Below are 116354 nucleotides of genomic sequence, written 5' to 3'. Positions count from 1 at the left end.
TGACTCAAACATAAAACCTTACTCAACTGACCCAAACATAAAACCTTACTCAACCGACCCACACATAAAACCTTACTCAACTGACTCAAACACACAAAACTTACTCAGCACTTAAGGAACTCTCTCCAACTTTCTGTTTTTAATGATTTATAAAAAGTTTCAAGCAACATGATAACTTTATATCACATAATCTTCTATCTATTTACATGTACAGTCTACATGTACTCTATTTACCACAGCCATATTTTTCAAAATTTTAAGTTGGTGTTCACCTTTTCAACACCTTTACTATGTACACCATAACATGTAAGTTACTATGAATGTACAAAACTAGCAAAGTGCTGTAAACCTGAGCGTGTCAATTACACTCACAACCATACATAATATGTAACAACTTTCACAAAGCTTCATCTGCCTAAATTCTGTAAGACTGATTTGTTCCATGAGGCAATGTGATTTACAATGAAATTTGCAAAGAATAGAATGATGATTATCGTTAATATGTTAATACATTACAGACCCTAAAAGAATTCTGCTGTGATGTTAAAACCTTACATTCCAGTCTTGGCAACAAGTTTCCAACACATTACTGAGATAAAAATGAACTCCATGCCGTTACACAGGTACACGTGTATATAAAAACGTGAGGTAGGAATCATTCTTAATGACTAGTGCAACAGCTGTAAAAATATGAAGTTATTATTACTGTGTCCTGAAGCTACTATGAAAGTATTGTGAAAGCAGTACATGTCAGCTACTGGATTGAGCAATCAGAATAATAGCGCAAATCAGTGCTTACAACAAAACAAAAATGGTCACAATTTAGTTGAAAATGGATGAAACAGCCAAATAACAAACTTTGTTTGCATTTTGTTTCCCTAATTGAAGAGATGCTCTAAGTTTCAATCCAGAATGACCAACCAGCTTGAAGAAAACATACCTTTCTAGAAGTAAATACAGGACATAAAGTATTATTTTTCAAATGAAACTTTTTTCCTAGTTTTTCATTAGGATATCATCATACTTTTCCCAAAAAAATCTTTTCAGGATGAATGGAAACCTCAGAACCATCCGGCAAAATAAGTGAGTCATGGATTAAATTTTAGCTCAAACACAATGTGCATCATATGCTCTTGAAATTACCTTATTCCATTTGCGGCTTCCCAAATATATGTGCTTACAAATAGTGTAGATGCAACTCCATGGCAACAAGACAAAACCTGTTTGACACCACAGTTTGTAGCTTTAAGAACTCAAACTGCCCTAAAGTGCACAGATTATAAAGCCTTTCACAAGATGCGTTTAGCAAATGTTACTCTACACAATCCATCTTCCTGGTATCCTTGTAACACCAGCATAACTAGGAAACCAGTAAACATTTTAGAGCATCACAATTCCAGTATTTAACATCTCTTTCTGATGTTCCGGTGGTCATGTTAGTTACAACATTTGTACTGTATCCTTGTACACAAAAACATGCCTGTTACAGGAATTAGTCACAGAAATATTTTATGCAAGTACAATAATCATGCCTCAATAAAGTATGTGTACCAGACAAGGTTTTGTTTAGTGGAAACAATGCTCAACTGCAAAACGTCCATGAACTCCATAGGTTTAGCAGAATTGGTCAGTTGTATTAGCCTATTTAACCATTTTGCATATAGCATTCTCAGAGAGACAGTGAATACCAACCACTCCACCTCGAGAATGTTGATCATTGACTTCCAGAGGAATTAGCCGCTGTGGACAATTAACATGTTCGTATATTGCATCTATCATGTTAACAAAAATATTATCCTGTAACTAAGTCAGAAAAACCTTATGATTGGTAACACTGAACAACGAACAATGTTTCACTGCTTTTAATACAGGATCATAGAGAACTGTCTAATATCCATTTTACTTTAATTGTTGAAAGAAAGAAATTTTTCTCTAATACAATGGCAGTCAGAGGAAAGCGAAGTACCCAAGGTAAATCACCGACCACAGGTGGTAAGTTTAATTTGTTATAGCACTGAATTTTATAACATCTGATGTACTGCACAGACTTGCTTGTCATATTGATGGAAGCAAGTGATCTTCAAAAACTGCAGGACAGCAAACCAACACATGAGCACCGACTGTCGCTAGGCCACATGTAAATTAGGCGCATGGGAAATTACAGATTCCTACCTATGGCAGGACTGAACCAACACCTTGCGTACTACCTACATATATTAAGGAATCACCCCTAGTTAACATGACTGAGCCACATAATGGTAACTGTGTGAAATTCAATACACTCCTAAAGTCTCATACATCTATGAAAAACTAGATATAAATAACAGAGCTAAAATAATGACAACTAACACAGCAAAATACTGTCTCAGCATTTTACTTCATGTTAGAACTTACTGACAGGTTTTCCGCCTTCCCATTTGTGTGTTTTTATAATAGAATCCTCTCGTTTGGCAGCATCTACTCGGAACTCCCCTTTCAGACACCGCCTTACAGCTCTAGCACAGATTGCAGAGTACTGGATGTAGCTGAAAACATAGATTATAAAACCCAACATCATAAGTGAAGTTCCTCTAAACAAGATTTCATATTAAATTTCTTTTCTCCTGATAATGTTCAGATAGATCATTCCCAGAAATATCATGATATCAACACTTCCAGCTAGAGATAAACAAGGACTAGGTGCACATGTACCTGTCAGCCTGCACAGTTGACACAAACATGGGCAAGTTGTTTTGTGAAGATAACATGTGGGAAGATGATAACATGGGAAGACAGCAACATAGGAAGGTGATAACATGGGAAAACAACAACCTGGGAAGACAACACAGGAAGACAACATGGGAAGACAACAACAGGGGAAGACAACAACATGGGAGGATAACAAAATTGTGGTCAGTGTTTGGTTCGGATGAACTTATTGGCGAGATTTCATTTAGATGACATCAATTTTATTGGGTGTCTTACATGGTGAGCCAAGGCTAAAAAATCTAAATATGGATTTGAAAAAAAAAACGAAAATCCACCTTTTTATTTTGTTCGATCTTGATATTTTTATGATTTTCCCAGTTTTTCAAAGCTTTCTGATCATGAACATGTCTTCAACAGGAAAAAAAGCTGCCAAGACTGTCCCAATTTCCCACAAAATAAACAATTAAATTATTTCTATACCCTCCGATGACCCTGGAAAAAGATTTATTCTGTCTGTAAAACAACAATTTACATTGGCATGGCCTTATATAACAGGTCATGGCATGGATATGGGAACAATTAGATTAGGGATCTGTCTAGCCAAGGGTTTTCTTTCAAGCAACTACATGTACATTCAATCGAAACACAACAGAGTGTAGCGTAGAATTTGCTAGACCTGGATGACTTTGTTCTCTTTTGTATATACTGGACCCCATTCGTGTATTCCCTAGAGGCATTTTACACATGAAACAATATTTTATTGCATTATCATTACAAAAGTGTGTGTGACGATTGGAAGGGAAGATGTTATGACGTTGATTTGACCAGATAAAGGTAAGTGGAGTGAGTATTCGGGCACCTGTGTCCCACCATCAAAACAAGGGCACTGGTCTCTGACTGTAGGTTGAGCATCCATGAATACAGTCAATCTAGATGGACTAAGTGCGCTATTTTCATATTCTGACAATCAATGTAACACTGAGTCCATCAACGCCTCTCAAACAAATCAGCGCTCATCTGTGAACTCCAACCTGATAGGGCTGATTTTAATGAATTCCACACTGACAGCACTCAAACTTTAAACAGCTGCACTAAAAGTTCTTTTCTATGCCTTTTTGGCCTGAATTACGAGGATTGAGGTTGTTCTTGCAGACGGCTATGGAAATATCATAGTTTTCTGGAGGATTTCAATGCCAAAACTAGTTGCATTTTAAACCCCGAAATAGGTCACGTGACACTTCAAAACGGTTGTCTACAGCGAGGCACTTGGTACCAAAGTTCTAGCAATCAATGTGACCACCAGGTAGCAAGTGAATTAGTTTTGTTGGTGTGGATAGTAAATTAAGAGGATAGTATTAGTTTCCACCAGAAAAATAAATGCACAAAGGAAGCGATTTTCCATAAGTTGGAAGGACATGGGAGTCTGAAATCTGTGTCATGTTTTTTTGAGAGGAAATGATGAACTCAGTGATGCGCTGAATGTCAGAATATTAAAATAGCACACAGAGTTCATCTGGGTGGACTACTATGAACATGCAGTATCCAAATACTCCTCAACCAACAGTCGATGTACTCGCACTATAGTACCATAAACATTGTCGGGCCGGGAAGGTTAGTAATTGACTGTTTTCCGAAACTTTCCGAAACTTCCTACAGGGGCGAATTGGTATCAGCCATGACTATGCACACGCCATTCAAATACAAAAAAGCCAACATAGTCATCTAGAGCTAAGAATTTGCTATATCTAGTTATGGTCAGTGTGATATTTTAAATTCTGACTTTCATCATAACAGTGAGTCCATCAACGCCTCTAAAACAAATCACTGCACATCTGCAAACTCAAACTCGATGGAGCCGATCTCAATGAGGTTCGTGCTCACCTCACCCAAACTTACCCACACTAAAAATAGAAATTCTTTTTAATGCCTTTCTGAGATGAATTAAGAATGCTGAAGTTGTGCTTACAGATGGCAATGGAAATATAATAACTTTTCTCGAGAATTTCTATGCCAGAATTCAATAATATTTCAAAAGGTTAAATGACTGTCAACAGCAAGGCAGCTGGTGCCGCAAAAGTTGGCAGTCAATGTGACCACTAGTCAGCAAGTTAATTGGTTTCATCGGTGAGGAGAGTAAATAAGACTATGTTCTAGATTATGACACAAAGCAGGTGATTTAAATGGGCAGGAGTAGGAAGATGGGGGTTTGAAATCTGCAGCAATTTGTTTGAGAGGTGGCGGGAGTTGTAAAGACTAGGGTCATATTTACATGTTGATTTCCGCATGCATTCTGATGTCTTCCACCCCCCACCCCCACCCCTTTCACATGCTTTTACTCATTTTTCATTAAAATTGAATCGGGAGATGTCACTGCCATATATGAGATTTCTGTAATGTATTATTCACGGTTCATACATTTTTGAAAGGATTTACTTTGTTTCCTATGAAATGCTCTGGATTATCAGAGCATCATGTCAACATTCATCAGACAGCAAGTCGGGTCTGTAGCCGGTTGCTTACACCACCCGAGTTGATGAGCTGGAACGTGGTTTTTAGAAATTCAAGAAATCTTGCTTAGACTAGAAATTTTTCCCTACTGGGGTTATCACCTTTAACCCCCAAATGGTTATCTCCTTTTACAAGGGAGATAATCTATAGGATATATATATATATATTAGTATAGTAAGACAGCGCGGACACCACCACCGTTTTATGGGCTCTGATGGCACATGAGTGTCAATGGGACAAACTACAACTGATTTGGAAATACTAACAGTGGATTCAAGAAGATAACAGCCCCAGGTAGGGAAACAAGTGAAAAAGTTGAAGGCGTTATTTCTTGAATTTAGTAGACACATGGTGTGGTGCTGGCCAAAAGTCGTTTCATACCTTTACTTCTTAAATATACGTAGGAGGTTGGTATAGGGCCTGTGAAGGCCATGTACCACCCGGATTCTAAGAATTACAAAACGCCCTCTAGCCAGAACGCCCTCTACCCAAATTCCCTCTAACTCGCTGACTGACCAGTGTTGTCTTTGTAGACGTTCAACTGAAACACGTTGGACCCCTGAAGTTTAGGTAGAGGGTGTTTAGCCTTTAACCTGACCCCTGTCAATCTGAACTTTCGGTATGTGCGCGAGCGCCCCACTAGCAACTCCTATGAACTTGTGTCTCTCATAGGCCTTACATGGCATACGTAAGGTTTACCCACTGGTTTCAAGTGCCTGTGCACATGGACTACGTTAGCCTCAATCAAGGAAACATGAATAAACTGACCAAAGCAATGGCGTAGAAAGTTTCTCGTAAATATGATCCTAGTCTTTACAACTGCCGAGGCGGCGATGGATTCCGTGTTACAATGAATGTCAGAATTTTAAATTATCACACGAAGTCCAGGTCCATTTTCATAGACTAGTTATGGTCACAATGTCAAGCAGTCAGACCTGTGACTGGGAACTACACTCTATCAATCTTTTTCATTACTAGCTTCAAGACGGCCTTGTTTTATTTCATAGTCTTAGCCTGCCAAATCACAGTGTGCAATCCCAATCAAATAATATTTAAAACCTTATTAAGTCATACAGTGACTAGATTTCGTGACGTGGATTTTCTTGTTTCCACGTCTCATTAATGTCAGTCGCAAACAAGTCATCCTGACCCAAGGTGTTGCTAAGATGAACTTACTTCAAACCTGCCTGGCGCCAGAACGTCATGCTGACAGAGACGGTCTACTCAAGAAACAAACGGAAGAGCACACAAACTTGAAACACCAGACACACACTTATGACACCGGCAAGGTGAAAATGCAATGTGGCCCACAATGCTTTGCGCAGCTGGTTTCCCACTGTGATTTCGGAAACATGCTCTGATCAACAAAGCGTCAACTTATATATGGTGTCCGATTACCATGGAGTGTATAGCACTGCTCGCAAACTTTTGTCATTTTTGCATGTCAGCTGTTATTACGGCAACACAGAGAATGTGGAAAGAAGAGTAGTGTCATGAAAACACCCGAAACATACTCGATGCTTGAACTGAGTCTGACTATAAAGCAAAACGTACGTGTGTGCTGTATTTCGGAAACATTTTATCCCGTGACATATTTGGGTCAAAGGACCAAAACACAGGGAACAGATGTCCGGAAATAAAGGAAATCAGTTGCGGCAGTTTATTTACCTCAGACAAGGAGGCGTATCTGCCGACATCTCGGTCGCCAGATTATGAAAGGTGAAACATTATAGGTGGCCTGCCTTCGCAGACCTTAATGTCACTGGTAAATGGTTCCGTGGTGCGTTCAACTGTGGTCATTAACAGTGTGATGTTGTTGTTGTTATTCTTCGCTGTTAAATATTTTCCCTTGCCAACATAAAATGGCCTCTGTCATTTCATCTATATCTGGTTACTGAATGATTTAATTAATCTTCCTGAGCTAAGTTCCTGGTGAAACGAACCTTGCCACTACGTCTGTATAGAATTACAAATGTGAATTAGAATCATACACCACTACACTGATATATTTATGTGATATTAAATGTTATTGTGAGTAATGTTTTCATACATAACTATGATCCACTTTTGAAGTTATCTCCCTCAGTCAAAGGAGCAGTGAATCCTCAGTGCCAAATACCATGGCTACAGAGCATGTCAAAACGACATACGTCATGTACAAAGCTAGCCCAGCGAGCCGTGCTATAGGCCTACCAACTAGAACCTATAACCCATATCTCGTGGCCATATCTGGCAAAGCAGAAAAATATCACAAAACTTTATAACTAATGTCATCCTAATGTTTGGTGTTACTTAAATCTCTAAATTATGCGCATGTAAAAGATGTTCAAATCTGCACTGGTAAAACACTGTTTCAATAAAATTTGAACCGTTGAAAAGTTTGAATCGAGAAGCCCAACTGATGTCTGTTTTGTTTTATGCTGGAACCTCAGGCAACATATGTGATGGCTGTTCAAAAGATAAACGGTTTACAACAAAATCCATTGACTAAAGTAACCTTATTTTCAAAGGCATAAAAGAGAAAAAACATATAAATTCGCAACAAAAAGTCTTTTTTTGAACAGCCCGCAGGAACCGTTCCTCAACGTGGTGTATTTAGTTGATTTATTTGCTTGGTCCTTTACGCCATACTGAAGAATATTTCACTTAGACGACTGCGGCCAGCATTATGGTGGGAGGAAACAGGGCACATCAACTTGGTGTAAGTTCAAACTCAGAACAATGGTTTGATTTGTTTGATTCAAAAGTTCAGATGGCTGGATGACTGTTCAAGTGTGGTTCAGTGATGTTGGCTTTTTGTGAACTACATGAATCTACACTTTTGATGACTTAGGGAATCTGTGCATAGACAGTATATGAGAACAAGCTTCCCATTGTAAATGTAGTTTTTCCGTGTGGAACAGATAGGCTGCCACCTAGTGCTCTATGCTTTATTAACTCTGTATACCACTGGGCTAAGAAATAGGCCTATTAAATTTGCTATCACTTGTATCACTAATTTTGAATAATCAAGCTTTCATCCTATCCATGATCGGAGTGTGTAATCTCCATGTATTTTTTATTGCAACAACACTCAGATTTAAACAGATTCTGTAACGTCCAGTTATAAAACCTGACATGTTCATTGACTCAGTCATTGATAAATCAGTTGATTTCAATAATCAGAATTTCAGAAATTCCTGCAGGTCTAAACAAGAGAAAGTAACACAGCTCTAAAACAAGATTTTGTGAAAGTTCCTAATGGAATCATTTAAGCTGACAAACATGACAGATCTGTCTAGCAACTACCCACAAAATTACGTCTTTTAGTCGTGTTTCTTTGGAAGAGCTGCTGGTATATTCTTTGCAAACGTGTGAAATCACAACTTTTGAATGTTGAACTTCATGTAGCCCTCTGTTTTGCTGTCATCATATATTTTTCTATACAGCTGTTTCTTTGAGAAATAGTGATCCCATAATGATGTTACACTTTAATGATGTGGTTGTTACTTGTGTTTGTATTACAGACCCTTTTTAGGTTGACATCTATACCTTGATGGTCAGTGTGAGGCCATGACAGATCTGGATCATGGTCAAGCCTGTCGCCTACCTGCAGCCTATCCAGAAATGTCTAGTGACTACAAGCAGCTGACCAACACCTCAGGGATTTTACCTGGATGTCAGACATCACCTGGTGAGAGACCTGACCCCAAAGAGAACATTCACACTGTAGAGACAGAACAGGCATCCATCAAGTTTTTTGGGGGCGTTCCTGTAGGTGGGAGCTTTTCTGAATCTGACAGTGAGGAAGAGCCACAGAATTATCTCGGGGTGAATTCAGTCTCTGAACTACTGCATGATCAAGATGACAGTTCTAACCCTATAGATACTAGCGTGAAGTTAAAATTAAATACTGGTGGTATTATTAACCAGCAGACCGCCAACAAAACGGAACAAATTGTTAATAATGGTGTAACATTTCCAGATAGCGAGCATCAGAAGGCTGTGAGGAACAATCAAACCGAGCCAGGGGAAGTAACTCAAAATGATACAGCTGAAGCTGAATGTATACTATCGTCAGAAAAGGACGTGAACCAGACCAGGAAGAGTAAGATAGGCAGGGAAAACTTTGACAACAATGGTCAGTGTGGTAATGATGTTCTTAAAGGGGACAATTCAGATCTGCCAGCCCATGTGGACAGGCCTAGCATCAGCAATGGATCAGATTGTGCTGATCATGTCACACGTATGAGACAAACACGCTTCAATCCCTTTGACAGAGATGTTGTATTCGAGGAAGATCACTTTGCCACACCAGAGCATTCCTTCCTTGAAGCCTCTAGAGACTACACAAACCATTTTTCACCTGGTAAGTCTGTCTTGTACTCCAGGATTGATTAAATTGAGGGATTTTTTTATTTTTTTTTTTATCCATCTGACCTGTTAGGGGAAAGCCCAGAATTTGTCATCTATATACAGTGGCAGTTAGTTATGCATGTATCATTTCTGTTGGTGGAGTGGTTGGGCTAAACCACAAATCTTTGCCAACTACAGACAAACTTTCACACTTTCACATACCCACATATGCATTGAGACTACATGTAGATGGGCACTGTATTGGTGGAAGACAAGGACAAATGGTCTCCACCAAATAACTATTGCAGAAGTAGCTCCACAAGGATTGCCAACAGCTCACTGCAGTTTGTGTGAACGACCATCAACAGTTTAACTCAAGCCCTTTGTGCGAGGCATTACACTCCTCATCCTGCATTTATATATTTTTGTTGACTGGGGTTTAAAGCTGTACTCTAGAATATTTCACTTACATGTATATGGTAAAGAACCAGTATAAGATGATTAAGTGAAGGTCAAAATAACAGCATTTGCCAACAAGGAATATTTATTGCTGCAAGTAGTTGCATTTAAAAAGGCCCACCTTTATTGTCCACAGCATATGTTAGTTTTCACTTAGTGTTACCATCATTTGTCTTAATCCCAGGATTTTCAACATTAAAGATTTCTCTTGGTTAGGAATTTTAAAAAATGCACAGCTAAATAAAATATACAGTACACAATTTCAGGCATATATATTTATCCTTACAGGCTTACCCATATCACATGAATATATTATTAGAACTGTTAACTTACAGAAAAAAGTTTTCTGTTGTCACGTCCTGTGAAGTTATGATTATCAGATACATAGCATACACCTTGATCACTGTTATCACACAAGGTTGAATAAACTTCCTGTTACATACTTTATTCTTTAGTACTGATATGAGTATGGAGCACATGGAGTGGTTGCCTTTGGATTGGTAATGATAGCTTTAAGAGTGTCAAGCAGCGTGAATGAGGATTATAAACAAGAGTGATCTGATTTACCAGTTTACCGTCTGTATAGTGAATGCATATGTGCTTTTTACATGTACATATATCCTGTATATATATACATGTATATATTTGAAGAAATAGAGAAAGATCCCCTGGCAAGGAGAATTTACATAGGAAAAAAAATTATAAAACACCTACGGATAGACTCTCAGGTACTGATTAAGCTATTGTTCACTACTTAACAGCTTTATACATGTACAACCTTGTACCCAGCAACAATTTATCCATGTATTATGCCATGTAACTAAAGCACTGTCTGTTTTGACATGTACGTAACATGTTCTTTAGTTACTGGTAACACATATCCTGTATAAAAACATCTCTGGACATTCATATTGATATTTCTGGAAAATAACATTTGAAATTGCAGTTGGAATATAACAGAATGTAGAAAGTTGAGAAGGCATGTCATTATTTTTGGGCCTATATATATATATATATATATATATATATATATATATACATATACACATGTACATCATACGCCAGCACATGTACAGTAGGCCCTACACATCATCATGTGCGTGGGTTACATGAACGTATGCATCAACATTCCCATACCTTCATCCCATGAGGCATCACTTTCTCAGCTGTGTTTTGATCTTTTTTGTGTTTTGCAAGGGTTTTTTTGTTTTTGGCTATGCCCAAGATGTACATCTTCAGTATATGTGTATCACTTGCAAATTTAGTTTATTAATTTGGCACTGCATGCTATCACAGTTAGAGTGTGAGTAGGCAGCATGTGAGTGGAGTGTAGCAGTTGTTCTGAGTGTATGGAAAGGTATGTGCAAAAAAATTATAAAACACCTACGGATAGACTCTCAGGTACTGATTAAGCTATTGTTCACTACTTAACAGCTTTATACATGTACAACCTTGTACCCAGCAACAATTTATCCATGTATTATGCCATGTAACTAAAGCACTGTCTGTTTTGACATGTACGTAACATGTTCTTTAGTTACTGGTAACACATATCCTGTATAAAAACATCTCTGGACATTCATATTGATATTTCTGGAAAATAACATTTGAAATTGCAGTTGGAATATAACAGAATGTAGAAAGTTGAGAAGCCATGTCATTATTTTGGGGCCTATATATATATATATATATATATATATATATATATATATACATGTACATGTACACCATACGCCAGCACATGTACAGTACACATCATCATGTGCATGGGTTACATGAATGTATGCATCAACATTCCCATACCTTCTGTCAAAATCAGGTTGTACCCAATTTTCGTTGGTTTGTGATGGGCACATTGCCAGTAATTTCCCCAGTTAGTGACATTGTAGCCTGTGGCACGCTAGCCTTTGTTTTCACTGTCAAGAACATACCCTTTGACCTTTGTAACAGATGGAATGACTAATGACTTTACACATCACTGGATTCAGTGGCAGTGGAATGTGTTTAGTTGGTTATCTGCCCTTGATTGACCCAAATACCCATAGCCCTGCCTTTGATCTGTTGGTATTGTATGCATCATTGCTATGTGCTTGGCTTGGATTCTGGACATAATATCAGCAGGAAAGATCATAGTGAGACATCACTTTCTCAGCTGTGTTTTGATCTTTTTTGTGTTTTGCAAGGGGTTTTTTTTGGTTTTTTTTGGCTATGCCCAAGATGTACATCTTCAGTATGTGTGTATCACATGCAAATTTAGTTTATTGATTTGGCACTGCATGCTTTCACAGTTAGAGTGTGAGTAGGCAGCATGTGAGTGGAGTGTAGCAGTTGTTCTGAGTGTATGGAAAGGTGTGTGCAAGGTACTTATGTGTGTTATTAGATTGGCCATGTTGATCAATGTATAATCAGCATCAAATTACTGCAGAGTAAAATTATTTTTCGTTTAACCTGCAGTTTTGATGCCGGTCGTGTTATTTAGTTCAGCTGTAATAGACTTGTTCCCCAGTGCAACCATTTTCTGAACAGAACTTATTCCCAAGTTTAATTGTCATTACTGAACTGGACTTTTCTTCCAAATCACAGTCTGATCAGTGCTGGAAGGTATGTTACTGTAGTAGATTTATTCCCACTTGTAATCATGGTAATCAGTCAGGCAAGTCTTGTTAAATTATCTGACTCATGTCAGTAATTGTCAAGGCCCATACATGTACATGCACTGGTATACACTAACCTTCGTGTATTAGCTGGTTATTCACATTCAAAAAGGAGGTTCATTTTATTAAAAAAAATATATCACCCTATTTCCTAACCTTTTTGCATTTGAAAGAACAACTTTCACTGCAATTTATGTTCATTTATAATTTGATTTCGTAGATGAAACTACAATTTTTGGATTGGTCAGTTTCAGGGCTTTACAAAAAGATTTTATCAGTCTGCACAGAATACTGCCCTCGGAATGTGCCTGAACAATGAACTTGCAAACATGTGAATAGGTTGTAGAATTACAGTAGTCAACTTCTGTTCACGTGAAATGGATTTAATGCAAGTTGTATTATTCTAAATCTAATGTCTTGAAGTTCCTGCATAGTGTTGACTAAATTTTACCTTTAACCAAAAGTTGGAAGGTTGAAGGCATCAAGAAAATTGGGTAAATTCGGATGAGAATTTGATGCTGCAGTGAAATTTGCACCTACATTTCTGTTGAGTGAATGAAATTGTCTTGGTTTAAATGTGGTATCTACTTTACTGGGTAGAGCTAACTTCTAAAAGTCAAAATGAAATCATCACTATGTATATAATACTGTCAAACTATGTGTTTGTTTTGATCAGTGCTGAAGCCGTAGAATTCTAACCAGACTACATGCTAATACACATACAGTACACATATATCAGTGACAGAGTGTTTAATGTTACTACAGTCACCTGAACTTGGCTAAATACATACCTCTACCTGCAGTAACACTGATGTGTTGTTTTTCCTATTCTGCAGGGCATCATCATGGCCGTCCTGCTCAGTCTTTCTCCAGTACCAGTGATTCCTTCAGCCTCTGCTCACCAGATTTCAATGATGATGACTTTTCCTTTGCTGACCTGGGTTTAGCTGAGGACCATTTCTCTAGGCCAGAGGTCAGTTCTGGGTCGTGTTATGGTCCAGAAAATGTGTTATGAAAAATGAAAATGAAAAATTAATCCCATGCATATATTTTAGGAATTAATCTGTACAGGGCCTTTTGATATTACCTGTAGCAGCAGTGTTTGTCATGGACATGGCTTTCATTTCAGTCTTAATGATTTAACTCAATAACTGATTAGTATTATTGTACCTTACAATGTAGTTCCATTTTGATATGCTCTCATCCAGCTGATACAGGTATTCAGACTTACAGTGTGACATATTGTTTTTAATCAGACCTCATTTAAACCTCATTTACATTAATATGTTGTTATATTGAGTCACATTTACATGACATGCAAACATTGTAACTCCATATTTGCTATAACTGTTGCAGTTGTATATAGGTACAGAAGGTGATTATAGATGTAGGTGTTGTTTTATGGGCATTGAGTTGTGCTGATTTATTTTTTCAGAAATGTGTATTACTTTCTGTTAGTTTGGGACATGCATATTGGTGTGTCGACGTGGCAAAAAGTACACTTTGTCATTTTGTGCTGTTCTTTATACAGGGACATTTTGGTATGTCAACATTAGAAGAACTGGAAATGGCTATGGAAAACTGTAAAGACATGATAAAAGAAGTGCCTCATCATTCAGACAAACAGAAAACCTTAGTGCGCAAACTTGTGCATCTGAGAATGAAGTATCAAGAGTACAAGGTAATATTAATTAGTCTGTATACAAGAACATGTAACTCTTATATTGCTTCAATCTTTGTTAATGTGTCTGGTAAGTTTCATGATTGTATGAGCACGCAAATTGATACAACCATTGGGTAGTTGACTTTGGCCAAGTGAGTTTGGATGCTCTAAACTTGCTCTTATAGACTGGACAATGTCTTTAGGTCAGGAGGTTTTGCGAGTTCCAGGGCAAAACCTTAGGTCATTTACCATAATGTCTGGTTCAAAATCATGAGTGGTCTCAGCCAAGTTTCAGCACTTGAATCTGAGCTGTATCCAGAGAGGGTAATTCTTAACCACAATTTAAATACTCTTACTTAAATGTAACACCTTTTCGCTCTCAGCAGTCAGCTGATCTTAACAGTATAATGAGCTACATTCAGGTCATTGATATAGATTATGAACTCTGTCAAAACAACTAATGGTGGAAGAACAGTGGAGGAAGGAAGGAGAGCAGGTGAACATCATGCACCTTGTAATTAAAAGATACCAAAGCATGTAAAAATGACTTTATTTTATTTTATTTTTTTTTTCATTCTTGTATTATTTATGTAAACACTTAACATTTACAGTTACCACTATCTTTCATGAATTCTTTAGCAACAATGAGATTTATAAATAGACAACATGCAGGTAATTGTTGGCTGCACTGCATCAACTGTCTGTACACTGTACAGATACACCATATAGGTATGTGTGTGACGAGAGCGTTCATAGAGCACGGAAGCAATAAGGTTTCAAATGCTTCCATGGTATATCCATGATTGCACCTGGTGATATAGACCATGAGACTGGATACTAATGATAGGATTTTGTTCTGTTCCACAGGAAGGCCCTGAGCCAGTTGAGCCAGATGTGAAGATGGTGGTAGGTCACAAGTTTAAACAGAAGGACAGTCGCAGCTCTAAGCACTACTGTGAGAAATGTAATGCTGTGATCTGGGGCATGCTGCAGGTGTGGTACAGGTGCACAGGTGGGTGGGACGCTGCTTGTAAACATATACGGCAGTTTTTAGATTTAGATTTAATTTAGATATTAAATGATTTGTTGATGGTTAATTTTCTGAAAATGTATCAGGTAGAGGGGAAACAGTTACTGAAAGTTGCTTAAAGAGGCTATAAAAATCCATACTTGCAAATTAATGTAAATTTTCTCTGTTTATGAAGAATAACTCAAATTATTGCATGCTTGCACTCGTATATATTTGGAAAAGGTGATAAAGTGCCTGGCATTATAAATCTTACGTGAGGTGTAATTATTTGGGTTATCCTGAAACAATAACAAAAACTTGATTGGTTTTGCACTGATTGATGTTTTGTTGCCAAATCTCGGATGTTAAATGACAAGTTTTAATGCAATTTATCCAGCTTGAATTTTGAGACTATGGCAACAATCTGTGTTCATTGGTTTTGCAAAATTAGGGCTTCAGACAAAGTGTAATTGTTTCATTCTAGGTAGAGAAATACCCTCAAAATATGTTTAAAACATCTCAAGGCGAACATGTTGAAGAAAAACGGTGTATGTACATGTAAATAGATTACATATCATACTTGTGTGTTGTTTGTTTTCAGAATGTGGCTATCACTGTCACGAGAAGTGCCTCAACCAGATTACACGTACCTGTGCCAGTGTTAAGGTAAGACAACTCTAGCACATCAAGGTACTCTAGTCTTCCACAAATGTGACATAAACTTGTCTATCAAATGGTTCATTAGTAACTTGACAAAGGTCAATGGTTTACCCCAGGCATATCGATTCCCTCCACCTGTAAACTGTGACAATCCTTGAGTATGGTATGAAGAATAATTGAATAAACAAATAGTGCTACAGATAAGGGGCGTACAGGCGTAAATACACTTAAAAAATTAGATGATAGGCTTTTAAAATTAAAACAGAGCGTGCTGTACACGCGTGAAGATTTGTGTGTACACCTAAGTTCCCTAGGTTCCAGAAAGCTAGCATACATGTGAAATTTAAAGCAGTCCTGTCCAAATGAAAAGTAAATCTCGACAGCGAACCTTGTGCTCGATGTTCTCCACCATGTGTTAGTTTTCAGACACTCTAGGCTACAGCCAAAGCTCCTGTGCCACCACCCATAGCCATGGAGAATGCCTACCATGATATTTGTCTTTGTCACATTCTCGAGTGCTTGCCATGAAGAAGGTGTGGCAAAGGGTTAAGAAGGGTATTTTTGGTTACTATACTGCGTTCTGCTTCTATATTGCACAAAATCCTCTTCATATCACTCTCGAAGTCTGATTTTCAATAACAGAACAAAATTGTCCATGAGTGAGTTATCAAAATAAATCCCACACAGGTTGATGCGAAATAAATGTATTAACTTCATTCAAATTCATTCCTTCTGCGGAAGAGCTGAAATAATTACTTTATTCTGGAATGTTTTCGGGCAATTTATGTGTAGGCCTACATCACTTGTATACCGGATAGTCCTATATAACTACAAAGAAAGAATCTCTGTACGTATCGGCCTGTAAACATGTATGCACATGTAGGCACATGTCTTTTCTTCGCCCCCTTTCAGTCAATCTACTGCACCATTTCCATGTGTATTACTGGAAACCTAAAATAGTGAAGTGTTAAGTATTTGAAAAAAAATGTGTTCTGTGGTACTGCGTACGTGGAAAGTTGGAAGTACCGTACTCCCTCTGCCAAAAATTATCTGTAGCACTAAACAAATGTAAATACATGTACCTTCAAAAGACTGTTTCCTCCACCCAAAAACTTTTGTGTAAGAGAATGGGACTACAGTATGAATCTTGTAAATAAATATTTGGATAAAGCTTTGTCATTTCACTGTTGTCTCTGATCTAGGGGTATTTTGTGTGAAACAAAAGTAATAGTCTCTTATATAATATTACACTGAAATTTGTATTTCTAACCCCTAAGGTAATAAAACATTCTAACTGTAGTTTGTCACCATGTGGGATTCATAATATTAGATGTACATGTACACTATTTACTCATACTAATTAATAAACAATTTACATTTAATTTGAAAATGCTATATCAAGTTTAAATAAACTGGAACCACTTTCAGAAAAGTTTGTCAGCCACATTTCAACTTTTGAAAGATGTTATTTAGGTTATAGAGCCATAAATAAGGCTACGTCATAGACAAGAAAAGTTATGAAAAATTGATTTGCTAAGTTTTGTGAAAGTGGCCCCTATGCAGCTTGGGTTCCAAATATGGAACAGTTCAATCCAGCATGGTCCCAAATATGGAAGAGCACAGTCCAGCCTATTCCAAGAGATGGATCAACTCAGTACAACTTGGCTTCCCAATGTAGAACAGCTCAATACAGCTTGGGTCCCAAGTATGGAACAGCTCAGTACAACCTGGGTCCCAGATATGGAACAGCTTAGTCCAGCCTGGTTCCCCAATATAGAACAGCTCAATATAGCCTTTGTCCCAAATATTGAACAGCTCAATATATCCTGTCACCCAAATATAGAACAGCTCGATACAGCCAGGATCCCCAGTATAAAACAGCGGAGTACAGCATTTGTCCACAAAGATAGAACAGCTAAGAACAGTCTGGTGCCACAAAAATAGAACAGTTCAGTCCAGTCTGACCCCAAATATACAGCAGATCAGTCCAGTCTGGCCCCAAATATACAACAGCTCAGTTCAGTCTGACTCCAATTATACAACAGCTCAGTTCAGTCTGGCCCCAAATATGGAACAGTTCAGTATAGCCCTGGTTCCAGATATAGAATAGCTTAGTACATTTAGTGTCCCAAATATGGCACAGCCCAATCAGTGTGGCCAGGGCCTCCAAGTATGGCACAGCTCAATCAATGTAGCCAGGGCCTCCAAATATGGCACAGCTCGATCAGTGTAGCCAGGGTTCCCAGATATGGCACAGCTCGATCAGTGTAGCCAGGGTCCCCAACTATGGCACAGCTTGATCAGTGTAGCCAGGGTCACCAAATATGGCACAGATCGATCAATGTAGCCAGAGTCCCCATATATGGCATAGCTCGATCAGTGTAGCTAGGGTCCCCAAATATGACATAGCTCGACCAGTGTAGCCAGGGTCACCAAATATGGCACAGCTTGATCAGTGTAGCCAGAGTCCCCAAATATGGCATAGCCTGATCAGTGTAGCCAGAGTCCCCAAATATGGCATAGCCCGATCAGTGTAGCCAGAGTCCCCAAATATGGCACACCTCGACCAGTGTAGCCAGGGTCACCAAATATGGCACAGCTTGATCAGTGTTGCCAGGGTCCCCAAATATGGAACAGTTCATTTCAACCATTCTGTCTGACTTTTTTATGGATAACTTCTTCGTATCGATATGCACATATATACAATTCGTGTCGTGTTACATTAACTTCTAAATGCGTCTTAAAGAAGTTATTCCTGCCTGGTTTTAGGTTGCAGAAAATCCATCCTACATTTTATCAATTTGTCCTGAGAAGGGATTGGCGTATCAGAATTACCGCTGCGCGGAATGTAGAGCACACATCTCCTTCAGTGAGTCATACTTTTGTTTGAATAATGTATCACATTATAACTACACTAAAATCACCTATAATTACATAGAAGTTTTACATATGGTAAATCAACCTGCTCTTCTACATGTATGTTTGTGAAAAAACTTTTGAATTTTATGTTATTGACAGCACTTGGGAGGATGAGGTGGTTAACAGGCCAGCTCAGCACAATCACCATGGAGCATCCCTCCAATGCGGTTTCTGTTAGTTCATACTGGCTTCCTCTCCAGCCGTATGTGAGAAGGTCTGCCAGCAACGTACAAATAGTGGTGTGTTTCTGCCTGGGCTCTGCTCGGTTTTCTCCCAACATAATGCCTTCTCGCTGTCATATAAGTGAAATATTCTTGAGTACGGCGTAAAACAAAAATCAAATAAATAACAGCACATACATGTGTATGACATCACTTGAGTTCTTTTATTGGGAATACATGAAATGTGCATAATCCACCATTGTTTTCCACACACAGAGAGTGGTTTCAGCGAGCCTAGACTGTGTGACTATTCAGGAAACTATTACTGTGAGCTGTGTCACTGGAATGATGTAATGATAATCCCAGCACGAGTCCTTCATAACTGGGACTTTGAACCTCAGAAGGTAATATAACAAGCACGTTTTTAGAGGAAAGGCATTTGCTGAAGTGTACACCAAATGTGAAGTAATGAAATATTGTTTATGTGTGATGACCAACAGAGAGCCACTCAATTTTATTTCTACCCTACGTGTATGATAAGTTTATCGAGGAATGATGCAATGCTTTATTACACATGTACGTCTGAAGAAATACATTCATGCTCATTTTAATCCCCTATGTATGCAACGTATATCACATGTGAACATGTGAAAGTGTTGAAGTACATGTCTATGTACACATATATTAAAGGATACTTGAAAGGATCTGTAAAACAAAGATTATGTTTCTAAGCCAAATGAAGAAAATTATGCCAATTTTTTTTTTAATTTTCATTTTTGGGGTATTTTTTACACCTGTTAATTACCCCTCTATTTTATGCATATTTCCCGTCACTGGTCAGATATTTTTGGAAATTATGTCATCGTTGATCTTGCTCGGAGCGCTGTGAACACCCCCAATGTGCCCTGAGCCCTGTGAACCGTGGCCACTATTGTGACAAACCGTAGCGTATTTAACTGATCACTCGGTGTCATTTTGATTCTCTTAGCGCATTCATTCATACATATTTCTCTGCTGTCATACATGGTTTGTTGTGCCAGTTTTAGTAAAGAGTGGGATGGCTTCGGGCATCAGCTTTTTCAAATTTCAACGTGATGTGATATTTTGACAAGAATGGACAGTGAAAACATAGCTATCCAACTTTTCCCCAAATGACTGGAGAGGGATGCTCCAAGCTGTCACTGTCAAACTCCTAGTAGATTGTGACTCAAAAAGATAGAGTTGTGTGATGAATGACATCTCTTCCATGGCTTGTAAATTTATGTTGGTCTAGATCTCTGTTCACTTCCACTGCTGCACATAGTTTGATGTAGGTTGACTGTTAGCCCTATATGCTTTTATATACCGTGTAGACAAGGTGACGTTCTCACACTGCAAGGCTTTGTCGGGCCAGGTTAGTGTCCCCAATCCCCCACCCTAACCCACACCCTCTATACCAACTCCCACCATATTCGGTGTGTCCCCTCACAGAGGTGTTTATATTAGTCATCATTGTTGACGACACCAGAGCAAGATACTTCATTTCCGAACTGACAGCTGGGGCCTTAAGAAAACTTAACTGTGCCATTTGCACCCCCTAAAACGAAGGTCGCATTTTTATCTTGTACTGCTGTATTTTATTACACATCCTAAACGGCACATTGAGAAATAAAACTAAAGCATTTCGTGTATCCTTTAAGTATTCGTAGAAGACTTTGTATTCCTGTCTTATGGTTGTGTAGGTCTGCAGAGCAGCCAAGCAATACCTCCGCCTGATGACCAGCAGAGCTGTGCTCAGAATACAAGACATCAACCCAATGCTCTTCAACTTTGTGGAGGAATTAGACGATGTAAAGGCAAGTAGTCTCTCCATCATGTGTTGGTGTAAGATCTCCTGACAAATCATGTTCTGTGTTTCAGCAAAGATTTGCAAATAGGCACTTTCAAAAGCAGATAATGGCCTTAAAATAGAACTTTTGATGTTAATGCTTATGTTTTTCTGACAAAGAAAGTGGCCCAATATGGTGGATAAATCAATCAGTACTTGTATAATTTTTCAGTAATTCACATTTTTAACGCTTGGATCAGTGTATTAGTCTTCTTTGCTTGTTGGATAAATCCTGTTGATTTGTTCTAATATACTAACGACTTAATGAAGACGTCTAGGTTCAGTCGCCATTTGATGTCACACATATGACTTTCCAATGGCATTTTCTTAGTGATAAGTGAGTCAGTGAACTGTTGCTCTGTGCTGACCGTGAGAACCATCCGCAATTAGCACATAGCGTTATGATGTCAATCAGACAATGTTAAAATGTGATATTGAATTCCAAAATAACAAAGAAGCAAATGTAGGCTATCTTCAAACTGGATACAAATAAATAATAGTGTGTTACTCAAAAATGTAAAACAAAATGCAATTATTTCTTACTTACTTTTGTTCTTTTTCATGTATGTTATATTTATATTACAGATGGTATTATCTTTCATGTACATGGACATCTATTTTTGGATACATGTGACAGCAAAGAAGTTTGTCGCTTTGAAAGTACATGTATGCAAGACAGTTTCATTTAAAATAAACAGGACCAATTTTACCTTTTGCTCATCACTGATGCCGCATTAATCATGTTAATTGATTGGTCTTTTAAATGTTGCGTATGTATCTCATTGCAGAAGTTAAGAGAAGAGATATTAATCATGAAGAAGTACTTCCTGTCGTGTAAATCTGCCTTGGATTCCAAACTTCTTCTGCAGGTGAGCCATTTCCCTTGGGACTCCATGATTGAGCTTTTGTCTCAATTTTCACTCCCTTCAACTCAAAGTCAGCTTTGGTGCAGCTATAATTGTCACAGTCAGCATACATATTTACATCTGTAGCGCTCGTCAGCCTGTTCTTCTTCATCTGTACATCCATCCATTTCTTTCTGCTCAAATGTGAAAATGTCTTCTGAGGGTGTGTTCTGATTTGTTTTCTTTCATGTATCGTTGTGGCAGAAGCATATAACAAATAAGGGAGTGCTGCAAGTGTCAGAGAGATATTGACATCATTTTGCCTGTAATTGATATAATGAGTGGACTTGAAAATGCCTTAAACCTCCATGAGATAAAGAAGTAAATGAATTGAACGTTGCATAGACACACACAGACACGCACATAGACACGCACATAGACATGCACATAGACACGCATATAGACACACACATAGACACACACAGACATGCATATAGACACACACATAGACACGCACAGACATGCATATAGACATGCACTTAGACACTCACATAGACATGCATATAGACGCACATAGACATGCACATAGACATGCATATAGACACGCACATTGACATGCACAGACATGGACATAGACATGCACAGACACACACATAGACATGCACAAAGACACGTGCATGCACATTGACATGCACATAGACACGTACATGTATATAGACATGCACACATACATGGACATGTACATAGACATGCACATAGACATACACATAGACGTGCACATAGACATTCCAGGGCAAAAGTGTCTCATGTGCTGAGTAAAGCCTGGATATGGTTTTGCTCTCCTCCATTTGAGAATTCTCAGAAAGGAACAACATTTGGATCTTAGGGAAGTCAACGATTAATTTTTGTTTTATGATATGTTTTATCTGATTTATGTTGGCTGTAATTGTACTGCTTGTTTGCTGTTCACAGCTGTCCTCACGACAGCATTGCGTGGAGAACTCAGACATGTATTCTCTGACGGACCTGGTAGATGTTCACTCAGATGTCCTGCTGCCTGAGCTTGCCAAAGTTCACTCTAGTTTTGCCCAGCACATCAAATCTGACTGCCAGGTAGGAAAACTGTGTTGTTTAAAAAAAAAACAAAAAAAAACACAGTGTATTAGTATTAAGCGAGCACTTAAATTTTCCTGACAAGTTGATCATCATGTAAATGGTACAATATGAAACAAGAAGAAATGGTTCTTGGGGGTCAGGAACTCCTTCTCATGCATTGGGGTCTTAGTTTTAAAAAGTTTGACTTTTTTGTGAATATATTGCTCACTAACCATGATTAAGTCACATTGGCATCACTTTTTGTTTGTGTTTCATTAATTAATGTCATTATGCTTAATGTAACATAATCTTTTATCTTTCGGGTATTTTTGTGACAGCTGTGCCAGGCTAAAGGCTTTATCTGTGAACTTTGCGACACCCATGAGGTCCTGTTTCCATTTGATAACATTGCTGTCGTATGCCACCAGTGCTCCTATGTTCTTCACAGGTAAGTCATGTACCTTTAATACATGTGTTGTACTAAAACACCTATCATCTCACAGATTGGGTTTACCTGTATTTCATAATATATTTGATTAGTGTTTAATACATGAACCGTACTGTAGAATTCCTAAAGCCGCACTGCCATGATACGATTGTTGTATCAAGCCTTTGAATTAGTCGACTAAAAATAGAATGTGAATGTAACATACAACGATCAGGGCTATGGGTGAAAGAAAATGGGCAGAGACCAGGGGTTGATTCCACAAAACTATTTATGACTTACATCAAAATTTGAAGTACGATGATAAAACTTATTTTGGGGTTTTGGAAATTGAAATTTTGTCTGCCTCATCAATGTAATCTTGAGATAAATGTGTCCAAATTTCAACTTTCAATGCCAAAAACTAAGTGTTGTAAAGAGTTTTAAAATTTTGACACGATTCAAACACCAGATTTCAGTAGTCGGGTGAGGATATCTCCTAGCGGGTACTTATTAGAGGATGTAAACCACCCACTGATTAAAAAGAAATAAAATAAATAAACCTTACGCATGTCAGATTATGTGGCGTAGGCAGAGGGCTATGGTCTAGCTACTGATTACTATCAGGTAAATAAAATATTCCTGAGAGTGGCATTTGACAAGAGTCAAATTGATAAGTGAACTTTGTGAATGAATTTTTACCCATTGGACAGTAAAAACATTAAGTGACTGAAGGCTTATGAAAATTTATGAATTAATGGAGTGACCAGTATAAATATTCAAAAGAGAAAAAGTGTGTTAAGTACCTGGCTAAGGTCGGTGGTTCACTCCAAGCACTGGTGTTATACATGCACACCTGTCAAATGATTAAATCATTATATCAAAAAAGATGTAAATTGTTCATAAGTCTTGTACTAAAATAAAACTGTTAACATTTGATGTGGGTTCAGTTCCTTGTCATGCTTGTGACCAAAAAAAAAGCGAAAAAGGGCTAATCTTGGGAATATACGTGTAGTTACAGTATATGACCTTCTGATTTTTCAAGACTAAAATAGATAAGGGTATTAGAAATGAGTAGGTCTGTTGTCATGGTATGAAGTGGAAATGCTGAATTATATCACATTGCTGAAGATACGGCTATTCGTGTACTTATGTACCTTTCTTGTTGGCATGTGTGAGCTGATTTTTTCTCGTGTTTCTACCTTGTAGGCATTGTTTTGTCAAGAGGGATAATCTTTGCCCAAGGTGTGAGAGGAGAAACAAACGCAATGAGAAGTCCTTGGGTACTAGCTAATAGTTCATCAGTGTAAAGTTCCCTCTTGATGGTGCATTGGACATGAGAAATTGGACACTCACAGCTTAAGATTCATCAAGATGATGAAAGATGGTCCTCCCGTTCATTCATTACAAATTGGACGCGCACAGCTAATGATTCATTAGAGGCCAAAAGACTTCAGCTAATGATAAATCAGTAAAGAGCAGTCTGAAGACCTCGGCTAAGGATTCCTGGTAGTGATTCATCCTTCTTCACTTAGAAGACTGAGAACTCCAGCTAGTGTGATTCATCCCTCTTGACTAAGAAGACTGAGAACTCCAGCTATTGATTCGTCCTTCTTGGCTTAGGAGGCTGAAGATCCCAGCTAGTGATTCATTCTTCATGATTGAGAAGACTGAGGACTCACACTAGTTATTCATCTTTCATTATATGTCTGAAGATGCCAGATAAAATTCATCCTTCATGAGAAGTTTGAAGAACCTGACTAATGAGTGATCATCGTTCATGAGAACTCCCAGTTGTAACGGAAGAGCTAAGAAGTCAGAACCCCTGGGCAGCTCACTTGTATAAAGCTCTCTTAATATTTCATGCCTGTTTTGTGTATGTGTAGATGTACCATGGCAATCAGTGCTGTGGGCATCAAGAACCGTCCACATGCAACCCAGACCTATGTCAGTTTCTTCTGGATTTACTACTTTAAGCTGTGGTCGCTACGTGACTATCTGCTGTCTGTAATACTGAGATGGGAACAAGCTTAGTTGAGGCTTTCCTCAAAAACACCGTTCTAGTCTGTTTAGTTGTTCCGTCACCTAAACTTTTCCTTCACCGTTCATCATACCACCATTAGAGTCTTGCCTTCATGAAAATTTTATGGCTTTATATATGCAGCTGTATATACCTACATAATATATTTACTAGGATTTCATGTGGAAATCAAACTGAGAGATTATTTATGAAACATCACCCATATTTTTAATACTCAAGGTCAGATATTACATTTTTGTGTATGATTTAAATTGGTTTTTAATAAAGTCGCTGTTTGACTCACAAATGTAGAATGATTTGCTAAACTCCAGCAAACTTGTACACAAAAGACCAATTTCCACTAGGTACAAAAACCACAACTTGCGAAGGGCAAAATGATATAATTAGCACATTGTTTATTAGCTAACGCAATTATAACAACATGACATGACTACATGTAAATTTACATTTAACACAAATGTGAACTGCTATGTCACTATGTCACAAATTTTGAAATGCATTCTCCACAGGATACATTATCATGTCGCTTTGCATCTAGCCTAGGAAAAAATTTTGCATCATTTTAAAAAATATCTTACATGAAGTATGTTACCCTACACCTAAATCCTCAGTAAATTTGACCACAGACATAGTGTGCTTGTTTGGCATATTAGAGGAATGTTACTCTGACCTGGCTAAGTTACATGTATTTCAGAGTTTCTGTGAAAATTTTTTTCATTTTCAAAATCTTATGAATTGTGTTTTTGAATTGCATCTAAAGATGTACTTTACTGATGAATTTTTTGAGAATTTAGGGTAGATAAAAACTTCATAATGGTCTATAGTTTATAAAGATATAGAAAGATTGAGGAGTGAAACACTTGTTCTGTGAAGAGTAATTACATGTGCTGAGTGGAGGACTGGTCACTTTTGTGTCATTCGATAAAGATTTTGAAAAATTGCAGCCTGGCTTTTACACCCCAGGGCCTCACTTCTGGCAAATAACATAGTTGCTATTTTAGTTTGTTTGAATGGAATTTTGTTAGCACTTAATTGTGAAAGATCTTCAAAACAAATTTCAAACTTTTTTTCAAATTTTGGAGAATGCAGTATTGCAAAATTTATCATTTGACATGTGTGAACAAGGGTAAGGTGCTAAGAGATGTATGTTGTGGACTTACAGTGGGAAATTTTGTATCATTCTTGACTTAAAGGCCATATGTAGCGTTTATAAACGTTATATATAGGTCATAGTTTCAAACAGTGAACAGCTAAACCCAGTGTAGTTACACCTGTCAAGTAAATCAGATTATAGTGCAACTGATACAAAGTTTCATGCAGACTAGAGTTTGCTTTGTATAGATTTGAAGTCTAATATTGAGACAGACTTTAAAAGTCTGACTTAACTCACTGGCCATACAGTGTACAACAGTTGATCTCTGATCTCTGCCATCTACATGTACATGCCCAGGGTAAATTAAATGATGGTTCCTAACTCCACATACACAACACACTCCACTTGTTTTACATAAAATATGTATGTATGTATTCTGACATAAATATATCATACACAGTGTATGTTTCCAGTATGTTAGAGATTTAATTAGCAGGAATGTTATGTGACTTTGTTGTTTTTGCCACATAATCATTTTGGTGGTATATTCTTTATTTGAAGGCTAAAATAACGTTATTGTGTTTCGCATATAATCATGTTCACTCCAGGGAAAATATTTTTGTCAGACACTCCCAGAGTTAAGACTTCAACTATGTATTGAAAAATAAATTGGACATGCAGAAGTTAGTGCTGGTGAGCACTATATATAGCTTGCTTTGAACATCTTTTTCTTGAATGGGATGTATTTATATCATATCTCTGATTACTATTAAATTCAGATTTTGGTAAGGAAAAAACATGAGCACCTACAAGTTAGGAAAATCAACATCTATATAGCTTTATGGTAAATGACATAAAATTTTACACCCAAAGCGTACATTTTTAAATGCACATAAAACTTATATTTTTGTCCCTGATGGATTGATTTACCATGAAATTTAGTTACATTGCATCAGTTATTTCCAGAGTGTGAAGATGACAGAGATGGTGTGAAAATGTGCTTACTTGATTTGGGTTGGAGCATAAATTTTTTCCGGAATTTTTGCTCACCTTAGAATTCTAGATTTGCCTACATTTACATTTAACCCAGTGATATAAATCCTAAAAAATAAGCTAATTTCGGATATAGCTTCCATTTATCTTCATGCTAAAATTAACGCCTGCTTCATGTTCTATTTTCTTTCACTCTGATACACACAGGTGTGAATAATGTGCCTGCACTTACATATATGAAATATTACATTGTAGTACTTGTTGTGCACAGCTGAAATGGTGTGTTACACAGTCAAACTGTTTGTGTGGCTTTCTAATAATTCATGTATCTCTGTAAATCTGTACAGCTTTTGCATGTGTATCTTTGTGCACGCATGTGATTTAAGCTATATTCTTCATAGCTGCAGTGATTATTTTATGTATTGCTATGCAGATATATTTGTAAGCATTTAAAAACGTGTTATGTTTTATGATACGTGTGGTTACCGTGTGGTTGCCTTTTAGTGATGTTAGGCCCAGTCAGTGATTAATCTTTGTAATTACAAAATATTTTGTGATTTATAATATTTTATGAATAAAAAGAATATTATTTTATTAAAGCTGTTTGTCCTGAATGTTGCTGATTTGAAAATGAGAAACTTGGCATTAATTGTTGGTAGTCATCCCTAGAAAGCAGAATGCTGAAAATGTTTTGCCTTTTATTCATTAGGAACATGAGGTGTAGATTCAAACCCAGCCTTAGACAGTTAATTTGTACATTCCCAAGATCTCACCGTTTGTGGGGCTATGGTGACAATAAGCCGTCAACGACGTTTGAGGGGCTGTTAGAGCAGTCTGACATTTGTTGAAGACCATTTGTTTTGTTCAGTTGTGGGGTGATATCTGTATGTCACTTGTGGGAATTCAAGGTTTGTCAGTGCTTAAGGCCAGTGGTTTGCCCAGTACACGTTAAGTTTCCTCACCCATAACACAGGCCACTTTCATACAAGAGCAGACTTCTTGAGTATGGTGTTCAACAACAATGAAATAAACAGATAAAATAAACCCATGCTGTCACTGTAGGCTTTGATGTCAAAAACCTCTAGATTGGTAAGGAACTTGATCAAAAACAATGAAGATATTAAAACCACTCCATCTAATCTCCATTTGATTGTTGTTTTACACCATTCTAAAGAACATTTAGACAACATGATGTCGGTTCATTATGTGTATGAATGAAGGAGACTGAGCTAAGCATCTCATCAGGTAGGCTTACCAAACATTGATCCAAGTTAACGAAGCATCTCATCAGGTAGCCTTACCCAACATCGACAAAAGTTAACGAAAATCCATTTAACTGCTTGGCCAATATAAACCTGCCCCCAAAACGTCAACAATAAGAATTTGAAAGAAATTAGTAGACAACAGATTTGTAAATACTCAAAATAATTGAATGAAAAGTACCATCAGCATTATTCCCCCTGTGACAAGAGAACGACAGGTGGCGCTGCTCAAAGAAGCGCATGAAGTTTCACTATCCACAACCAACGGGGGTGTGTCGAGTTGTCATTTATTTCTCCCTTGTCATATAGCTCTAAGACGGACGGCCGAAATGCAGGCGCAGTAAGTAATGTTACCTAAAACCTTAGCTGGTAACTGTTGTTTTCTAGGCAGTTGAGAACTACATGTGGTGTCCATGTAGATCATGCACACGTGTTTCCTTCCAGCTGATGTTGTATGCAGTCTCATGTCATTTGGAGGAGACGTCAGCTAGGGATCTAAACTTTTGGAAAGTGTTGCAAATTAAAGTTTTCATAAGTTTTTGTTTTCGTGAAGGATTTAAGAAAAAGACTTTGCCCAGGGGATTGAGCCGTTAGGGAAAATTAACACTGACAGACCTGACACAACAGTTGGTTAGATAGGTAATAATTGAAAAACATTTTGAACAGTAAGAAAACGAAAATAGAATGTGGTTTTATGGTTGTAATTTTCATACCTTATCAGGTACATGTAGGTCATCATGTCAGGTGTGCGTTCCCATGATGCGTTCATGTCTTGGGGGGAAAATAGATGGAATAATTAGTAACTGCACGTGTCACAGGTCAAAGCATTGTAATTATAGGCTGTCACAAATAATTCATTATTAAACAAATGTCATGCATTTTAAATGAGTTTTTGTGACAGGTGAAACATAACATGGACTAAAGGTCAGTTTCAAGCTGAAAACTGGAAAAAATATACGTTCTTAAAAAACTACAATCTGTGCAAATTTTGTAATGTGATTACATTGGTATGAATCAGCATGTGCTTCTATTTGTTTATGAACATTTGGCCCATTTTGTCCGTATTGCACTGGTGCGCAATTGACTTTCCGATCAGGTTCATTGAAAGGCTTTCTTCTTACGCAAACTTTCAGTGGTCAAGGTATATATAAGGTGGCCAATTCACACAGCTTCTGATCGAAACTTCAGGTAAATCTTTCGATCCAAAAGAAGATATAGTGAGAAGTGTTCCTCTGAAGTTTCTTTGCTTCAAATTAATTTTGACCATTGAATACTATATAGTAATTCTGTTATGAGATTTTATGTTGAGGGTGTCATGTCTGGTGTCTCCTACATGGTATTTTAGTGAGGCAGTTGAATTAGCATGTCATCGATGAGACCAGCCTGTTCAGGGAAGACCCCATCACGATATGACCGAAACAATTCTAAAACCCCAGTCAATAAGTCAATTGTAATTATGTTGACCAATCTAGTACAATTAATTATATCATGTTAGCAGAGTGCTCGGAATTAGAATGTCTGAATGCCCAAGACAGGTTAAATTTCTTCAGAACAGATGGTTTTAGCAGTGGATTTTTTAATGGTGGTCAAGAAAGTTCATTTTGACGCTTGTAAGTGCTGATAAAGTAATGTATACAGGACCCATTTGTTCAAACATGTGTTAGCTAATATTGCTATTAAATCATATTGCATATTTATGTATTTAGCACAATTGAGCAACCGATACAGTTGCACAGAGGCTAAATGAAAAGAAGTAGATTTAGTTCAGATTTAATACACTGCCACGTGATAATTTTCAGTACAATACTGAAGACTGGATTAAAGCTAAATCTGGTATCACCGTTAAGTCTCTAGACAGTTTTGAACAACCAGGCCTAGGTGTACTGGCACAAGCATGACAAATACTGTTTATATAGAAAGGTTTACATTGAAAGTTGTAGCTTGACCTGCCTACACTTGACTGAGGTGTGTATACGTATAAATCATACCACAATAGATCAGTTTGCCTTTGCGGCCAGACCATCCAATGTTAGGATAGCTCAGTTTCGCAAATTCTATTTTTTTTTATTCAGGCAAGAGAAAAAGGTCAGGATTTTGACAGTGTTAAGAAATTAACACTCAGAGGAAAATAACAAAGATGTATAGAAATCTGAACTGAAAACTTTAGGAGAGGAACCATTTTTTTTTATAGACGTGTTATAGTGTAGGACGGGTTAGGCCCATCACTGACAAAATCCTTAATGGCAGTTGTAACTGTGTACACTAAGTGATTTATGATTGTACGCATGCCAGACTGCACTTTATCAGACCTCTAGCTTGTCAAAACAATTCCAACTTAAATTTTATGCCTGTAATAAACCAGTAAATTAGAAAAGGAACAATGCATTATAAAGCTCCTTAAATCTTCAGATTTTTCTTTGTATGAAGTGAGGTACTGGGATGTAATTCTTCAACGTTTTTTTTGCATGTTTGCAAGAAGTTTATTCAAGCATATTCTGAGGACATTATTCTGTGCAATCTAATAAAATTATACTTTTTTTGAAGCCCTGAATTTGGCCAACCCAATCAATGTAGATTTGGCCTACAAAATCAAATCATTGCACTGAATGTTTCTTTCTGTCGTCTGGCTCAGGCCAGCCTTCTGCCGTGGGGATCACACCCTTTCCGTCCCTATGACCCTGTTCAAACAGAACCGCAGCCGCCTGTGTGAAGCCTTGAGATCCAGTGGGACCATACAGAAGGGGTCCATTGTTGTGCTGCAGGGGGGAGAGGCAGTCATGAGGTACTGTTCAGACCATGAGCCACTTTTCAGACAGGTAACTGCTCTGATAATCTCTACCAACATGTTTTGTAATATCATTCTCTTTATGAAAATTACCATTTCAAGTTATATTATCCCACATTTTTGCAAAAAGGCGAAGAATATTAATTTGGATCTGTCCATCAGTCTGTCCACCTATTGGTTTTCTAGTAATGCTCACAATAGTGTACATTAATGCATAATGTATCCTGCTGATAATTGAATTGTATACAGGCAGTGTGCAGATGGCTGAGCGTTTCCCCCGGCGCTCTGCCCGTTTTCCTCCAACCATGATGCTGGCTACTGTTGTATAGTGAAGTATTCTTGCGCACGGCATAAAACACATATCAAATAAATAAATAAACCTATACAGATATTGTTATGTTATGTCATTGTAGGAGTCTTACTTCCACTGGACATTTGGAGTGGAGGAACCAGACTTCTATGGGGCAGTGGAGGTTGATTCTGGCAAATCCATCCTCTTCTGCCCCAAACTGCCCGAGTCTTATGCCGTCTGGATGGGAAGGTATGGGTATCCACTTACGGTGGAAACTGGTTGTCATCATTAATCATTTTGCTCGATCCTCAGAGTTCTGTTAACCTTAGAATGGTCTTTTGAGTTTGGTTTAGAAGATAGGACAATATCCCAGTGGGAAAATGACTGTTTCTGCACAAACACATAATGTATTGAATTAGGAGAGCAAATAAACAGGTTTCCTGATAACAGACTGAACATTGTGAGTGACACACCATTCCCATACACGTAGAACACTTCCTGTGAAATTCACCAAGTGTTTGTCTGTTCAGGACGAAGAGTTTCTGCTGTAGTCTGAGCTGTGATCTAAAAATTCTGAGTAGCTCTCCCCTAGTGCACCTGCTGCCCAATTTAAGCAATCCTCTGCCACAGAATTGTTGCGAGGTGTACATCACTCGCTTGCAATGGCCATGGAAAGCTATCCTACTTGCCCGATATCTTTTAGGAAATCCGTTTCACTTGCATGGGACAATGACTTCATTAAAATATATCTGTTGTAAATATAAATAAGTTCGGAAGAAGCTGTGCCAACATTTTTTGAAGTAATCTTCAATTGTGAAAGTTAGTAATGTGTGAGATCTGTCTTGGTGGCTGATTGGCAACCTGCTGAATTTGTGCTCATTGAAAGCTGTATCCTCAAACTTTGATGACATTGGCCAAAAGAACACTACATTTTAAATATACATGAAATCTGATGACCATCCTGCTAGCTTTGGTTTAATTTGATTGAAGGTGAAGAGGTGAAATCAATTGTAGGTTAACACAGCTGAGAATGCTAAAAACGATGAGTGTTAAGGTGGATATATTTTTGTTTTTTTTTGAAGTTTCATATGGCTTTTTTGAAGGTAATCAGATGCATTTGTGCCTTAAACATTTCTGTGCAAAGAAAATGGGTTCTGTCTTAACAGATCAGGCCAAGTGCTAATATTGATTTATCCAACTTTATGATTCAGTACGTTCATGACATTTATGATTGTGTTGGTTTGTAATCGTGGTAAGTTTTCACCTCATTAGACAGTTAGATTAGGCACATTATGAAGACAAATAATATTATTGAGCACATTTAGGATTTGAAGTTCTTTAAAATATTGTATATTGTTGTCCTTAGATTGAAGACCACAGATGACTTCATGGCTCAGTATGGGGTGGATGAGGTGCACTATGTTCCTGATGTAAGATGATAGAAGCTGCAGACATTTTATGTCTTTATTTACTTAAGACAGAAATTTAATTCTTCATAATTATTTATTTATTTCATTGAAAGGGTGAAAAACTATCATTAATTTGATGCTCAAGAATTTTGCACGTACATGTATAAGACAGTGTCCAGTTTTCACATGTATGGGTGAATTAAACCAGTGTGCCTGGAATAAACCACCAACTCTCAGCAAGTTACAGCTAAACTTTTCCATATGTGACTTTGTCACATGGAATTAAGTTGTCTCCTGTAAACTCCATGCAACAGGAGGACGCCATCAACCACTTTTTGGCATAAAGGCTTTAAGGACAATAAAAATGAGGAAATCTGGAAAATTTTCTGTCAAAGAATCAGTGTAACTTCCTGGCTTGGTGTTCAGCTTGAAAGGGATAGTGCAACGACTGGTTGACCCGTATCAGTATAATGGCTCAGGCGGGGCGGCTTACTTCCTTCAGTAAGTCGTCTCAGTGAAGCAGCACTAGATAAAAGAGTGGTGGAAATCCGTCCTGCAACAAGGAGGCACATTATATGCACTCAAGGATTCCTTCATCGTCATGTGACCGAAAAATTGTTAAGTACTACGTTAAACCCCAAGCACTCACTCACTCACTTCAACAGTCAGATTTTACCCACATCTTATTTGACTTAGAGCAAGTAAATGTTTTTATGATCTTAAATACTTTTGATGTATACATATGCAATAAAATATAAAATAAGAGAATAGTAAGAAATAGTAGCATAATGGTGTGATTTGAATGAGATTTGAAAATTATTGTAACAGTCATTAAAGTCCAGTGTCTGTGTTTCAATGTTTATATACATGTAAGTTTGTAGCTCATTTATCTTAACACAGAATGATGTCCTCAAAATTATGAATTTTTTTTTGTTTGCAGATAAAATCAGTTCTGAAAGGGAAAGAGCCATCTGCGCTGTTAGTTTTGGTAAGTCATGATAGGGGAAAAATTTACAAAATCGCAGTCATTGAAAGTTAAAAGTTATAAATGTGGTTTGCCTTGGTACTTCTCCGAAAGGAAATGTGTCAATGAATTTCATTTTATTTCTGTTGAAACAACTTTCGAAATAAATGTGAATTTGATATTTCAGCATGGTTTGAACACAGACAGTGGAAGTTACAGTAAAGAGGCAGCCTTTGATGGAATTGGAGAGTAAGCAGTTCTTTGAATATATTTCTGAACACATATATTAAAACTGAAATCTACACATTGAATAGATAAGCGAACAGTTAAAACATTAAACAACTGTAAGAGGAATTTTATATTTGATATTAAAATTGCATAATTAATGATTTCATCTTATTAGTTGTCTATCTTTTGTTGTATACGTTGTTATTTTTGACTGTATTTTTGTCAGGTATTCAGTGGAGTAGAATAAAACGTGATGTTTTAACTTACTTTTTTTGAACTCTCATCAAATGAAGATTTTAGTGCAGTTCTGATGTTTATGTTTGCAACTAGGCAAATTTGACTTAAATTAACGCCATTAGCAATTTTCATTTAGTTTAAGCGTTGCATCATTATGTTTGTACTCATTATTGGTAACCTTTTCTTCTTTCAGATTTTCAGTTGACAACAAAATTTTACATCCAGTTATCAGTGAATGGTATGTATCTTTCATACTAGCTGTTACAGTTTTAGAGTTCTATTTTACTTCAAAGTCACATAACGCAATGGCAAATAGGATGCTTGGAGGTAAATTCTTTTCGCATCACTCCTCTTAGAAATTTGTTTTTCAATAGTCTTATTATAAGCGGAATCAGAGTATCTTAGGAGTAAAGTTTTGTAAATTTTTTTAAATATATATTTCATGTTTGTTGACAGTGTTAATGTTTCCTGAAGAAAAAAAATCAACAGAGGAAAATGGAAAATTCAACAAGATATGAAATTCACATTAATTATGCCAGTCTCACAATTATTTAACTGTTACATAAATTGGCCACCCATTTGATTAATTATGCAACTGTCACATGGATTAAGCAACTGTCACATTAATTGTACAACTGTCACATTACTTATGCAACTTTCACATTAATTGTACATCTGTCACATTACTTATGCAACTGTCACATGGATTAAGCAACTGCCACATTAATTGTACAACTGTCACATTACTTATGCAACTGTCACATTAATTGTACAACTGTCACATTACTTATGCAACTGTCACATGTATTAAGCAACTGCCACATTAATTGTACAACTGTCACATTACTTGTGCAACTGTCACATTACGTATGCAACTGTCACATGTATTAAGCAACTGCCACATTAATTGTACAACTGTCACATTACTTATGCAACTGTCCCATTAATTGTACAACTGTCACATTACTTATGCAACTGTCACATTAATTGTACAACTGTCACATTACTTACGCAACTGTCACATGGATTAAGCAGCTGTCACATTAATTGTACAACTGTCGCATTACTTATGCAACTGTCACATTATTTGTACAATTGTCACATTAACTGTACACAGTTTTGAATTTTGTAAATTTATGGTTTCTTTCTGAAGACCACTTGTTCTTCAGCGTCAGTTTAGGTCTGTAGACTCTCAATAACCTTGTGATAGGTGCGGTAATCTTCCTTGATGGAATCCACCCATAAGTCTTATCACAGTTGTAAGTGTGCTAATCAAGAAATCATAAACCAAGGGATAAAAAAGTAGTAATGTAGTTACAAAAATAGTTGAGTAAGGCTATATGTTATATGCTGTTTGTCTGCTTGTCTCTCTGTCCACAGCCGAGTGTTCAAATCTGAGCTGGAACTGGAGGTACTGAGGTACAGTAACAGACTCAGTAGTGAGGCTCACAAAGAGGTAATACTTAACTTGAAAACCTTTATTTTTTTCTTTATGTCACTGTTATAAATGTCAGTATTTATGCAGCTGTTTTTGACATTTAAACCATAGTCCTGTGTCATAGCAGTCATCTTGAAAGCAAAGGTGTATGTCACAAGCTGATACCAAGCCATCCAAGTAAACCTGGAATTATGAGTTGATGGTTTTCTCACATGGCTTTCGAGGTTGATAAATGACAGAGACAGACAGATAGAGGTCCTGTATAAACAAATTATGAAGGTTTCTACTCTACAGTATTCTAAACCCGGCCAGAAACAAAATTTGTTGTTCAACCTTTCAAGAAGTCCAAGATGTATAAAAAAAATATATATATTTGAAAGCAATGTTTATAGTGTTGGTTTGTAAAGTTATTTTTGTTGCTTATTTGTTTTTGGCAATAGCTAGTGTAAAAAAATATATCTTAAAATCCATGCCTTATTTTCTGTTTGCATTAAGCAGGAAGCTTAGGTCAGATTGTAAGAAGAGCATTTCACCCTCAGAAAGGCCAGTGGCATTGATATTGCAGACTATGTGCCTTGATCAGTGGGCTCTGAGGGCCTCCTTGGTTGAGGTAGTCAACATACCAGAGCGGCATGATGACCTACGAGCCTCTCATCAATGCAGTGGGTGTGAGTTCATGTCCAGCTCATGCTAGTTTCCTCTCTAGACGTGTGTGGGAAGGTTTGTCAGCAACCTGCAGATGGTCAGAGGCTCCCTGAGGCTCTGCCTGGTTTCCTTGCACCATAATCCTGGTCACCATCTCATAAGTGAAATATTCTTGAGTACAGCATAAAACACCAATTAAATAAATAAATCTGTGGGCTTGGATCACTTTCTTTCACTTAACAAACCGAACTACTGATGTGTGAGTAAAGGGTTTTTCAAAAAGAAAAAAATGCCAAATAAGATGAAGAACTGAATATTAAATCGCTGGTTGTTTAACTGTGTGACAGGTGATGAGAAGTATCAGACCAGGCATGTTTGAATATCAGATAGAGAGGTAAGCCATTTTACTAAAGTCTGGATCATAATGTCAAGGTCATGAGGTAAACCTGTCATGAATATTCATGATTCCTACATTCAGTCACATTATTTCCCAAGGATCTGCCCGGTTTCTTCCAACTGTATTGCTGGCAGCCGTTGTATAGGTGAAATATTCTTGAGTACGGCGTAAAACATCATATAAATAAATAAATAAATCAGTCAATTACATTATACTACAGTGGCTCTGCTAATAATCCAAATAGCTGGCAGATCCATCACTCTTTTCTTGATCAGAACAGATTCTTATCTTTATTAAACGTGATTGCTATTTGAGTTGTTCAGTCGTAAATTGTATGTTCTACTGTTTTTCTACATGTAAAACACCTCTTCAGTGGCCCAGTGTTAAATTGTCTGCCTTGGTTGTACCAAAGACTTTAAGACTGGTTGGCCTGGTGTCAGTATAATGTGACTGGGTGAGGTTTTATGTCTGGTGTCTTCAACATGATACTTCAGTGGCATCACATGGCCTGCCCCAAGACATAGTCTATATACACACATCTAATGACTCCTTGTTGTCAAATGTTAAAATTATATTAAGTATAAGTATAAATTTGTTAAGTATTAAGCCCAAGCATTCATTTATTCATTCACTCTTATATCTAAACCAGTTTCACATGAGCCTGAAGAAGTTGGTTAGGATGGGAGAGAGCCTGACAGTGATTGGCCCTGATCCATTCCATTTGTATGCAAAAAAAACATTTTTCAGTGCCTAAATCTGTAGGACTGGGATCTGGGTGACAATAAACAGGCAACAGTCCACATGGGGCAAGCCTTGCTTTCACTGAAAATCATTGAAAAGAAGTTTTGACCCATAAATATATGAGAAAGAGCCCTGCAAAGATTGTATAAATTTGATAGTTGATGATTGATGACGTCGTCTCAATGTATAATGATACCAGTTCTTACAGTGTTGATGGAATGAAAGCCTCGCTCTGCTCCATGGGCCTAATTCCCCGTTGTTGGTTTCGGTTTTAGCATCTTCCGACATTACTGCCATTATTATGGAGGGGCCAGGAACCTAGCCTACACCTGTGTGTGTGGAAGGTGAGAAAGCACTTACTCTGTACTGGCTTCTTGAGTACGGCGTAAAACACCAGTCAAATAAATAAATAAATAAATAAATACTCTTTACTCTAAGTGGTGGATTTTTACTGGTTTTTTTATTTGTTTTATTTCATATTTATTTGTTCGTTTACTCAAGCAATTCAGTATGCACTCTCATCTATTTATTTATTTACCGAGCTCACATGTTTTACTCCGCTTCGGGACCGATAGATCCAGGATCAATCCTTGATCGAGTCACACCTAAGACTTTAAAAGAGGAAGTTGTAACTTCCTCGCTTGGCGTTCAGCATGAAGGGGATAGTGCAATGACTGGTTGACCCGTATCAGTATAATGGCTTGTGCGGGGCGGCTTACTTGCCTTCGGTAAGGCGTCTCAGTGAAGCAGCACTAAATAAAAGAGTGGTGGAAATCCGTCTTGCAACAAGGAGGCACATTACATGTACATGCACCCTAATGATTCCTTCGTCGTCATATGACTGAAAAATTGTTGAGTACGACGTTAAACCCCAAGCACTCACTCACTCACATGTTTTACTTAATATATCAGGTGGGCATAAAAAAATGGGCCATACTTTGACACTCAAAATCTCTGAAACCCTCTTATGTCAGCTTTTAAAAAGTTGCACACTCAAAAGCCATTATGTCCTAAGTATACAGACCAAATTTCATCCTTTAAGATTTCTGTTCATGGGCCAAAATCAAAATAGAGTCAAAAAGGCATGTTCTGGACATTTCAAAATGATGCTCTACTTGAAAAGGTGATCAATTGATCCTCCATCTTCTCTTTAGACAGCGTGCAAATGTTTCTTCCACAAACTGATTGAGTCCCCAGTCTCCTTAAGAGTAAGTTTTTTCCAGCAGTCCTTGATGCGTGTCACACTGGTGCAGCGCGCGCTCTACTCATGACACCTTACAGGTGGTGCAGTGTGGGTCACCGGAACGTGCGTTTTTGAGGCTGTGTTTTCATTTTAACCCTGTGTACAGACTACTCAAGCCATGACCTTGAAAATTGGTCAGTATTTTAACAAAATCATGCCATTTGAATATCTAATGTTTAAAAGGGTTTGAACAAAGGATAATGGAGCAATGCAGCATGAAAGTATGACCACCTGATGTATGACAGCGGTAAGACTTCTGGGCAGAGGAAACCAGAGTGCTCAGGGTCAAGTACCACCTACCTTTTCCGGGTACCTGATAAACCTCTTGAGCTAGAGGCAAAGCAGCCAGAGCTGGATTTGAACACACAACCCCATTGCCATTGGACATGGGTTTAATAGGTGCATTCAACCAGGGCATTATATTATACATTACACATTATACATTTTGTTGTTCTATTTTATTTATATTTAAATCCTGAATTTAAGCTACATATCAATTATTTATAAATATAACTTTTTTATGGTAAAAAAAACTGTGAGAGATATTCTCTAAATTTAATGATTACAATCAACTTGTTATTTATTGATATTTTATATTCACCTGGACTCTCGGCCATGACACCAGAGCTTGACTCCTTGTCTGTCTCTCTCTGGTTTTTCGTCAGCTGTCCATGTTTCTTGGCCACAAATTTTAGTCCAGTTTTGAAATCATTGTCGGCAACAAATGTGGACTTGGTCATGGAACACGTATTTTCTACTCGACGTCAACAAAATTAAAATCCCACATCAAACTGAACATTCTTGAAGAGCTCAGAGGGAGTTTTTTAGGGACATGTGTAAAGAGCTGTACAACTTGGCCCTGTCAGCCTCATTTATTGGAGGAAGATGTTTCGTCTCACTCAGTCCTGCCTCCTTCAGCTCCACCATAGCGGCTGTGCAGTTCTTGTTAGCCTTGATGAACATTGCATCTTTGATTGTATTGAAAGGTGGTGCTTTAAGATAGGGATTCAGTCCATGATGGATTGTTTCCAGTGAGCCAGACTGGGTTTGTTCGCCATCCGGTTATTGTTTGCCGCCCGGTTTTTCGCACATCTGTGTAGAAGTGAGAGAGTGCCTCACTTAACAACGTCTTTGCCGGCTGATTTTTTGCAAGGAGATATATGTGCGCAATATTTGGCTGCACTTTCCTTTGGCCTTCAAGAAGTTTTTAGGGCTGATATTTAGAAGCTTAATTTCATTATCAGGTGATGTAACAATTTTTTTGACAGACGAAGGAAGGGAGATAACTATTCAGCACACATGTGACATCCTCTGCAGGATATGAGCATATATCTATCGCATGCGACCGTTGCTGCCCAATGAAAAGCAGAATATTTTGTCTGATCAGGGATAATATTGGTTACATGATTACTCAGTGATAGAATACGCAGATATATGGTGTTAATAGTACTCATATTGGGAAAGACTGACATCTCGCCTAATATGAGGATTATTGACTCATATATTTGCGTATCCTATCACTGAGTCACCATGTACCGAATTGGTCATTCACAACCCATCAATTCGGTGCAGAAGACCGATCTAATGGTGAATTTCTTCAGTGATGTGAGCTTCATTGGACCCAACAAAGGGAGATAACCTACTTGGCATATACATTTGATCTTTTCCGCAGGATTGGAGAATATATCTGTACCCCTTGTGACCGTTGTTGTCCAATGTAAAGCGGAGTATTTTGTGTGATATGGGATAACGTGTAAAAACTGGGCACTGAAGACTAGCAGAAATTTTCATCCTCTATCGATCGCAGCACCACATGCAGTGACGAGACAGCTGGGGAGGGGATTTCAGTATTTACTCATGGATAAATTACTTATATTGTGAGATTGCTGGATTGCTGAATGGTGTTTATTTCTTTTCTCCCTAAGTGGTATAAATGGAGCTACCCTCCACTACGGGCATGCAGGAGAGCCCAATAAGAAACAGATGGTGGATGGAGAAATGTGGTGAGTGAATTATTCTGTCAAAGTGTCATATCATTGAACTTTAGCTTGATGCCAAGGAGACTTGACAAGGATACACAGAAATCATGTTTTAAAGATTGAGTTAAGAAAATGTTGATGTTATAATGTTAAAGTTCTACACCTTGACAGAGCAGTTGAAATGGAGAAAAAAAATAATGTGCTACGTGTTGTGTTTCAGAATATTTTTGTGTACTAATGGCTATGATGTATTTGTTTCCGTTTCCCCTCAGCCTTTTTGATATGGGCTCTGAGTACTGCTGCTACACCTCTGACATTACCTGTAGTTACCCAGTTAATGGCAAATTTTCACCTGAGCAGAAGATCATCTATGGAAACTGTGTATAAGTCCAGCCGGGCTGTCATGGAAGCTGTCAAACCAGGTGAATGACATTTAAATGAAATGGAGTAGAATGTTTTTTAAGGTACATATACGTACAAAAAGACATCTGCCAGTGTGACGTGCAAAAAGACATCTGCTAGTGTGACATGCAAAAAGGCATCTGCTAGTGTGACATGTAAAAGACATCTGCTAGTGTGACATGCAAAAAGACATCTGCTAGCGTGACGTAAAAAAAGACATCTGCTAGCGTGACGTAAAAAAAGACATCTGCTAGTATGATGTACAAAAAGACATCTGCTAGTATGATGTACAAAAGACATCTGCTAGTGTGACGTGCAAAAGACATCTGCTAGTGTGATGTACAAAAAGACATCTGCTAGTGTGACATGCAAAAAACATCTGCTAGTGTGACATGCAAAAAACATCTGCTAGTGTGATGCGCAAAAAGACATCTGCTAGTGTGACATGCAAAAACACATTTGCTAGTGTGACATGCACAAAGACATCTGCTAGTGTGACATGCAAAAACACATCTGCTAGTGTGACGTGCACAAACACATCTGCTAGTGTGACTGTCATGCAACGTATATATGTAGGATTTAATTGACGCTTTCTAACATGATTACTGGCCCTGATGGCACAGAGTCCGCTTCGGGAGCGGTAGATCCAGAGTCAGTCCTGGGTTGAGTCACACCTAAGACCTTAAAAGAGGAAGTTGTAACTTCCTCGCTTGGCGTTCAACATGAAGGGGATAGGGCAATGACTGGTTTGACCCGTATCAGTATAATGGCTCGGGTGGGGCGGCTTTCTTGCCTTCGGTAAGGCGTCTCAGTGAGCAGCACTAGATAAAAGAGCGGTGGAAATCCATCCTGCAACAAGGAGGCACATAACATGCACTCTAAGGATTCCTTTGTCGTCATATGAATGAAAAATTGTTAAGTACGACGTTAAACCCCAAGCCCTCACTCATTCTAACGTTACTCATCGATAAAGCGTTCAGATCTAACAGGAGAGACCAGTGCTTACCCTAAATGACATAAAATTTCACCCTTGAAATTTCGCATTTTTAGAAGCAAATAAATGTCACAAAACATTATTTTTGGTGCCGAAACTTACAATTTACCAGTAGTATATCATCTCATGTTCCAAGGAAACATCAAAACAGCTTTTCTAAACTTAATAGAACTCTCAAAATGGGCAAGTTTGTCATGGATAAATTTTATGGTCATTCAGTGTACATCCACCAGGTTATGCTATGACAGAATGTACAGCCATTGAGCCTGGAGGGCTTTTATCACATGATGGTGGACTGTGTTGTACTAGGTGTGAACTGGGTAGACATGCACCTGCTGGCTGACCGTGTTCACCTGACTGAGCTGAAGCGTCATGGACTCCTACAGGGTGATGTGGAGGACATGATGAAAGTGAGACTTGGGGCGGTCTTTATGCCCCATGGGCTGGGTCACTTCATAGGGGTGGACACCCACGATGTTGGTGGCTATCCAGAGGTGGGTATCACCCAGCAACTTATGAGATGGGCTAATGCCACAGAAATGAGGCACAAAGAGGATTAATGCAGTTTCTGCTACATAAAGCAGTTTAGATATCACAAGTTATGTTTGGCAGTAGATGTTTTACTGTACGAAGTTGTTTGTTAAATTTGAAAACTTAAAATTGAGAAGATTGGATTTACGTGAACTAGTTTAACTGAAATCGTGTCAGCTAGAATTTGTTAAAAGAGGGGACAAGAACCACCTGTCATTAAGCAGCCCAACATTGGATGACAAACACTTGTCTTCATTCAAACTGGTGCGCACGTCTCTACATCACATGTGGGAAAGCTTATCAGTAACTTACCAAAGGTCAGTGGTTTATCCCAGGCAGTCATGTTTCCGCCACCCATAAAAATGATTGCTGTTTTGTAAGAGAAAAATTTTTGAGAAACTTAAATAATGCACCTGTATGCTTTTCATCGTACAGGGCACAGAGAGAGTAAATGAGCCAGGGCTGAGAAGTCTGAGGACTGCACGAATCTTACAGAGAAGCATGGTGCTCACCATAGAACCAGGGGTCTACTTTATCCGCTGTGTGAGTTACTCAGAGGTTCGGTAGAATAAGTTACACAGTGCTGACCATAGAACCAGGAACCTTCATCAGCTGATTGAGTTACTCATAGAGGTTTGTCAGAATAAGTTACACAGTGCTGACCATAGCACCAGGAACCTTCATCAGCTGTGTGAATTACTCATAGAGGTTTGGCGGAATAAGTTACACAGTGCTGACCATAGCACCAGGGGTCTACTTCATCAGCTGATTGAGTTACTCATAGAGCTTTGGCAGAATAAGTTACACAGTGCTGACCATAGAACCAGGAACCTTCATCAGCTGTGTGAATTACTCATAGAGGTTTGGCGGAATAAGTTACACAGTGCTGACCATAGCACCAGGGGTCTACTTCATCAGCTGATTGAGTTACTCATAGAGGTTCGGCAGAATAAGTTACACAGTGCTGACCATAGAACCAGGAACCTTCATCAGCTGTGTGAGTTACTCATAGAGGTTTGGTAGAATAAGGTACACAGTGCTGACCATAGAACCAGGAACCTTCATCAGTTGAGTGAGTTACTCATAGAGGTTTGTCAGAATAAGGTACACAGTGCTGACCATAGAACCAGGAACCTTCATCAGTTGAGTGAGTTACTCATAGAGGTTTGTCAAAATAAAGTACACAGTGCTCACCAGGGGCCTACTTAGGGATATGGGTTTGTAGAATCAGATATACATATACCAAATACACACCCACCCAGACTGAATAATAGATGAGGATCCATTGCTCACCAAACAAGAAGAGGTCCACTTCAGTTTACTTCACCTGCTGTGATAGTCAAACTTATGTTAATTTGAATTTGGTAAAAATACACAATACGTCTTCAAGTTGATCTGCTGCTGCTGTTACATATACCTTAAGCTGTCAAATGAAGGAATCACATCTGTAATGAATATTTGAAATGTTCTGAATCAACTATGGGGTGTGGAGAAATAATTTGCCCAGTTTTATGAAGCTTGTATCTTTATTGGCACAAATGCATCCTTTTTAGTGCCATCCTCATACCTGCAGAAATTCTACTGTGAAAATAATAAAAATAGTAATATCTTTATTTTTCGAAGGTGGGTCGGCCAATTTAAAATGAAATTGGGGAAGGTTCTTCCCCAAGGCCTTCACGGAGAAAACAAGAAATAGGAAACATGTACTTCAGAGTCCAATCAAAAATTACAGCAACATACATAAAACAAGATAAACCATGTAGTTTGAAAACAGAGGCTATATACATTTATGTATACAAAAAGCAAAAACACAACCAATAGTGCTGTCCCTACAACTGTTCCAACCAGCAGGAGAAATAAGGTAGTGGGAGACAGCCCATTACCGACCCCTTCCTACCACCTACCCAACCCCCTCCCCTCCACTCCCTTTGCTGACTGGAGCCCCCTGGGCTTTAGGGGTTGAAAAGGTTGAAGATTTACAGTACATGTAGATTCTGTTGTTTGAGTGATGAGGCTGCTTTTCTTGTTGAAAGTGTTGAAAAGGTCATCAGAATCACAAAAACAGCTTTGTTGATTTGAATGTTATCTGACCAATGTTAAATCTGCTTTTTCCTGGTCTCAGTTGTTAGATGCGGCATTACAGAACCCTGATCAGGCCAAGTTCCTGGTTCAAGAGCAGATTGACAAGTTCCGTAATTTTGGAGGGGTAAGTTTTTTCTCTTTTGTTTTCTTTTCGAAAGCAGAATCAGTCATGAATTTTACTGACTTGGCAAAATTTCATCTATATTGTGACAGTATTAAGCATGAGGTTTTATTTTTGTGGCAATGAATCCTACAAAAGATCGTATGAAGTAAAGTTAATTTCTACCCAACAAAAATCACGGCGCGTAAAATTGAACACTGAGTGAAAGAGTTTCTGCAGTGTTAATGAAGTAACTATGGAAATTCCGTACATTGAAGAAGTGGGTTATTTTGTATCCGAGCTTACCTGTGGAAATTAATGTATGTGTGTCTACATGCTCAGTGTTTTGCTAATAAACCTACTTGGGCATACATGTATGTACCAAAAAACTTTCATTTACTTTTATGAATAAATTGCAAATGATTTTGTGAGCATTTTCAGCATATATGGGAAAGAACTGGACTTAGTTTCACAAAGATGATGTACATGTACAATAATGACATATATAGGACAATGGTAGGACAGTGGTATGACATACAAAATATCATACAAATGTAAGATAAAAAAGTGGCGTACGTTGCTTTGTGATACTTTACACAGGCCCCAATCTTTTGTGTGCCATATCAAATGGGTGTATGTCATTTACAAAGTAGTTTTAACAGCTGTTGTATCATTGCTTGGGGTTATACTTTCTAAAGTTGGGTGAGACCTGTATGTGATTTGACCTCCTGCAGTCTGGTACATGTACCTTAAAGCAGCTTTAACACTGGCATTATTGCTATGCCCTTATGTTGTAACCTCATATACCACTAATGATAATACTGTTGTGAGCCAGCCTTCAGCAGTCTGATGATACTTTGTTCCTCTTCTTTTATATGTGAACCTAGAGCCCTCTTTACAATACAGTCAAAACATATGTTGGGTGCAAGTCCATGATAACAAATAGTGAAGACTACTGTCACTGTGGTATTGTTTGATTGATTGATTTAATTGGTGTTTTTACGCCATACTCAAGAATATTTCCCTTATACGACATCAGCCAGCATTATGGTGGGAGGAAACCAGGCAAAGCCCAGGGGAAACCCATGACCATCCGCAGGTTGCTGGCAGACATTATCACTGTGGTATCAAAACTGATGCAAGATTGCAAGAACTTGCATGACAGGCCCCTGAAGAAAATGGGAGGATCACATGGTGATTTCCATTTTTCTAGGTTCGTATTGAGGATGACATTGTAGTGACAGAGACAGGAATGGAGTTGATGACATGCGTTCCTCGTACTGTGGAGGAGATTGAGGCCATCATGGCAGAGGGACGTGCCAGAGGTGATCAGCCACTGCCACAGCTCAAGAAACATTGAGGGAGGAGTTCGAGGGGAAATAACTCTGGATAAATAAAACAGACAGCATTATATAAACATTATCATTAATAGGGGCTTAAAACAAACTCAAATCACACATCTAAAGCAATTCTGTGATTTTACTGATCTTGTGGTTGGTATTTGCTAACATATGGCATTACCATAAAAGATTCTGATAAAAATGTTAAAATGGACTTCACTTTGTGTTCAAAAATACTTGATGATGTGTAGTTTATACGTCACCTGTACTTGTGGTAGAGTGAATCATTTTTGAACCTTGTCTGCTACATGTATATTTTAGTGTTATGAGGTGCTGTAATTCATCTAAAGTTTGATATATAAAAATGCACTTACAGCAACACATCAAGGTCTTAAAATGATAATCCAGATGCAAACACAAGTTGTTTGTGAAGTTTAACTTGATTCGCTCGTTAAGGTAGAAGCATCAATAAGAATCAAACAAAATGTCACTTGAAAAATGCTAAACTTAATTGAAATACAGCACATTTACTTTAAGGTCATTAAATGTCTTCTTGTTTAGCCTTGTGTCTGTAGCTGCCTGCATCAAAGGTAAAATAAACTTTTCTTTGAATAGCACAATATGCTTGGGTTTGGTGGGATTCAGTGATTTGTAGTGTCATATTTACTTTCAATAGCCTTTGTTCCAATGGCTCAAACTGGCAGGGGTACGTGGGAAGGTCTGTCAACAATCTGCGGATGGTTGTGGGTTTCCTCAGGGCTCTGCCCGTTTTCCTCCCACAATTATGCTGGCTGCCGTCGTATAAGTGAAATATTCTTGAGTACGGCGTTAAACACCAATCAAATAAATAAATATATAAATAAATAAATAAAACTGGCAGGTAACAAATCTTGTTTAACAAGCAATTTGGAAATATTGCTTTTGCAGTATATGTTCCCTACCAGTCTGAGCCACAAATATATTCCAGCTATGTCAATTTCCACAAGAACAAAACTGGCCATAATTTCAATGAAATCCTGAACTTCGTGTAAACATATTTCTTAAAAGTCTGGAAAACCAATTCATCAGACTCAACTATTTTTTGTTTTTAGATAGTACCTCAGTGTTTTAGGCTAGTGGCTAGGGTTTATAATGCGTAGAGAAAATCTGGCAGAACACCCCCTTGCAGTATAAAAGCTGCGTTAACAATCTGTGGGCAAATGCATTGATGACAAGCAGGCTGATGAAGACAAACGAGAACGCTGCACTGAGGTTAAAATCTTGACAAGAGGAAATGGAAATTTATTTTTGTAAGATACAACAGGAAGGAGAGAATATAACAGACAGAACTTCATCTCAAATGCCCGCTCTTCCTTCCTCACAACAAAAGCAACTACAGTCTACAACAACTGTCACGCAATCACACGCGCTCATTCTCTCGTATCCCCCTCCCTGGACACCTGAGACACACCTCTGACCTACTCCTGCTATAGTCAACACAAAGACAAACAGTTAACTGTTTCACTACCACTTGTTAAGAACTGACATCCAAGGGGGCCTGTCTCAGGCTTGGGATTTGACAGCCTTCCAAATGTCACATTTTCTCGAAAAGAACTCTAGTATAATGTGACACACTTCCTTTCAGAATAAGCCCAGCAAATCCTCACACCTGGTGTCTAGAATAAATCGAAAACACACGTACACAGTGCTGATATGATTCTGGGGGGCTCCTGTTTGTTACAGCTATCTGCTCCTGTTCTCATTATGGTAATGTGTCAATACAAATACCCGATGCACATAGCTGGACCTGCCCCAGGAGGAAGAAAATGAACTGACAGAATGATTATGTGAAACTTGTGTGCAAATGGCCACCCATAAAGTACAAAACATTCTTGGGCTTCAATATGATACATGTACACGCTAAGTTGTTCTTAAATACAGAAGGCATACAAGATTACAGGAATTACACTATAAAACAACAGAACACTTGAAGCTACTGCATTTGGATAAATAAAACATAGACCTCAGCGAAAACTGCAAGCGTACAGAATGTCTGGACGAACAATGTCATGTTTAAAACGCTTCCAAGCCTAGTAATTTCTTTGAGAATACTAGGTTAACCTCAGTGGTTTTAGTACATGTAAACTTACATTTCTGGGGTCAGTTTAACGCAGCAGTCGCAGCATCACTTCCATGACAACATATACATCATAGGGTGGAAATATGTTACCATGGTGAATGCGCTAGATGCAGCTATTGTGACATCTTTGTAAAACAGGCTCCTGAGGATGACTGATTTCAGTTTATCTTGAAGCCTCCACATAATAAGGGCTGTGCACAAAGATAAAACTCAAGTACACAATGGGAGTTTTCAGATGACTGGTTGTAAACACATTATCTGAATAGAGCTCCTTCCAAAGTTCACATTCAAGTTGTGCAAAATTTCCAAAATATATAGCAGGTATATTAATGGTAACCTGCACATCCATCTTTAACATTAAGAACAGACTCAAAACACTGCCACAGTAAATATGATAAAATTCTGGCACAAGCATTTGCTTAAAAAAAAGAAAATCACCCCATCTTGCCAGAATCAATGCAGAAGTGGCAGCATTCAGAGTGTCTTAGAATCACATACGTGACGAGTGAACTGATACCTCATCTGTTCAACAACTGTAATACAGCACGGATAAGAGGGTAAGACAAATCAGACTAAAATAATTGATGTCAACACACACGACATCGCACAGACAATCCTCTCTATTGATGTCTACAATATTACCAGCAGTTCAGAGGACCTCTGTTCAGTCCTCGTCAGCAAATGTGTGCCTAAAAACTCCAATGTTTACATCCAGTTTCTTTTCCTATGTCAGAATAGTTGGTATGTCCAGTCTCTCTGTATACTAACTCGAGTGGTCCATGTCTCCACGCTGAGTGACCAGTTCAGAAATAAGCCAGTGTGTGTCATGTTAAACTACACAAAGGCTTTGTCTAAGACCTCTCATGGGGTACGCTCCCAGTTCTGGCCCAGTATCGAGTGAGATAAACAATCAGATTCATTAAATAGAAAGCCAAGGAAAAAAAGAAAAAAAAAAGAAACTGGACGAAATCATAGAGGCGTATCTGAATCAGTCCAACAAATGCATATAAATAATTGTATACAGCTAGAGACTGCGCTCCTCATTGATGCGCGCACTGGACGCGCGGTCCATGGTGATCATCGTCATCATCCTCGTCATATGCCTCGCGCCGACCTCCGTCATTGGCGTGGCCATCATAGTCCGACAGTGTCACCTCCTCCACATGCTCTCCCATTGGCAGTTCAACTTTTGGGCGTGGCGGCAACAGTTTCTCCAGGGCCTGTAACATACACCAAGAACATCACTCTTCCCTCTATTTCTCAATCAAACATTCATCTATAACTGTTTCAAGATTTTGTAACTGCAGCTGTAAAAATATGAATTCACACCATAGGTCCCTAACCATTAGATGTTCAAAAATATGAACTCACATCATAGGTCCCTGACCATAAGATGTTCACAAATATGAACTCACACCATAGGTCCCTAACCATAAGATGTTCACAAATATGAAATATGAACACCATACCCAATAGATGTTCGCAAATAAACAGGCAAAAAGCATGCTTTAGCTGTGGAGGAGACATTTGATCTTTGATCCAAACTCTGAAGAGAGGACAGAATGTTAGTTTTACATCATTATCCTGATAGATCTTTTCAGTTATGTTAGTTTGTACAGGATCTCATCTACTTGTGTTAAGGCCAAGCTCACCTTCATTGCTTCAGCGGAGGCAAAACCACTCTCGGGGAAAGTGATTTCAAACTTGACATAGAGGTTCCCCTTCTCAAACGGGTTTCTGTATTTAGGCATACCTTCTCCCATTACTGCTTTAATACAACCTGAAATTCATAAACAAATGCCTTAAAGAAGAAGAAAATTTAAATAACAAATACCATTGAAAAGAGTATGCATTATCTCGCAGGTGCAGGCCATAAAAAACATTCTAATATGTACCTCAAGTTGATAAATTATAAATGAAGTCAGCGCCAAAATCTGCTATGGGCAACTCCACTTTACCTAAGAACTAGTCCTGAAGTCTTCTGTGTTAGGAGGAGAATTGCTGTTGGAAACTGCCAAAGTGCAGTTTGTACATTTCTGGTAGAACAAACAGTGCAGTTTGTTTTCCGCTTGACAATCAGGAAACCGGAATGCTGGACACAGGTTCTGAGTTTACACGAACAAGCCAACAGTTTTAACAACTCTCATTGGCTGAGAGGCAACACTCCCCAGCATAATTTACAGGGTGTTAAAGATGGAGGAAGCGATGAACTTAGTGATTTATGCCAGCTTTGCCGTTTTCAGACAATGTGTATGGCGAGGAAAAATTGCAAAATTATGCAGCAGGCACCACCAGATAGAAAAAAATGCGCTCTTTTCAGCCTATAGTGTCACTGTTTTATGTTTTCTTCTCCTTTAACACTACCCAAGATCTTATCCAACTGAATTTCGTCAGAGGTTTTGGGAACAAACTGTTGAAATGATATGTAAGAACATGAAATTTGATCTCCGATATTAGGTCAAAACTCAGTCTACTGACTATTCCTGTAAGAGAGAGAACTGTAAGACAAAATTTTGTCCTATGAAATTCACTTTCAGTCACTGTGGTTCAGCTCTCCAGATTTCATAATTATACATGAACCTCTTGAAGATTTTCCAAAGACAAGCAGAATGACACTATCATGTAAAATTGGAAAAATGTGAGATTCCCTGCCAAATCTTATGAAATTTATTTGCCTCTAAATATGCACTATTTACATAGTCTCCAGAATGGCTATCAGTAAGCGTACCTGGTTCTACGACCTGGCCTGCAGGGTGCTTGATGATGATGTCTCTGCCATCCAGGTGTTTGAGGACAAACTGGAAACCACACAAGGATTCAGTGAGCGTGATGGAGTGGGCACAGTACAGGTCCTCTCCACTGCGGCGGAACAGCTCATGTTCTTTCTGCTGCAACACGATCACTACATCTCCAGGCTCCATATCAGGCTGCAACCAAAATAACGCAGGTTCAAATACACAGCACTCAAATACAAGTACCTTGTACAACACCCAAATAGTCCTCCAAATTCACTAATGATATTATTTCCTAGAGTCTATGTTGTCATCCTCAAAGTTTGCCCTCAAAAATCTCTAAAAACATAATCTCTTATCCTACTGATACACAAAGCACTATCATCCCAACTTTGATGTCTAAAACAAACATCTAAATCTAATAAAAATAAACCAATAACACTATTGCATTTATTGTTGCGACATATGGTATACATGCATGATAGGTAAATGGTTCCTCAGCTAACCAAAACTTCTTGGCTCTGCAGTAGTTCAGAACAGAGTTTCCCCAACATATGACCCGACCAAGCAGGTTATTTGTTCAGCCCAAATATGTTTTGGGGACCCACCCAAAAACTCGTGATAAGTTTCATGGCTGCTGTTTAGTTAAGCATTAAAAGCATTTGTTGAGCATAATTCAACAGAATCTCCAAATAGGATGATTTTTACAGAAATTTGTTTGCCCTCTTGATATTAGCTTCCTAAAGTCTCATGTCTATTTGTTAGCTGGATAAAAAAAACAACAACAACAACAAAAGGAAGCCTTCCCCACCAACAAACCTATCACAGTTTTTTTTGAAAGACATTTGCTACCACAAACAAAGATGTTTGAATGTTTTGGAGATATAATGCTAGCAACCAATTATGAATTCTGGCAAGCAAAGGAAAATATACGTGGTGATCTGTATAACGTTATCAGACTACATTAATTTCTGATAGGCTTCCTACTGGTGAACAAATGAACAAGTTCAAGTTGGTCTCACCTGCTACATAATTCAGAAAGAGGCGAACAAACATGATAACAACAATATCTTCTGCACTAGAGACAATTATCTCATTAACTATCTGACTGACTCACTAACAACAAAACCTGTATGATGAATTTCTCGGAAAGGGAATCTAACATGAGCACTGTGCGATGATGATGGTCATGAACCCTAACACCATAATCACTACAGTGTGAAAAGAGTTACATAACCCTGTCACATTTCTCTCTCTTGCACAGGATTGTGGAATAAAAATGAAAGAAACAGGAAATAAATGGCTGAATAAATAAATAAATTACCACATCCCATTAAGTATATGATGTTTTGGACAATTTATAACATGCACTATTTAACTACTGTGCTATGAAAGCTGACAGGGACTTTGCATTTTGTATGCTAACATCAGCCGTACAGGCATTTTCATGAATCATGAACAGGACAGAGATCATAAACTGTGCAAGAAGTTCTAACTTGACACAGGCAATTAACATTGCCAGTCTCTTGCCAACCCAACAATTTTGGCGGAGAATTCCCTTTTTAAATTATCTCCTGACATGTGATGTAAATCACACATATTTTTTCTTGTAGCAGGCAGTATAACCCTTTTGCAGCAACTTACAGTAAAAACAACGGAGAAACTGAAAGTGTTACTTCAAAATGTTGCCATTTTATTGGCCATGAAAAGCAGCTGCAACCTCAAACTTCAAAGGCCACTGTCTGCAGCTGGGTGTCAGTTTGTCCCCCCCCCCCCCACCTGTTCTGTTGTGGCAAGTTTAGAGGCACGCATCTCGAAATGCGAATGTCGCTTTTACTGACAAGCCATATACTTGCCAACTTTTTCCAAGTGACACATTTTGCTGGATTCTAATTGATTCGCACAATTTTCAGGGCCACCTATACAATTTCTTTAATGAACTTTGATTAATTTCTTATCAGAAAAAGTGTTGGTATTGAAAGTATAAACTCAGAGCCTTTGTGTTCCTCTGACAGTGCATTTTAACATGTCAAACTTCAGCTGAAAAACAAATCTTTTTCATAATGTAAAATTTATGGACTGGATATGATATCAGAAATTGAATATTACGGTTCTAAAGTAAGCTTGTTTTAATTTCCAGATCATGCTGCTTTAAAGCTGCACTAACCTGCTGATCCCCCTCTCCTCTGAAGGGAATTTTCTGGCCATCTTTCATTCCCTTGTCAATGTGAACCTCAAGGATTTTAGTTTGTTGTGTCACTTTTTTACCCCTGCACTCCTTACATCTGTCTTTTTCATTGATAACCTCTCCTGCAAAACAAAATCACAAAAACTTTAAACATCTGAATTAAAGAAATATAGAAAAATACAAGTCTACTGTACAACACAGACAAAACTCTTATTCTTATTAAATCTTATTCCAGAAAACAAATGTATATACATACTGCATAACTAGCAAATGTTGTACATGTATTAATGTTTGATTTTCACACCTGAAACTGTACGGTAAATGACATAAAATTTTGTCCATGACAAAGTTGCAAATTTTGCTTTTACTTTTGAAAATTGTTCTACCCATCTTGTGAACCCTGTAATTTTAAAATTTTTCTTGAGTAAGCCTCACCTTCCCCTCTGCAATCTGAACATATGCTCTGCATCTGCTGCACCATGCCTGGCCCTAACTGACGCAGTGTGACCTTCACTCCCCGCCCACTGCACACCCGACAGCGCTGGGTTGCCCCATCTTTACCACCCCGCCTAAAATGGGCAAAAAATATTATATATCTCATATCGTAAGTACTACTGAATGTTTGTAAACATCCTGATGTTGTGTCAACACAATGTGCAATTCTCAACTACTGGGAGACATTATCTATGCAAATTCCACACTAGGACAAATACAGTATACAATCTATTTATTCCTGTCTTTCAGTGTCATATACTACAGTTAAAAAAAAAGATAACAAAAGACCAAATGTATATGTGCACCGATAAACTATCCAACAGGAAATCTAAACAGCAACATTTTTTTTTTACTTTTGGGATGTTGAACAACAAATATCAAGAAGACTGTCAAACTGTTCAAACTGAGATTATCTAAAGCACCAACACGCTATCAATTTTAATCTATCAGTCTATAACCTAAGAATGCAGCTGTTTGTGCTTACTTCAACCAGTTCTGCCTCTTAACCATATGTGTTTATTTATTTTATTTATTTGATTGGTGTTTTATATCGTATTCAAGAAAATTTCACTTATGCGACAACAGCCAGCGATATGGTGGGTGGAAACCAGACAGAGCCCGGGGGAACCCATGACCTTCCGCAGGTTGTTGGCAGACCTTCCCACGTACGGCCTGAGAGGAAGCCAGCATGAGCTGGACTTGAACTCACAGCGACCACATTGGTGAGAGACTGCTGGGTCATCACGCTGTGCTAACACGCTAACCAAATGAGCCACGGAGGCCCCTTAACCGTATGTGTGTGGGGTATGAGTGACAACATCCGATTTTTCTGTTGCTCTGATGTGGTGCATCTCATGTGTAGGTCAAATGAGCTTAGCACACTCACCCATTACATTTAGGACAAATGACTGTTTTACTAAGCTGAAGTTTAGCAGTTTTCCCGTTATACAGGTCCTCTAGACTAACCCTGCAAAAAAAAATATGTTAAACATGTATATGTATATATATATTTCATAACAGCTGAATGACTTCAACAGGTACAAGTAAATGTTTTAAAAATTCTTCAGCTCTATGAATCAATATATTTACGATTTACACAGACTCCCTTTTAGAAGCCTACTCTCCTCATCATTAATTTGCACACAAACTCCATTCTTGCGACTTAAAATGAGGGTTATTTTAAGTATAGGTAATGTATTCACTTTTGCAAGAAAATAAAGAAACGCAAATATTCTTCATGACGTACTTTTTTAGAAAATCAACTGGCGAATGGGATTTTATGCACCATTAAAATAAAGAAGACTGCTGTATGCATAAGAGTTATTATCACAATAACTTGTTTTGCTATGTGTCAGCATCAGCATGTCACTTTGAGCAACATTCATACAGGACACTTTTCCACTTAAGGTCAACTTTCCCTGACATGTCACCTAAGCAGCTGTCTTACCTTAGAGAGTGCATGGTGTCCTCTCCCCGCCTCCTGCCACGCCTTCCCCCACCCATACCCCCCATTCCTGGGAAACCCCCTCCAAACCCAAACAGACCCCCAAACATATCACCAAATATATCCCCAGGGAAGCCACCTGAAAAAAAAAACAAGTAGGAGACATAAACACAATGGTAAATATTATTATGAAAGACTAAATTATTGTGATTAAGCAATGTAATACTTGCTTATTATGCACATCAAAAATGCCTAATTCTTAGAGATCTATTGATGGTCTTGATTTCTTTTGGGGGGGGCAGGGGGGGGGAGGAGGTAGGAAGATATTGTCATGGAAAACTGCAAGTTTCAGAACTCAAAAGTAATATTTGAGAGCATTTATTTGCCATCCAAAAGAAAGTGTTCAAGACCATTTACATCAGTTGAATATTGGTATACGTCTCACTCAAGTGGACAGGATCGTTTAAGGATATCGTTACAGGAAATCGTGTAAGGAGCCTGAAAAATCTAGAGACCAAAGATCCACAGTCTAGCAAGCAAAACAGACTACCGAGGGTCTGAACGACCCAGTGCATGTGTGTGAGTTTCTGGATGGTCCCTCTTTTTTAATGTGGAAGACATGCATTTGCTCTAGAAGTCAAAGATAATGTTTCAAGTGACAAACATATGTGTAGATAGTGCGAGGACCGGATTGGAGCAGGTACAAAACAATCGGACCTAGTAGAACTTACCTGAACCCCCTGTCCCTTCCTTAATACCCTGTAACCCATATCTGTCGTATGTCTCTCGCTTCTCCGCATTTGATAGTACTTCATAAGCAAAACTAATCTCTTTGAACTTGAAAAAAAAAAAAGTAATATTGACATCAACCACCATGTTGAAAAGTGATACATGTTTACAACATGGTTATATGTGCATATAATAATGCATTTGACACAGACTTTGCAAGATTAGCTCTGCACAAAGACTCAGAATATAAAATAGCCAAACAGGTCTCTTACAGAAATAAATCAAACTCTTTCAATACAGAACATATAATATAACAATAAGATTTATTTCTTTATTTGATTAGTGTTTTACGCCGTACTCAAGAATATTTCAGTTATTCGATGGCAGCCAGCATTATGGTGGGTGGAAACCGGGCAGAGCCTGGGGGGCACCCACGACCATCCGCAAGGTTGCTGGTAGGCCTTCCCACGCATGGCCCAAGAGGAAAACAATAAGTTACCATAAGATATTACCGGAATTTTTCACACTGATACTGACCTTTTCTCCTGCACTTGGATTTTTGTCTGGGTGATATTCTTTAGCTAATTTGTAGTATGCCTAAAATAAACAAATATTGATTAAAATTAATTTTCAGACATTATGTGTAAAATTATGTCTATAACAGCTTTGAATTATTCAACAACTATAAGAAAATTAAAGCAAATGGTAAGCTTAACATGATAAAATGATGTAAATAAAAAATGTCCCAAGACAGTCTGAAAATGTTTAGTTCACTTCAAAGAGTAAGGCCCTGGACAGTCAGGTGTGCTAGGAGAGGAATCCATCAAGTTTCACTTGCTATTTTCTTGGACCAACGAGATTTATTACAGGTCTCTCACCGTAAGGGAGCTCAGCAAAATGTTTTATAAGGGAATCCATTTTTATCAATCTATATCACATTGCCAGCATTTAGGATGAATATTGGTGTTTCAGTATTTAACCTGAGGGGCCTATGGAATACACACAGAAAAGGAGACAAACCAAGAGTGGTATAAAAATGTGGCAGGTTTGGAATATCGTAAAATAGAATTTAAAAGAGTTTGAGAGTAATTCTGAAGCCTACATGTAATATAGAGACCTAAACAATTTGTATCTAAACAATGAAAACATATTATATACATTTTGAAATAAACATAATCCATTTGTTAAATTTGTAAAGGTCATCAATGGGGACTTAAACTTAAAGGTTAAAGATTAAATCAGTGGGCAAGGCTCTACAATAAAATGTTTACGTAATGATTTAGACTGGAAAGCAAAATGAACAAAATATGCTCTCGTGAAGTTGTAGGCCTACCATCTAATTCTTAAACTTTGAAATCGACTTTTCAGGAGATCTTTGTCTGTTATCAGTTAAATCGAAGTTAACGGATATTATATGAGCCCTTCCTCAGAACATGTTGTAACCTTACGACACACCACGCAGCTAAAAGGAAGGCGTTCCACATTAGTTTATCCCTACCATGTGGTTATGAGGACATAACTGCTTTTTCCTTGGGATTCCTACCTAAACACCAAATTTTTAATTTTGAACCAACTCACAGATTTATCAAATATCTCAAAAACTAACAGTCTATCGCCTGTTCATACACCCAAAAGATCTCTCTGGAAAATCACGATGCTTTGTCATGCTTGTCGTAAAAGGTGCTAAACTAGGCATACATTCAATCAAGCGTCCGTTTTGGGCCTGCAATTGGTCAGTTTCCATATTCTATCATATCTGTATCTATAAACCTTCAGCTTAATTTACTTACTTTTTTGATTTCATTGTCAGATGCGTTTTTCGAAACCCCAAGGATATCATATAATTTGGTGTCGGCCATCTTCTCGCGAGGTTAAGGAAGTAATGACGTCACATCGAAATCCCTGCAGTGCTGTCGCCTAGCAGCATGAGAAGCCAAGTTCGATAACTCTAACGGAACTTCTCGCAAATCGATGTCGACGGAGTGTCACTGGGAGTTTCGCTCTGCGCACAGCCTTTATATTTCCCATATACTATACAGCCATTCAAAATAAACATGTACAATCTTGAAAATTATTGCTGTTATAGTGCATTACATGCATTCAATGAGGTAAATGAATAAAGAAAGGATCTTTAACCTTACTTGATACAGTTTGTAACATGCAGGAACTCGATCGTCACTGATTCATACTATCGGTAGGGGGTTTACATTTATTGTTCTGTATGTTGGCTAGAGATGGACCCTCTCCATGTGGGTTTCGTTATTTGACCACCCCCTGACCTCTTAACCCACCCCCTCCCCCTCCACCACCACCACCATTTTAAAAAAGGCGTTACCTGGATGAGGCCGCCAGATGTGAAGACCTCGCCCGCTTTTGAACTAAAATAAATAAATACCGGTAACAGAAAAAAGGCTGACGCTACGTAAATGACGTATATACGTATTCAAACTTTTCAGTGGAATGACCAATGAGTGTTTCTTGTACGCGCTGCTTTCAGTCTCTATTGTTAAAATCAATACCGGTACCGCTTCTTGCGACATAGGCCTATGCAGTTTTAAAAATCACAACAAGAATCGAATATCTGTCGATTATAATTAGCATCGTCATAGCGCAGGCTATATATACCTTATTAAGTTACATATTTTTGAGTATGATATACACGCTTACGCAAGAAACAAATAACATACAGAAGTTTGTGGTGAATTATTATTAATTAGACCTGACTGCATGGAGTGTAGAACGACTTTAACGAAGTTGGCCTACGACTTGACTAAAGATGAGTACAACTTGAGTAGGGTAGATTTATAAAAGTTTGTGTGGGCATGAAAATGTCGCCGATCTTTATATGTGTATAGCGTATCAAGCAGATCGCCATTTAGTGAGATCACTAATCTTATTTATTTGTAACTGTGTATGATCATGAGTTTACATTAGCCCTCATGATGTGTATACATATAAAATTAAGGTGGCCGAGGTGGTTAACACACCAGCGTGGCACAATGACCTAGGATTGAACCTCCCACCAATGCGGCCGCTGTGAGCTCGCTGTACATGGGAAGGATGCTCGTGGGTTAGAGCCCGGTTTTCTCCCATATAATGCCGGCCACCGTCGTATTAGTGAAGTATTCTTGAGAACGGCGTAAAACACCAATAAAATAAATAAATAAATCAAAGGCGATAAATAAGAGCTTGCTTAATGCAGGAGACTAGGCCAATGTATTATTTATAGACCGCTCTGCGAAGCTGTATAGACCTACATGGAATAACCATCCAGTTGATAACGCCATTACCTGTTTAGGTCCTGTAATGTGCACTGTGGATTGTAATAAATAAGTGATGTAAGAGGCGACAGATGTAAATGACGTTGGATAGGACAATGTCAATACAATATACAGCATCACATATAGGCCTATATTGCGCCACAAATACACAGCACACGATATTTTACTTTTGATCGCTGACTTTCAATGAGAGAAGCAGGTTAGAAATATGTGTTTAACGATTACAGGTATTGAAAATGTAAAAAGTTGGCAAACGTGTTTTACTCCATATTGCTGGGGGAGGGGCTGGGGTGATACACAGAAAGTGAAAAACTCAAAGCCTTGAATGAACAAATGTCATGACAGAATTTATTTCACTACTGAGCAGAATATCGTTTTGGAAAGGAATATAGTAAACGCCATGCATATCATGTCGAAACACCAAATGAATGCTGAAGACTGTAACGTGCATAATGCCAAAGGATATTATTAATTACATGGTCACTCAGTGATAGGATATGCAAATATATGGTGTCAATAATGCTCATATTGGGCGAGGCGTCAGCAGGTAACGAAGTTATCCTGCAAAGACCCATCTATGATTAATTCAGTGCAGAAGAACGATGTATAAGTGAATAGCTTCAGCGGTGTGACCATCGTATTTACAACCTAACAAAGGGAGATAAGCTAAGCAGACGCATTTGACGTCGTCTGCAGGATTCGAGAATATATCTGTACCCATGTGGTCGTTGTGCTTCAACGAATAGCGGAGTATTTCGCCTTATGCGGGATAAAACGACATACAGCCACGACCGTAAGATGTAATGAGTATAACACTTATACCGATAATACCTGCCAATAGATCACATCTCCGTTCTCTAAAAGCCGACTGTGTACAAGGTAAACTGCAAACAAAATTGAGCATCTACACTTTTATATGGGGGTACTTGTGTACTGGAGAAAACATGTGTATTGGTGGAACACTGTGTTGTGTACACCTTAAGTACACAAATGTGTGTACATGTCGTACACAGTCGTTTTTATAGATGTGTATTTCTCAGTTTTTATTATTATATAGGCTCTATCCAGTTATTTCCACTTATGCTTCACCCTAATTTTGCATTCTACTGATTCTTGGGATTACCAAAAAAAATCAGCATGACATTCAAATAAATGAATGATTGAATAAATTTTATATTTTTTCATGTTTAACATGTATCGAATTATTCCACAAACAGAATTCTGACTATATGAAAATCTAAAACCTTGCCAAAATGCTTAGTTTTTGGTAATGGAACTTGAAATTTTGACACAGTTGTCTTAAGATAACATTCATAGGGTGTTCATAATTTTCATTCACAGAGCCCAAAAAGATGCCCTAAAATATTATTTTAAGTTTTGACTTAAGTCAAAATTGGCTGTGTGGAATCGAACCCAGGGCTTGTATTTATCAGACGTCTTGAGACTCGAGTCAAAAATTCAAACACACCTACAACTAGAACGTTTCACTCTAGAAAGTTTAGACTTTGTACACAGATTCATTACTGCAGACCAATGTGCCGCCAACAAGTTGAGCTCTTTCCTGCTTTGAATTTGGCTTTTTAAGGGCTTGCAATTTATGACTTAAGTCTTAAGTTGCTTGATAAATACGCGCCCTGCAAGGTCTCACAAATGATGACAAAGAAAACTTAAGCAAAATACAGAGAGGTCAATGTTGAGCTTCTCTTTTTATTTGTCGTGTCTATAGCCTATATGTTTGTGATTTCACCCTCTGCGTAATTAAAGCATGTACTGTCTATATAACTGTAGTCCTGTACAAAGTGTTATACCGGCACTAGACTTCAAATCCCATATATATGTAAACACGCTTATACCGTGTATATGTAATGTCTGTCATTGTGAACCAGTCATGTAAGTAATATTTGTATACACAATGCACCCTCTGGCATAATATAAAACGGACTGTTTTAAAAGACGGCCAGGCCGAAAAGAAAGAAAAAAAGAAACAACTTTCCTTTCAAGTAGAAATTACATAAAAATCTGTATCCTAAACGCAAGCATGCAAAAGGTAAACTTTCTTTAAAATTTCTTAGTTGTATAAAGTTTTTACGCTGTTATATAGAGTATAAATACATACCCAACATATCTGAGTTTATATATATATCACAACGTATAAATATGTATCGACCTCATTATGCCGCAGTGTCGACATGTTACGATTTATCTGACAGTAATTCAGCACCGAAAACCAAAACAGCCATGTATCAGCTAGAGCAGCAGCTGTGGCATATATATAGGTGCGTGCGTATACAATTATTTGTTAAGCTGCATGTAAGACTGGATCTATATGCATACTACTACTCTGTTGTGTCTGTTTTTTTGTTCACAGCTGGTGCATGTGGTACTATTGGATCAGTCCATACTGTGAACAATAACACATGATGAAAGAAATATCGGACGTTTAGCCAGTTCATCCCCGCATGGAGCGATGTCACAGTGCTTTATGTTGCTAATAATTCCATCTACCAACAGCATCGTTCATTAATGGAACAATAAAGAGGAAGAGCTGAAAGGAAATTAGGAGACAATTAAGTGAGTACTCGTATTAATACACTTAACTATGGGTGTACTTCTTATTGAAAACGAGGATGAGTTTTAATGTTGCTATAACACATATACTATAGTAACTTTGGTTTTATTTACTTATTTGATTGCCGCTGAACGCCGTGCTCAAGAATCGTTTACTCCACTATATGACAGCGATCTTGTTTATGGGTTGAGGAAATTGGAATAATCGAGCAAACTGCTCATTATTTCCTCACCAAGAATAAGATAAGAATGAGAAGATACCTGGCGAAGATCAGTGGTTTACCCCGGGCATCCAGTTTCCTCTATCCATTATATTCTGACCGCCCTCATATAAGTGAAAAAGTCTTAAGCACGACGTTAAGAGCTAGGTAGTGCACCTTAATGGACGTAAAACACCATTTAACTAATCAACCAATCAATCGTTCAGTCGTAGCTCTAAACAGTGCATGTATACAAATTCTAAAGTTAGTAAAGTCTAGTTTTCATAGATGAAACGTAAAACATATAGATGGGATGCTGTTTAATACATTTTTTGGAATGTAAATTTATTGCTAATATATATACAAACACATGTGTTGAATTTGAATTGTGATAGATTTATGTATTTATTTTTATTTACTTATTGTATTTATTTATTTGATTAGTGTTTTACGTCGTGCTGAAGAATATTTCACTTATACGACGGGGACCAGCATTATGGTGGAAGGAAAACCCATGACCATCCGCAGGGTGCTGGCGGATCTACCCACGTACTGCTGAAGAGCAACCCAGCATGAGCTGAACTCACGGCGACTGCATTGGTGAGAGGCTCCGTCATTTCGCCGCGCTGGCGTGCTAACTCTCTCGGCCACGGAGGCCCATATATTTATACAGTATGTTAAAAACATATATGAGATTAAAATATGCATTAACACATTTCTTGGAGGAAAGACCAAATTTTAACTCAAATAAATTTTTCGGGCATGCACCACATCTTCATTTAGAGCACATTTGTGAATAAATGTATCTGACTTTCATTCTACACCAAATGGTTCCCAAAATTTATTATTTATTGATTAATGTTTTACGTCGTACTCAAAAATGTTTCACTAAAATGACGGCGGCCAGCATTATGGTGGGAGGAAACCGGGCAGTGCCATGAAGAAATTCACGACTGTCCGCAGGTTGCGGACAGACCTTCGCACTTACCACCGGAGAGGAAGCCAGCATGAGCTGGACTTGAACTCTCAGTGACCGCATTTATAATAGAGCCTCCTGTGTAAATGCCCCACACTAGTACACTAACCACAAGGCTCCGATTGGTCCTATATAGAACCTATATATGTAAATATACCTACCACAAAGGATATTCAAATGTCGTTATTATTTTCCTTCAAAAATAAATAGCAATTGTATGTTCAGATGTCGTCTTTATTTTCCTTCAACGATGAAAAACAACCGATGTAAGACTTTCTCTTAACATCGGACTGCAATATATCATCAGTACGCACACACCTAGACAAGCACAATATGAAATGGCCATCCGTTAAATTAAAGCGTCAAAATACGTTACGGTATATGGCATTCTATGCACGCGGAAAATGTCGGACATCCACATGGTACATGTAGGCCTGTATAACTGAATGGGGTTTATCGCCCTATTCAAGAACATTTCACTTATATCATGGCAGCAAGCAATATAGTGGGAAGAAACCGTACGGAGCTTGGGAGATACCAACGATCTGCCAAAAGTTGTTGCCAGACCTTCTCATGTAAGGCCGCAGTTGAAGCCAGCATGAGCTGTACTTTAACAGCAATCGCACTAGTGAGGGGCTCCTGGGTCATGCTGCACTATAACGCTGAACACTAGGACGCCATTGCATTGCTTGGAGTTTGTTGTTCTGTAGTACATGTAAAAGATATAGAAGCCTTACATAAAATTTTCACCAAGTTTTGTACTCTATACTAAGTTTCAGATCGATCCAAAATGTGGACAATACGGAAAAGAGAGATGCTGATGGTGACACTGTTGATCGGCTGGGGTTTGTTCCTCTTTCTGTACTTGTGCAACCGTGAGTCAGTTGATTTTATATACAGCCCACATAGATTTTACCACGTGATAAGTGCCAGATGTTACATGTTATACACATGTACTTCAAAAGAAGGCCATAGTGATTATAGAAGGTATAGGCTCAAAATCAACCTTTTTGACAGCTTTATTTTAACATTAAACACATCTTATCAACCTATCCATGTATCAGGTGTTCCTATTAGGGCAATGTTCCGTCATCCCGTTTTACAGTATAAATGCTATGAAATACGAGGTCAAGGTTAGCAGGCTTCCATTATTCAGTATCAAATTATATGAATTTTAAATAGTCACACGAAATTAAACCACCACCATATGACTCGGTTTAATAACAAATTAAAATGATCCAATCACACTGATTCACCGGTACAAAATGATTAATTTATTAATTTGATTGGTGTTTTACACCGTGATCAAGGATATTTCACTTATACGACGACATCGACCAATTATTTCTCCCTGAAGGTCGCATACCACAAGACAAAGTTATTTTCAGACCTGAAGATGTACACACAAGTCAGACCACCGGGAAAAGTACCCTCCGCTGATCTCTTGTTCGTCTGCCATACAAAATATGCCTACCTGTACCAAGGCAATTCCCGCGATTCTGAGCCAAACCTCCTGCTGATGTACACATTTCAGTCATATATGAAGGCCCTTAACCAATGTTCTCTAACCAATGAACTTTAATTAACTGGAGTCATACCTGTAGCTAGGATGGCCTTTAACATAGGTACTCTTGGTATTACCATGCGTGGCGCTTAGCACGAGAGGAATCGACCAAATACTGATTGGCCCGGTGTCAGTATATCCGACTGAGTGGTGGTGGCGTCTTGGGCATGGCGTTCCAGTCAGGCAGCATTATAAATATGTCGGCATTAGATCCGGCCTGTTACAAGGAGACATTCTCGTGATACATGACCGAAATAATGATGGAAATGACGTTAAACACCAGCCAAACAAACAATTAAGTGTACTGAACTCCCTGGCTATCAAACGGTGACTTTAAATAAGAACCGAATCTTCTAAAAATTCTGTTACGATGTTTGCACATAACCCGCAACACCACAAGGATAATCACTGTTAGACTTAACTACGGTGATTGGATGCTAAATGGCTAACACCTTTCAGGGGTTAACGTGTTCATTTGTTTTCCATTTCAGTTAGCTGGGGTCATTATGTCATCACATTTGACCGAAAAAATATGGACGTCATTATCCATCGAGATATATCTCCTGATGGCAAGAAATCAGCCGAGTGAAGCCAAGAAGCAACGTTAAATAACAATTCATGAAGCAATCACATGGACGATCTTCTGTATAGGCCTACTGACCGCGTTACAGAATGCCAGCAACAAACCTACCATGTGTATACACCATATATGGACGCTTGCGTTAAAAAAAAGACTTTGTTCCAAGGCTGGCCCTTCCAAGAACTTGTCTGACAAGGAAGCGAAAGGTGCAAATATGCAAACAACGCAAAGGTTGAGCTCTACACCAACAGACAAATGAAATCAACAAGAAATTATCTCAGCAACTGGGTGTTTTCAGTATACAGTCAAACCTGTCGCATGTGGTCAGTAAAGGGAAACGAAAAAAGTGGCCACTAAAGACAGATGGCCGCATAGGGCAGGTTGACTGTTATACATATCTTTCTTCATTCCTTTTATTTACTTTTAAGACTTGAAAATTTTACTTGAAACCAGAATGTAGGCCTGCTTGAGTTTACGGTGAGAGTATTGTGATGCCGAAACAAGCCAACAGAAAGTTAACTTTGAAACTATTGTTTTCTGTTTTTGACGTGTGTGATAGCTCTCTGTATGCATGGCATTGACCGTGCCGGGGATGGACCCAAACTCCGTCTTACCGCCTCCTGTTCTTTAGGATCTTATTCTTCAAAAGACCTATAGTTTTTGAGTGGACGCGTTTTTATTAAAAACACGCAGATGGAATATTTCAATTACGTGTCATATATGTGGTAGAATTACGAGGTCCAAAGGGTAACTTGTTTTTACAGTTACAATGATTCTGTTACCAAAGACAATGTAGGCATTGGTTGAAGAACATCAGGTATAAGATGTATTGATTGGTGTTCACACCATACTCAAGAATATTTCTCTTGTACGACGGCGGCCAGCATTATGGTAGGCGGAAACCGGGCCAAGTCAGGGTGAAACCCATGACCATCCGCAGGTCGCTGCCTGACATTCCCATGTACGGCCGTAGAGGAAGCCAGTATGAGCTGTGACTTGGACTTACAGCAATTGTATTGGTGGGAGGCTTCAGGATCATTCTGCTCCGCTAGCACGCTAACCACTAGGCCACGGTGGCACCAAAGTATATGCATATGGGGAGGTGTAAAATGATAAAGACAGGAACCGAATGATCTGTGTTTCAGATCTAGAACTTCCTTGCACACACGCTTGACTATTCATCTGATGACATCTGAGACTATGTATATCACTATGTTTACAACAAAACAAGGGAAACTTCAAATATTGCCCTGTTCTTTTAGTATTCCGGAATAAGACGTATATGTTACAGCCTTATCGACTTGTGTTTACTGGTCTCCTACCATTCATTTGGTTCAGTTGTGGTGCACTATCGATACAAACCTGTTCACTGAATGGTGACCTTTATCAAAGTGTGACTGGTGTTAACAGCGTATACAGCAGCGAAAAGAAATATTCATGCTATATCTATATACTGTACACAGCTGTATGTTCATGTAGATGGCATGCGGTTAGGCCGAAATACACAACACCAATATGTTGACTTCAATATTCAGTGTATCCCCTGCTTTCTTCACACAAAACTGATCTCAGGTTATAGCACTATATGTTTACAACTTTGTTGAATTTTTATTTATTTATTTTTAGTGTCATGAAAGTGTGGTAGTGCTATTTTCCAGGGATGTTGTTTTAATTATTTTACAAGCACTTGGTGATGGAATTCAGATTTCAATTCTTATTAGATTAAAAATTTATCGACCTTTTATAGATAAATATTTTAAAATCTTAAATGTAATATATCGATCATTTCGATAAGTTTTAAGAGAAACACCGGTCCAAAAACACAGTAATGTCTCATCCTGGTGTTTAAGGGAAAACCCCTTAGGAGGAATGCTGTATGTTAGTTACAGTAAATACATACCAAAAATACAACAAAAATTGGGGAAAATGTGTGCAAGTACAATAATGACACATGCCCACTTTCCAGATATTCCACAGCTTAAATGTAAGGCATGACTAATACAGAATTATCAGTACAGAAGATGAGGGATTAAAATCTAGTCATTTTGAATCCCTTTAAAGACCAAGTAACAGTGAACAGGAAATCCCCCATTTCCTTAAAATCAATGAGCCAGAATAAAAAAAAATAGTTTTACATCAGCCCTACGGTCATGACAGCGCAGGTCAGGTCTTTTTGAAGATATTCTAAAATTCAAATAAAGCATTGTAAAGGTTACAAGAATCACATACAAATGAACAGGACCAGATTCATTTTCCCCAAATTATTGGTGTTACATAACAATTGCCATTTTTGTTTAATGTGCTGAAATAGGAGGTTTTACTCCTGTACACGCAGCAATGATAGTACTGCTGAGCAGATGACAGTCACACCAAACAGACAAACTATCTGTCCAAAAAGCTAAGATGATCTGATTTGAATCAAGATTTACCTTTTAACTTTCACTGAAGGTTGACATTCTCTTCAAAAATAGTCTTGAAAAACGTTGTACAATGTGATTACATGTTTACAAGAATCTTGGTTCTGCTAGTAAGCACTAATAACACGGTCCTAAATAAGTTAAAGGAAAAGTTAAATAACCATACATCAGATGTACAATGTACTTCAGTGGCTGAGAAAAACCCACACAACTGTTAGTTCATGTAAACTGCCAGTGATGACAATGACTTAGCACAATAAGGCACTAGGCTTCACATAACAATAAATAGTTCTCATTGCAACGTATCAAATATCTGAAAGACCAATAAATACTGGTTTAATACAGCTTTCTTACTACATAGCAATAAAGCTTAATTTGTAATTATATTGAAACACTTTGTGTGACTGCTGAAGCTAGTTAGATGCCTTGTTATACTCATATGTACATAGTAAAGAATTTAGTCAATTTAAACCTTACATGACAGGGTATTAAATACAAATTAGTTCCACCACAATGGACGGATATTACTTGTGTACCACACAAAACAGAGACTACAGTTCTAAGACCAATAAATTCTGGTTTAATACAATGGTTCTACTACATGGAAACATTTTACAACATTGCATGTAAACAGGACTATTGTAATGAATGCACATTATTTGTGCACCACACTGGACGGAGACTACAGGTCTACTACAATGAATGTACATTATTCGTTCACCACACTGGACAGAGACTACAGATCTACCACAATGGTCGTACATTATGTGTACCACACTGGACAGAGACGATAGTTCTACCACAATGAACGTACATTTTTTGTGTACCACATTTGATACAGACTACAGATCTACCACAATGGTTGTCCATTACTTGTGTACTACACTGGATGGAGTTCTACTATACTGGATAGAAATATGAGCTTAGCAGAGTGCATAGAAATTATGGGTAAACTACCATAAATGAAATAATAATGGTTCTATCACTGCGGACAGAAACAGTTCTACTGGACAGAAATGTTCTACCACAATGTAAACAGGACTAATGTAATGGACGCACATTATTTGTGTACCACAATGGACAAAGTTTACTATAATGGTAAAAAATTATGCAAACTGATCTACCAAGTGCGTGGTAACAATGTTGGCAGGAGCAATGGTTATAACCGTGGACAGAAACAGTTCTAGCACAGAGGACAAACATTTGTACTCAAGGGAAACAGGTTCTACCACTGTGGATGAAAAGAGTTTTACTGTGGTAGCTATGGGGAGACTAGTGTGGAGGAAACAAAACTCCCATAGTGGAAAGAAACAGTTTTACCACAGCGGATGGACACAGTACTACCACAGTGCACAGAAACAGTTTTACCACAGTGGATGGACACAGTTCTACCACAGTGGATGGACACAGTAATACCACAGTGCACAGAAACAGTTTTACCACAGTGGATGGACACAGTTCTACAACAGTGAATGGACACAGTTCTACCACAGTGGACGGACACAGTTCTACCACAGTGGATGGACACAGTTCTACCACAGTGGACAGACACAGTTCTACCACAGTAAATGGACACAGTTCAACCACAATTCTACCAAGTGGATGGACACAGTTCTACCACAGTGGATGGAAACACTGCCTATAGGCACCATTTAACTTGGGTTTAACGCTGTACTCAAAAATATTTCACTCATAGAACAGCAGTCAGTATTGGAGGAACTGAACTGGCCTAGGGAACAATATGCAGAAAAGTCAAAATAGCTTAAAACAGATCACACACTCACTTAGCTAATGGTTGTTTTTATACCAACAGATTCACTTATTCAATGATCCAGATAATGCTTGGAAGAAATCACTACAGTACTATATAATACAGGACGGACTTTCTCCCCAGCCCTACAACCAGTGAAACTAAGTTTTAAGAGAAACACCAGTCCAAAAACACAGTAATGTCTCATCCTGGTGTTTAAGGGAAAACCCCTTAGGAGGAATGCTGTATGTTAGTTACAGTAAATACATACCAAAAATACAACAAAAATTGGGGAAAATGTGTGCAAGTACAATAATGACACATGCCCACTTTCCAGATATTCCACAGCTTAAATATAAGGCATGACTAATACAGAATTATCAGTACAGAAGATGAGGGATTAAAATCTAGTCTAGAACTGGCCTAGGGAACAATATGCAGAAAAGTCAAAATAGCTTAAAACAGATCACACACTCACTTAGCTAATGGTTGTTTTTATACCAACAGATTCACTTATTCAATGATCCAGATAATGCTTGGAAGAAATCACTACAGTACTATATAATACAGGACGGACTTTCTCCCCAGCCCTACAACCAGTGAAACTCCTCCCTTCCCAAACCCCACCACACCCCTAAACAACTACACAGAAGTCCATGTCAAATGTAAGTTCACACAACAGGAAATGACCAGAATTTCGTTACTAAAATTGCATATAAACCCACATCATATACTGTTATCCAGCAAGGTACGTATAAGCCTCTTGTCCGAGTCTACCAGCTTTTGGATTTCTGTCTTAAATACAGAGGTGTTGCCTGAAACAATCAAGATAGAATGGCACTCATCCAATGATGTCAGGACACTCATCCAATGATGTCAGGGCACAGAAAATGCAACAGTGGCAAACAGCAATCTAAAATTTTAAGGCAATGCTAAGTAAAGAGTTAGCTTCCAAAATGAACCAGCACATCTTTAATCTTCAAAGGTTTTGGAGAAAAAAATAAGGGACATAAAGGAATTTCTTCTGTTTTGTTACATGTATTTCTTTGATTTTGGTTTAACACCATACTGAAGAATGTTTTCTGGCAGTCAGTTTCACAGGAAATGTAAACCCCAAAGAGCTCAAGGTGCATGTCTTGTTTGGAGAACGGCAAGTAATCGCCAATGCAACGCAACATTTAGTGTGTCCTTCTGACTGAGAGACAACACATGAAAATATTTATCAAATAAATTAAGACCATCATGTTAATGTGTTACCTGTTGATTTAAACTGAAGTTTTTCCAAGAAATCTGCAAACATGCTCATCTCAACTGACTGGTCCTAGTCAAAATATACATAAAGTAAGATGTAAATGACGCCCCAGTGATAACACACTCAGCATGCACGAAGACAACAATTATGTCATCATCTGCACTTTCATCAAAGTAAACAAAAAACATGAAATCTATGAAAATGTTACACTGCTTTTCCAACTTGTACTCTAAAATGTCTTTCACTGAAAAAAACCAAAAACAAATAGACTTTTGAAACATTATTGTATACAACCCCCCTTTTGTTGACAAAATTCCATCTTGGCTTTAACTGTAAAGGGTTTGTTTGTGCTCCATTCTCACAAGCTGTGCAGCGGTGAAAAAAAAAGACATGATATTTACCAAATTGTTTTAACTCGCATGAAATCTCTTTGTGGAGAAACATTAAAAAGAATATAATTACAGATAAAGAGATTCCATATCTCCAAGCATGTATTACACTGAGATAAAGCAGTTAACAGTATACCTCCTCCTCATCACTCCAGCTATCCCAGTCAGAGTTCTGTTCCCCGTCTGACTGTACCGATGAGGCAGGGGTCATCACACGACCTTCAGACACCACCGAGCTGTGGGTGCTCAGGGCACTCAGGCGTCCCGAGGCAAAACTACCACTGTTGTTGCTGACATTGAGGGTGAAACACTCGGGGAACATATGTTGAGGGCCACCTGTAAGACATAATGCAAATATAGTTAAATACATTCTGAAATTTACATGCAGAAATTATTTCTGATCAGGTATAAGAGAACCACCTGTGAATCAATGCATGGAGTTTTATCACAATTTTCCTCAGTAGTTTTGAAGATACAAGGCTAACTGTTGTGAATGCTGACCTGAGAGAGTAGGGCAAAGCTCATTGGCACTCGCCATGAACAGGACTAATGAATTATGCTCTAGGAAACCAGCCAACAAATCCAAGTACAAAGTTTCACTGAATTTTTCTTTGTAGTTTCGGAGATATAATGCTAACAAGACAAGTTTTGTTTTGGTACTCCTTTGAAGCTAGTGGCTCTAAATGGAAAGGTTATTTGCAAAATATGACAGAAACAGGAAATGGAACAGCTCATATCTATTATGGGTAAGACTAAATGTCTATCACATGTACCAGCATGGAAATTTAAAACAAATTCTGCTCTCCTCCTAGAGATTCAATCAGAAAATTGTGTTTTTGACAAATTTTGTGTTATGAGTTTTTTTACAGAATAGATCAATTTTTTTTTTTACTTCAAAAGTCACTGCTAACGTATCGGTATCATGATGTGATCATGAAACAGAGTGGCAAGACTGTGGCTTATGACAGAAATTGCGACATTCCTTTACTTGAAGCAAACCAGAAAGAGTCCTAATGTTTCTAGCTGAAGATAGATTTATTTATTCATTCATTTGATTGGTGTTTTATGCTGTACTCAAGAATATTTCACTTATATGACATTGGCCAGCATTATGGTGGGGGGAAACCGGGTAGAGCCCTGGGGAAACCCATGACCATTTGCAGGTTGCTGGCAGACCTTCCCACCAACGGCAGGAAAGCAAGTCAGCATGGGTGAGAGGCTCTTGGGTCATTGCGCCGTGCTGGCGTGTTAACCCCCTGGCAAGGGCGGACCCCTGAAGATGGAAGTCAGTCATCTTCAAGATCAAGAATACACTATAGCCTACAGACTGAATATAATTGTAATTTAGGCCCACCAGTTTCTTTCCCCCAAGCAAACCTCTGAGACTGTCACTGAAAATAACATCTAGCCAATTTAAAGCTTAATTTCCACCCCCATTGTTCAAGGCAAAATTGCGATATTGTCAGCTGACCTGGATCAAAAGATTTCAAATCTTCTTACATGCATGTTGCATTCTTGGCATTGTAATCAAGAAGTCTAAAGATTTCACCTTTACATCATATAGCCCGAAAGTCTGACTTATGGCAAGATGATGTAACATGTAAAAAAATAACTGTATATTTTGCCAGCAACCTGACAAATGCTGATGAAAAACCTTGATAGAATGATGACTGTATATAACAGCTTAGCTGAAATTTTCCTCATTCACTTTCTCCACATTGGACACACATGTTGCCTGCTTTATTCTATAGTGGTAAAAACCAAACCTTTTGAACGTAAATGGCTGCTCCCCAGGGAGAGGATCCATATAACAAGCCCACATTTGTTACTCGCACTGCCCATGGTTAAACGGTGGGTTGAGCATAAATATGGGAGAGCCACTGCCCAGCCAAAAACGATGATCAAAAAACATAATGCACCAAATCGACTAACAGAAATAACAGCCACATGGGGAAGGCCTGATAGTCTGTATTGCTTTTCAGTACACTGGTAAATATAAAGACTTTTAGCAACCACACTTTTAGCTGCACAGTGGCGGATTGTAGGTAACTTCTGCGGCATATAACGTGTCTGTCTTTTTGTTGTGTTATATAAGCAGGAATTGTCTATGGACGAATGGTATCATTTTTAAGACTTGAGCTCCACTTTCATGAAAATGTTTACTTGTATGTCAGACATGTAGGGCCATGAGGCACCGAAATTCAGGAATACCCATACAATCTCCATAATGAATCTCTTTTCCAAAAATGTTCTTCCAAAATGATGGACAAAAATTATCTTTAGTTTTCTTTATATTGCAATAAATATTTTTTCATTTTTTTGATGGGTGTTTTACGCCTCACTCAAGAATATATCACTTATACAACGACTGCCAGCATATGGTAGGAGCAAACCGGGCAGAGCAACACAACCATCTGCAGGTCGCAGGCAGACCTTCCCTCGTACAACTGGAGAGGTAGCCAGCATGAGCTGTACCTGAACTCACAGCTACTGCATTGGTAGGAGGCTCCTGGGTCATTGTGCCGTGCTGGCATGCTAACCACCTTGGCCATGGAGGACCCTTGCAATAAATATATGGAAGGAACACGATTAGTGAGTTTGAGTAGTGTGAAGTATGCTGTAAGGTGAAAAAATAATAAACTGAGTTTGCAAACTGGCTGGAACACCCCTCCTTACAAACTTCTTCTGAGTCACTGTTTTCTGACTCGACATCTGAGTTGGACGAGGGAGGGATGTCATTTGACAGAATAGCCAGGTCATCAGCTGGCCGTGGGGACACTTGTACCATAAAAGAGCTGGTCTGAAAAATAAAACACAATTCCTTTTTGTTTATGACCACAGTATACTGCATGTGAATGATTGAATAAAAATATTTCAGTAAATTATAAACTAATATACTATATATATATATATATCTTATCAAACTAAGTTTACTTTCACACAAAAATTCTGAGTGACTGACTTCAGTACATGTACATATTGGGTCAGCAGTAATCAGCATTCTGACTTTATCATTTACACTTTAGCTGTATGTTTTTGTCAAATTCTTGACATTTTTTATGAACCAGTTTCTTAGAGATACTCCAGTTGTTAAGTGAAAAGGGTTGAGATGGTATGAATAGCTTTTCTAAATTGTAAAAAAAATGTGTGGTATTAAAACAGCAGTTGTAAGTTTAGGAGATTAGCACTGAAAATGTAGTTTTTTGTTGTTTCCAAATTTGCCTGGTGTGACATCGTGCAGGAACACTTGACGTCACCCATCGCTGATGTATAGCCACAATGACGTCATACTTTCAAATGCACATGATATCCTTAAGGCGTCATGTGCCTGATTCGTCGTCACATGAGGAATATTATCACGTTAAACCAGGAAAAATTTGTGGCAGCTGCCAAAGATTTTGTTTTTCAGGACTCCTCACTTAAATAGTGTTTTTCTTTATTAAGAATACTTCTTATCAGTTTAATATTTCCGCCTGGCTCATCTTGGGAATGAAGTGATACTCTAAATCCATTAGATTTTGTCACCTCAGGTACGAACTGGACATAACATTGACACTCTTTAATCAGATGTCTTTCATGTAAATGTAGTGAGTGAGGACGGATGTTTGACTACTACTCCAGTCTTACTCAGACATAAGACAGTAAACTGTTACCTGGTTAATTCGGGCACATATAGCAGTCAGTAAAGAGGACAAGTGCTTTTTCAGTACAATAGCTCTGCTTAGAGTCAGGTAGATTTCCAACAGATGACGAACAACTTGTAGGTCGAGAGTCTGAAAAATGTGCAATTCAGTCTACTGAAAAAAATGTAAGCATGTATAGGAAATAAAATAACCCTTACTTTATAGCCAACTGAAGACTTCAGAATGAGGTTAACTGTAAAAAAATCCCAATAACAGTCTTCATATTCACCCTTACACATTATACCTACACGTACATGCTGATACTGCATCATTTGGCCATGGGGGATTTAAACAAGGAGCAAGACATCAAAAAATGTTGCAACGGGGGAACAGACTAAAAAATTGCACTGGGACAGTCTTTCAACAATTCCCCTAGACAGCATATATCAATAAATAAATTATGATACTTTGTCAGTTTCATATGTATTTCCTATGGTAAAAGATATATGACCAGATGGACCAATGAACAGCTACACGGATATCAAATTACCACCTCAGCCAATGAACAGGCGCACAGATATCAAATTACCACCTCAGCCAATGAACAGGCAAACAGATATTAGTACGCTTTCAACAACTGTCTAGAATTATGACAACATATCCAACATATAGAAGGATAACAACCAAATTGTTTCAGTTATTGAACTACCACAAAAAGGTAAAAAGTGGCATAGGTTAGTACATTATAATAATATAATTATAAACCCATTAATTTTGGACGGTTTTCCACACTTCCATAGATAAATCCCATGTGTGTGATTCCACCTCATTTGACTGTTTTTATATTGTGAGAATAGATACATGGCTAGAACCATGGATTAGACTGACAAAACCCTTCATCCATTAAACCCAGAGATATTACACAATTTCACCAACTGGATTACCAACATTTTCACCCATAAAAATTAGACTGTATACCTTTGAAGAAATCTGACAGGAAAGTTCCTTGAGTGTCAGATAGATGTAACGAATGCCATCACCACGAAAAGAACAATCCTCTTTAAGGACCACATCAACTGTTTTAGTGGATAGATGACTTAAGCTGGAAACAAAAAATGGCAATCAATGTGAAAATGATTTTATAAAAAGACACCAAATATCAATTACTTGTGATCTGTATTTCCATATTGAAATACGCTGTAAGTGGCTATAAAAGCAGTAGCATGCTGTAAATTGTGCTCACAGTAGGGACAAAGGACAAAGGTTCAGTTTTTCAATTACAATTCTTGAATTTTTTTTTACTCTGACAGGATGTTGATTATAATAAATGATCTTAAATTTCCCCACAAAAGTGAATTTTTGGTGGCAAACAAATGTTGTAAAACACACTTAAATTTTTCATCAAGGATGTCATCTTACGTTGCAAACAAACCCAAAAACCTTTCTGAGAAAAATAGAACTCAATAGACCCGTTTACAGTAGTTTGTCATGTTTGTGCTGCTATAATATGTCAATGGCTGGCACAAAAAATCCACAAAAATGATTCATGAAACCCCAAGCTTAGTGCAACTGGTAGAACAAATTTTGTGAAGCTAGCCCATGCAGTTCTGAAGACACAAGACACATGGTGGATGACAAACAACACAAATTATTATTTGTTTATTAATTTGATTAGTGTTTATTAATGCTAATTTCAAGAATTGTTTGCCATGTAGGTCAGGTTTATAGGGGGAGGGCACCAAAGTAATCACAGAACTATCTTAGACTTAAGTCAAAATTTATACCATTAAGTTTGTTTGCTGAAGTTTGTTTTACAATAACTTGTAAAACGTTTGACTTAAAGCCACAGCTGAAACTGGGAGAGCTGGATTTGAACTGATCACATTGGATGTAGTGAGCCATCAGAGTATACAAAAACAGAACCATTTATTTATTTATTTAACTTTTTATTTAACTCATGAATATTTCACTTATACGATGGCTTCCTTCATTATGGTGGGAGTAAAACTGGCAAAGCCTCAGGGTAGTACCACTGACAAAGCAGTCTATATGTCAAAAAGACATATGCATGCTGATGAACCTACCAGTCAACAAGGACTTTAGAGAGACTAGAATCCCCAGAAAAGGTACCAGTGCTGTGAGCGAGAATGGGCAACAGGAAGGCTGCATCTTGACAGGCCTGGGTTTTGATGAACGGGAATAGACTGTTCTGAGATTCCATCATGAACACTTTCTCCACCTAATCCCAACAGAAACACACATGGCATCCACTCAGTCAAAGTGAACTGAATAAATAACATAAAATAAATAACTCAAAAATAACATGAGCTTTAAACTTCTTTGAATGTAGTGACATACTACACTTCGATCATGCCAGTGTCTTCTGATACAGGGTCAGTCAATGTGACACTCCACCCAGTCACATTTGTTTACTTCATTAGAAAATTTACAGAGGATATCCTTCTGTACAAAATGTTTAGTTAAGTAAGATCAAGACCTACAATATGCCTGTTGATTGCACAGATAGGTATGGATATCATGGCAGAGATATATAGAGTTCATGTACTTATACATGAAGGCCCTTTTTTAAAATATTTAAAGGCATGTCCTTATGCATAAGTATGTATTATCTGATTGTTGTTAACTGCTATACTCAGGAATTTTTCACTTATACAGGGACGTCTCAGACCTTTGGCAGGTTACTGACAAACTTTTCCATGTGTGTCGCACAAACACAGCATTTCGGTGGAAGGCTCAGAAGTATCTATATATCTAGATATATCTTTACATACACGTCTGTTTCCATGTACCACTTATGAAGATTTGTTTCTATACATAAAATTGTACGTATGTGAAGGTACACCTTTGTGTAAACAAAGGCACATTTACCTGCTTGGCACACTGTAAAGGCCCTTCTGGTCGCACCAAACAGCAGCTGAAATACACCACAAGAATGCTTCCATTACTAATATTACTGTAGTCCACACATAATTTCAGATGATTCTATTCATATCTATTATCCATACAATAATATCTGAAGTGTGTGTATCCTGGGCATTTCTGAAGAGATGGACACAGGCTTATGTTGAAAACATTGTGACACTTTTACAAGAAATAATCTTATACCTATAAGGTTTATGGTTTTTAAGTTTCTTGTGGTTTTGGTTTCTGTTGAAGTTTATGCAGGACTGACCTGAGGTATCCCTGTTCCGGAGACTGGAATGTACACCGAGAGAGGTGGAGGATGAGCTCAGCACTACAGCTGCTGTCAGGGTGAGTCAGACAGAATAGGCGCTTCCAATAGTCCCAGTGCACACTGTGCGGTTCTAGTTTTCTGAAAACACAAGAAGACACGATGGGTCAGAGAGAACAGCCACTTGCTATAATCCAGTACACACTGAGATGATCTGGTTTTCTGAAAACATAAAACAAGTCAAGAAGCGTAATCAGACAGGGCAGAGAGATCAGCAAGAGTGAGTCAGAAATAGAATGGCATATTGGGTGACCAACAGCCAACAGCCAATTTGAAATAACTACAAATGTAAAAATAATACAATCACTGTGCTCCTGAAAGTTTTTAAGTAAAAGCTTTGGTTGATTGAGTATTTTACTTACATAATCATGACAACAGTGGTCAGTGTCACTTGTGGAGTAAACCACTAGCTTTTGGCAAGCAACTGACAAACTTTCCTATGTAACATAGAGATTTTCTCCTGTAGCACGAGCTCAATAGACCTGCCATACTGATGGAATCAACTCATCTGAAAATGAGTCGACCCCTTTTGATTTATTTCATTTATTTGGTTGGTGTTTTATACTGTACTCAAGAATATTTCACTTATACGACGACAGCCAGCATTATGGTGGAGGAAACAACTCCTTTTGAATCCAATGATTCACAAACAAGCCTCTCAAACTTAGACCCTGACACAGAACCACAATGAAACACACACAGGCAGGCTGAAAAGCTCAAGGTGGCCAGCTATAATACCTACCTGATATTTTGCCAGATGGAAATTTGACACAGCCATCATAAGAGCACAACAGGCAATCACAGACAGCTTATCATAGCTCCCTCTAGTTAACAATTTTTCCACCAAAGGGAGATAACGTTCAAGATTTTCCTGCACATGGCAGCAGATCATTATTATTGCATCTTTACATCGATCTTGATCCTGTAAAACAAAAAATTGTAAAAAATTTAGTCATGAGTCTTCGTTGTTTTACTCAACTGTTGTTCAACAACAGTCCGTTTTTTAAGGGAGAAAAACAGATTACCCCGGGTAATCCCCTGGTCTTACACAAATTGCTGATAAACTTTCCTACATGTAACCTAAAGATATGTAAGTCATATTCCTTGAAGGCCATGAATGTTATGCTGCAAAAACAGCCATACAACCAAAATCAGTTGCTGATTGTCACGAAGGCCCCTTGAACAGTGAGGTTGGGCGGATTCACAAACTGTCTGCATAAAACCATGATAGTGCATCTGAGTGATAGATAAGCTTGGCTACATCTGTCTTTGCTATTCTTTTTTTTAAGCTAATTTCTGAAATCTAGCAAATTAAATGCACTATTCATAAGTGGGGTCGGGTGAGGTGGAGGTGTAAAATAAATAAGGTTCAACTACAGTATGTCTTGCTTACCTGCCAGGCTTGGGGCGGGTTTCTGGACAGAAGCTGCAGGGTGGAGGCATGGAGCAGGGAATCTCTGAGGGTAAGGATACAGGTAAATGTGAGCGGGGTGGGGGTAGGCTGTCAGGTGAGAAGATAGTAGACATACTACAACTGTCATGTCATACCAGCGCATCATCTCCGTCAAACAAGGTAAAGTCTGTCAAAATAAAACATGACATTTTACAAAAACAAATACCAAACCAGTACCAAATTAATGTTTGCCCTTTTGACAGAAGATAAATAATAAATACAAATATGTTAATCCCGTACCCTAATACAGAGAATGGTACAAAAAAATTCAGCAACGAGGTTAGAGGTATAGTTGAGCTTCTTATATATGCTGGAAACTGTGACTGTTACCAAAGAAAATGTCTGATTGATGACACTGGCATCTCTTTCCCAAACTTCAGATTCCGATATTTCAGACGCTGAATTTGATCTTTGTTGACATTTCCAACCGCACTGGCATATATATACATTAGACTATACATGTTGTGTGTTTATCTTAATATTTATTTACTATTCTTTCCCTCTGTCCACTTCACAATAAATATAATTCTATTCCCCAAGGGATTTTAAATTCATACCTGTATACGATGATAACTACCGGTACATGTTATTGTCGGCATTCCAAAAAGCCTACGGGCATACAGTCATGTACAATATAAATAGATGTACATATACAATGTAGACGTTGGCGTTAATGTACAAACATTTACTATTTACCAGTTTTCAGTTCAGTAAATAGTATTTTATAACTACTATGTACATGTGCCGTTGTGGAAATTCAACTGTATTCCTCTCATAGATTTCAGGTGTAAAATGGCTAGAGAAGAACATGGCTGTGTCTAGTGGGAACAAAAACCTTCTGTCTTGTACTGTAAATCCATGCCTTTCTGAGGGCCAATTCGTCTGGAAACTCGAAAAAATTAACTACAGTGTCCTTCGACAACCTGTCTTACCACCGTATGCAGAACAGCAAACCATTTAGTGGATAAATTTGATATGGCTGTTGTCACTCTTGTAGATTTTTTTAACCCTGATCTAAATGGCTAAGCTCTCACAGCTCATAAAGGTTGGGCCTGTATGAAGTAATTCCGCAGAGACTACCAGGGTGTTGACGGGAAAAATACATAAAACCAGCCTTATTAAGTAGTGATTTTAAGTGCCATTTTACTCAGATTAATGTACTCTTTTAAGTATACTTCTTGTATACGATTTTGTTACAAATATAGATTACCCCGTTCCTGTGTCTTTTCAATGAGCAAAGAGACACACGGCGCATATCACGACATGAACTTCACAGGGACAAGGGTGCGACTGTAGGAATATGCTAGTCATTGGCAGTGAAACCAAAAATACTGACAGCTCAAAACGACCAGCGTAATTAAATTTGGGTTTATCAAGCAATCAATGAATGGATCCAAGTGGTGAAGCCAATCCAATAACAACATCAGCTACACGACGATATTTCAAGGAAGATTGGAAGCGATGTATTGCACCATGTGTGAAAATTACAGTGACCGTAAATAACTGCCTGGTCAGTTATTAAAACACATGTCAAAACTAAGTACACAGTGCATTTAATCAAATATCAGCCAACTTCTGCCAGTAACCTGTGGATGGTCGTGGGTTTATCCCCTTTCGTATGAATGTCGTGAGTACGGCGTAAAACACCGATCAAATAAATAAATAAAATATATCGGCCAACAGTTCATTTGTCTGTGAGTTGCAAAAATGTCAAGTAATTTTAAAGGATCAACAGGACAACTCTCCTGCTGGTTTTACTTCTAATATCTATCCCTGCAATATATACACGTGTAGCTAATTATGAATAAATAAGAAATCTGAACACTAATCCTTTTAAGCCATACTGAGGAATATTTAATTAATTATCTATTATGTCAGTATTGGTCCAGAAACAAACAGTTGAGAGTAAAGACTGACCTACCATGTATATGTGTTATAGGCCTACATTCACAGGTGTAAGTTCATGGTGATCTCATCCATGTGTGTTATGGGTCTACATTTATGAGTTTGAGTTCAGTCCTATGCCTCACCTGTATGTGTTATGGGTCTACATTTATCAGTTCAGTCCTATGACTCATCTGTGTGTGTTATGGGTCTACATTATGAGTTTGATGAGTTCAGTCCGAAGGCTCACCTGTATGTGCTATGGGTCTACATTTATAAGTTTGATGAGTTCAGTCCTATGACTCACCTGTATGTGTAATGGGTCTACATTTATGAGTTCATGAGTTCAGTCCTAAGGCTCACCTGTATGTGTTATGGGTCTACATTTATGAGTTCAGTCCTATGACTCACCTGTATGTGTTATGGGTGTAAATTTATAAGTTTGATGAGTTCAGTCCTATGACTCATCTGTATGTGTTATGGGTGTAAATTTATAAGTTTGATGAGTTCAGTCCTATGACTCACCTGTATGTGTTATGGGTCTACATTTATGAGTTTGATGAGTTAAGTCCTATGACTCATCTGTATGTGTTATGAGTCTACATTTATGAGTTTGATGAGTTCAGTCCTATGACTCATCTGTATGTGTTATGGGTCTACATTTATGAGTTTGATGAGTTCAGTCCTATGACTCACCTGTATGTATTATGGGTCTACATTTATGAGTTTGATGAGTTCAGTCCTATGACTCATCTGTATGTGTTATGAGTCTACATTTATGAGTTTGATGAGTTCAGTTCCTATGACTCATCTGTATGTGTTATGAGCCTACATTTATGAGTTTGATGAGTTCAGTCCTATGACTCACCTGTATGTGTTATGGGTCTACATTTATGAGTTTGATGAGTTCAGTCCTATGACTCATCTGTATGTGTTATGGGTCTAAATTTATAAGTTTGATGAGTTCAGTCCTATGACTCACCTGTATGTGTTAATGGGTCTACATTTATGAGTTTGATGAGTTCAGTCCTAAGACTCATCTGTATGTGCTATGGGTCTACATTTATGAGTTCAGTCCTATGACTCACCTGTGTGTGTTATGGGTCTACATTTATGAGTTTGATGAGTTCAGTCCTATGATTCATCTGTATGTGTTATGGGTCTACATTTTTGAGTTTGATGAGTTCAGTCCTAAGGCTCACCTGTATGTGCTATGGGTCTACATTTATGAGTTCAGTCCTATGACTCACCTGTATGTGTTATGGGTGTAAATTGATAAGTTTGATGAGTTCAGTCCCTATGACACACCTGTATGTGTTATGGGTCTACATTTATGAGTTTGATGAGTTCAGTCCTATGACTCATCTGTATGTGTTATGGGTCTACATTTATGAGTTTGATGAGTTCAGTCCTATGACTCATCTGTATGTGTTATGGGTCTACATTTATGAGTTTGAAGAGTTCAGTCCTAAGGCTCACCTGTACATGCATGTACGTATGTATGCTTGGGGTTTAACGTACATGTATGTGTTGGGTTTACATTCAATACTTCATCATGAGTTCAGTTCTAAGACTTACCTGTATGCCCATCCTACGGAGCTCCCACTGGCCATCCACTACACACTCAGTAATCTGATAGAACATGGTGGTCAGAAGACTGGTCATTGGATTAAGTTCTACCTCATTTAGCCAAGTTGCAGACTGGGCACAAGAATCGCTGAAGTAACATACAACAAAACAGGTACACTATTGTACAAGCAGCAGGCCTTGTATCTCGATTATTTCACACAGAAAAATAAGAATTCTGAAGGATTAAACTGATAGTAGGTTTAGGAAATTATTGTGCATGTAAATGTATATCCAACGGATATATTTCAGATGATTGCATCAAAATGTAATTATTCTTATCTCTATAAATAGCAGGTACAGTAATACATGAACTGAGGTAAACTTGAGTGTTGATACCCTGGAATTACCTCAGGCCAAAAGAAATAAAATAAAATATAGCTGCTAAAGCAGCGAAGATGGGGTTCAAGTCGGTACTGCTGGCCTATGCGGTGTCACTTTCATTTACATGAATGGTGTCCATGCATATATATATAACTAATTTAATTATTAAGCTTAAATTCTTCACAGCCATTAGTTCATTGTAAGTACCAATACACTGTATAGCATGTATATGTAGATGTGCCAAATGTAGTAAATCGACCTTTGGACAATATTTGAAGGCATGCATGTCCTCTCTTTCTTTAACACAGCTCAACGATTCTAGAGTACATACAAATACACATATAGCCCTTCATACCCAGCCATTTTCAGCTTTACAGCTGTAACAGTTTTCTGTCATGTGACCTGCAATATGGGGGGAAATTGCGTTTTTTGAATTTAATCGCAATTTACGAGAAAGATACTTTGCAAGATAAAAATAAGATCGGGTTCGTAATCAGTACGTCAAATTACGTCAGCAATGCTTGCAATATCTGTATTGATCCTTCACATAAGTGAACTGAAAATGCATTACATAACATGTGGCTCTAAAAGTGCCACATATAGTCAATCGGCCTTTGGATAATTTCTCAAGCATTTCTTTAGACAACTCAATGAATTTTGGCACGTATGTATATATTTTCAGCTTTACCGCTATGGTGGTTTTCTGTTAAAGGACCTCCAAACATCTGGGGAACTGAACTTTCTCGGACTTCTCTCATAATTTTCAACAAAACCATGAAGCACAGAAAGGACAATGTGATCAGCACATGATCAGGAAGAATAATGAAAATATTTAAATTAAAAAAATATTGATCACGTGACAAAAGTTTGGTAATCAGCGCATTTCCAAAGTTTTCAAGATAAATAACTGCTTTTTGCACGCTTCATTTGCCCCATTATGCTCTATCTGCATTCTAAATTTCAGCTCAATCACATAAAACCCCTTCTCAAGAAAATGACACGTAAATGCTTTCTGTCGGCTGCAAATGTGGCTGCAAAAGTAGGTTAATTGATGGTGTCTATGCACTGATATATAACCAACTTATTTTGGAATTATGTTAAGAATCTTCAAATTTTTAGTTTTCACATCACATCACTTCATATGTATTAGTTTAAAACCTAATTTGCATACATATTGCATCCTTCTTCTGTTCAAATAGCCTTCAGGAAACTCTTGTCATGTGTGCTACATTTTAAGTCAATCAGACATTGGGTTCCGGAGTAAATGACTGTCAAATGCTTTCCCTGCAACACAAAATGGCTACCAGATCAGGTGACTCAGGCTACAACCTTTTACTTGTCAAAGTTCATCTCAGTGTCTACCACATACCTACGTTTCACTCATTTCTATTGGGCCGTTTTAGCTGTAGATGTTTTTCAATTTAGAAAAATGTAAAAATGGCAATTTTTTTTTTCACATGTACTACTTCCAGTTTGCTGACATCACCTCCAGTTATGCAAAAAATTTGTCTCCTTGCTTGGGGATGATGCTAGGCCATATATTTCAATCTTTTCTCACTTGTTTTGAAGACTTCCTCTCAGAATACTTTGTTGCCTTTCCATTGCCTTTGAGGGATACTGATAACTTCCATCTACCTGTTAAATCAAACAACAAATTGTACATACATTTCTGTCTATTCTCAGTACTGAATCAGCCTACCAGATATATAAAAGGGATAATATTATATGGCCTACTGGGCTACTGTTACGCAGAAACAATTTACTGTTCTATGATCACACGCACACAGAATTTATTTATTTATTTGATTGGTGTTTTTAGGGCGTACTCAAGAATATTTCACTTATACCACTGCGGCCTGCACTATAGTGGAAGGACATCGGGTAGGGCCTGGGAGAAGACACATTGCTGCCAGAGCGTTCCACATAGGGCAGAGGAGAAGCCAGCATGAGCTGGACTTGAGAACCCATGGTGACTGCATTGGTGAGAGGCCCCTGGGGCACTGACCCACCAGCACATATGATAAGAACAAGATAAAATGCATTGCTTTCAAACATATGGGATTGTGCCCATGGTAATAATCAGCAATATCCTGACATGAAGAAAAGTGCTACCACTGTAATGGTGGTAATGGCCTACTGCATTGAAGAATATACATTGTATTTTCAAACTTCACCCTCAAGAAGTGTTATTTAGAGGAAAATTAGCTTTATCAATACTGAAATACATAATAGAAGCGTTTACAAAGAAGCCCTTTACAAAGACACTGCATGGTTTACTACATGCCTGTGTCAGCATTACAGCTAACTAAGCTAATATGAAACTAATACTCCTTACTGTCTGTTTTTACTTGATTGAGGCAAGCGGATGTTTTTCAGTCTTAAAGTGTGCTGGTTAAACCCCAAGCACTCACTCACTTGCTCAAAGTGTGCTGAGCTGTGACACTGTGCATGCACACTCACTTTCCGATGTTGCTGGTCAGGTATGGAGACGGTCACCACGCAGAGATGTGTACATGTAGCTACACCCACTGATGACATACGTGTATCATCATGGCATGATTAGGTAAATATCTTCCAGAAGGCTTATGGACAGAAAATTTTCTCTCAAGTGTGTCAAGGTCTTTTTTCCATAGAAATAAACCAACTAACAGTGGGCTGTGGCTTTCCCCACACACAACATAATTTCACTCTCCACAAATGTTCAGAATACATTTTTACGAGAGAAGGGTCAATTTACACATAACCGAGTTTTATTTTTCTAGTAACTGTTGATGTTCGCATTGATGATAAGTGAAAGCCAAGGCTCAAAAAGCAAGACAAACTACTACATTACAGAGGCCCCGCAAGTACTGCATGTAAACCCATTTTTTTAGATACAGTTGTGTGTGGTTGTATACGTAACTGACAGTCTCTATGAACAGAAAAAAACAAGAAAAAAAAAAAACACCCCCAAAAGATAAGGTGTTAGACATGTTACCTGGGGTAAAGACTGTTCTAGTTTCTGTAACTGACTGAACACTGAAGCCATACCCACGGGGGTCCTGCACAGTGAATGGGGGTCATGATATCTGCTCCGTGGGGAATAGGGTCGCCCGTGACTGGTCCCGCCAAGGTTCTTCCCATTGGCTAACAATGAGTCTGTGGTCATAACCCTGAAAGACCGTAACACATATGCTTGTAACGTCAATATTTATTTATTTATAGGATGGGGTTTGAATCTCAGGTCATTCAAGAGTAATTCAATCATAACAACCATAGCGAGTGGAGCTAATTTACTGGCTTTTCATTGAACTATCTTTCCCACATGTGACAGGACTTTCACCAGTAGAGCATGCATCTTATGTACATGTATTCCATATTGGTGTAAGAAAAATGCTTCAATGAACTTTGTGTGCAGGCACCTTAATGACCCTGTCAGTCCAAGACTGGGAGTTGACTGGATCAACCTGCATCAATGCAATTGAAAGGCAGGGATCTTCACCTGTCTGCTCCAACTAACCCATCATTACTTCAATAAAAATTTCCTTAACGACATTCCTATCTTGTGATAAAATTTAAGTATGACAGTGGAGAGATTTGAACCCGGGATTATGTGGAGAGAATCAGATTACTTACATCTTGAAAGAAGAACTTAAATCTAACTACATGACGGCGATAAACTGTACCGATACATGGTTGACCATTTTCTTCTTGCCAGCTGGTATAAATTTACTTAGTTTATTGGTATAATTTAATGTCAACATATTAATCACCACTCCAGCTCAAAAATCATTTATTTCGATGTGGCCATGAAGAGTTTACCAGAAATATGGTTTCTCAAGAAGCAGAACACCATGCTCTGTCACCTTTTCCCAAAGTGTCAGATTGTACTTATCCAAAACATAGAGTCTACACACATACTTTAGATATCCATATGAAAAGGCTAAAGCTGTCTCTACAAATTCCTTCTTGTCTTCAAAAATTCTTTCTAAAATTGTATGCTTATGTGAGAAATAATGAAGGATTTGAAATAATAGTCAAATAGTGAAAAATGACAGGACATACGAAAGTGTGAGACAGAAATTAAAACCATGATGTGAGTGTGTCCAGAACTGAAATTTCCAGCTTTAAAGGACAATGATGCACTGATCAGAAAAAGAAAGTTTAACAACACCCACAAAAAAATCATATCCCAGCTTGATGATTACGATATAATGTCACGTCAACAATTCCATATTTTCGTAATGCACAGGTATTTTGACAGAAGGTAACAGGGCAATTATCCAATGCTGTAAGCATTTGGTGTGATGGAATTTGATCAACCATGGAATTCCTTATTTTCGTAATACATCTACCTTTCATTTCAGCATTAAAGCATATGAGCTGTGGAAAGTATTGCCGTTCACTTTATCAGTTTCTCAATGCACAGAAGCAAACTGCAACGATTCAAAAGTAATACCCTTACAAGAAATTACACAGGTGGATTAGTCACAGTTAATCATTGTGCCTGACAAAATGCCATCACACTGATACTTCCAAGTGCTAACAGCATTGGGTAATTGCTATGAAACCATCCACCAAAGGAAGTAACCTATACATAACAAAAGTATGGAATTGGCCAAATCAAAGCTGCATGCACAGAGTGAATCAGATATGGTGCCAGTGACTTGCGTCTCGCTGAATAACATGATATAAGCTCAAAATATAGACTATACAAGGCCCTGTGTGGTGGACAAAATAGCAGTGTTGGACAAAATCCAAACTTGCATGCAAGAATCACATCATCACACTGAGAGGCAACAAAAGCATTACAAGCCTGCAAATGTTTGGGCAACAAAATAAATGATCTCCCATTACTCCACAATACAACAGCACAATTACCAGCATTGATTACCTTTTTAATCTGTATGACCTAGTACCAATGATGACAACAAAACATCGTAAGCAAAGATGAACACTTTCAGTATTAAGCCAAAGTTAATCAAAGCCAAGCTAATCCATGCCCACATTAAGGACGATGATCAATTTATGTCTGAACACAGAATAGACTTATCTACACAAGAAGGGTAGAAATCATGCCGTGAGATAGCACTAGGATATCACTTTTTTTTTTTTTACTTAAGAATTTGTCACTCCTCTGATGGCAGCCAGCACATCATGGGTGGAAGAAATCAAATTAAACCACAGGCCTTTGGCAAGTTAAGCATGTACTTGTATATTCTCCCACATGCGACATATTTCATCCTGTTGGAAGGCACGCCGTCTGCATTTCAAATTTTAACAGAATCTTGCCAGGAGAATTGTAAGGCACCTGGCAAGGGTAATGTTATTTTTATTTGAAGAAACTGAATATTTGTTAAGATCTTAAGCGGAAAATTTAAATGTACCTGAAGAAAATGAAATGGATATTTACTGTGACGTCAAATACATGCATGTCACTTTTTAATTGATTTGAAGTGTTTATGCTCTTGTACTACACTACAGACATGACTTGTGTGACCACATTGTCTTACACTGCACCTAAAGAAAAACTTTCAACAAAACTTACCAAAGAAGAGAAAGGCTACTATTTCAACTCACCTAGACTTGCTATCCTGACTACATGATCCACAATTCTGAAAATAAACATATCCCCAGGGTCATTTATCCTCTTAACGTACATGTGCCACCAGATCAAATGATTTCAATGTATTACCAATATACAGTAACATGGTTTCACGGTATTACCACTGTGATGTATTAAATGTATTGCCACTTTGATATATTACCAAGCTATAACCATATCATATGCTTTTGATGTACAACCATACCACATGACTTCAAAGTATTACCACTTCAATGTATTCCCCATATCACTTACAGGTAATTTAAATGAACAGTGTATTGCCACCTTGATATATTTATTTATTTGACTACTTTTTTTAATGCCGTACTCAAGAATATTTCATTTTTATAACAGAGGCTAGCATTATAGTGAGAGAAAATCGAGCAGGGCCAGGTGGGGAAACCCATGACCATCTGCAGGTTGCTGGCAGACCTTCTCATTTATGACAAGTGGCCTTGAACATGGTGAGAGACTCCTGAGTCTAGCATGCTAACCACTAGGCCACGGAGGCTTCTCACTTTGATATATTACTATATCATACCACTTCCATGTATTTTAGCTTTAATGTTTTATCATATCGCATAATTTCAATGTATTACGACTTCAATTAATTACAGTATCACAATTTCAAAGTTACAGTATCACTACTTCAATTTTTACCATATCATGAATTCAACAAAATTCACTGGTGTCAAAGAGGATGTTCTTATCAAACAAATGACAAATGAGGAAAGGAAATCCAACCCTTTTACATTTATATGTTTGTAATAAAACTAATATTTAGAGACCCCTCCATTTATCTGTTTGTCAAAGGTTCAGGGGGAACAGCCCAGACGAGCCCTTTTCATCTCAGCACACCTTGTCTGGGGTTTTGTCGTTGGAGTTTTGATCTTGTTCACAAACTTGTGACAAAACAGTTGCTTCTGAGATTCTGCGAGTCATCTGGTTCCTTTGGGGAAAGAAAACATGTAGCAACTGTCAGTTGTCATTGCAGCTACTGAAAAAATGTTCGGTGATTTTTTTAGCAAAGGTGTTGGCTTTGATTTATTGTACAAAGTTGCAATTGTAGTCAAAGTTACTAGAAAGAACTAGGTATAAATTTTGACTTGCATAAACGATTTTAATCTACTGAGATGTTTAGAGATGTCACAATGATGAAAAGGTTTTTTTCATGGCCAAGAGAACTGTTTGTCATCACACTCAATACTCATCATTTATTTATTTCATTACACCTACATTTTGTACAAACTCTAGTACAATGACATACTTTGCCATACTGAGGATTGGTTTACTGAGCAATTGCTATCGCCAGATTAGACTACCCTAGACTAATCCTAAAATCAGTAGCCCACATTCTGTGCTCTAAATATTGTGTCTGTGTATTTACATCAGGAGGTTTGGCAGGTATATGGAGATCACTGGTTTTCTATGAGATCAAGTTCATTTCTACCAGGATTTCAATGCCAGGAGAAGTGTTTGACACTGTAACCATTTACCATCAGTAATCTACTTTAGTATCAAATTTTGGTACATTTATGCACACATATTTCTCCACAGACAGGATTGTTTTACTTAATATTTGTTTTCTCTTAACTAGACTGCCTCTAGTTTCAACTGGTACAAATTCTGTTTAAAACGTGTTCCACCCAGCTTGGCTGCATCTCTATGTCAGCATGTGTGTATGTATGCTGGGGTCTTGTCACACTTATCAATTTTCCAGACATATGACAATGAGTAGTCATTAGGTGTGTGAACATATATTGCGTCTTCTTGTGGAAGGCATGGTGAGTCCATGCTGCCAAACTGAAGTATCATGTTGAAGACATCAGACATGACACACCACCCAGTGACATTATACTGAGAATGGGTCAACCTGTTTCCTTGCTCTAACCTCTGAGTGCTGAGTGTCAAGCAAAGGCAACAACAACTACCATTTTAAAGGCTTTGTATGGCTTGATCCAGGTCTTTATGTCAGTAGGTTTGACAGGCACATGTAACAGGTGCTGATTGAGCAGTGGATCCTGCAATGTCTGCACTGTCTTCTCAAGAAATATAACCTATCACTGTCACATTAATGAAATATCACAATATATGGTATTAAACACAAATTATTATAGATAAGAATAAAACAACAGGTAGTTTGCCCAAACCGTGAGGGTGAATCTTTGCCCTGGGCCACACAGCTGGTTGTTTTGTCAGCAGACTGCGCCTGACCTGCAGGGCCAAATGTGTACAGCCAGTGATTCTTGATCAAGAACTTCACAATCAGCTCATAAGCAAACAGTCGACCTTCTCGCCATTCCCAGGTTGAGGATAGTGAAGCTGAAATAATATGACCAGTTGTAATGTCATGGCTTGTTTTAATGTTGGTTACTGTCACACTAATATTTCACTTACATGAACTGATGGCACTGGAGGAAACCAGAGTGACCGATGTAAACCACAGGCTTCTGGTAAGTTACTGATGAGCTTATTCCTGCATGCACACCAGATTAGTAGTCATAATTTCAGTCACATTTCCTGAAGACACACTGTACAAATGTTTGAAATGGTTTTGAGCAACAGAATAAACAGGACTGTTCTTAACCTTGCATTTAGTTAAAGAACATAAGAAAGTTTAATGACATATCTGTATATGAATATACTTCACTGTTTCAATCTACATCCAATTTGACTTTCCTCTCATAATTCTGAAGGTTTTATAGTTAACAAAATAACCACCCTTGAGAACTCTTGGTATAACATTTACCTGTGCATCAACACCCCAAGACAACTTTACTTTGTCTTGTACAACAGTTATAAGGTAAAGGTGGTAAAGTCTAAATACAATACACTGCCACGCCACAATGTGTAGCTCAACACTAGCACTCTTTCAAGCTGTTGACTCCGGTTCCTATGGTGGATTACAACCAGTTCACTATCATTCAACAGGCTCACGGCCACCACTCACAGATTCACCGCCAGTAAATTACACTAGTTGCATGCACCTGCATGTCCAGTTTGTTAAAGGCAAAGACAACACCAAAATGAAATAAACAGTGCATCAAAAGTAAGTTCCCCCCAAAACTGTGTTTTACATTTTATTAAGATATTTGCCCAACCGCTGTGAATTTTTCCAACTGAGAAAATGCTTTCAAAACACTTTTTATGGCGGTCTGTTGAAACCCAATTTTCATTGACGGTATCAATGACGTCACATCTGCATTTTTTGCTTCACTATGCGTATACACATCTGGAATGATGAAATCTAGCTGTCCAGCTAGGTGTGTTAAGGAGCAAAACCCTGTGATGTCGCTGGTCACAATATGATCAGCAAAGGCCATCCTAGAATCCAAAATTTTAAATGCATTTACTAGCAAGGATGAAAAAGTTCTCAAAAAAGAAATCGAACTACAAAGTTGTACTTGCGGGCACCTCTATTTAAAGTCTAACTGTCCTAAGTGGCCACTCTTCGCCGCAAAAGAACGATTTTCCGTGTTAAACGACGTGTAATATGCGGACACCTGTCCAATGCAGCCAACATCCACTACATATTGTAACAAAGTTCAATATCAACCTGCCCTATGTGGCTAAGAAAAGTAATGAAGGTTGGACATTCGAAATTTCAAAATGGCAGCCACAAACTTCGGCAGCTTTTATACGGCTTTTTTTAAAATTTGCAATGTTGTAACCTGCCACCTTGTCCTGACCAGTGAAGTTTGTGGTTTACTGATCAATGGCAGTAATGGCAGCTTCCCTGATCATTATGCTGTTGTTGCTTCCCAGGTAATGGCAATCGGGATTCAAAGTTCAAAACTTCATTGGAATATCCATTATCCATGTTTGCTCTACTGGCACAAGACTTTCTATGCCATGAAAATATTGGGGGCAAAAGTGCTTCACTCACACCTGCACTGTTTAATACTTAGGCTGTGAGGGCTTGTTTATTTACACTCTGTTTGAACACCATTCGGTCTTTAGGCTTATAACCCACACTGCTTATATCTTTTTTAGATATAATATTAGTATACTCTTGTTATAGAGCTACTGAATCTATGTAGGCATAAACATTGATCATATCTGAAATTAATACCAAAAGAATATATTCAGAAACATAAGTTATGCATTAGACCAACTTTTACCCAGCCTTTTAAAGCAGCCACTAATTTCGTCTCCCTTCACTGGCCACGTAAGACAGGTTCGACTGACACATACTTCATACTGGTGTTATCTTCACCATCAAGATTTTAACTACATAATGATCATACCAGGTTCAGATGTGTTTACTTGCACCACAGATGATCTGTTAGCTGACATGCTGTCACCTGGAGTTTTTGGCCCTCCCTCATCTGATTGACTCAGTCTCTGGACATTAGGCATCCAATCCTTGATCAACTCTGACAATACTAGTTTCACAAACACTGGATTTGTGCTGCCAGTTGATACTACAACAAAAGCACAATTATCAAGGAATAAGAAACTTTGTTATGTATGAGTGAGTGAGTGCTTGGGGTTTAACGTCATACTTAACAATTTTTCAGTCATATGGCGACGAAGGAATCTTTATAGTGCATGTAATGTGCCTCCTTGTTACAGCACGGATTTTCACCGCTCTTTCATCTAGTGCTGCTTCACTGAGATGCCTTACCGAAGGCAAGTAAGCCGCCCCGCACAAGCCATTATACTGATACAGGTCAACCAGTCGTTGCACTATCCTCTTTATGCTGAACGCCAAGCGAGGAAGTTACAACTTCCTCTTTTAAGGTCTTAGGTGTGACTCGACCCAGGATTGACCCTGAATCTACTGCCCCTAAAGCGGACACTCTATGTCATGGATAAAATTTGAGGTTAAATACAGCACTTTTCATTTCCAATCTACTCAAGATTTCCAAGGCTACATACTAACTGAGCAGTCCAAATAATTTGAAGATTCTGTTCACATACTATTAGATTTGGAAAAGCTAGTGCGGTGGTAAAATGGTAGACAAGGGTAGGTGTGCTTGTTGGAATGGCCCCAGAGTGAGTGAGTGAGTGCTTGGGGTTTAACGTCGTTCTCAACAATTTTTCAGTCATATGACGACGAAGGAATCATTAGGGTGCATGTACGTGTAATGTGCCTCCTTGTTGAAGGACGGATTTCCACCGCTCTTTTATTTAGTGCTGCCTCACTGAGACGACTTACCGAAGGCAAGCAAGCCGCCCCGCCCGAGCCATTATACTGATACCGGTCAACCAGTCGTTGCACTCCTTCATGCTGAACGCCAAGCGAGGAAGTTACAACTTCCTCTTTTAAAGTCTTAGGTGTGACTCGATCAAGGATTGATCCTGGATCTACCGGTCCCGAAGCGGACGCTCTACCAACTGTGCTATCCGGGCCGGTCGGAATGGCCCCAGAAGATTATCATTTATTCAGAGGTGATGAGCTTGCCCAATACATATGCCAGAAACAGGGCACATGGGTGCAGACTTACCCAGGTACTTGAAGACTGAGCTGGTGGTTTGTCTGACAGTGGAGGCTGGGTGCATTAGGTACAAGAGGAACGTGGAAAGATAGCGAGGCCACTGGGGCAACAGGTAACCCACAGGTATTCTCTGTAATCAGTCATCAGGCTTGTACATTTCGAAAGTAATCATTTGTCATGTTATGGGAACAATTCACCATGATTTCAGAGTTGCAAAATTATGACAAAAACTAACATCTCTTTGTGAGATAGCTTAGGAGCTTTAGGACAAGACAGGCTACAAGCTCATCCTTTAACATTCATTTGCCAATATTAATCTTAAAAGAAAACTTGCATGCAGAATCTCTTTCCACTTTTTGACATGTCAAAGGAAAGATATTTCCTAAGCTCTGAAAAAGAAAGTGGTAAATTCTATACTGTCACTACATGCATGTTTTCTTTGATTTACAACTTACAAGCCAAATATATATCAACCAAGAAATATAAACTCTACATGTACTTCTTGTGTGATTGTATCAAATCTGAAATACATTCACATGATAATTTGTCTATTACCAGACCGAAGGTAAAGGGTTACCTTGACTAGAAGCACGCAGACACTGAGGAGCCCCTCCGCAGCATAGGCATCCAGGAATCTGTAGTCTGGATTCAAGGCAGCAAGGTGAACCGAAGACTGAGAAAAAAGAAATCCGTAACCTTATCAAAAAAGTTTACTCCGTAGAAAGAAAAATCTAACAAGAATGACATGTGGCCTAGCTTGGTAAACACCCAGCACTTCAGTCTGAAGGACTTGACTACTACATATCACATTTGACTGAAGATAGCTTTTCACTGATAACTTTTACTGAGGCTTAAGTTTAGTATACACGCAACCCCACAAGCCAAGGTATTTTAGGAACAATACACATGTATTTGTAACAGCTCTAGGCTATGTAGTCTACTATTAATTCCTGCCTTTGAGACGACCCCCTAAGGTTAACTGGTAACACAGCACCCACGTATTACTAGAGAACAATGGTCAGTCCTTCTCAGCATGCTTAGATTGCACAGGGAAAATCACTCCATTATGATCTGTTGGTTACACATTCCAGAACACCTACCTTAAATAACATTTCGAAGATTTCATGCCAATAAATCATTTACTGACTTAACGTCTTACCAACCATTGGTTACCTACCACTTGTTTTGTGTTCTTCAGGAATGGTCTTGTTCCCTGACAAAGCCTTTCAATCACTTGTTCAAAGCAGACTAGAGATTCCTACAACCAATCAAGACAGATGATCGTATCATATATGTTGGATCATTATGTGGATTTATTTCTTCACAAAGGGCTTGTGTACCATATTTGGAATTTCATTCATTTACATGTACCTGTACAGATACAGATTTTCTAAAACCCACATTCCTGCTTACCTCAACTTCAGTGGGAGGCTACAAGAATACGTAAGTTTAAAACCATCTATTACAGTAATATTAGTCATTTAATTTAATTATTGTCCATTTTTTTTAATGGTGTTAAATGCCTTGTTGATGTATTTCTTACTTTATATCATTTACTCGATTGGGGCTGCATTCAAGAATATTTCACATCTACATGACGGCAGCCAGCATTATCCTGGGAGGTCACTGGGCATGGCCCAGGTGAAACCCATGATTGTCCGCAGGTTGTTCGCAGGCCTACCCAGGTACGACCAAGGAAGCCAGCATGAGCTGGGCTTGAACTCACAAACAATTGCACTAGTGAGTGGCTCTTGGTTTATTGTGCTGCGCTAGCATGCTAAGCACTAGGCCTCGGAGGCCCATCTTTAACATACGAAACAACAGAGCTTTATGGATGGAGAAAGCCACTGTCCTTTTTCCTTGACACATCTCTGACACACACCTGCAACCGAACCAGTCAGAGCTGGATTTGATCCGCAACCTCATTGATCTGGGTCCAGTTGGCTGTCTGACAGTGTCAAGGCCAAGACACTAGCCATAGGAGACCTATCTCCTCATTTGGATGAATGGTTTCAGACTTTGAGAGGTAAATATTTAGCTGGAATGGTTTGCTTTAATGGCACAAAAATTGTCTAACACATGCATTTAAATGCTCCTAAAGTGTTACTGCTACAGTCTTGGCCTGATAAACTTTGAAGTAATTTATTTCTTAAAAAATGCTGTAGATCGTGAGAAGTCATTTAAACTGTTCATAAACACAAACACTGCACTAGGAATTGCAGCTGAACAAGGTGAGCCGCACACTTGCTCCGCTGCAGAGTCAAGGTTTTGCATTCGTCATGGTTTCTGTCACAATATTTGAACAGTAGACCACCATTTTACTAATTTAAAGAGGTCATATGCAATTTTAGCTGAAGCTATCTCGCATGACAAGCTGAATGGATGGAAATCAAATTTTGTGCACTGATGATTTCGCTGTTGTGGTAATTCGAGGTCTGAACATCCCCGCTGGTTTGGGCATAATTCCAAGTCTGTTTCATGACAGAACGGACCAGATGACTGGGCTAAATGCCACAATAAACAATAGCTTCAAGAGATTGTTCACTCACTGAGTCTTAAAACTGTACCCTGTCTGTAACTGTCTGTTCTTTACAGGATTCCCTTAAGGTTGATTTATTTATTTATTTATTTGATTTGTGTTTTACGCCGTACTCAAGAATATTTCACTTATATGCGGCCAGCATTATGGTGCGAGGAAACCGGACAGAGCCCGGAGGAAACACACAACCATCTGCAGGTTGCTGCTAGACCTTCACACCTACGGCCCGACAGGAAGCGAGCATGAGCTGGGATTGAACTCGCAGCGACCCCACTGGTGAGATGCTCCAGGGCCTTAGGGTGGATTTATTTACAAGTCGTGGTAGTATATTTTAATACCACAAATGGATTTCCTTCAAGCCCTAACTTCAATTACCACATTACAACAACTACAAATTGTATATCTTTAATCTACTTCACCATATTCACCGAATGTTGCAAAGATGCTGTTTATTACAATACAGGTGCACATAAAAATGGAATGCCAGTACCTTGAAGTGGTTTCTGGAGAGATAAGATGCTAACGTCTTGGTGGCTTGTTCTCTAATTGTCAGCTGGGGGTGGGACAATAAAGGATAGATCACATCCTTCACCTGGCCTGATACAGATCTCAACAACTCAGCCACTCCTTTATCACACACCTGACAACAGACATTTCAGTATTAAACATGAAGTAAACTGTGTGTGGGACTGAGGTGTGATCAAATTACACCTGGACTTACTCTTCTTTTCCATGGGTTTACAATAAAAAAGTGCAGAATGTTTTAGTAACTTTTATTCTCTCACTAGGCTTGGGAAAAGCTGCTTTGCTTTGACATAAATAATACTGATATACTAACATCAATGTTTCATAAATGGTTGAAATGTTATTTATAAAAAGCGCTCACTTCTTTTCCTGAGAAAACGAGCTTAACATCAACTAAGTTGCTCAGATAATTTACACAACAATAAACAAAAAAGGTATATTTATTTTGTTAGTAATAAATGCTCAATAATTCCCCCTCACACCAATGTTCTTCTCTGTAAGTTCCTATCAAGCTCCAGACTTTGAAGCCACCTTAAAACCACTAAGAGCTGGATCTGAGTCTGTGAGTTCATTGATAAGAAAAATCTCTTATGTCACATTATAAACACTATTGAGCTAAATTATTGCGACAAGACTCATAAATAAGAAAGTCAAACAGTGAGCCTGAATGTGTTCCAGCGGGGTCATCAGAGGGAGGTAGTTTACCTACCTGGGCCCTTCCAGGTTGACCAGGTGTTTGATCACCATCCTCATTGAGTTCCCTCCAGGGGAACCCTTTGATCACAGCATTCAACCCTAAAAACAGTTACACATCAGAGAAACAATCAGAATTGGAAGAGGGTTTTGTACCTAAACTAGGATTTGACACTGCAGTAATTATATTAGTTTCATAATAATTAAGAACATGCCAATAAATATAATACATTTGAAAGGTAAATTCCAAAATTTTTTCTACTAAAAATGTAATTAAATGTGGCCTTTAAATTCTTCCTTAATTCCAGTTTATTACTGCACAACTTTATTAATTTTGTTCACAGACTTGGGCTAATGATCAATCCACTGTACCACGGTGTAATTCAGATCCAGAAATGCTTTGAACCACTGTTTACTACTGATAAACAGAGATGCAGAGTACTGGCCCTTTGTTCCTATTGTGGAAATTTGCACAAACAGTTGTGGCAATGGTTTGTGTTCTGAGTGTCTTTTAGATTTGTGACATGTACACATTACGTTCCCACTCACCCATCACAGCTCCTTCCACAGACTGCCAAGAACTGCCATCATCCTGACAAATCTGAGACAGATGCACAAACGTTGCTAAACCATTATACGAGGATTTCTCCAAAACATACAAGCTCTTACATCTTATTTGCGCAGTACTGGAACAAGCAACACTAAACATTCTGTCCATTTCGACATTTTGGGGAATTTTTCAACCCAAACACTGGGATATCCTGGAGAAAGTATTAGTATCAATATGGTTAGCTCACTTTAGCCTGTACTATTCCCGACTTTATCACAGTCTGTTGTTCGGCTGTACTATCCAAGACATTTAACACTCTGACATGGAGAGCTATTCAAATGATTGGTTCAACAGTAAATCCATGTGATTGGTCAGTTTTCTCACAGTCTGTTGTAATGGGTGCCCACAATCTATTTTCTGAACATTCAAGCATTAAGAGACTGAGAGTGCAAATAAGAAAACGACAGACAAAACATGTGTTTGCAATGGGAGATACAGCCATGGCCATGAATGGCAGATAATAATCAAAGTTCATCACAATGACACCCTGGGTTCAGAATGGGAATTTTTAGCATAGGTTACTGTGCTGTAGAAAATGTCTGTGAATCAGCTAAATGTGTGCGGTTAAAAACAGACCGAGACACTGAAGCGTGTCGAACATAAGATCTTAGTACTACATGAACATGTACTGCTGTGTTTTCCCATAAGATACATGTATGGAAGGTAAAACACATACAAGATAAGGTCTAACGTTGCCTATTAATAGTATGCCTTTTGCCTTCTTATATGTACAAAGCTGCATGTATCTCTAACATTCTGCTTGATATGTTAATTTCAAAAATGGCAACATAGCCTGTTTCCACAAAATTGTCCTAATCCAACTGATTGCTGATTGTACCTCCCACGTCAGCACATGTTAAACTACGATGGTAACAATCTACTGCATATCACAGCTGAGGCTTTTTGTATTTTTTTTTCTGATGATGTTGATAGCTTTTAATATATTTAAGGAACTTACCTTGGTCAGCTCCTTAAAGAGAGCTTGCAGGTCATCTGGATCAAGTTCAGCACACACTGGAGAGAGTCGAGAGGCACAGGCTGAGCGTATGGCAGACCAAACATCCGTCAGACCAGACACAATTATACTCTGCACAACAAACAAAAGACAAATTCCTCTTAAGAACAAAGCAAATATTTCATAGACCACACAAAATTATACTCTGTACAACAAACAACAAACAGTTCTGTTGAAGAACAGGCCAAATATTTTCCAAACCAGACACAATTATATTCTGTACAACAGACAACAGACAAATTCTGCTGAAGGACAGGCCAAATATTTTTCAAACCAGACAAAACTATACTCTGTACAAGAGACAAATTCTGCTGAAGGACAGGCCAAATACTTTTCTAACCAGACACAATTATACTCTGTACAACAAACAAATTCTGCTGAAAGACAAATTCCTCTTAAGACAAAGCAAATATTTCATAGACCACACAAAATTATACTCTGTACAACACACAACAAACAGTTCTGCTGAAGGACAGGCCAAATATTTTTCAAACCAGACACAATTATATTCTGTACAGCAGACAACAGACAAATTCTGCTGAATAGCAAACCAAACATCCTTCAGACACAATTATACTCTACACAAGAGAACACATTAGAGGCCTTCAGACCCTAACTAATGAGGTCACACACTAAAATCCAGCTGTCACTGGTTTTGCTAAGCCTTAGAGATCTGGAGCCTTTTGCGTTTTTTTCAACCAACAAACCTCATCACTGTTATATGGGTGCAAAATTCCAGAGAATAATAATTCCTGAACACCACTGGAATAAATAATCCAGCATAATATGTCCAAACACAAAATGTATGAAGACAGGAGAGCATATTATGAAAGAGTAAGAGTCTTTCGCCGCAAATTGGAAAGACAACCATTCCATATGGGTATTACATTTAATCTCCAAGTTTTAAACCAAACCATAACACACAAAATGTGTGTAGCAGAGAAACAGTACAAACAAATGTACAAAACATCTAAGTACCTTAACAAGATCAAAAACCCCTTGGTGGACAGAGACATCCTTGGCCTGTCTTTTGACCCAGTCCATTATGTGAACAAAGCTTTGGTTGCGCACAACAGGAACCTGAGAAGCTGGGATAATATGAGACGTCATCACATCACAATACATAAATCTACATGTAGTTGTCAAATAGCAAATGTATCATACCTCAAGGGATTTGTACTATAAATCTATAAATAAGCATTACTGATAAAAATACATGTATATAACATCGCTCAAGTGTACTTTAAACATTACTTTAAGTTTTTCCATATATACTTTAAACATTTCAACAAGACTTGCACTGACTTCAATTCTGTGACCGTTAAGCGCTCTTTTCTCTTTATCAACTGGAAAAAGAAGGGTTGTGAATCTGGCTGGCTGACTGGAGTTCTCAGAAAATGACACATATACAATCTAAGTGGAAAACATGAATTCAAACGGGCAAGCAGTAATCAGTAGATTCCCACTGGTCTGGTACACAGGCATTTTAGTAAGCTGTATAAAAATACCCAGTATGCAACTGGTCATTTTAAAACATGAATAATGAAGTACAACCCTACCCTGAAGATATCTGCCTGAGATTCACAATGCGCCACAGTGCAAATTTACCACTCAGCCATAAACACTGTTGAAAAACATAAACTGGTACCATGCATATATATGTATGTATGTCAGAGTCAATATGATCTCTTACCTTAGATGATCAATTACTTACCCTGGCGTAGTGTGTAAATGTATGCCTTCAGCAATTCCACACTCAAAGGCTGGTGACGATACCTGAAAACACAGACTACATGTTATGTGCCCTGACAACATGTGTCTGCTAGCACATCTAGATGGACTCAATGTACTATTTTAAAATTCTGACATTAATCGTAACATCGCCGACTCTCAAACAAATCACTGCACATCTGCACACTCCAACTGGATGGAGCCAATCTCAACAAGGTCCGTGCTCACAGCACCCAAACTTGCCAGCACTAAAAATTCCTTAAAAAAACGGACACCTAAAAAAGTTATTTTTTTATGCCATTTTAGACCGAGTTAAGAAGGTTGAAGTTGTTCTTGCAGACGACAATCAAAACGTAATAATTTTCTCAAGCATTTCAATGTCAAAGTTCAATTGCATTTCAAACCCTGAAGTAGGTCACGTGACACTTCAAAAAGGCTGTAGATGGGGAGACACTTGGTACCGCTGAAGTCAATGTGACCACCACGCAGTGAGTCAATTAGTTTCATAGGTGATGATAGTAAATTAAGAGGATAGTATTGGGGATTCCACCATAAAATTACATATAAATGAGCAGAGGGGGTGAGTTTGATTGCCATAAGTGGGATGGAAATTACATATAAATGAGCAGAGGAGGTAAAATTACATATAAATGAGCAGAGGAAGTGAGTTTGACTGCCATGAGTGAGATGGAAATTACATATAAATGAGAAGAGGAGGTGAGTTTGATTGCCATAAGTAGGATGGAAATTACATATAAATGAGCAGAGGAGGTGAGTTTGATTGCCATAAGTGGGATGGAAATTACATATAAATGAGCAGAGGAGGTAAAATTACATATAAATGAGCAGAGGAGGTGAGTTTGATTGCCATAAGTGGGATGGAAATGTGAGTTTGATGTCCACGCCATGTTTTTGAGAGGTGTTAAATGTGAGGATATTAAAACAGCACAATGAATTCAACTAGATGGACTAGGTGTCTGCCTCATTTTTGTAAAAATATTTAGATGGGTAAAGCAAGTAAATGTATGTTTTGTTAACACATACCATGCCTCTTGTCCAAAAGTATGACAGTTCTTTAACAATGTAAAAGAGAATGAATCAAATACTACCATTTCAGGAAATCCCCAGAATATCATTGATAATGGCCTTGTGGTGAACATTGTCCGATGGAAGAACACTACCACATGACAAGCGGCGCACTCTGCGGGGGCCGTCCTTCCCCACTTCTGACCAACCGTAGCGTCTCTCAAACAGATAACATGTGAAACGATTCAGGTCATCCTCTTCCGTGAACAAAGTTGCTGGACTCTTTGTTGGGAATGGATTGCTGTCTTCAAATGATGCTTTGGCGTATTTCAGGAACTCTTGCTCAAACACGTCTTCTTCAGATTCTGTTGGAGGAACTGTGTCCAAGGGAAGCAACTCTTGTCTGAGCTCCTCAAGAATAAGCCGCTCTTTTTCACTCGTTTTAGCTGTACTCAACGCATGTATAAAATTCCCAGGCATTTTCAATGCAGTGTGCATTATTCATAAATGTATGGTTTTCATCATCCTACAAACAGAAGTAAGATGAACATTATATATGCGCAGTACGAAGTGGATACCTTTCTTATGCGGTAGTTCTTGCTATCGATTGTTTCAGCTTGTCTCATGGCAAGGTAGGTCAGCCAATCAGCACCCTTACGGATTTCAGTGCAGACAGCATGGCCCATGTGATTTTGTGGTTTGGGGAGGTTTAGGCAAGCAGTTTGAGGATAAATTCTCAAGGGACTCATGAATACTTAGAAACATTCTTAAGCAGTTCGCAGCATGACACTGCAAGCTATACATGCAACAAAATGACACAATACTCATGTTTCTTTACTGCAGTGCAGCTGCTGAACTTTCAGGCTGAAACCTAGTCCTGAGGAAAACAGTAATGTAGTTTATGGCCACTTTTACACCCAAGAGCACAAGGCAATGTCAAACAGATGACGAGGTGAAAGAGAACATGAGAAGCTATAGTGAAATGGACAACATTGGATGATATTTTGAGAACTATGGCTCATAAATGACCAGATAGACAACAAAACAATCTGCATGCCATATGTGCATTGTAAATGCCAACAATAGCTTGTTTTGGACTTTTGAGGCCCTGGAGCTGACGATGTTTTCATCGCGTGTTGGCACAAGTAAGGCATGCTGGCACGTGTAAATCGGACACAACTTAAACTGCGTATTAAGACATAAAAAGCAAGCATGCATCCATTAATTAGTAATTTCAAATAGAAACATTCCCTAAATAATGTTTGACCATACGTTTGATCATATGCCACAGAGCTGCATGAAATCTTAACAGCAGAATTCACTAAACAAACGAAAGTGCCAGCTGCAGCCTATATGTCTGTGAATTGCAACAGAAACGGCAAAAAAAGTTTCTCTGTGTATGAACGCAAGGAGAACTTTAGTGGCTTACATATGAGTATCCTCATGGCGTATGACGGTATGTGAGCATGGTCTTACGTCAAACCTCTCTTTCAATCACGATAAATGTCCACATTTTAAAATAGCACACTGATTCCATCTAGATGGACCAGATGTACATTTAAACATTAATGCTATGACCTGAATGGTACACGAATTAAGAAACATTTAGACCGAAGGTACTCTTTGGTTACTTCTCATCTGTCATCCCACGATCAGGCACGACAAACTATTTAGACACTATCATGAATGATCTCCCTTGTTACATTCTAGTCAATGACAGTTTTAAGTCATTTCAAGCCCATGAAAACTGTTTCAATCAATCTTATAGCAAACACACGCCTATCCCTTGAGGTTACATCCGTTGAAAGGAACAGTTGCAAAAGTTAGAAACTAAAAAATCCCAGACAGTACCAACGCTTGGCCGCCAGCATGATCGCGCCTTGTTGACAGCCGCCATGTTGTATACAGTGGGGGCGCTGTGTTTTGGTTAACGATTTCTAATTCGCAATTTATTTTTAAAAAAAATTAGATAGGTCTGTCACATTTCTACTTTTAAACCACTCAAATTACAACATTACCAAAATGTACAGTTTTTAAATGTCTCGTTTGAGCGTTAATTAGGGTGATTTCAGCGACCAACACCAGGATGAATATGGCGGCTGCAAACAGTTCTCAAAGCAGCACGGGTAAGCTATTATTATCTCCGATCCTTCTTGATTTTCGAGTCAAGAAATAACACACTGTGGTCACAGTTTTGAGCTGTGTCCAAAAATTTCCGTAATCCCATGAAACTTATCTCACTTAAAAACAGAAGGACAGAAACAACATAGCAAATCGATGACAAGCAAAAGTGGTGAAATATTTGTTGATAGTCTCGTGTCTTGGGCACAGACAAGCGGCATGGCATGCTCTCAGGACTCAAGTCAATTAAACATATATGGTTGATAATGGTAGTCAGCGACAGGGATTAAGCCTACTGCCAAGCACAAAGTACAGAAAAACCAGACTTCTGTCTTGTTGTGAACTCGGCAGGTTAGCAGTTATCATTGTCCTTTATTTGTCTATATAGCAAATACACATCGTGTTCAGTTTAGACTTTAGCCTAAATGGTTTTTGTTACTGGCACCACAGTGTGTTACCAAGTACTTCTTTCAAATGAGCAATGTAGTTTTTATCCAAAGTCAGCCTTTCGCATTTTTCGTGTTACATGTCTATTTTATATTAGCCTAATGAATTAGACATTGTATGCTAACGACACAGTGTCGCAGAGGGCCCTTTCCAAAACTCTGGGTACTTTCCCATCCGCACCTGATGCCCCCGTAGCATTTTCTACCTGACATTTTCTCAATCTGTAGGCCCTAGCTGAGGGGATTGCACTTTTAGTGAAACACAATCAACTACAGTAACGATCATATCAAGGATTTCTAATCCTCAACCTAGCAAAAATGTCGAACAGCCATTTGCCGTCTCTAACCTTAGCACGCATGAGTATGATGCAGAGTGGAATATTCTCCAAGCTGTGCATTTTTTGTTTGTCATGCACAGCAGATTATTTTCATCTGTGAAGAACAGCCATGAGCCATGTCAGTGTGACTAAAAGTCTCCATCGTGGAGAATACTCTGTATAGCATTGGGAGGGCAAATGTGGGTGTCAGTTCAGATTTTTGTGGGGTTTTCTTCCTAAAATTGATGATTTGAGCAGAAGCCGATTTTGGGCCAAGAGAAGTTTGATCCCCTTGGCTAGGGACAGCTGATTGAGAAAACGTCAGGTAGAAAGTGGTAAGGGGGTTTTAAGTGCAGATAGGAAAATACCAAGCTTTTTTGGAAGGGGCCTTTGTTAGTCGTATTGTTAGTTTTAGATCATGTGATATTGTTATTCGAGGACAGGTGAACGAAGCAGTTCATCAGTGCAAGCGTACAGTTCTGTGCCAACTTTAGCAAAACTTCAGAAATAATTTTGTACATTTTTTCTAGTAAGTCATAATGCATTATTGTGTTATATCTCAGACTACATCATTTTCCACCAGAATTACAAGAAATTAGAGGATTAGTAAAGACTAGGTTAATGCTTTTGTTGGTCACTCACCCACATTTCAAATGTTCATTTTGAAAAGGAGATTCTTCATTGAATGGGGTACCAGCAGCTTTTCCTGTCAAAACAGGTGACGCTAGTGTGACATAGAACTTGCACGTCACAAATCTTTGGTTGCAGAATGTAAAACATATTTCATCTGTGACATATTTGGTCTACCCACTGTGACTTTGAGCTGCTGTGAGATGTCCAGCATCACTGAATGTCCCATTTCAGACTTCGGCCAGTGTCCCATTGACATCAGTCTGCCATTTGCAGCAATCTTGTCCTTACAACAGCTAATTTTGGATTTGAGAATATTTACGAAAGAGCCCTTACTGATTCAGAGTTAACAAATCAGCACAACATTATTGTTTTACATGTAACAGGCTGACACTGGGACTAGGCTCAAACAACTAACTGGTCACGTTTAACATTTGATACCTCATAAGGTTCTTAGAGGATATCCAAAACATTGCCAGTCAAGAACATCCCAATGCATCTTCTCACTGAGTCAGGCTAAAACATGGTAATTGCTAATATACAGTACCAAAATTTGTAGATCAATTTTGGTTAGATATTTATTGCTAGCCAGCCAGGTCTCTTTAAAGGGTTTTGCACCCTGCCCCTTTTTTGTCAGACACAGTGTTAACAGATAGATGGTGGACATTGCCATCCTGCATGCCTGCCATGCCTGGCCCTTTTTTGACACAATATTAAAGGATAAGTGTCCAGATTGGTTACTTATTCATAATTAGCTATCTCTATATATATTGTTAAATTGAGCGTAAAAACATATTGGAAAAAAGTACAGGGATCTGAGTAATACGGCATTAAAATCACTAGATAATGAGACTAGGTTTTTGAATTTTTTCTGCCAACACTCTGTAGTCTCTGCTGAATGACGTCATACAAGTCCAACCTTTACGAGCTGTAAGAGCTTCGCCATTTAGTTGAGCGTTAATAAGCCACACAAGTGACAACAAACATATCAAATTTCTCCACGAAATGGTTTGCTGTTCTGCATGCGGCTGTAAAAATAGGTTGTCGAAGAACCCTAATGTTAGTTCTTTCAAGTTTCCAGACAATTTGACCCTCAGGAAAGCGTGGATTCAGGGAATAAGACGGAAGGGTTTTATACCCACCAAACACAGCCAAATCTTTGCCGGGCTGGCAGGAGTTGTGATAAGAAATCCTGGCAGGCAGCTAAATTTTAACAGCAGGGAGGAAAAATTAGGCTTTAAATATATGTATATAAACTCTGGTGATAGGGTTTGGTGGATGTAAAACAAAGCGTAAGTTCATTCGTCATTAGTTTGATCAATTTTTTGCCTGCTGGTAAAGTGAAAGGAAAGTAGATACAACCATGTGGATGGCTTCCAGTGAATGTTGCTTTGATACATGCTATCCCATTGGGTCTGTACCTCCTGTGAACCAATAAGTGAACTTCTAACAAATTGTGAACTGTGTACAGTAACACAAAGGCCATTTGACAGCTAGGGCAATGCTAGCGGTTTGTGACCGGCTACAGAGGACGATTAAAACCAAAAACAATCCAAGACTAATCATGTTGCCTGACTACGTTAATCAAGAATTAATGACTAGGGTTGAAATGCTGGTTGTTGATGGAAAATTATTCATGAAAGGTGTGAAAACAAGTGACATCTTTTTGCATACTGCTCTGGGTAGGTGTGTAAGCAATCTTACATAGTGATAATCCATCCCCCATTTTTTTAATCTCTGATCCAGATTATAAGGATTAGCGGCACCTTTTTTTTCAGTGTTCATTAAATTCATTAAATGCATGAATATTAATTCCCACGAACCCATTTTTGAAGTAAATCCGCTCGGGGAGTAGAATTATATTTAATCAGGCCTAGAATTTTGAAATTGCTTGCAAGAATCCATTAGGATTCTCAAGCTCAGAGACTGCGAGAATTAAAAGAATCCAAAGCTCAAAAAAGCTTTATTTACTTGGACAAATGTAATCTATACTGAAATCACGAATCCTCAGCCTGTTTTCATATCTGAAAGAGTAACTTGCATTTACATGTACTGTAAATTACATGAAATTTATTAATCAAAATTATTTGCCTGTGTACATGGGGTTGCCAAACTTTAAGGAAGGGATATTTTGTAAATATACTGCGACAAAATCAAACTCAAAATATGACAAACTATACACTTTCTACACAAAAAGGTTGAGGATTCAAGATAACGTATTTATTTATTTATTTGATTGGTGTTTTACATCGTACTGTTGCGAGGGTTTTCTGATTTCTACAAACTGGCTTGCCCCATACTCAGTGCACTTACAGTGACCTTGTGAATCGATGTGCTGTCGAAGGTTTGGCGTCAGGAGGTGCCGTGTGCCTTCTTGTCCGAATGCAATGATTTTGGCCTTGTATGATTTTTTATTTTTTTGCAATGTGATGCGTGGAAGTTGAGATTGCCAACACAGCCTTATCCCTCTAATCATTAAACACCAACTTATAATTGTCTCTGAGGCCCCTTTTCCATTGCAAAAGGTCTTCTTGGGGTATACATTTTTCATTTTTCCCAGAACACATGTCCATTTTTACTGCAACAGTTACAAAGAAAAACGGCGTAAAACACCAATCAAATAAATAAATAAAATACAACGAAAAAACTTGTCAATTCTCCAAACAGTGGTATGATCTTTCACTTTGCTTTATTATTATCGTAATTGAGTATGTTAAGCGTAACCTAGAATTTACTAAATGTATATTTTGAGTGCTCGTTGAACATGGCCACTGCGGCAGAGGTTGTCACCGCTACGCTTTCACATGGCTTGAAATGTTAGAAGATTGTGTCTTGCATCGCCCAATACCATTGGCTACAATTGCCAGATTCTTTTAACAAATATATGGTGGACGTTGCCACCCTGCCCTTTTTTTTTGTCAGACACAATGTTAACAGATAGGTGGTGGACATTTCCATCTAGCTGGCCTATATAACCTGGCAAAATTTTATATCCTACCCAACATTCTGTTTACACAGGGCATGCAGTTCTTAAAGAGAATTTTGGGTAGGATAAAATTTTGGCAGTCCATCACCTTGCCAGAAGTTGAAAAAAAAAAATTCCAAACATGGCAGATGTTGAATTGAGTTGTCCGATTCTAAAGGTTAAACGGCTGGATGACTGTTGAAACATGGTTTACCAGTGCTGGCTTTGACATATTACATTTCAGGCATTTAGGGAATTGGTGGATAGCAAAAATAAGGTAGGGTCCAAGGCCTTTTTTTTAGTGAAATTGTCCCAGTGGAAGTCTTTGCTAGCTTTGGGCTAACTCTCGCATTGCCGGCAGACTACATGTATCTTCTTAGCTTTAATTTTTCGTCTGCCAGAGGTTAATTTTACACTTGCCTGTGGTCAGTTATATTGCTGGTCATCATCATATGACTGAAAAATTGTTGAGCACGACGTTAAACCCCAAGCACTCACTAACTCACTCACTCACTCACTCACTCACTCACTCACTCAATTATATTGCTACAGATTGTCCAGGTTTTTAAAAAGAATTCAGTCTTTTATTAGGATCACCATTCTGATATGTTCTCACTCTCCGAGACCATTAATTTGGCAATGCCCCCCCGTCCAGGCAGTCTGGAAATTCTGGAACTCCAGACAGACACCTATGCTACATATTTTGAGTACAATAGCCTTGGAGTCTTTTGTGTATATATCCTAGAATATCCTCTCAATTTGACAGAAGCTTCATAGTGATCCTTAATGTTGTTGTACGATGACATGTGACTGATACCTTGTTGTATGTCTCTCAGTAAATACTGTAATACAGTCAAGGCAATAATGTGCTGGTCAACAATATCGGAGTTTGTTTCATGTTTTTTTGGGGTTTTTTTTTGAAATCTTTCATGATTGCTTTTTACGCTTAGAGCCATTTTGCTGAAAATCGTTATGTGTTACACCAACACATGAGACATTTTACACAAATTGAAGGTTGGCTGGCTGTTTTTTTCTTTTTATTTAGTTTTAGCAGGTTATATCGATTTTGGCCTGCTGTATGCAATTTTTCACCTGCTTCTACCCATTAACAGGTGCTGAATAAAACTTACCTACTCGTAGCTCAGACCTCTGTCCTCTAATCATACCTCTAATCATACTTGGGGGCCTCCGTGGCTCAGTCCGTTAGTGCGCTAGCGCAGCGTAATGACCCAGGAGCCTCTCACCAATGCGGTCGCTGTGAGTTCAAGTCCAGCTCATGCTGGCTTCCTCTCCGGCCGTACGTGGGAAGGTCTCTCAGCAACCTGCGGATGGTCATGGGTTTCCCCCGGGCTGTGCCCGGTTTTCTCCCACCATAATGCTGGCTGCCGTCGTATAAGTGAAATATTGTTGAGTACGGTGTAAAACACCAATCAAATAAATAAATAAATCTAATCATGCTTGTGTGTAATCGTAAACTTCTAGCCTTCTCTTGGAATCAGTGTTACGGTAAATGTTAAGGGTGGTATCTCAGCAAAGACTTGGCAAGTATTGAGCTCAGGTTTTCAACGTACCTGTAAAGCACAGTGACATGAGAGGGATATTGAATGCAGGGATTTACTTCTGACAGGAATCAGGGAATCCGATTCTTATCATGACTCGTAAAGAAAAGCTATTGGAATCTGCTAGGAATCTTTCCGGATTTCAGGATAGTGATAGATTTAGCTAGATTTCAAGTCAGTGTGTCTCATTTCCTTGTGGATGGTGTACGTCCAAGTCATGCTTTGTACAGAGAATGTGCAGAATGCCCTGGTCTCACTGCATTGTATGACTTTGGTGATAATTCGTGTAATTGGTAGACAACACTTGTGCGACAGTTTTTGCGATTTGACTTTGATTGAACATGACTTGTCTTCCACAAACATGGTGCGAATATCTGTACGTCATTGTGGTGAAGTTTGTCAGTAACTTGTCAAAAGGTGTTTTTTCCCTAGACACTCCGGAAGCCTTCACCAATAAAATTGACTTCCAGCTTATTTAGTGAAAAAATCCTTGACAATTAAACAACAATCAAAACCAAACCGATTTACTCTACGCCAAATTGGGCAGCACAAATGTAACTTTAACCACCTACTCCTTGATGAAACCATTCGTGGGAATGGTTGTGGATTTCCCTTGGGCGCTGGTGGTTTTCCTCTCAACGTAATGTAGGCTGCAGATGTACATGTACAAGTGAAATATTCTTGTGTATGGTGTAAAAGAACAATGAAATAAATAAAATTCCTGGATGAAACTGCAGCTGGTACACATGTACCTGTACTTGGTTCTAGCTGTAAGTGACACAAGGTCAGCTTAGAACCTGGTGTGTGAGTGAGTCAAAGGGTATCACTCACTATTGATTCTACCTTTGTAGTTGTGCCTCGTAACTTCAAACTGCTGGAGGAATTAGAGGATGGTCAGAAGGGCGGTGGAGACGGAAACATCAGCTGGGGGCTGGCTCAGGACGATGACATCACCCTGACCTCATGGAATGGCATGATTATAGGACCAGGCCGGGTAAGTGTCTCTCTGATGTTCAAATGCAGACAGGGAGGTCAGAGGGTAGAACTAACAGCCTTGTGAAGCCAACATTAATAGATATGATAAATCAGTTCTGAGCAAAAATCAATATGGCACTTAATATTGTATCTCAATGAACAGGCTTACATGACTGTAGGTGATTAGGCTTAATGTTGTCTGGAGTATGTACATGGACTTGTACTTCATAGGTTATAATATACCGGTAGTGCTGGAAATTTTGTGTGGCTGGTATCTAGTTACTATGGTAACTACCTCTATGTGGAGCATAGTTCATGGTTTAATGTAGAGCTGATACCAAACAGAGATTTGTAGATTGTATTACTATGTCTGTTGATATACCCACGCTCATGTACATGTACTACACATACAACGCTATGGTTATGATGGACTGTCTCATCTTAAGGAGGTTTTGGTCAGAGGTTATGGTGTAAATTGTTTGTCGCAGCATGATAAAAATGATAAGGAAAAACCAAAAAAATATTGTGAATAATTTTGATTTTTTAATTTTTTTTTTATGACCACTGATCTACACCCTTTTTTCACCATTAGAAATAAATGACGTTTAAGCCAGGGACAGAATGAAAGTCTTTCTGCATGTACCATACCCATAGAAAACTGGTGGAAAATTACTAATTTGTCGTATGTGTTGTCTGAGATTGTGTTCATTGTGGGTTTATATGTTACTGTCAAGTTTGTTAGAAATATCATTATGTCAGTGACATGATCGTGCTGAATTGGGCTGCACTTGACAGTCTGAAATATCAGTGGAAAGAGAAAGAGACACTAAAGTTGTGTGAAAATAAAGTAATGATAACTTTGCTTTGATTGTAGACAATATTTGATGGCAGAGTGTATGAACTTACTTTGGAATGTGGCGAAAGATACCCAGATGACCCTCCTTTAGTACGATTCAAAACTAAAATCAATTTGTCTTGTGTCAATAAGGAAACTGGACTGGTAAGTATAAACACTGCACAAAGTTTCTTCTGGATGTCTATCAAGGGAGCCTTTGTAGTAGTTAGAGTGCTAGAGCGGCACAATGATCCAGAAGCCTCTCACGAGTGTGATTGCTGTGAGTTCAAATCCAACTCTTGCTAGCTTCGCCTCTGGTCACTTGTGGGAAGGCCTGCCAGTGACATGCAGGTAGTTGTGGGTTTCACATATGCTCTGTCTGGTTTTCTCCCACGATAATGCTGGTCGCCATTGTATAAGTAAATGAATGAATTTACTCATCTGAAACTCTGTGTAATGTTTTCTCTTGAATCACATTTCATTTTGTCTTACACCATGTTTTTTCTGAAAGTCCAAAGATTCTTTCTTGCCTGCATCAGGATGCAGTTGTTGAGAGCAAATTTGCATGTAGAGTAAGTGCGTTACTTAAACGAACACATATATGTCAAGATTCTGGTAAAATGTTTCTGTTGTGTCAAATTGTAACACTTTTGCTGAACACCAAATTAAAATGTGACATGAGTGTTTTATCAGTTTGTGGGAGTAAAAACTTGTGATGAATGATTGAGAGCTGATTAATGATATGTGTATAGTCTAGTACATGTATGTCCAAAGTCTGGAAAACATCTTAGGGTTTGGAGTTTTAAAAGCAAAAAAAATTGGTAAAGGATTAATATATTAAAGTGCGTACTTGTTTTCCTACATGTAAGAGAAAGATTTTCCAAATTGCTGTAATACTTTTGCTTCTCCACAGGTGGATAGAGGAAAGGTGCCTGTGTTAAACAGCTGGCAGAGAAAATATTCAATTAAGACTGTTCTGACAGAACTCCGGAAAATAATGACGCTGAAGGAAAATATAAAGCTACCCCAGCCACCTGATACCAGCTCCTTTTGAAGAGAAATGCAATTTAAATTCTGTGGGAGGCTGCGTCGAGTAGAGAGGAGAGGGCAGAGGAGTGGTCTGTGTGACATGAAGGCCCCGGTGTGGGGCATGAGAACAGGGGCACAGGGGGACTCTATACTTCAACAGTCCATTTTCTCACCATGATTTTGTCACACATATTAACAAAGTTTAAAATGTCTTTTATTGTAAGAATGGAAAGCTTCTCGTGATGCCTTTGACCTGTATGTGAGAAGTGTACAAAAGGCTACACTTGAGATTCATCTGATGTCGCAGCTGTTTTTGTTTCTTACTATGTGAAGCCTACATTGAGAAAGTCCACAAATCAGCCTGATACAGATGACACATAACCTATTTAGTAAATTATACTCTCTTTCATAAGGGGGGGTGGGGGTGGGAGGGGGGAGGCTGTCATAGATATTCACTTGGCACTGAACTGCACAGTTATAGAGGGGTGAGTGGGGTTAGGCCAAAAAAAAAAAAAAAGAGCAAACAAACTGAAATTAAATGATGTCTGTAAATATTAGGCCCTGTACAAGCTTGTCAATTAGCTGAATGCTATTGGTCATCTTCAATTCTCTTATTTTAGTGCTTTTAGTTCACTCTGAATTTATGATGAATTGAAACTTTTTATGCTATCTGTTTGTAGTTTATATTTTTTTTTCTTGTGAGGTGTGGTTTGGAACCTGTCTTCCTTACTACCCAGATAAAACATTGGATATATTAAATATCACTGATGAAACATGGGCTTCAATGAATTCTACTTTTTGTATGTTATGACAGTCTGTAATTTATCAGTCCATTGTTTTTGCACACTATCTACTACAAAAGCCAGCAGATCTGCCTGCCTGAATGATTTTGGCAAATTTTTGTAGGCTTGAAGCTAAACCATTACAAATATGATGATTTAAATGTGAAATTACGCCATAATTAGGGAAAATGTTCGGAAAGTCTTGATTCTTTCATGACTATATACCATGACATGTTGAAAGTATGTGTAAGTGTGGTAAGTTTCATAAAAAGTGTATAAAATGTAATTCATACACCAGAAAATGTACTTCACTGCACAAAGGATAGGCAGGTCTGCAAAACATGTAGTGCTTCTGCACCAAACGTAGTATTTCTGCACCAAACTTAGTACTTCTGCGCCAAGCAAGTGATATATGAAGTATTCAAGGGCAGACTACTCCTGTTGTCGAGACGATTTTTACGTGATCATATACGACATAAATGACCATTAATGGAGTTACTCAATGTGACAACAAATACGTCGGTATGTGCGAAAATCGGGAAACCAGCGGCCAACCGTTAATTAGACATGTCTGGCGACCACACCATCCAGACGCAAGTGCAGGATATTTAAGATTGGCAGGCTTGTACAGTTCAACAAGCCAGGCGATCACAAGTTGGGGAACATGTAATTTTCCAATCCTTTATGTAGACCTGTTGGGACGCTATTAATGTGGAGAAAGGACAAAAAACTTTGCCTGTAAATGGGGTTGTAGACTTGTCTGCGGTATTGTTAAGACTTGAGATTCCAGACTCGTCTGTCGTCTATGTGACCCCCGTCACATTTTCAAGTGAAAAAAAAAGCGTGACATGCAACTGCGTTAAATCTGTATAGGCGTCACACAACAGACATTCGTATATAACATAAGTGAAATAAATACATTTGTCAAAAACGACGATCTCTTATAGATTGCAAGTGTCCAGTAATAAGGAAACTGAAAGCCGGGGTTCGGAATCCCGAAGTCCACTTAACGTCACGAGCACGTGAACCCCTCCCCGGGTAAGTTTGTTGCACGAAGAGAATGGCTCTCGCTAGGTCCAAGAGTCACCATAACGAACAGGATGAACAAAGTCCACGGGTTCCAGATACGCATTCTTATTTATGTGGGTTAACAACCTTCGTCTGGTCGATTTCTGGATTTGTCAGATCTTATAGTTCCTAACAGTGTTGGCACTGCAAAGCTAATGGAGGTCACGAATGGTTTAATGGCGAGGGTCGGTTATTTAAAAGAGATAGATTTCATCAAAAGTGTGAATCAGTTGGTTAGCTCGCTAGCGCCGCGTAATGACCCAGGAGTCTCTCACAAATGCGGTCGCTGCGAGTTCAAGTCCAGATCATGCTGGCTTCCTCTTCGGCCGTACGTGGGAAGGTCTGCCAGCAACCTACGGATGGTGGTGGGTTTCCCCCGGGCTGTGCCCGGTTTCCACCCACCATAATGCTGGCCGCCGTCGTGTAAGTGAAATATTCTTGAGTACGGCGTAAAACACCAATCAAATAAATAAATAAATAAAAGTGTGAAAGCGAATAGCGAAACGTCATTATATGTCGGGGCCTCCGTGGCTCAGTCGGTTAGCGCGCTAGCGCAGCGTAGTGACCCAGAAGCCTCTCACCAATGCCGTCGCTGTGAGTTCAAGACCAGCTCATGCTGGCTTCCTCTCCGGCCATTGCTTCCTCTCCGGCCAGCAACCTGCGGATGGTCGTGGGTTTCCACCGGGCTCTGCCCGGTTTCCACCCACCCATAATGCTGGCCGCCGTCGTATAAGTGAAATATTCTTGAGTACGGCGTAAAACACCAATCAAAAAAAAAAAAAATCGTTATATGTCGAACGCAACAGTACAAACATGTTGGATATATACGGGTATACTGGACTTAGTTTACGCCCGAAGAATTTTTTTGTCCATGAAGATAGACCGACGCGGCAAATTTTTCTTCACAAGTTTCGACTCCTTAGAGTTCGACCATCAGAAATCCTCCCTGACCTGTTCTACAAAGTCGCAAAATGCGCCTGGCGAAATTTCAATGACAACATACAGTAAAGAGATACGTGACCATGACAAAGGTGCATTAAGCCGCGTTGCGACAGCTTTACAGAACGGGCCCCAGGAGTTTAACATGACCAACTCTTCCAAAGGCGAAATGTCCAAGAAAGGCAGTTGTATAG

The 116354-nt window shown here is 38.4% G+C and overlaps 5 protein-coding genes and 1 long non-coding RNA gene across 6 annotated transcripts; 4 read left to right on the top strand and 2 right to left on the bottom strand.

Annotated features, from left to right (window-relative positions):
* Window positions 1-6678: 6678 nt before the first annotated feature.
* On the top strand, window positions 6679-24653 carry LOC135474825 (differentially expressed in FDCP 8 homolog). Its single transcript, XM_064754434.1, has 13 exons — window positions 6679-6915; window positions 8703-9544; window positions 13481-13617; window positions 14176-14325; window positions 15175-15319; window positions 15918-15982; window positions 18746-18845; window positions 19333-19460; window positions 20778-20891; window positions 21712-21792; window positions 22741-22881; window positions 23202-23311; window positions 24497-24653. Exons 2-13 carry the CDS (start codon window positions 8749-8751, stop codon window positions 24579-24581), a joined length of 2052 nt encoding a protein of 683 aa, XP_064610504.1. The 5' UTR covers window positions 6679-6915; window positions 8703-8748; the 3' UTR covers window positions 24582-24653.
* A 4270-nt stretch (window positions 24654-28923) lies between these two features.
* On the top strand, window positions 28924-47105 carry LOC135474794 (xaa-Pro dipeptidase-like). Its single transcript, XM_064754390.1, is given in 17 exon segments — window positions 28924-29016; window positions 31309-31492; window positions 31875-32002; window positions 33120-33183; window positions 34103-34150; window positions 34314-34375; window positions 34785-34829; window positions 35972-36047; window positions 37022-37068; window positions 38088-38156; window positions 40981-41058; window positions 41307-41406; window positions 41408-41456; window positions 42740-42924; window positions 43397-43504; window positions 45084-45167; window positions 46357-47105. Coding segments are annotated over 17 exon segments (1485 nt in total). The 5' UTR covers window positions 28924-29005; the 3' UTR covers window positions 46504-47105.
* Window positions 47106-47736: 631 nt separating this feature from the next.
* On the bottom strand, window positions 47737-58075 carry LOC135474783 (dnaJ homolog subfamily A member 2-like). Its single transcript, XM_064754379.1, has 10 exons — window positions 57981-58075; window positions 56728-56787; window positions 56193-56298; window positions 55465-55600; window positions 54904-54984; window positions 53958-54091; window positions 53502-53644; window positions 51331-51529; window positions 50255-50382; window positions 47737-49822 (listed from the first exon to the last, which is right to left on the bottom strand). The coding sequence occupies exons 1-10, from the start codon at window positions 58047-58049 to the stop codon at window positions 49643-49645; spliced, it is 1236 nt and encodes a 411-aa protein (XP_064610449.1). The 5' UTR covers window positions 58050-58075; the 3' UTR covers window positions 47737-49642.
* A 2102-nt stretch (window positions 58076-60177) lies between these two features.
* LOC135475922 (uncharacterized) lies at window positions 60178-66045 on the top strand. The gene is made up of 4 exons (XR_010445076.1): window positions 60178-60264; window positions 61840-62042; window positions 63989-64090; window positions 65271-66045. It is a non-coding gene; the product is annotated as an uncharacterized LOC135475922 (long non-coding RNA).
* A 3952-nt stretch (window positions 66046-69997) lies between these two features.
* LOC135475619 (uncharacterized) lies at window positions 69998-103006 on the bottom strand. Its single transcript, XM_064755549.1, is given in 30 exon segments — window positions 69998-70341; window positions 70784-70847; window positions 71304-71538; window positions 73561-73967; window positions 74821-74940; window positions 75769-75892; window positions 76875-77029; window positions 77680-77725; window positions 77984-78124; window positions 78742-78965; window positions 79437-79541; window positions 79543-79623; window positions 82959-83097; window positions 84889-84965; window positions 86308-86482; window positions 88890-88924; window positions 89773-89863; window positions 91065-91236; window positions 93162-93338; window positions 94365-94485; window positions 94933-95028; window positions 95533-95613; window positions 97385-97534; window positions 98129-98214; window positions 98662-98713; window positions 99681-99809; window positions 100716-100825; window positions 101452-101513; window positions 102019-102031; window positions 102590-103006. Coding segments are annotated over 30 exon segments (3960 nt in total). The 5' UTR covers window positions 102993-103006; the 3' UTR covers window positions 69998-70252.
* A 1494-nt stretch (window positions 103007-104500) lies between these two features.
* On the top strand, window positions 104501-113783 carry LOC135475429 (ubiquitin-conjugating enzyme E2 variant 2-like). The gene is made up of 4 exons (XM_064755320.1): window positions 104501-104620; window positions 111384-111526; window positions 112382-112507; window positions 113256-113783. The coding sequence occupies exons 1-4, from the start codon at window positions 104581-104583 to the stop codon at window positions 113394-113396; spliced, it is 450 nt and encodes a 149-aa protein (XP_064611390.1). The 5' UTR covers window positions 104501-104580; the 3' UTR covers window positions 113397-113783.
* The last annotated feature ends 2571 nt before the right edge of the window (window positions 113784-116354 follow it).

The sequence above is a fragment of the Liolophura sinensis genome, chromosome 9, assembly GCF_032854445.1.
Source record: "Liolophura sinensis isolate JHLJ2023 chromosome 9, CUHK_Ljap_v2, whole genome shotgun sequence".
In the NCBI taxonomy this organism is placed as follows: Eukaryota; Metazoa; Mollusca; class Polyplacophora; order Chitonida; family Chitonidae; genus Liolophura; species Liolophura sinensis.
Note: the sequence above shows the minus strand (reverse complement) of the source record. Positions and strands in the feature narration are given on the sequence as shown.

Excerpts from the sequence above, each read along its gene's own strand:
- LOC135474825 (XM_064754434.1), top strand. The coding sequence starts at position 8,749 with ATGACAGATCTGGATCATGGTCAAGCCTGTCGCCTACCTGCAGCCTAT. Across the intron at positions 18,846-19,332 it reads TAGAGCACACATCTCCTTCA|AGAGTGGTTTCAGCGAGCCT; the intron begins GTGAGTCATACT and ends TTCCACACACAG. Across the intron at positions 22,882-23,201 it reads ACATCAAATCTGACTGCCAG|CTGTGCCAGGCTAAAGGCTT; the intron begins GTAGGAAAACTG and ends TTTTTGTGACAG.
- LOC135474783 (XM_064754379.1), bottom strand. The coding sequence starts at position 58,049 with ATGGCCGACACCAAATTATATGATATCCTTGGGGTTTCGAAAAACGCA. Across the intron at positions 54,092-54,903 it reads ATTTGTCCTAAATGTAATGG|GCGGGGTGGTAAAGATGGGG; the intron begins GTGAGTGTGCTA and ends TGCCCATTTTAG. Across the intron at positions 53,645-53,957 it reads TTCAGATTGCAGAGGGGAAG|GAGAGGTTATCAATGAAAAA; the intron begins GTGAGGCTTACT and ends TTTGTTTTGCAG.
- LOC135475429 (XM_064755320.1), top strand. The coding sequence starts at position 104,581 with ATGAATATGGCGGCTGCAAACAGTTCTCAAAGCAGCACGG. Across the intron at positions 104,621-111,383 it reads CAGTTCTCAAAGCAGCACGG|TTGTGCCTCGTAACTTCAAA; the intron begins GTAAGCTATTAT and ends CTACCTTTGTAG. Across the intron at positions 111,527-112,381 it reads TGATTATAGGACCAGGCCGG|ACAATATTTGATGGCAGAGT; the intron begins GTAAGTGTCTCT and ends CTTTGATTGTAG.